This window comes from Balaenoptera physalus, assembly GCF_965194825.1.
Source record: "Balaenoptera physalus genome assembly, chromosome: 2".
In the NCBI taxonomy this organism is placed as follows: domain Eukaryota; kingdom Metazoa; phylum Chordata; class Mammalia; order Artiodactyla; family Balaenopteridae; genus Balaenoptera; species Balaenoptera physalus.
The window spans coordinates 123,630,358-123,774,536 of NC_138883.1; positions in this window are offsets into that span (position 1 = coordinate 123,630,358).

Consider the following 144,179-nt stretch of genomic DNA (forward strand, 5'->3'; position numbering starts at 1 on the left):
AAATGACACTGTGATGGGTGAATTTCAACAAGTTCAATACCAGACTTCTAAGGTATCTACTGTTAAAGTCAGGACATTGACCATGTAAAAGATTACTCTGTATATTGATATTGGATGTGCAAGAAGATTCTGAGGAAGATGGAGACATCAAGCGGCTAAAATGTGATGTTTTTCTTTTAATTTAAGTATAGTTGATTTACAATATTATATTAGTTTCAGGTGCAGAAAATAATGATTTGATATATTTACAGATTATACTCCATTTAAAATTATTATAAAATATTCGCTATATTCCCTGTGTTGTACATTACATACTTATATCTTATTTGTTTTATATATTTTTTTGAGGTTGGTAATGATAGGTTCTTTTCTTTTTTTTTTAAGCATCTTTATTGGAGTATAATTGCTTTACAAAGGTGTGTTAGTTTCTGCTTTATAACAAAGTGAATCAGTTATACATATACATATGTTCCCATATCTCTTCCCTCTTGTGTCTCTCACCCTCCCACCCTCCCTATCCCACCCCTCTAGGTGGTCACAAAGCACCAAGCTGATCTCCCTGTGCTATGCGGCTGCTTCCCACTAGCTATCTATTTTACATTTGGTAGTGCATATATGTCCATGCCACTCTCTCACCTTGTCACATCTTACCCATCCCCCTCCCCATATCCACAAGTCCATTCTCTAGTAGGTCTGTGTCTTTATTCCCGACTTGCCACTAGGTTCTTCCTGACCTTTTTTTTTTGTTCTTCCTTAGATTCCATATATATGTGTTAGCATACTGTATTTGTTTTTCTCTTTCTGACTTACTTCACTCTGTATGACAGACTCTAACTCCATCCACCTCACTACAAATACCTCCATTTCATTTCTTTTTATGGCTGAGTAATATTCCATTGTATATATGTGCCACATCTTCTTTATCCATTCATCTGTCAATGGACATTTAGGTTGCTTCCATGTCCTGGCTATTGTAAATAGAGCTGCAATGAACATTTTAGTACATGACTCTTTTTGAATTATGGTTTTCTCAGGGTACATGCCCAGTAGTGGGATTGCTGGGTCGTATGGTAGTTCTATTTTTAGTTTTTTAAGGAACCTCCATACTGTTCTCCATAGTGGTTGTATCAATTTACATTCCCACTAACAGTGCAAGAGTGTTCCCTTTCTTCCACACCCTCTCCAGCATTTATTGTTTCTAGATTTTTTGATGATGGCCATTCTGACCGGTGTGAGATGATACCTCATTGCAGTTTTGATTTGCATTTCTCTAATGATTAATGATGTTGAGCATTCTTTCATGTGTCTGTAGGCCATCTGTATATCTTCTTTGAAGAAATGTCTATTTAGGTCTTCTGCCCATTTTTGGATTGGGTTGTTGTTTTTTTGTTATTGAGCTGCATGAGCTGCTTGTAAATCTTGGAGATTAATCCTTTGTCAGTTGCTTCATTTGCAAATATTTTCTCCCATTCTGATGGTTGTTTTTTGATCTTATTTATTGTTTCCTTTGCTGTGCAAAAGCTTTTAAGTTCCATTAGGGACCATTTGTTTATTTTTGTTTTTATTTCCATTTCTCTAGCAGGTGGGTCAAAAAGGATCTTGCTGTGATTTATGTCATAGAGTGTTCTGCCTATGTTTTCCTCTAAGAGTTTGACAGTGTCTGGCCTTACATTTAGGTCTTTAATCCATTTTGAGTTTATTTTTGTGTATGGTGTTAGGGACTGTTCTAATTTCATACTTTTATATGTACCTGTCCAGTTTTCACAGCACCACTTATTGAAGAGGCTGTCTTTTCTCCAGTGTATATTCTTGACTCCTTTTTCAAAGATAAGGTGACAATATTTGCGAAGGTTTATCTCTGGGCTTTCTATCCTGTTCCATTGATCTATATTTCTGTTTTTGTGCCAGTACCAAACTGTCTTGATTTCTGTAGCTTTGTAGTATAATCTGAAGTCAGGGAGCCTGATTCCTCCAGCCCCATTTTTCGTTCTCAAGATTGCTTTGGCTATTTGGGGTCTTTTGTGTTTCCATACAAATTGTGAAATTTTTTGTTCTAGTTCTGTGAAAAATGCCATTGGTAGTTTGACAGGGATTGCATTGAATCTGTAGATTGCTTTGGATAGTAGAGTCATTTTCCCAATGTTGATTCTTCCAATCCAAGAACATGGTATATCTCTCCATCTATTTGTATCATCTTTAATTTCTTTCATCAGTGTCTTATAACTTTCTGCATACAGGTCTTTTGTCTCCTTAGGTAGGTTTCTTCCTAGATATTTTATTCTTTTTGTTGCAATGGTAAATGGGAGTGTTTTCTTAATTTCACTTTCAGATTTTTCATCATTAGTGTATAGGAATGCAAGAGATTTCTGGGCATTAATTTTCTATCCTGCTACTTTACCACATTCACTGATTAGCTCTAGTAGTTTTCTGGTAGCATCTTTAGGATTCTCTATGTATAGTATCATGTCATCTGCCAACAGTGACAGCTTTACTTCTTCTTTTCCCATTTGGATTCCTTTTATTTCTTTTTCTTCTCTGATTGCTGTGGCTAACACTTCCAAAACTATGTTGAAGACTAGTGGTGAGAGTGGGCAACCTTGTGTCGTTCCTGATCTTACTGGAAATGGTTTCAGTTTTTCACCATTGAGGACAATATTGGCTGTGGGTTTGTCATATATGGCCTTTATTATGTTGAGGAAAGTTCCCTCTATGCCTACTTTCTGCAGGGCTTTTATCGTAAATGGGTGTTGAATTTTGTCAAAAGCCTTCTCTGCATCTATTAAGATGATCATATGGTTTTTCTCCTTCAATTTGTTAATATGGTGTATCACGTTGATTGATTTGCATATATTGAAGAATCCTTGCATTCCTGGAATAAACCCCACTTGATCATGGTTTATGATCCTTTTAATGTGCTGTTGGATTCTGTTTGCTAGTATTTTGTTGAGGATTTTTGCATCTATGTTCATCAGTGATATTGACTGTAGTTTTCTTTCTTTGTGACATCTTTGTCTGGTTTTGGTATCAGGGTGATGGTGGCCTTGTAGAATGAGTTGGGGAGTGTTGCTCCCTCTGCAATATTTTGGAAGAGTTTGAGAAGGATAGGTGTTAGCTCTTCTCTAAATGTTTGATAGAATTCGCCTGTGAATCCATCTGGTCCTGGGCTTTAGTTTGTTGACAAATTTTAAATCACAGTTTCAATTTCAGTGCTTGTGATTGGTCTGTTCATATTTTCTATTTCTTCCTGGTTCATTCTCGGCAGGTTGTGCATCTCTAAGAATTTTCCATTTCTTCCAGGTTGTCCATTTTATTGGCATAGAGTTGCTTGTAGTAATCTCTCATGAGCGTTTTTATTTCTGCAGTCATTTGTTACTTCTCCTTTTTCGTTTCTAATTCTATTTATTTGAGTCTTCTCCCTTTTTTTCTTGATGAGTCTAGCTAATGGTTTATCAATTTTGTTTATCTTCTCAGAGAAAGAGCTTTTATCTTTATTGATCTTTGCTATTGTTTCCTTCATTTCTTTTTCATTTATTTCTGATCTGATCTTTATGATTTCTTTCCTTCTGCTATCTTTGGGGTTTTCTTATTCTTCTTTCTCTAATTGCTTTAGGTGCAAGGTTAGTTTGTTTATTCGAGATGTTTCCTGTTTCTTGATGTAGGCTTGTATTGGTATAACCTTCCCTCTTAGAACTGCTTTTGCTGCATCCCATAGGTTTTGGGTCGTCATGACTCCATTGTCATTTGGTTGTAGGTATTTTTTGATTTCCCCTTTGATTTCTTCCGTGATCACTTGGATATTAAGTAGTGTATTGTTTAGCCTCCATGTGTTTGTATTTCTTACAGATCTTTTCCTGTAATCAATATCTAGTCTCATAGCATTGTGGTCGGAAAAGATACTTAATACGATTTCATTTTCTTAAATTTACCAAGGCTTGATTTGTGCCTCAAGATATGATCTATCCTGGAGAATGTTCAATGAGCACTTGAGAAAAATGTGTATTCTGTTGTTGTTGGGTGGAATGTCCTATAAATATCAATTAAGTCCATCTTGTTTAATGTATCATTTAAAGCTTGTGTTTCCTTATTTATTTTCATGTTGGATGATCTGTCCATTGGTGAAAGTGGGGTGTTAAAGTCCCCTAGTATAACTGTGTTACTGTCGATTTCCCCTTTTATGGCTATTAGTATTTGCCTTATCTATTGAGGTGCTCCTATGTTGGGTAAATATTTACAATTGTTATACCTTCTTCTTGGATCAATCCCTTGATCATTATGTAGTGTCCTTCTTTGTCTCTTGTAATAGTCTTTATTTTAAAGTCAATTTTGTCTGATATGAGAATTGCTACTCCAGCTTTCTTTTGATTTCCATTTGCATGGAATATCTTTTTCCATCCCCTCACTTTCAGTCTGTATGTGTCCCTAGGTCTGAAGCGGGTCTCTTTTTGAGAGCATATATACGGGTTTTGTTTTTGTATCCATTCTGCCAGTCTGTGTCTTTTGGTGGGAGCATTTAATCCATTTACATTTAAGGTAATTATCAACATGTATGTTCCTATTCCCATTTTCTTAAATGTTTTGGGTTTGTTATTGTAGGTGTTTTCCTTCTCTTGTGTTTCTTGCCTAGAGAAGTTCCTTTAGCATTTGTTGTAAAGCTGGTTTTGTGGTGCTGAACTCTCTCAGCTTTTGCTTCTCTGTAAAGGTTTTAATTTCTCCATCAAATCTGAAAGAGATCCTTGCTGGGTAGAGTCATCTTTGTTCTACATTTTTCTCGTGCATCACTTTAAATATGTCCTGCCACTCCCTTCTGGCTTGCAGAGTTTCTGGTGAAATATCAGCTGTTAACCTTATGGGGATTCCCTTGTGTGTTATTTGTTGTTTTTCCCTTGCTGCTTTTGATATGTATTCTTTATATCTAATTTTTGATAGTTTGATTAATATTTGTCTTGGCGTGTTTCTCCTTTGATTTTTCTTGTATGGGACTCTTTGTTCTTCCAGGACTTGAATAACTATTTCCTTTCCTATATTAGGGAAATTTTCAACTACAATCTCTTCAAATATTTTCTCAGTCCCTTTCCTTTTCTCTTCTTCTTCTGGGACCCCTATAATTTGAATGTTGGTGCATTTAACGTTGTCCCAGAGGTCTCTCAGACTGTCCTCAGTTCTTTTCATTCTTTTTTTTTTTTATTCTGCTCTACAGTAGTTATTTCCACTATATTATCTTCCAGGTCACTTATCCGTTCTTCTGCTTCAGTTATTCTGCTATTGATCCCTTCTAGAGTATTTTTGATTTCATTTATTGTGTGGTTCATCATAGCTTGGTTCCTCTTTAGTTCTTCTACGTCCTTGTTAAATGTTTCTTGCATTTTGCCTATTCCATTTCCAAGACTTTGGATCATCGTTACTATTATTATTCTGAATTCTTTTTCAGGTAGACTGCCTATTTCCTCTTCATTTGTTACGTCTGGTGTGTTTTTACCTTGCTCCTTCATCTGCTGTGTGTTTTTCTGTCTTCTCATTTTGCTTATCTTAGTGTGTTGGGGTCTCATTTTCACAGGTTGTAGGTTAGTAATTCCTGTGTTTTTTTTTTTTGATATCTGTTCCCAGTGGCTAAGGTTGGTTCAGTGGGTTGTGTAGGCTTCCTGGTGGAGGGAACTAGTGCCTGTGTTCTGGTGAATGAGGCTGGATGTTTTCTTTCTGGTGGGCAGGCCCACGTCTGTTAGCGTGTTTTGGGGTGTCTGTGGCCTTATTATGATTTTAGGCAGCCTCTCTGCTAGTGGATGGGGCTGTGTTCTTGTCTTGCTACTTGTTTGGCATAGGGTGTCCAGCACTGTAGCTTGCTGGTCGCTGAGTGAAGGTGGGTCTTGGTGTTGAGATGGAGATCTCTGGGCGATTTTCACCATTTGGTATTACGTGGAGCTGGGAGGTCTCTTGTGGACCAGTGTCCTGAAGCTGGCTCTCCCTCCTCCGAGGCACAGCCCTGATGCCTGGCTGGAGCACCAAGAGCCTTTCATCCACATTGCTCAGAATAAAAGGGAGGAAATATAGAAATAAAAAAAGAAAGATGATAAAATAAAGTAAAATAAAATAAAGTAAAATAAAATAAAATTATTAAAATAAAAAATAAAAAATAATTATTAAGAAAAAATGAAAAAAATATTTTAAAGTCAAAAAGAAAAACAAAAATGGATGGACAGAACACTAGGACAAATGGTGAAAGCAAAGCTACACAGACAAAATCTCACACAGAAGCATACACATACACACTGACAAAAAGAGGAAAAGGGGAAAATATAATATATCTTGCTCCCAAAGTCCACCTCCTCAATTTGGGATAATTCATTGTCTATTCAGGTATTCCACAGATGCAGGTACATCAAGTTGTTTGTGGAGCTTTAATCCGCTGCCTCTGAGGTTGCCTGGAGAAATTTCCTTTTCTCTTCTTTGTTCACACAGCTCCTGATGTTCAGCTTTGGATTTGGACCCGCCTCTGTGTGTAGGTCGCCTGAGGGCGTCTGTTCTTCGCTCACACAGGATGGGGTTAAAGGAGCAGCTGCTTCGGGGGCTCTGGCTCACTTAGGCCAGGGGTGGGGAGGGGTACGGATGCAGGGCGAGCCTGCAGTGGCAGAGGCTGGCATGACGTTGCACCAGCCTGTGGCACACTGTGTGTTCTCCCGGGGACGTTATCCCTGGATCACGGGACACTGGCAGTGGCTTGCTCCTCAGACTCCCGGGAGGGGCAGTGTAGATAGTGACCTGTGCTTGCACACAGGTTTCTTGGTGGTGGCAGCAGTAGCCTTAGCGTCTCATGCCTGTCTCTGGGGTCCGCGCTGATAGCCACAGCTCACGCACATCTCTGGAGCTCGTTTAGGCGGCGCTCTGAATCCCCTCTCCTCGCACACCAGGAAACAAAGAGGCAAGAAAAAGTCTCTTGCCAGTTCGGCAGCTCCAGACCTTTTCCCAGACTCCCTCTCAGCTAGCTGTGGTGCACTAACCCTTTCAGGCTGTGTTCATGCCGCCACCCCCAGTCCTCTCCCTGCGATCCGACCGAAGCCTGAGCCTCAGCTCCCAGCCCCCACCTGCCCCAGCGGGTGAGCAGACAAGCTTCTCAGGCTGGTGAGTGCTGGTCGACACCGATCCTCCGTTCAGGAATCTCTCCGTTTTGCCCTTCGCACGCCTGTTGCTGTGCTCTCCTCTGTGGCTCTGAAGCTTTCCCCCTCGGCCACCCACAGTCTCTGCCGGCGAAGGGCTTCCTACTGTGTGGAAACCTTTCCTCCTTCACAGCTCCCTCCCAGTGGTGCAGGTCTCATCCCTACTCTTTTGTCTATGTTATTTCTTTTTTCTTTTGCCCTACCCTGGCATGCGGGGATTTTCTTGCCTTTTGGGAGGTCTGACGTCTTCTGCCAGCGTTCAGTGGGTGTTCTATAGGAGCAGTTCCACGTGTAGATGTATTTCTGATGTATCTGTGGGGAGGAAGGTGATTTCCGTGTCTAACTCTTCCGCCATCTCCCTTACATCTCTCCTGTCTCTTATTTTCTTGAAAATTCGGGATACTGACAATTCTTTATTTGATAAAACTATTCATTCTCCTAAACTCTCCCCTAGGTTCAGCTGTGCATTTTCTTATAAATTCTTAGCAAGAACTATGCTAATTCAATTTGACAATAGTCACTCATTGTCCTTGTATAATCAGTCTTGATACCAAATTTGCTCTCTAATTTTCTATTATCTACCAAGTGATGACCGATAAGTGTGCCCTGTCTTCAGAAAGAATTCTGTTCATTTGATTTACCCAGATACCCCTTTATGTTTTATGTTTCCTATTAGTAATTTTCCAGACAGTGACCCCTACCAGGCCCCTTGGATATAAATTCCCACTTGCTCATGCTGTTTTTGAGATTGAACAATGCTTTATAGTGAGGTCTGTTTTCCCTTATAAGAATATTATTGAATAAATCTGTTTTTACTGCTTTAACTAATGTTCAGCTATGAGTTCTCTGACCTTAAAATCAATCACTCCATTCAGCACAGTAAATCCCTTCCTTGCCTAGTTAAGAGTCATGAAGAGACCAATGTGTCCAGGTGGCAGTCTGAACTTCTAGTTCAGGGGAATATCACTGTTTTTTCTCCTCATGAAAGCATTCCATCCTCATAAATTAGGTTCTCTAGGTCAGAAGAGCATAATGTCATGGAAACAGTAAGCAAAAATGTTGCTCGTGGGAACAAAAAACAAACAAAAAAAACAACTAATAGTGCTTTCCTGGTGGCGCGGTGGTTGAGAATCTGCCTGCCAATGCAGGGGACTCGGGTTCGAGCCCTGGTCTGTGAGGATCCCACATGCCGCGGAGCAACTGGGCCTGTGAGCCACAACTGCTGAGCCTGAGCGTCTGGGGCCTGTGCCCCGCAATGGGAAAGGCTGCGACAGTGAGGGCCCCGTGCACCGCGATGAAGAGTGACCCCCACTTGCCGCAACTGGAGAAAGCCCTCGCACAGAAACGAAGAACCAACACAGCCAAAAATAAATTAATTAATTAATTAATTTTAAAAAAAACAACTAATACTAAACCTTATTTGAGTTATTTGTATGGAAATATGTTAATATAAATGTTTCAGGCATTACATGAAATTTCTAAAAATCTTATATGTTCTGTTATAATGTTATGTCATAATTCTAGTTATTACTTTAAAATGTATATCTCAGAAATAACTAAATTTCCTTGTCAATTGCATTATTATGAATGTTCATCAATTCTTTAACCGTGGTCATTTTTAAGTCTTTTGTCATTTACAGACAGTTCTGGGTGTACTCTGATGTTTTCGCAAAATTGATCCTATAAAAGTGTTTCATCTTCAAGGAATTCATGGAAAAGACTCTGACAAGTACAGGTTTCTGGTAACTGACTATATTGCTGAAATGAATGAATAAGCGTTTTCAGAACTCTAATGGAAAACTGATGAATTCATAAAAGTGCTAACAAAAGATCAAGATGAAAAAGAAATTAATTACATGGGACTGAGTGAACTGATGAGGATGATTATAATTTTTGTGACTTTCTGTTTGAATAAAAAAAAAATCCCTCAAGGACTCAGTGGCAAAAAAATATACAAATCAATTTTCACTGCGAAGTAAAGGAGCTGTTATAGTGGAGGATTACTGTACTGAATTTCAATATTATGACATAGTATGAGTGTGTTTCATGCTTGGAAATTGCAATCATTGTTGCTTTTGTTGTGGTCATCCATTTCCAATGCTTGGTGTTAGTTTATTTATCTCTTGTAAAAATAAAAGACAGTGTGTGTGGGAAAAAAAAAAAGAAAGGTAAAGATCCTCCAAAACAATGAGATTTTAATAAATGTAGTGTTTTTATCATATCCACTTTAGACTTTTATAGTTGAATTCCAAAAGTGACTTGCTTTTGTTGAATCTGGGCCTTGTAGTTAGTACTAACTGGAAATTATTCTTCTGCAGTGAGTGCATCTCTGAGTTTATGCTTCTTGTAACAACTTTCACTAGAGAATTTCCTTCCCTTCATCTCCCAATGGAGAAGGGAGACAATATTCATTATTAAATTATTTGTTAATGAATTTTTAAAAAATGTTGCTAGTGGGCACTAGGAGAAATAATGAGTGGTGTCCCTCCCACTTTCACCCCTGATTCCTGAACCCATGAATACTAGTTATCAAAGAAACAGTACCCTATATATGATGCTGATTCAAAACATATACAGCTCCTTGGAGAACCTTGTCAGAGCACTTATGTTGTTACCTCTTGGCACTGTAAATGAGCCACCAAAATGTCCTTCCACCATGATATCAAGTCATCTACTTCAGGATTCTGGGTCACATGGTAAGACAGTAAATTGAATGAACATGGTCCCATTACCACAGATCTTTTTTGTAAAGTAAGTTTCTTAATCTGAAGCAATGCTGAGTAAAATACCAGAAGAATGGATAAGGCATTCTTTAAGTCCACAGGTGGTAGTTTTGACAGTATCATTGCATACAGGCAAAGCAAAGTGTGCCAGGGTTTGTCTATTCCAGTAATGACAAAATCCATCTCCTTCCATTATATAAAGGATCTATTGTAATCAACCTGTAACTAGGTAGCTGGCTGATCATCCTATGAAGTGGTTCCATATGAGAGAATCAGTGTTGCTCTCAGCTCCTGGTTTATTGAGCACTCAGCGTTGGTGAGTGAAAGTTAATGCTGCTAACTCTTGCATAACTTCCATTCATGCAACCATAGCCACTTTGTTCATGAATTTGTTCATGAGCCCTTTGGGCTATGGCAGTGACAACTGGGCAAAGAGGCTAACTAGTATCCATAGAATGCATCATCCTATCCACTTAATCATTGAAATCCTTTTCTGCTGAAGTCTACCTTTTACAAACATTCCATGAAAGGAGAAATATCTCATGGGTTTTTTTCCCATTGAGACCTTTACCAAAATCTCATTGTCATTAATTTTCCAACAATGTTCCTTTCAAGGTTCTGACTATCAAGCCAAAGCATTGTCCCCAGTTCAAAAATGTTACATAATGATACATAGCAACACTTCTGGACATTTCTTCTTACAAACAAAGTGAACAACTGGGTAAACTGCCTGATATTGTGCCATTGGGATGATTCCCTTTCCAGAAAGGGACTTTATGGCTGCAACTCTCCTCTTTTGGGTAATGACTACATATTGTGCAGAACCATTATTAAACCAGGCCTGCATCTCTTTTTCCTTTGTCAACTACTAAGAGTGTTCCGCATTAGGTCATAAGTGGAGGTTAGGAGAGAGAAGGCAGTGCTTCAGGAGTAGGTTCCATGGGCTTAGTGCTTTTTATCTAACTTGTTTGTGCCTTCAGAATTTGCCCTGACCCTATCATGCATATATCACTTGTTTTTCAAGGTGTCGTACTTCAGTGCTTTCCAAATGCTATGCCTTACCTGGTCAGATAACACTCAGTTCAGGAGGAAAAGTGCTGGTCACATGGTAACTTGGCAGCCCATGGTCAAGCATTCAGTCTCTCATAGGTCCAGTAGCAGGCCAAGAGCTGTTTCTCAAAGTAGAGTAAGTACCTGTGGATGATATCATGACCTTGCTCTAAAATCCTAAAAATCAGCCTTGTGCTTCATTTATAGGTGTTGCCAAAGGACCCAAGCAAAATCTTTTTCTGCCCCTAAAACTTCTAGAGCATTGGGTCTGCTGGAATACATGGCCCAAGTTGCAGAGCATCTTGCATAGCAGGCTAGACTTGTTGCAAAGCCTTCTCTTTTTGTGAGCCTCACTCAAAACGAGCAGCTTTCCACACCACTGGATAAATGGGCCAAGAGTAACACACCCAAATTAGAAATATATAGCCTCAGAAATCCAAAGATGCTCATTGTCCTTTTTTCTTGGTTGTAAGAGGAACCAGATGCAAAAACTTATCTACTTGTTTGTGTGTGTGATTAAATATATATATATATATATAATATATATACTTATATATAATATATGTATGTATATATATTATATATGATTATTTTATATTATATATTTATATATATTATATATATATATATATATAAAAATATATATACATTAGCACTTTATTTCTTGACTTTTTGATGATAGCCATACTGACAGTTGTGAGGTGATATATCATTGTAGTTTTTATTTGTGTCTCCACAATAGCTAATGATTTTTATTGCCTGACTGTCTGGCTAATGCTGCCAGTACTCTGTTAAATAAAAGTGGCTGTGCCTCTCTCTTGGTTGTAGGAGGGGCCAGATGCAACAACTAATTGTTTATCTTAAAAGGTATATCTGGATATGCCCTAAGCCACTGGACTCATAGAAATTTCACAGAGGTAGAAGGTCCTTGAATTATTTGGATGTATTCCACACCATCTGACATATAAATGACAAAAGTAAGTCTAAAGAATTTGATATTCCCACTCAATAGGTCCATAAAGCATAATGTTATCAATATAAAGGGCCAGTAAGATATCTTGTGGAAAGGAATGACAATCAAGTTCTCTGCAAATTAAATTGTGACATAGAGCTGGAGAATTGATATACTCCTGAGGTAGAAAGTAAAGGTGTATTTTTGTTCTTGCCAACTGGATGGAAACTGCTTCTAGTGGGCCTTATGAACACGTATGGAGGAAAATGTTGTGCCAGGGTAGTAGCTGGTAAATGAATTCCAGGAGATTTGTAAATTTGCTCAAGCAATAAAACCACATCTGGTACAACAGCTGAAGTTAGTATCACCAATGATTAAGATTTCCTTAATCTGCTGTTATTCTCTAATAGTCATATCTTCTACAAGGCCTAATAGAAGAATTTTTGGAGATGTGGTGGGAATCTACATTGTTGCATCTTGATTGTGGCACGCATCTCTGCACTTCTACCAGGAGTGTGGTATTGCTTTTGATTTACTATTTTACTAGGTGGAGGCAGTTCAAATGACTTTCATATGACTTTTTGCATGTTATATCCGTCATTTTGCAGACAGAAACCTGTGAGGAGATTCTGCCAGCTATTAGTATCTCTATTCCAATTATGCATTATAGATCTGGGGAAATAACTACAGATGAGTTAAGGGAATACCACTTTGAGATGACCTTAGGTAAAACTCAGCTGACCCCCATAAGCTCCTCCTCAGACTGGAGGATTATAGTGATATTTTGGTTCTCCTGGAAACAACATCAGTTCAGAGCCAGTGTCCAAGTAGTCCCTGAAATCTCTGATTATATTCTTTCCCCCAACACACAGTTATCTTGGTAAAGGTCATTTGACCCTTTTAGGAAACCTGGGAGAAAGATAAGGATTATAAATTTTTGTTGGCATAACAGGGTGCTTACTCGAAACAACACAGTCTCCCCTTCAATAATAGGGTTCTGGCTTTGTAAACTGGCTCAAGTTAGGGAACTGATTGAGAGGCTATCACTCTCTATTTTTATGATTCAAGTTATAGTTTTGTTTAATTGACATAGAAATTTTCTGCTTATGCAGATCAATAAGGATTTAGTAGGCTTTATATCTCTTTTACATCTAGGAATATCACGATAATCTAGCCAAAGCTGTAAGTCTGAGCCGTCAGAATATTCTGATTGCTTTTTTGTCTCTGGTGTTTATTACAGTAACTATGCCTACCTTGCCTTTGGTGGTAGAGCAATACCACTTGGCCACTGCCACCGCATATGTAATTACACCTATTGCTTTTATATTTTTCAAATTAACGACTATCATTTTCACTCTAAGGTCTGGCCTAAAGAGAAAAAAATAGCAAAGGTTATCAATGACGCTGGGGGTTTAATACAAATTTATTTCTCATAGTATTAGTGAAAGTTATGACTTCTGGACACACCCAGTATGGATAAGTAGGTCTTTAATGACAAATCCACTGTAACATTCCAATCTTCATAAGTTTTTAATATTTACTCTACATTAAACCAAGGGAGGTCATTTTATCTCACTCATAATGACCAACTTTTGATCCATATTTAAGCCAACAATCCCAACAAACTATTAGAGCCCTTTCTAACTTCCCACACTGCAACATGAAATGTAGAATTTCAGCTTAGTAGAACCACACCAATAAATTCAACGGAACCACTTTATGTTCCTTTCATCATTATCCCACACTTTTAAGATCCATTTCCACACATATTCCCTAGATTTCTGCTTGTATAAATTAGAAAACTCAAGTAGTTCTATTAGAGTGTTGTGCCCCTCATTAAGGGTCACACTATATACTTCACTTTTAAGGTCTTGTTTTAGTTGAATTGAGTCATAAATGGCAACCGTTCAGAGGGAATATAGCTGTTCTTGGGCAATGCAGGTTTAGTCCCTTCAGGTAGAGTTATAAAAGCTGATACCACTATGGATAAGGAGACTGCTACCACTTAGGATATGGATGCTGCTTTAAGTGTTGGAGAGGTCACTTAACACTAACAAAGAAACTCATCACATTTTAACTGCTGGATGTCTCCAGCTTCATTTGGATCTTACCACATGTACCATCCCAATATATAGAATATTATCTTTCAGAATCAATCCTCTGTGTTTAACTGTAAACAACCTAGGAATCTGGGAGTTTAACTTGTTAAAATTTATCTAATCTCAGTTTTATTTGTAGTAGTTTCAGGCCTAACATGTATATGTATAACTGAATCAATTTCCTGTACACCTGAAACTAACACAACATTGTAAATCAACTATACTGCAATATAAAATATTTTTAAAGAAAAATATTAAATAAAAAATAAATATTTCCATTCAAGTAAAAAAATATATCATTTCTAACAGAGGGAGTACACAAAGCCCCTCAGAGTAATGTTGTATTTAAGTTCTATATCAACATGCACAAAATGGAAGGCACCAATCCTTTGCCATTTACAATTTCTATAGCAGAAAATGTGACACATTCTTTACATACATCATATAGCCTCTTATAAACATAGTGAGATTGGCAAACTTGAAGTTGCCTCTATTTTACAGATGAAGAAACAAATGCCTAAATTGAAATAACTTTCTCAAGGACACCAGCTGGGGAGTGACAGAGATGAAATTTTTTCTAAAGTCTTTGTTTCTCTAAAAACCATTTTCTAAGAACATTTAAGGCAACATTTCTATACAAGAGATACTCATTATCTAAAGCTAACTTCTCCATCTAGCTTTTTTTTTTCCTCAGGGGAAGTGGAGGGAAGTGAATTTTTCAGAAAATGGCTTCAGTTTTATTTCTCATATTTGTAAAGTTGTGTCTATATGTACAAAAGGAAAAGAACTAGCTTGATCCACTCATTGACTTTATTGTAACAATGAAGAGATTTTGAAATATTGAAAAAATTAAAGTGAATTTCGACTCAAAAAAAAATTTTTTTTAAAAAGACCTCATTCCCTGAGAAATCCAAGACAATAGGCCTGAAAACCAGTCTGGACCTGGCACTTTGGGGGAGATTTGTAGCCAGGTAGCCAGTTGTCTACTTTTACCTAAGTAGGTTTTAACTTCTGATGTGGTATTAACATATACATAACAGAAGCTATTGGCCACTATATGTCTCCCTTTTTTTCTGCTAGCATATGATCTAGAGCACTTTTATTGTCTAAAAATGTAATAGTTATAAGAGGATACCTTGAGGTCATAAAGTTGTAGCTACCATCTGCCAGCAGACATTACTTTGACAATGGCTAGTGGCGTCCCAAATCTGATACAGCTCAGAAAACTCAACTTCTCAGCAATACAGAAACTTGTCTAAAATCACGTCCATGATGGCCACCTAGCTTTACCCTGGATGTCTGAACCACAGCTATTCCATTTTGACTTTCAAATGCATTCCCCTCCTCATTGGCCAAAGTGGATGTACAATTACAATGCATGTCCAAAAGATCACAGTATAGGCTGCTCTGGTCAGTAAAGTTTGTTAAACCATGTATAAGACAAAATGACTTCCCCATACCTCAAAATATGTGCAGATTTTTCCATCATTTCCCCTTTTGATTGCAAATCCTTCAACAGACCAAAACATGTCCCTCGATAAAAAAATAAAATAAAATAAAATTATGTTCTCTAGAATCACTCTCCATACATTCCAAGTGTATATTAGTAAGGGTTATCCAGAAAAAACAGAATTTATAGGTTAGATAGGTAGATAATATATAGCTAGAGAAAAGATAGAGGATGATGATGAGATAAATAAAGATAGATGATAGATAGATAATAGATAATCAATAAGTAGACAAAAGAGGATATTTATTATAGCAATTGTTTCAGGTAGTTATAGAGGACAGAAGTCCCACTCTTTGTCATCTGCTAGCTTAATGATCAGAAAATCATGTGGTAAATTGTGTCTAGGTTCAAAGTCCTAAAAGCAGAGGAGTCCATGACATAACTTCTAGCCCTATGCTAAAGATGTAAGAATGAAGGGCCACTGGTGTAAATATCAGAGTCCAAAGATTGAGAACCAAGAGTTCTGATGTCAGAGTTGGAAAAATAAATGCTCCAGCTCTAGGAGAGGAGAAGGAATTTGTCTTCCTTTGCCATTTTTTTCTATTGTGGGTCTCTATTGTGATTAGATAATGCTGTCAAAAAATTGGTGGGGGTGGATCTCTTTACTCAGTATACTGACTGAATCAAATGCTAATTCCTTGCAGAAAATCCCTCACAGTCACACCCAGAAATAATGTTTTATCAGCTATCTGGACTTAGCCCAATAAAGTTAACTCTAAAATTAACCATCATAAGTTCACCCCTTGTCAACTTAACACTTATACCCATCATCTTCAACAATACTTAAATTTCAAATAAAGACAATAATCGGTTAAATTCTGCCTAACATGATAGAAGTATCCTGCATACTACCAAAACACACTAACTCCTTCTCCACAAAAGAGGTAAAATCCTCGTGTTTTGTTTACTCTTCTAGATATACCATAAAAATTGTATGATATAAAATTAGCAATACCTAAATACCATGATATGAAGACAGTATATCTCCTAAATACATGATAGGGAAATAAGAGAGGATAGAAAAGAATATATTTGCTTAATATGTGTATATATACACACTAATGTATTAATAACAAAATAAGGAGAAAATACTCATGGCAATTATAGTCCTTATTGCTGTAGTTGGTCATGTTATAATAGGAGGTATATATAACTGTATTTTTCTACTATTCATTCTGTATTCTTTTTTCATCAGCTAACATTTCAACAGGTGGTGGTTCTTTACTTGGTGAGTTAAAAGCTTTCAATCCTAAAGGGTCTGGGACATTGCTAGTCCTGCTTGGATTGGGTTGTTGTAGATTTCTCTTAATGTTAATCACAGAGCATGGTTGTACTAAGAGACACCCTAAGGTTGTTCTATATATCAGACACACTGTTCTTTACCTTCCTTGTACAATATTTTTCCAATTTTCCTTTCACAGTGACACAGATTATTTTTTTCACCAAACTTTAGTCAAACACTTTGAACCTTCCTCTAGGACCATCTGTGCACTTCCGTGTGATAGCCTTATCATAATGATGTTGCTAAGACAGTTTTACAAGGGTCTCTCATACTTCAGTAGGGATTACCCTCAATATCTAACCAGATTTTTTGTCCTCCCCCATCCACCACAATCTGGCGTGTCTTCAGCAAGGATCCTGTTAGGTTGATTTAGCCAAAATCCCCCATACCCTTCATATGTCCTCTTAGTAATTTTCCATCCACTGAGCCCAGCCAGGTTCTCTGGCTATAAATTCTCACTTGTCCATGCTGAATTAGAATTTTATTCTATTTCTATACTGAGCTCTCTATTTCCATATTTCAATAGTCCTGAGTAAAATTAGTTTTTATCCTTTTAAAACTCTGGTTCTTCTTTGACAGTAATAATCTGAAACTTGGATAGATAAGATTCAATTTTGGAGCCCTGGTCAACTCACTCAGGAACCAAAGCATATACCAATGGAGACTTCGTCTTCTTTCCTAACTGTTTGATTGGAGATCCTTGGGTGAGTCTGATTCCTAAACCATTGGTCCAGACAAATGTCATTTGAATCTGGTAGAGACAGATTTTGATTCATAAGATTTTGAGTATACTTTAGAATCTTGGTTATAGTACCAGAAAAAAAACAAAACCAAAAAAAAAAAAAGAACAAAGTCAGGTTAGATTCTTAGGTTTCTGTCTAAGAAGTTTGGTTAGAGGCCCAGGCAAGTACAAGCTGTGTTAGAGTCCCAAGTTTCTCTATTCATAGGTATATATATAGTACCACTAGTTCCAAACATTGGGGCTTCTCAGTGGACTGAAAACCCACCTCTTGAACCCCTGTTGACTATATGCTTAACTCTGTCTGCTTTCTTCCTTGCTGGTGTGATTTTATTAAGAATAATTTGGCACTTAAGTGGCCTCTTTGGGAAATTTATGGTTCCCAAATGGGTTCTTCTAAAACCTCTTCCTCTTCCCATCAGAGATGCTCCATTTACTGCTTGGATATCCCCTCCAGTTTCCTTGAGTCCTTTCATATGTCCCACTTCATACCCATGATTCCTCCATCTCTCTGTTCACCCTGCCACACTTTTCCCATTTTACTTCAGCCCCACAGCTCCATAGTCTATTTAACTATAGCTCTCCTAATCTAAATCAAGGCCTATCCAGGGACTAATGGATCCCCAAAAGCAAATACCCATAGTTTAAATTAGGAAAAAAGACTATTTGGAAACATAACTTTATGCCTTGTACACTCATATGAGTTAGGATACATCCAGAGAGCTGCTATGTGCTTCATTGGTCACTGGTCTAAAATTTAGTCCACAGCTTCCATCAAATTACATATTAGGGCAAAAGAAAAGCTTAAGTCACCTCCACAAATATTGGTAAACATTTAACTTTGACTTGTCCATTTGCCAGAAACACAATTTAGTTATAAATATAAGGTGGTGGTAAACAAGTGAAAATATATTACTATGTTTCACGGATTTACAGCTGAAATTTTTAAATAAAATCTCTAAAACATCTATATGCCTCTGTCTGTAAGTTTTTGTGTGTGTCTTTATATATGTATATATGCATGTATGTTATGTATATAAGACATTTTATACCTCTGGATAATATTACTAAATTAATTTTTAAGTCTCTTAAAGGAAATCTATCTAAATTGGCTTAGAGATAAATGTGTCCATATAAATTAAGAATTCCTAAAACTTTAGAAATATAGAAATAAATCTAATTTAAAAATTTTTAACTGGGATAACATTTGTTAAATAAAGCTAGTTTTAAAAACTGTTAGTACATGGAAACTGACATGTCTTCAGAGTTGTCAGCATTAAATATAATGCATATGTATATATATATATATATATATATGTATATGTATATTTTACCTAGATTTAGTAATCAAGCAAGCTTATGGTATCTTTAATAGATGTTTAAGATTACAAACTAAAAATACAATAGATGGTAAAATTTAAAAGTGAGTTGCGGGACTGCACTGGTGGTGCAGTGGTTAAGACTCTGTGCTCCCAATGCAGGGGGCCTGGGTTTGATCCCTGGTCAGGGAACTAGATCCCACATTCATGCCACAACTAAGAGTTTGCATGCCACAACTAAGGAGCCCACATGCTGCAACTAAGAAGCTGGTGAGCGACAACTAAGGAACCCTCAAGCTGCAACTAAGGAGCTCACCTGCCACAGCAAAGACCCAGTGCAACCAAATAAATAAATATATAAATATTTTTAAAAAATTGAGTTGCATGATGCATGTCAAGTACTTCAGTAAATTGAAGAAGAAGAAGAAGAAGAAGAAGAAGAAGAAGAAGAAGAAGAAGAAGAAGAAGAAGGAGAAGGAGAAGGAGAAGGAGAAGAAGAAGAAAAGAAGAAGACGAAGAAGAGGAAGAAGAAGAAGAAGAAGAAGAAGAAGAAGAAGAAGAAGAAGAAGAAGAAGAAGAAGAAGAAGAAGAAGAAGAAGAAGAAGAAGAAGAAGAAGAAGAAGAAGAAGAAGAAGAAGAAGAAGAAGAAGAAGAAGAAGAAGAAGAAGGAGAAGAAGAAGAAGAAAAAGAAGAAGGAGGAGGAGGGGAGGAGGAGGGGGAGGAAGAGGAGGAGGGGGAGGAGGAGGAAGGGGAGGAGGAAGAGGGGAGGAGAAAAGGAAAACCCATGTGTTTAACCTTTTATGTTCTTTGCTCTTAGACTTAAAAAAAATAACTTGATCAAATTTTAAGTAGAAAAATATCCTAGGATAATGTCTAGATATGATTTTTTAGACTCATGAAATGTTCATGATCAATCCAAATATAATTGTTAAGAACAAGTGACTGTAAGTGGGGTAAAATTTTTATAAATTTGTTAACAATGATTATGTTTCATCATATGTGAACTTAAAAATTATTCCACAAGTATTTTTGGTAACTTGAAAACTTAAAGCTATGCTAAGTTGGGATAAATAATAGATATTTGTTGAATTTCCAAATAAGGTAAAATATTGAAATATTAATTGCTGAATATAAGTTTATCTATTTTAGGCATCTTATTTTTATAAACACAACATAGAGAAAGTAAATATATTTGTGTCTGTCAATAACATGATATTTGTACTATAAAAAGCCATATGCCTCTATAAAGTTATAAAATGATGTATTCATAATTTGCTACAGAATGATACTGTGTGGTAGTCAGTTAAAAATTGCTCAGTTCTGTTTTTCTTTTCTGTAATAGACAGAAATAATGGTTAAAATTTTGTATCAATTTTGCAAATAACACCACTGTAACTAACAAGAGTAAAGAAAAAAACTCAGTATACAAGGAAATAAGATGTATTTTTTTATAAAGAAAGATATAAAGAAAAATATAAAGGATGTGTTTTGGTTAAGGGCCCAAGATTGTAACTTTGTCCTAAACCAGAAAAATTGGTTGTTCTAGAATGAGAAAGTGGAAAACAGTAAGACAATAACTAAACAGATATTTTAAAAGAAAAAAAAGTTTTAGAATGTTCAGGAGAGGATCTTGGAAAAGGAATATTATTTTGTGTGCTCAAGCTAGTGGAGAGTGGATGAATTTATTTACAAGGCTGTAAAAAAAATAACCTTAGAATATACAGTTCACTGATGCATATTCAGAATTTGGTTTTCTCTCTACTAAAACAACAAAGTTTTCTTAGGTTAATATACTTCTATTAAGAAGAAACTATTTAAAAAATCTTCTTTCCCTTTTAAGTATTCTGCCTAGGAAACCAAGATACTGCATCTAAAAAATGTCCTGTGCTTCAGAGGTCTTTGGTTGCTTAAAAACTGAGTCTTCTCAATAAGCCAAATTTTTTTTACAACTGTGTAATTTTATGTATTTGCCCTTAAAATAATTTGTCGCTTTGCTAAAATGGTAACCAAGTGTTGTTTTCACAATAATCCTATTTAGTCATATGTCCAACTCTTTTGACATTTTTGTCAATTTTCCCAAACACATTGGAAAAGGAATCTTTTGAACTCCAATTAACATTAAGATTTCCCAGAGGGTTTCTAGAAAATCTCAAAGGATTTGTCTTTTACCTTGTAAAAGAGAGATGATAAACTAATTATATTCATTTGATATGTTAAAATCCATAAGAGAATTGTCAAACAGGAAATGATGACAAAACTTCATAGGTTGTATGTATGTGGATATATTTACTAATATAGATTTTACATAAATCATAAGAAGTTCACAGAAATTTGTCAATACACTCATTCCCCCACAGAGGTCCCCCTATGATGAGCATTTACGTGGGATACATATATCTTCTTGTTTTTATGCCTTTTAAAAGAGGTGTATCCTCTTTTATTCATATACATGAATATTCATATACATATCTATTCCCCAAATTTCATTGTCACCAATTTTCCAATCATGTTCCTTTCAAGTCCCTGGTCATCAAGCCAAAGCATTGGCCACAGTCCGTGAATCAGTATATAAACAACATCTGTCCATTTCTCCTTCCAAAGTGAACAACCAAGTGCAAAGCCCAAAGTTCTGCCTACTAAGAAGATTGCTCTTCACCACTCCCATTTCGAGAGGGACTGTAGTGCTGCAGCTCTCCACTTTTAGGTAAAAATTGCATATCATGCAAAGCTATCTGTAAGCCAAGCTATCCTTTTTTCTTCCCTTTTCAATTCATTTAAGAGAGTTATCCATGAAGTCATAAGTTCAGGTTGGGAGGGAGAAGGCAGTATAGCAAGTGTATTTTGGATACTTCCAGTTTGGTTGAATAGATCTTAATTGATAAATCCACTCTACCATTCCATTGTCCCTATGCTTTTGAATTCTTTTCTCTACATTAAACCAAGGGAGATCTAACATTTCCACCACTCATGATGAACAACGCTTTGATCGATATTTCAGCCAATCAACCCAACAAACTTTAGAGCTCTTTCTAATTTCCCATGATGCACATTAAATGTAAAGTTTCTGCTTAGTGTGCCAATATTTTAAAAATTGTCATGTTCCAACTTTATATTTTGCATACCATTAGCCCACACCCTTAAAATCCATACCCATACGTACTCCCAGGTTTCTGCTTGTATAATTTAAGAATTCAAGTAGTTATTTAGGAGTATAGTGCACCTTCTCATGGGTCACAATTTGTACCTCACATTTAAGGGTCTGATAGGAATTGAGTCACACGTGGTAACTGCCTCAGGGGAGTCCATTACTGTTTCCTCAAACAATGAAGGGTTAGTACCCTGAGATGGAGGTGTAAAGGTTGATACCCCTGCGGATTGGGTGGCTGTTACCACTTGGATGAGGAATTCATTGCTATAGGGATTGGGGAGACCACTTCCACTTACAAAGACTCAAAAGATGTTAGAGGTCTAATGCCCCCTGTTTCATCAGGGTCTTCCCACACATCCCCATTCCACGTTACAGGTTACAATTCTTTCTCAATCAATCCCATCACTTTAAAAGTAGGAACTCTAGGAACTTTGGAGTTCAACTTGCATTAAAATTTAGAAAATCACAGTTTGATTTTCAAAAGTGTCAGCTCTGAAAGGAGATAAAGCTCTCCCTCAGCACACTTTTAGAAGCTCTTAGGTCATTTATGCAACCCTTTAGCTGACAATTCAAAAACCAGAGCTCATCCTTTTCTTTTGCAACTTTTTCAGCAACATATGGAAGAACCAACCAACATCACTAAACTCCTTAGTTTTTTAAAAAAAAATATTTGAATGTGTCATAAGCAGTGTTACTTAGCTCCCTGTTTCTTATAAGTGGTTAATTACAAATATCCACTGCATATATTTTGGGTATCTTTAAGAAAAGCTTTTACCATAAAGTATCAGTGCTGTACTTACTACTGGAAATAGAGTAAACAGCATCCTTTAATCTAATAGAATTACATAGACAATTTGAGGAACCCCAGAAGTAATTTAGAAAACACATCCTTAAAATTCTGTTCAACTACAACCTCTCTCAGTGTCAAATTCTATAAAAGCTCTCCAAAAAACTGAACAAATGAGAGAAGTATATAGACAAATGATAGACAGATGATAGATAGATAGATAGAGAGAGAGAGAGAGAGATAGATAGAGAGATAGATAGATAGATAGGCATAAGAAGATATTTATTATAGGAATTGGATCAGGCATTTATAGAAGTCAAGAAGTCCCACAATCTGACATCTGTTAGCTAGAGAACCAGAAAATCCTGTTGAGTAATTTAGTCTAAGTCTTAAGGACTGAGAACCAGGGCACCCATGGTGTAAATCATAGTTGCAGGACAAAGGCCTGAGAACCAGGAGGCTGCTGGTTAAGTTGTATTGCCCCCAGGTCTACAAACCAGAAATTCTGTTGTGAGAGGACAAGAAAAGATGGATATCCCAGCTCAATAAAGAAGAGGGGATTGGCCTTTCTTCATCTTTCTCTTCTCTTCAGGCCCTCAGTTGATTAGATGTTGCCTGCTTACATTGGTGAGGGCACATTGCTTTACAGATTTTACTGATCAAAGCTTCCAGAAATACCCTTCCAGACAGACACACCCCCAAATAATGTTTCATTAGTTATCTGGTTGTTGCTTAGCCAAGTCATGTTGACACATAGAGTTAACCATCATGAGTCCATCCCTTGTCAACTTGATACCCACACACATCACCTTAAATCACAGATAATCTCCACAGAGACAATAATAAAGTCATAATTCTGCCTAATATGATACAGCTATGTTGATAATAACCAAAATCACACCAACTCCTTCCCCAGAAGAGGTAATAATTTCCTTGAATAATGTATATCTCTCTCTTAGAAATCCCCAAACATATAGTATGATGTAAAATTGACAAAACTTAAACAACATAATATAGAGACTTCCCTGGTGGCACAGTGGTTAAGAATCTGCCTAAATGCAGAGGACACACGTTCGGTCCCTGGTCCAGAAATATCCCACATCCCACAGAGCAACTAAGCCCATTCCCCACAACTACTGAGCCTGCGCTCTAGAGCCCATGAAACACAACTACTGAGACCTCACGCCACAACTACTGAAGCCTGTGTGCCTAGAGCCCATGCTCCACAAGAGAAACCACCATAATAAGAAGCACACATACCACAATGAAGAGTAGCCCTAGCTCGCCACAACTAGAGAAAGCCTCTGTGCAGCAACGAAGACCCAACACAGCCAAAAATAAATAAATAAATTTATTTATTTTAAAAAATAATATAATATTACACACCCCATGGGCATGATAAGGGAATAAGAAAGCATAGAAAATATATTTGCGGAGTTTGAGATCTTCAAGGTGGCAGAAGAGTAAGACATGGCGATCACCTTCCTCCCCACAAATACATCAGAAATACATCTACATGTGGAAGAACTCCTACAGACCACCTATTGAATGCTGGCAGAAGACCTCAGACTTCCCAAAAATGCAAGAAACTCCCCACGTACCTGGGTAGGGCAAAGGAAAAAAGAAAAAACAGAGACAAAACAATAGGAATGGGACCTGCACCACTGGGAGGGAGCTGTGAAGGAAGAAAAGTTTCCACACACTAGGAAGTGCCTTCACTGGCAGAGACAGAGGGTGGTGGGTGGGAAGCTTCAGAGCCACGGAGGAGAGTGCAGCAACACGGAGGGGTGCAGAGGGCAAAGTGGAGAGATTCCCGCACAGAGGATCGGTGCTGAGCACCACTCACCAGCCTGAGAGGCTTGTCTGCTCAGCTGCCAAAATGGGTGGGGGTTGGGAGCTGAGGCTGGGGGTTCGGAGGTCAGATCCCAGGGAGAGGACTGGGGTTGGCTGCGTGAACACAGCCTGAAGGGGGCTAGTGCGCCACAGCTAGCTGGGAGGGAGTCCGGGAAAAAGTCTAGACCTGCCTAAGAGACAAGAGACGATTGTTTCAGGGTGCGTGAGGAGAGGGGATTCAGAGCACCACCTAAATGAGCTCCAGAGAAGGGCGCGAGCCGTGGCTATCAGCGCAGACACCAGAGACGGGCATGAAATGCTAAGGCTGCTGCGGCAGCCACCAAGAAGCCTGGTGTGCAAGCAAAGGCCACTATCCAAAGCGTCCCTCCCAGGAATCTGTGCAGCCTGCCAGGGTCCCATGATCCAGGGACAACTTCCCCAGGAGAACACACAGCACACCTCAGGCTATTTCAATGTCATGCCAGCCTCTGCTGCTGAAGGCTCACCCTGCATTCCATAATCCTCCTTCACCCTGGCCTGAGTGAGCCAGAGGCCCCTAATCAGCTGCTACTTTAACCCCATCCTGTCGGAGTGAAGAACAGACGCCCTCAGGTGACCTACAGGCAGAGGTGGGGCCAAATCCAAAGCTGAATCCCAGGAGCTGTGCAAACAAAGAAGAGAAAGGGAAATCTCTCCCAGCAGCCACAGGAGCAACGGATTAAATCTCCACAATCAACTTGATGTACCCTGCATCTGTGGAATACCTGAATAGACAATGAATCATCTCAAAATTGAGGCAGTGGTCTTTGGGAGCAACGATATATATATTTTTTCTTTTTTCTCTTTTTGTGAGTGTGTATGTGTATGCTCCTTTGTGTGACTTTGTCTGTATAGCTTTCCTTTTACTATTTGTCTTTGGGTTGTACCTGTCCATTTTTTTGTTGTTGTTAAGTATAATTTTTAGCGTTTGTTATCATTGGTGGATTTGTTTTCTGGTTTGGTTACTCCCTTCTTTATTTTTTCCTTTTTTTCCCTACTTTTTAATTACTTTTTAATTTTTTTATTTTTAAAAATTAATTTTAATAACTTTATTTTATTATTTTTTCTTTCTGTCTTTCTTTTTTTCACCCTCTTCTTCTGAGTCGTGTGGCTGACAGGGTCTTGATGCACCAGCCGGGTGTCAGGCTGTGCCACTGAGGTGGGAGAGCTGAGTTCAAGACATTGGTCTACCAGAGACCATCCGGCTCCATGTAATAGCAAACAGCAAAAGCTATTCCAGAGATCTGCATCTCAATGCTAAGACCCAGCTCCACTCAACGACCAGCAAGCTACAGTGCTGGACACCCTATGACAAACAACTAGAAAGACAGGAACACAACCCCACTCATTAAGAGAGACACTGCCTAAAATCATAATAAGGTCACAGACACACCACCAGACGTGGTCCTGCCCACCAGAAAGACAAGATCCAGCCTCATCCACCAGAACACAGGCACTAGTCCCCTCCACCAGGAAGCCTACACAACCTACTGAACCAACCTTAGCCACTGGAGGCAGACAACAAAAACAACGGGAATGACGAACCTGCAGCCTGCAGAAAGGAGACCCCAAACACAGTAAATTAAGCAAAATGAGAAGACAGAGAAACACACAGCAGATGAAGGAGTAAGTTAAAAACCCACCAAACCAAAAAAATGAAGAGGAAATAGGCAGTCTACCTGAAAAAGAATTCAGAGTAATGATAGTAAAGATGATCCAAACTCTTGGAAAGAGAATGGAGAAAATACAAGAAAAGTTTAACAAGACCTAGAAGAACTAAAGAGCAAACAAACAATGATGAACAACACAATAAATTAAATTTAAAATTCTCTAGAAGGAATCAATAACAGAATAACTGAGGCAGAAGAATGGATAAGTGACCGGAAAGAGAAAACAGTGGAAAAAACTACAGCAGAGCAGAATAAAGAAAAAAGAATGAAAAGAATTGAGGACAGTCTCAGAGACCTCTGGGTCAACAGTAAACGCAACAACATTCGAATTATAGGGGTCCCAGAAGAAGAAGAGAAAAGGAAAGGGACTGAGAAAATATTTGAAGAGATTATAGTTGAAAACTTCCCTAATATGGGAAAGGAAATAGTTAATCAAGTCCAGGAAACACAGAGAGTCCCATACAGGATAAATCCAAGGAGAAAAATGCCAAGACACGTATTAATCAAACTATCAAGAATTAAATACAAAGAAAAAATATGAAAAGCAGCAAGGGAAAAACAGCAATTACCACATAAGGGAATCCCCATAAGGTTAACAGCTGATCTTTCAGCAGAAACTCTGCAAGCCAGAAGGGAGTGGCAGGACATATTTAAAGTGATGAAAGAGAAAAACCTACAACCAAGATTACTCTACCCAGCAAGGATCGCATTCAGATTTGATGGAGAAAGTAAAAGCTTTACAGACAAGCAAAAGCTAAGAGAATTCAGCACCACCAAACCAGCTTTACAACAAATGTTAAAGGAAATTCTCTAGGCACAAAACACAAGAGAAGGAAAAGACCTAAAATAACAAACCCAAAACAATAAAGAAAATGGTAATAGGAACATACATATTGATAATTACCTAAAATGTAAATGGGTTAAATGCTCCTTAAGTAAGAATATACAATGGAGGAAAGACAGCCTCTTCAATAAGTGGTGCTGGGAAAACTGGACAGGTACATGTAAAATAATGAAATTAGAACACTACCTGAAACCATACACAAAAGTACACTCAAAATGGATTAAAGACCTAAATGTAAGGCCAGACACTATCAATCTCTAAGAGGAAAACATAGGCAGAGCACTCTATGACATAAATCACAGCAAGATCCTTTTTGACCCAGCTCCTAGAGAAATGGAAATAAAAACAAAAATAAACAAGTGGGGCCTAATGAAACTTAAAAGCCTTTGCACAGCAAAGGAAACCATAAACAAGACCAAAAGACAACCCTCAGAATGGGAGAAAATATTTGCAAATGAAGCAAGTGACAAAGTATTAATCTCCAAAATATACAAGCAGCTCATGCAGCTCAATTAAAAAAAAACCCAACCTAAAAATGGCAGAAGACTTAAATAGGCATTTCTCCAAAGAAGATATACAGATTGCCAACAAACACATGAAAGAATGCTCAACATCATTAGTTATTAGAGAAATGAAAATAAAAACCACAATGAGGTATCACCTCACGCCAGTCAGAATGGCCATCATCAAAAAATCTACAAACAGTAAATGCTGGAGAGGGTGTGGAGGAAAGGTAACACTCTTGCACTGTTGGTGGGAATGTAAATTGATACAGCCACTATGGAGAACAGTATGGAGGTTCCTTAAAAAACTAAAGTAGAACTACCATATGACCCAGCAATCCCACTACTGGGCATTTACCCTGAGAAAACCATAATGCAAAAAGAGACATGCACCACAATGTTCATTGCAGTACTGTTTCCAATAGCCAGGACATGGAAGTAACCTAAGTGTCCATGGACAGATGAATGGATAAAGAAGATGTGACACATATATACAAGGGAATATTACTCAGCCATAAAAAGAAATGAAACTGAGTTATTTGTAGTGCAGTGGATGGACTTAGAGTCTGTCATACAGAGTGAAGTAAGTCAGAAAGAGAAAAACAAATACCATATGCTAACACATATATACGGAATCTAAAGAAAATAAATGGTTCTGATGAACATAGGGGCAGGAGAAGAATAAATACTCAGATGTAGAGAGTGGACTTGAGGACACGGGGAGGGGGAAGGGTAAGCTGGGACAAAGTGAGAGAGTAGCATTGACATATATACACTACCAAATATAAAATAGATAGCTAGTAGGAAGCAGCTGCATAGCACAGGGAGTTCAGCTCGGTGCTTTGTGACCACCTAAGGGGTAGGATACGGAGGGTGAGAGGGAGGCACTAGACGGAGGGGATATGGGGATATGTGCATACATATAGCTGATTCACTTTGTTATACAGCAGAAACTAACACAACATTGCAAAGCAATTATATTCCAATAAGGATGTTTAAAAAGAAAGAATGGAAAAGAAAAGTGGTAACATAGAAAAAATATAAATTTTAAATGTGTGAATATAAGAAAAAAAAAGAGTGGTTATCTTCAGATGACAGAGGTCCTTTCACCAAAATCCTTAACACCTACATTGGCTTTCACCTTTAGGGGTTTCCAGGGCTCCAAATAACATCCCTATCTGCCAGCGAAACTTCAAGAACCATTTTTGACTGCTAGAATATATTTTCCAAATGGCAGAGCCGTTTGCAGAGAGGCCTGGACCTGTTGAAGAACCTTCTCTTGTTTAGGACCCACTCAAAGCTAACAGCTTTTTAGATCACTTGATATTTGTGATGGAGTAACAATGCAAAGAGTAATATATTGCCCTCAAAATTCAAAAGGCCAACCAAGTGATAGGCTTTTTTCTTGATTGTAGGATGACCAGATGGATCAACTTAATCTTCACTTTGAAAAGGGGGATCTGTTCATGACCTATCAATCATACTCGGTCCCTAGAAATTCCTCTTAGGTAAAATTCCTCTGAAATTTAGTTGTACTTTTTTCCCTATCATCTCCCATGAAATTTATGAATAAGTCTAGAGTATTTGCTATTTTTGCTCAGTAGATGCTATCAACATAATGGCATTAATGTAATAGACCAGTGTGATACCTTGTAAAAAAAGGAGATCAAGAATTTTGAGAATTAAATGGTGATATTAGCCTGGAGAGTTGATATACGCTTCTGGTAGGTTGGTGATGATGTATTGTTGGCCTTATCAGCTGAAAGAAAACATGCTTCAGTGGGTGTTATCAATAGGTATAGGGAAAAAGGTATTAGCCAGATAAATAGCTGCATAGCAGGTACCAGGCGATGTGTGAATTTGCTCAAGCAATGAGCTTATACAGCAGCTGCAATTGGAGTCACAAGTTGGCTAAGCTTGTGATAAAGACCCATATGTTTTCTACACAGGAAAGATAGAAGACTTTAATGTGGATTAATGGAAATCAGCACACCTGCATCTTTCAAATCCTTGAGGATGTGATGAATCTCTGCATTCCCACTAGGAATGTGACACTGTTTTTGATTTACTATATTCATTTTTCTTTTTTTTTTTTGGCTGTGCCGAGTCTTAGTTGTGGTAGGTGGGATATTCATTGCAGAATGGGGGATCTTTTTTTTTTTCAGTTGCAGCACGTGGACTTCTGAGTTGTGGAGTGTGGACTCTTAGTTGCAGCATGCATGTGGGATCCAGTTCCCTGACCAGGAATTGAACCGTGGCACCCTGCATTGGGAGCACGGAGTCCTACCCACTGGACCACCAGGGAAGTCCCCTATATTCCTAATTATAGACAGTTATAATGGATTCCATTTTCTTTCCCATCATAATAGTCCTCACTCCTCAGGTCAGGAAACCGATGTGAGGATTCTATCACTTGCTAAATATATCTATTCCAATTATGCATTCCAGAATTGGAGAAATAACCATAGCATGGTTCTTGATAACTTCTGGACCTACTCTGGCATAAAAATGAGCTAAAACTCCATTAAGCACCTGAATCCCAAAAGTCTTTACTCAAACTGGAGGGCCATAGTGAGGTTTTTATCTCCTGGAAACTATGTCAGTTCAGAGCCAGAATCTAGCAGTCTCAGAATTGTCTTATTATTTCCTTTTCCCCAATACTTAGTTATCCTAGTAAAGACTGTAGTACCCTTTTGGGCAAGGCTAAGAGAAAGACAGTATAAATTTATTGTAGTATACCAGGGCCCTTTATCCAGGGAATCTGGTCTTCCCTTCATTCAAATTGTTCTTGGTCTGTAAACTGGATCATGTCTGGGACTTAACTGAAGAGCTGAGCTTATCTATTTTCAGGATTCAAGATAGACTTTTGTTTATTTGACCTAGAAGAATTTAGCTTATAAAGGTCAAACAAAAATTTAGTAGTATTTCTATTTCTTTTACTTCTAGGAACATCATGATTAATTAGTCAACTCCATAGGTCCATGTGAATCAGACTATTCTGATTGCTGCCTTGACTCTGAAGTCCAGCACAGTAACAAATTTAGTGGTTTAGTGGATCCACATGGGCCCTGCTACTCTGGGATCAAATTATTCCCACTGCTTTAGATTTTCCAATTGAGTGGCTATGGTTCCCACTGTAAGGTCTGGCCTAAAGAGAAGAGCAATCATGGAGTTCTTCAAGGATGATGGAGGTCCACTCACAAATTTATCTGTCAAAGTATGGTGAAAGTTTTCTCCTTTGGGCACTCTCAGTGTGGGTGAGTAGGGCTTTAATAACAAATTCATTCTAGCATTCCAATCGCCCTTAGTTTTTGAATGCTTCCTTATACATTAAACCAAGGTATATTGGGCATTTCTCTTCACTCACAGTGAGTTTTCTTCTGATCCACTGTTTAGTCAAACAAACAGATAAACTGTTATAGACCTTTTTAACTATCCATCTTGCAACACTAAATGTATAAACTGCTTACTGTGTCTATATCAATAATTCAGGCTGATACATCATTATGTTCATTCCACCATTATTCCACACCCTAAATATCCATACCCACACATATTCTTCATAATTCTGCTTGTATAATTTAGAAAATTCAAGTAGTTTTTTTGGAGTATAGTGCACCTCCTCTTGAGTGACAGTTTATACATCACTTTTAGTGGCCTGATGGGACTTGAGTCTAGTGATAGGTGACAATTGCCTTGGGGAAGACCATTACCTTCTCAAGCAATCAGGGTTAATACTTTCAGATACATGTGTAAAGACTATTACCATTGTGAATTGGGGTGCTGCTACCACTTGAGGTAGAGATGTCACTGCCACTGGGATTAAGGAGACCATTTCCACTGACATAGAAGACTCATTAGAATTTACAGGCTTGATGTCTTCAACTTCACCAGATCGTCCCACACATCCTTATTGCACAGTACAGAATTCCTTTCTCAATCAATGTCCTCACTTTAACAGTAGACACCCCATGAGACTTTAAGTTTAACTTGCATTGAAATTCAGCTAATCACAGTTGATTTTGTGCAACTTCATCTTCACTGGAGATGAGTCTGTCTCTCAGGGCACACGTAGAAACTCTCAGGTAATACATGCAACTCTTGAGCTGATATTTCCAATCTCTGATCTCATCCTTTTCTTTCACTGCTTCATTCAGCAATGCAAGGTGGGATCAAACAATGTTATTATATTTCTTAGTTTTCTAAAGCTCTTTGAGAGTATCATAAACAGAGTTACTTAGCTCCTTGCTTCTTATAAGAGGTTGATTAGGAATATACAACAAAATATATTGTGTATCTCTAAATAGAGATTTCACCATGGACTATCAGTGCCCTGTTTAATATGAAAAATAGACTAATCAAGCATCCTTTAATCTAATAAGATTAGAAAGCAAATTCCTGGAAACCCAGAAGAAATTCAAGAAACTTATCCACAAAATTCTTAACCATTAAGATATATGTATGCCAGATGAAAAATCTGAAAGTGAAATTAAGAAAACATTCCCATTTACCATCACAACAAAAAGAATAAAATATCTAGGAATAAACCTGCCTAAGGAGACAAAAGACGTGTATGCAGAAAATTATGACATTGATGAAAGAAATTAAACATGATACAAATAGATGGAGAGATATACCATGTTCTTGGATTGGAAGAATCAACATTATGAAAATGAAAATACTACCCAAAGCAACCTACAGATTCAATGCAATCCCTATCAAACTACTAGTGACATTTTTCACAGAACTAGAACAAAAAATTTCACAATTTATATGGAAACACAAAAGACCCCAATAGCCAAAGCAATCTTGAGAATGAAAAATGGAGCTGGAGGAATCAGGCTCCCTGACTTCAGGCTATACTACAAAGCTACAGTAGTCAAGACAGTATGGTACTGGCACAAAAACAGAAATATAGATCAATGGAACAGGATAGAAAGCCCAGAGATAAACCCACGTACATATGGTCACCTTATCTTTGATAAAGGAGGCAAGAATATACAATGGAGAAAATGCAGCCTCTTCAATAAGTGGTGCGGGGAAAACTGGACAGACACTCCCTAACACCATACACAAAAGTAAACTCAAAATGGATTAAAGACCTAAATGTAAGGCCAGACACTATCAAACTTTTAGAGGAAAACATAGGCAGAACACTCTATGACATAAATCACAGCCAGATCCTTTTTGACCGAGCTCCTAGAGAAATGGAAATAAAAACAAAAATAAACAAATGGGACCTAATGAAACTTAAAAGCTTTTGCACAGCAAAGGAAACCATAAACAAGACCAAAAGACAACCCTCAGAATGGGAGAAAATATTTGCAAATGAAGCAACTGACAAAGGATTAATCTTCAAAATTTACAAGCAGCTCATGCAGCTCAATACCAAAAAAACAAACAACCCAATCCAAAAATGGGCAGAAGACCTAAATAGATATTTCTCCAAAGATGATATACAGATTGCCAACAAACATATGAAAGAATGCTCAATATCATTAATCATTAGATAAATGTAAATCAAAACTACAATGAGATATCATCTCACACTGGTCAGAATGGCCATCATCAAAAAATCTAGAAACAATAAATGCTGGAGAGGGTGTGGAGAAAAGGGAACACTCTTGCACTGTTGGTGGGAATGTAAATTGATACAGCCACTATGGAGAACAGTATGGAGGTTCCTTAAAAAACTAAAAATAGAATTACCATATGACCCAGCAATCCCACTACTGGGCATGTACCCTGAGAAAACCATAATTCAAAAAGAGTCATGTACCAAAATGTTCATTGCAGCTCTGTTTACAATAGCCAGGACATGGAAGCAACCTAAGTGTCCATCAACAGATGAATGGATAAAGAAGATGTGGCACATATATACAATGGAATATTACTCAGTCATAAAAAGAAACGAAATTGAGTTATTTGTAGTGAGGTGGTTGAACCTAGGGTCTGTCATACAGAGTGAAGTGAGTCAGAAAGAGAAAAACAAATACCATATGCTAACATGCATATATGGAATCTAAAAAAAAAAAGTCATGAAGAACCTATGGGTAAGATGGGAATAAAGACACAGACCTACTAGAGAATGGACTTGAGGATATGGGGAGGGGGAAGGATAAGCTGTAACAAAGTGAGAGAGTGGCATGGACATATATACACTACCAAACGTAAAATAGATAAGTAGTGAGAAGCAGCCACATAGCACAGGGAGATCAGCTCGGTGCTTTGTGACCACCTAGAGGGGTGGGATAGGGAGGGTGAGGGGGGGGAGACGCAAGAGGGAAGAGATATGGGAACATATATGTATGTATAACTGATTCACTTTGTTATAAAGCAGAAACTAACACATCATTGTAAAACAATTATACTCCAATAAAGATGTTAAAAAAAGATATATGTATGTATGTGTGTATATGTATATATAAATATAGATAGTAAGATACATAGGGAATTAGATAGATAGATTTAAGAGGAGATTTATTATTGGAATTGGCTCAAGCATTTAAGGAAGCTGAGAAATCCCACAGTCTTCCATTTGCCATCTGGAGAACTAGGAAAGCTGGAGGAATCATTCCATCTAAGTCCAAAAGCTTGAGAACCAGGGAGCTACTGATGTAAGACCCAGAGTACAAAGGACCAAGAACCAGGAGCACTAACATACAATGGCAAGAAAGATGCACATCCTAGCTCTAGGAGAGGAGAGAAAATTGTCCTTTTTGTCGTTGCTGTTGTTGTTGTTCTATTGGTGACATCTATTTGGGTTGGACGATGCCTGCCCGCATTGGTGCAGACAAATCTCTTTAATCGAATGCCACTCTCTTCCTGAAACACCCTCACATACAAACTCAGATATGTTTATCAGCTATCTAGAATCTCTTTAGCCTAAGTTAACACAAAATTAACCATTACATTGTTCATAGAAATTTTTCAACATCTTCATTGTCTAGTTATTATGCTAAAATGTTATATGTCATGGAAAGGATTAATTTTCTTTATTCAATGAACTCTCCTCAGAACTCTAATCATGATCAATTTAAGTCACTTGTCATTTGCAGACAGTTACTGTTTTGCTTTGATTATATTCTGAAAGTGTTGACAATCAGCAACAGGCAGGAGAACTCCATGATAGCTTCACTTCAATAACTTTGAGACCTTGCTTCTGGCATGACTAAGAATTTCCATAATGAACTAGAATGTAATGAATTATAAAACTGTTAAGCCAAAGTTAAGCAGAACAAGAATTAATTGTAATTGGTGGAATGAACTGATGAGAATAATTTTCAAATGATTTTTGGTTTGAAACATTTTCTTAAATGTTTTGTTTTCTAGATTTAAAGAAATCTTTTTCTCTTATACCTAGGTGTAACCTTTAGCAATTTGGTAAAGGATATATTTGTAAACAGAGATGCAAAAATTCATTTTTCTCCCAAACTCAATCCTCCAGAATTTTTAAAAATGTTAGTGAGCATTCTCATATTTATGAAAACATAGTTATTAATATAAGTTCAAAAATAATCTGTTCTATTTTTAACATGACACAATTGAAAGCATTGGATATATAACCAAGGCTTTGATTGGAGTATAATACTTGAGACTGATGTACATGAACTCAAATTTGACCAGACAGTTAAGGAAATAGGGTTGACATTAAGGAACCAATGGTTATAAAATTCCCTTGGAAAAATTGGCCTGTAGTTGGCTTATTGGGTTCCCCTGCTCAATGTAAGAAATTTTACTTTGTGGCAGGCCTTAGAATGTCAGGATATTTTGGGGAACCTCAAAAAAAGAGGAATTCACCCAAACCTATAGTTATTGCTGGAAAAATATCTGGTGGCAAATTCTTGAGTTGAACTTCAACCTCAAGACGTTTGGAAAGTCCAATCTGAGATTTCTGATAAAAAGTTCAGCAAAGCAAACTCAAAAGAATTATGTGGTCAGTGACAATTTTGTGGCACTAGTGAAAATAATAAAGCCATGTTTTACGAGACTAGATGTACTTTGTAAACAAATTGGCCTTATTTAGATTATCTCTGTTGGAAATGTTGGTACAGTACAGAGGCAAAACTATGGGTCAGTGAAAAACAAAAATACACTTCTGTGGGTTCCATCTTGCACATTTTGCCAGTCACTGGAAAATCCTCAATTCTTGTAGCTTTTTCCAGTGTCTGGCTACAACTCTCTAAACTAACATCTTTAATTTTTCTCCTTTCTGATGTGGAATCATTGAGAAATAAATGTCACTAATCCCAAAGTTCTGCAAGATAAACTTGGTTGATATGACAAAAATAAAATTAAGGAAATCACCACAACAGACCATGTATCAGTAACTTTCAGCTCTGCTGCCTAACTGGCTACTCAGAAGTTCATTACACTCCCAATGCCGTCACCACAGACATTCAAATTTCAAACCAGGAAATCAATTAAATGTCACTGATACCCTCACTCCACTATCTAAGAATGCTTTGAGCATCTAGACAGTTTTCCTGGCTGTGCTCTGGAACCAAAAATTGTGTTTCAACATTAATCTATTTGTTTTTTACTTTTATAGAAAATGCCCCCTCATTAAATGCCTGATGTTGAGTACCATCTAGCAACTATTCTCTCTATTATCATCAAATATTAAGAGATAATTCAGCAGGTCTTTAATGATTAAAAGGTAACTGAAAAAGAAAATTGGAATCTGTGAATACTGATGGGGTTAAGAGAGTGGATCCAGGGAGAGGACCACTGTTGGCTGCATGGATACAACAGAGGGGATGGGAGTGAGGGGCTCCACACCCAGGAATGCCCCTAAAGGAAGCATGGTCTGTCCAGGAAACGAGGTGTCATTGTTGAGAAGCACACAAGGGGTGGGGCCACCACTGCCCCTAAACACCATCCCCTGTCTCCATGGGCAATGGGAAGGACTCTGACCAGAGTGAGCACACCCCAGTCTGTTGCTACTGCCTGCCAGTCTCCACCACCACAGGCATTTCTTGCAAACAACAGTTGGGGCCGCTGTACCCTTCCCTAGCCTGAGTGTCCATTTGGAGTCAATTATCCATCTCTACACCAAGACCTGGCTCCACCCAACTGCCAGCAGGCTCCAATGCTAGACACCACATGCCAAACAACCAGCAAGACAGGAACACAGCCCCATCCATCAACAGACAGGCTGCCTAAAGTTGTACTAAGCTCACAGACACTGCAAAACACACCATATGACACGGCCCTGCCCATCAGAGTGAAAAGATTCAGCTCCACCAACCAGAGAACAGGGGCCAGTCCCTCCCACCAGGAAACCTACACAAGCTCCTGGACCAACCTCACCCACCAGGGGGCAGGCAACAGAAGCAAGGGAACTATGAACCTGCAGCAAGCAGAAAGGAGACCACAAACACAGTAAGTTAGACAAAATGAGATGACAGAGATATATGTTGCAGACAAAGGAACAAGATAAAAACCCATAAAAGCAAATAAATGAAGAGGAAATAGGCAATCTACCTGAAAAAGAATTCAGAGGAATCATAGTAAAGATGATCTAAGTTCTCAGAAATAGAATGAAGGCATGGATCAAGAAGATACAAGGAATGTTAAGCAAGGAACTAGAAGAACTAAAGAACAAACAATCAGTGATGAACAACACAATAATTGAAATGAAAAATACACTAGAAGGAATCAATAGCAGGATAACTGAGGAAGAAGAACAGACAAGTAAGATGGAAGAAAGAATGGTGGGAATAAATGCCACAGTGAAGAATAAAGAAAAAAGAATGAAAAGAAATGAGAAAAGTCTCAGAGACCTCTGGGACAACATTAAAAGCACCAACATTTGACTGAAACAGGTCCCAGAAGAAGAAGAAAAAGAGAAAGGGCCTGAGAAAATATTTGAAGAGATTATAGTCAAAGATGTCCTTAACATGGGAAAGGAAATAGTCACCCAAGTCCAGGAAGTGCAGAGAGTCCCATACAGGATAAACCCAAGGAGAAACATGCCACAACACATATTAATCAAACTAAAAAAAATTAAGGTCAAAGAAAAAATATTAAAAGCAGCAAGGGATAAGCAACAAATAACATACAAGGGAATCCCCATAAGGTTATCAGTGGATTTTCAGCAGAAACTCTGCAGGTCAGAAGGGAGTTGCAGGATATATTAAAAGTGATGAAAGGGAAAAACCTACAACCAAGATAACTCTACGCAGCAAGGATCTCATTCAGATTCAACAGAGAAATCAATAGCTTTACAGACAAGAAAAAGCTAAGAGAATTCAGCACCACCAAAACAGCTTTGCAACAAATGCTAAAGGAACTTCTCTAGGTGGAAAACACAAGGGAAGAAAAACACCTGCAAACACAAACCTAAAATGATTAATAAAATGGTAATAGGAACATATAAATCAATAATTACCATAAATTAAATGGATTAAATGCTCCAACCAAATGAAACAGACTTGCTGAATGGATTAAAACAAAACAAAACAAAACAAAAAAAGACCAATATATATGCTGTCTACAAGAGACCCACTTCAAAACTAGGGACATATACTGACTGAAAGTGAAGGGATGGAAAAAGATATTCCATGCAAGTTGAAATCAAAAGAAAGCTGGAGGGATTTCCCTGGTGGCACAGTGGTTAAGAATCTGCCTGCCAATGCAGGGCACATGGGTTGGAGCCCTGGTCCAGGAAGATCCCACATGCCACAGAGCAACTATGTGTGTGCACCACAACTACTGAGACTGCACTCTAGAGCCTGTGAGCCACAACTACTGAAGCCTGTGTACTTAGAGACTGTGCTCTGCAAGAAGAGAAGCCACCACAATGAGAAGCCTGCACACTGCAACAAAGAGTAACCCCTACTCGTCACAACTGGAGAAAGCTTGCATGCATCAACAAAGACCCAATGCAGCCAAAATATTTTTTAATAAATTAATTAATTAAAAAAAAGAAAGTTGGAGTAACAATACTCATATCAGACAATATAGACTTTAAAATAAAGACAATTACAAGAGACAAGGAAGGACACTACATAATGATCAAGGGATCAATCTGAAAAGAAGATGTAAAATTGTAAATATATATGTACCCAACATAGGAGCACCTCAATATATAAGGCAAATGCTAACATCCATAAAAGGGGAAATCAAGACTAACACAATAATACCAGGAGACTTTAACACCCACTTACACCAATGGACAGATTATCCAGATCGAAAATTAATAGGGAAACACAAGCCTTAAATGACACATTAGACCAGATACACTTAATTGATATAAATAGGACATTCCATCCAAAAGCAGAAAAATACACTTTCTTCTCAAGTGCACATGGAAATTCTCCAGGATAGATCACATCTTGGGTCAAAACTCAATCCTCAGTAAATTTAAGAAAATTGAAATCATATCAAACATCTTTTCCAACCACAACACTATGAGATTAGAGATCAATTACAGGAAAAAAAACTGTAAAAAACACAAATATATGGAGGCTAAAAAATATGCTATTAAATAACCAGGAGGTCACTGAAGAAATCAAAAAGGGAATTAAAAAATACCTAGAGAAAAATGACAATGAAAACACGATGATCCAAACCCTATGGGGTGCAGCAAAAGCAGTTTTAAGAGGGAAGTTTATAGCAATACAATCCTACCTCAAGAAACAAGAAATATCTCAAATAAACAACCTAGTTTTACACCTAAAGCTACTAGAGAAAGAAGAAGAACAACAACAACAAAAACCAAAAAAACCCAAAGTTAATAAAAGGAAAGAAAATGTAAAGAGCAGAGCAGAAATAAATGAAATAGAAATGAAGGAAACAATAGCAAAGATCAGTGAAACTAAAAGTTGGTTCTTTGAGAAGATGAACAAAATTGATCAAGTTTTAGGCAGAGTCATCAAGAAAAAAAGTAAGAGTACTCAAATTAACTAAAATTAGAAATAAAGGAGAAGTTACAACTGACACCACAGAAATACAAAGGATCATAAGAGACTACTAAAAGCAACTATATGCCAATAAAAGGCACAATCTGGAAGAAATGGACAAATTCTTAGAAAAGTACAACCTTCCAAGAATGAACCAGGAAGAAATAGAAACTATGAACAGACCAATCACAAGTACTGAAATGGAAACTGATTAAAAATCTTTGAACAAACAAAAGTCCAGGACCAGATGGCTTCACAAGTGAATTCTACCAAATATTTAGAGAAGAGCTAACACCTATCCACCTGAAACTCTTGCAAAAAATTGCAGAGGATGGAAAACTCCCAAACTCATTCAATGAGGTCACCATCACCCTGATACCAAAACCAGACTAAGAAACCACACAAAAAAAGAAAATTACAGGCCAGTATCACTGATGAATATAGATGCAAAAATCCTCAGCAAAATACTAGCAAACCAAATCCAACAATACATTAAAAGGATCATTCATACACCATGATCAAGTGGGATTTATCCCAGGGATGCAAGGAATCTTCAATATACACAAATCAATCAGTGTGATACACCACATTAACAAACTGAAGAATAAAAACCAAATGATCATCTCAATAGATGCAGAAAGTTCTTCTGACAAAATTCAACACCAATTTATGATAAAAAAAAAACTCTCCAGAAAGTGGGCATAGAAAGAAACTACATCAACATAATAAAGGCCATGTATGACAAACCACAGCAAACATCATTCTCAGTGGTGAAAAACTGAAAGCATTTCCTCTAAGATCAGGAAGAAGGCAAGGTGTCCACTCTTGCCACTATTATTCAACATAGTTTTGGAAGTCCTAACCATGGCAATCAGAGAAGAAAAAGAAGTAAAAGGAATCCAAATTGGAATAGAAGAATTAAAACTGTCACTATCTGCACATAACATGATACTATACATAGGAAACCCTAAAGATACTACCAGAAAAGTACTAGAGCTCATTATGAACACAGTAAAGTTGCAGAATACAAAATTAATACATGGAAATCTCTCGCATTTGTATACACTGACAACAAAATATCAGAAAGAGAAATAAGGAAAAAAATCCCATTTACCATTGCAACAAAAAGAATAAAATACCCAGGAATAAAGCTACCTAAGGAAGCAAAAGAACTGTACACAGAAAACTATAAGATATTGATGAAAGAAATCAAACATGACACAAACAGATGGAGAGATATACAATGTTCTTGGATTTGAAGAATCAACATTGTGGAAATGACTATACTCCCCAAATCAATCTACAGATTCAACACAATCTCTATCAAATTACCAATGGCATTATTCACAGAATTAGAAAAAATTTTTTACAATTTATATGGAAACACAAAAGCCCTCAAATAGCCAAAGCAAACTTGGTGGGGGGGAAGAGGTGGAGAAATCAGGCTCCCTAACTTCAGACTATACTACAAAGCTACAGTAATCAAGAGAGTATGGTACCAGAACAAAAACAAAAATGTAGATCAATGGAACAGGATAGAAAGCCCAGAGATAAACCCACGCACCTATGGTCACCTAATCTATGACAAAGGAGGCAAGAATACACAATGGAGAAAAGACAGTCTCTTCAATATTTGGTGTTGGGAAAACTAGACAGCTACATGTAAAAGAATGAAATTAGAACACTCTGTAACATCATACACAAAATTAAAGTCATAATGGATTAAAGACCTAAATGTAAAGCCAGACACTATAAAATTCTTAGAGGAAAACAGGCAAAACATCCTTTGATATAAATTGCAGCAAGATCTTTTGTGATCCACCTCCTAGAATAATGAAAATAAAAACAAAAATAAACAAATGAGACCTAATTAAACTTAAAAGCTTTTGCACAGCAAAGGAAATGATAAATAAGATGAAAAGAAAACCCTCAGAATGGGAGAAAATATTTGCCAATGAAGAAACTGACAAGGGATTAATCTCCAAAATATACAAACAGCTCATGCAGCTCAATATCAAAAAAAACAAAAATCTAATCCAAAAATGGGCAGAAAGTCTAAATAGACATTTCTCCAAGGAAGACATACAGATGGCCAACAAACACATGAAAAGATGCTCAACATCACTAATCATTAGAGAAATGCAAATCAAAACTACAATGAGGTATTACCTCATAGCAGTCAGAATAGCCATCATCAAAAAATCTACAAACAGTAAATGCTGGAGAGGGTGTGGAGAAAATGGAACCCTCTTACGCTGTTCGTGGGAATGTAAATTGATACAACCCCTATGGAGAAAAGTATGGAGTTTCCTTAACAAACTAAAAATTGAATTACCACATGACCCAGCAGTCCCACTCCTGGGCATATACCCAGATAAAACCGTAATTCAGAAAGACACATGCACCCTAATGTTCATTGCAGCACTATTTACAATAGCCAGTACCTGGAAGCAACCTACATGTCCATCAACAGAGGAATGGATAAAGAAAATGTGGTACATATATTCAATGGAATATTGCTCAGCCATAAGAAGGGAAAAAAATCATGTCATTTTCAGAGACATGGATGTACCTAGAGACTGTTGTACAGAGTGAAATGAAGTAAGTCAGAAAGAGGAAAATATCGTATATTAATGCATGTGTGTGGAATCTAGATAAATGGCATAGATGACCTTACTTGCAAAGCAGAAATAGAGACATAGACATAGAGAACAAATGTATGGATATCAAGGGGGAAAGGGGGCATGTGTGGGTTGAATTGGGAGATTGGGATTGACATATATACACTACTATGTATAAAACAGATTACTAATGAGAACCTACTGTATAGCACAGGGAACTACTTGGTGCTCTGTGGTGACCTAAATGTGAAGGAAATCCAAAAAAGAAGGGATATATGTATATATATGGCTGATTCACTTGCGGTACAGCAGAAACTGACACAGCAGTGTAAAGCAGCTATACTCCAATAAAAAAAAATACAGATTGAACTCTGTATTCAATGCAGTAAAGCTTCCTTAGAATGTCCTTGGATTCTTTAAATGTATATTCTAATTAAGGCATGCCATGTTTTGGTAATCAGATAATAATAGGAAATATTTGTTTTTATTTATGCTTTCATAACCATTCTTTGATGTATAGAATGTGATGGTTAAACTATACGGGGAGTCCATTTATTTGTTATGGATCATTTCAGTCGTCATTAGGATGTCTTAAATTAGTACACCTATATCTATTTACTGGTATTTCAGTATAAAACTCACACGATGTAAATCCTTATTATAAATATTGTCTGGCCTCACATATGAAAGAGGAAATGTGCCAGGTAACCTGTATCCCAACTTCCTAACTTTCTAAGCCACTTAATGTGTTGTTATAACAATCTCTTTGGAGATTGCATGCTCCCTCAGGTCTGGATCTTTGTATCGTGTACCTCTGAATGCACAAAGCTACATACGATAGATGTGTAATAAGTCATTAATAAATATTTGTGTAAAGGATCTTCCTAAATAAATATATTTTGTTGCTATAAGAAATAAACTTATGTTAATTTTTTTAAAGTAACTGAAACAAAATTGAATTAAATTTTCAAAGGAAAGAAGAATGTCTCTTTTTTTTTGTTGAATTAAATGGGACCTGACCAAGAGTCTCTGCTTGACCAAGTCTTAGTCAGGCTCCTGATACTTCTTTCAGGCCCATTTGTGAATTTTCTTGTAAAATCCTTATCAAGAACTCTGTTAAGTCAGGTTAGCAAGAGTCCCTCATCCTCCATTCTGATCACCCTCTCTATATAATAGAGTTTCTCATGCTGCACAATTCATGAGGTAATATCTGATCAGCCTGGCCTGTCTTCAGCAATACTGTGAAATTTATATTGCCAGAATTCCTGTTACCCTTCATGTTTCTACTTAGTATTGTAACATTACTGACCCCCACCAGGCTTCTTGATTATAAATTCCCACTTATCAATGATGTGTTTGTACTTGAGCAAGGTTCTATACTGAGGTATCTTTTCCCTATAACAGTAGTCTTAAATAAATTTGGTTTTCAACTTTATTTTAACTATGGTTTCTCTTTGATAGTACATATAACGTATCACCCCAGACAATAAAACAACTCTTTACTTTGCCTTTTGATTCAAAGGTATGAGGATACCACTGTGGCAAAGTGGCAGTCTTAACCAGCAGTTCATGCAAATAATTGTTTTGTCTCCTGGTGGAAGCATTTCGTCCTCTGAATCAAAGACCTCTAGGTCATCAGAGCATAAAGTCACAGAAACAGGAAGCAAAACTATTGCTAGCAGGTACTAGCGAAAATTTTGAGTGGTGTCCCTTGTAGCTCCACTCCTTGATGTCAGAAGCTGTGAATCCTGGCAATTAAAAAACAAAACAACCGGATATATTAGATGTTGATTCAGAAAATATACAGCCTCCTGGAGAAAATTCCCAAAGCTCTGCAACATATTGCCACCAAGCTGGCACCGTAACTCAGTTTTCAATATGTCCTTCCACCATTCTATCAAACCAGATGTTTCAAGATGGTAGGAAACATGGTGAGACCAGTAAATTACTTGAGTACGGGACAACTGTACTTCTTTTGCTGTGAAGTGAGGTCCTTAGCCCCAAGGAATGCTGTGTGGAATACCATGACAGTGGATAAAGCATTCTAAAACACCATGGGTGTTAGTTTTGGTAGAAGCATTGCTTGCATGTAAGACAAATCAGTATGCAGAGTAAATGTGTATCCCAGAAAGGACAAAATGCTATTCCTTTCATTATGGAAGTAGTCCAGTGTAATCAACCTGCCACCAGGTAGCTGGCTAAACACACTGGGAAAATGTGCCATATCAGAAACTGTTACTCTTCACTGCTGGCAGATTGAACACTTCACCTTGTTGAGTGAAAGTCCATGTTTCTGAGCCCATGCAAAACCTCCATTACTGCCACCATGACCATCTTTTTCATAAGACCTTTGGGCAGTGACAATCAGAAAGAGGCTGACATATCCACAGAACATATGATTCTATGCACTTGATTATTGAAATCCCCCTCTATGTCATCACCCTTTTTTGAGCATTCACATGGGCACAAATATATTCATGATTTTTTTAACCCAATGAGAGGGGTAGGTATATTGACTTGCCTCTTCTCCAAAGTGAATTGTCACCAATTCTCCAACCATGTTCCCCTCAAGTCCCTTGCCATCAAACCAAAGCATTGGCCACATTCCATGAATAAATATATAGTTCCATGCTGGCCATTTATTCTTCCAAGCAATTTTTAAAAATTAGGTGCACTTCATAAATTTCAGCTCATTGAGATGATTTCCCTTCATCACGGTCCCTTAAGGGGTATAGTGCTTCAGCTCTCTACCCTCAGTGGTGACTGCATATCATCCAGAACCATCTGTACACCAGGCTAATTGTTTTTTTCTTCCTCTTTCAACTGATCTTAAAGAGCTCCCCTTAAGACTATAGATACGGGCTTGGAGTGAGAAGGCAATGTAACAGAAATAAACTGTAGGCATTTCTGACATTTTTTTTATGTAACCTATTTGTGCCTTTAGGGCCTGACCATATGCAATCATCTATATATCACTTCTCATTTATAATGGGGTATTAATGTGCACTCCCATCTTTAAGGCTTGGTAGGTCAGAAAATATGCAGCTCATGATTAGCACCTCATGTAACATGATAACTTGGTGACCCATGACCAAGCATTCAATATCTGCTAAGGCCCAGTGGCTGACTAAGATTTGTTTTCAAAGAGAGAGTAGTTATCTGCAAATAATAGCAGGCCTTGCTCCAAAATCCTAAATTTGTGATTCAACTATAGGGTCTGCCAAGGTTCCAAACAGCACTTCTACCTGTCAATAAAACTTCAGAAATCATAGGGGTTTTGGAATACACAGCCCAAGTGGCAGAGCAGCTTGAACCACAGCCTGGACTTGTTGCAGAGCCTTCTCTCTTTCTGGACCACACTCAAACCTAGCAGATTTTCAAGTTACTCCATAAAAGAGCCAGGATAATGCACACAGATGAGGAATATGTTGCTTCCAAAATCCAAAGAGGTACAACAGGTGTTGTGTCTCTCTCTTGTCTGCACAAGGGGCCAGATGAAACAATTAATTGTTCACTTTGAAAGGGATATATGGAAATACCCCACACCTAGGACCCTAGAAATTTCTCTTAGGTAGAAGAGCATTGAACTTCAGTTTAATTTGTTTCTCACCCTCACATGCAAATGTCTTACTTAAAAGTCCAGGATAGTTGTTATTCTCACTCACTAGGTTCATTCAGCATGATGTCAACCATATAATGGACAAGTATAATATCTTGTGGAACGAAAAGGTGATCAAGCTCCCTGAAAACTAAATTTTGACATAGGGCTGGAGAGTTGATACACCCTGAATGTAGGGTAGTAAAGGTGTATTGCTAGTCTTGCCACGTGAAAGAAAATTGCCTCTGGTGGGCCTACGTGCAGGTATGGAAAAAAAGGCATGTCTCAGATCAATAGCTTCTTACTGAATAGTAGAGGATGTGTGAATTTTCTCAAACACTGAAATCACATCTAGTATAACAACTAAAGTATGTCTACTGTTTAAGATTGTCTTAATCCACTGCTATTCTGCAATATACATATACCTCTGCACAGGCCAAATAGAAGAGTTTGGGGGGATAAAGGGGGAATCATCTTTCAAGTCATTGATGGTGGTCCAAATTTTTGTGATTTCTCCAGGAATGCAGTATTGGTTTTGATTAATGTTAGGAGATAAAGTCAGTTCAAATGGTTTCTATATGGCACTTTGCATCATAACAGCCATCATTCCACAGATTAGGGACCAAATTAAGGGATTTTGCCAGCTTCTACATATCACTTTTGCTCTAGTGAATTCCATATCTGGGAAATAACCACAGGATGGGCTAGGAGAACCTCTGGGTTCACTGTATATGGACCTTGCTTAAACTTCATTGATTGTCTGAGCCCCCCAAATCCCCTCCTCTGACAGGAAGGTCATGGTGTTTGTTTTGAGTCTCCTGGAAATAATGTCATATCAGAACCAGTACCTAAATAATCCCTGAAATATGTGATTATATCCTTTACTCCAATGCACTATTACCCTGTTAAAAGCCCATAGGTCTCATTGGATAAAGCTAACAAAAAGATTAACACTATAATTTTTGTCAGTGACATGGGGGCCTTCCTTCAAGGGGACATGGTCAAACCTTCATTCAAGGGGTTCTGGGCCTGTAAGCTTGCTTAAGTCAGAGAATTGATTAAGGGCCTGTGACTCTATAGTTTTATAATTCAAGCTAGACTTTTGTTCACTTGACCTAGAACTTTTCTTCCTATACATATATAGTAAGATGTTAGATTTTCTATCTCCTTCTAGGAAAAAAAATGGCATGGGTGTCTGCCTATCAGAATATTCTGAGTGTTGCTTCATCTCTGTTATCCATTACAGTAACTACACCTACATTGCCTTTAGTGTTTGAGCTACACCACTTGGCCACTGCCACCTGGGATCCAATTACTTCAACTGCATTTGATTTCCAAGTAAGTGTCCGTGATTCCCACTGTAAGTTCTGGTCTACAGAGAAGAGAAATCATAAAGCTTATCAAAGAAACAAGACTGCTCTTTCAAATGTATTTATTGATGTTTTGGTGAAAGGTTGTTTTCTGGACACTCCCAGTGTGAATGAATAAGTCTTAAATTACAAATACACTCTAACATTCTAGTGTCCTTAAGCTTTTGAGTATCTTCCTCCACATTAAACCAAGAGATTGGATGTGTCCATTTCATAATTGTTAGTCAAATTTTGATGTATATTTTAATTAACCACCTCAACAAACTGTTAGAGCCCTTTTCAAGGACCTGAGTTGCAACATTAAATGCTGAATCTTTGCCTCATGGGCCCAAATCAATAAACTTAGCTGATCCAATTTTATGTTTCTTCCACCATTATCCCACACCCTTAATATACATTGCCACATATATTCCACAAGTTTCTGCTTGTATAAATTAGAGAACTCAAGAAGTTATTTTGGAGTGAAGCACACCTCCTCTAGGACACATTATGTACCTCATTTTTAATGGACTGATGAGTCTTGTGTCTAATCATAGGTAGCAACCGCCTCAGAAGAAGCATTATTTTCTCAGGTAATGCATGGCTAATCCCCTTAGATGGAGTTAGGAAGGCTGATACCACTGTGGATTGGGAGGCTGCTACCACTTGGTGTGAGGTTGTCATTGCCAATGGTGTTAGAGAGATCATTGTCCCTGTTGGTTGTGAGAACACTTTCACTGACAAGAAGACTCATTACAGTTTATTGAATTGATGTCCCAGCTTCATCAGGATTTTCCCACATGTCATATCCCATAAACAGGATGTGACTCTTCTCCTGGATTTTATAGTAAACACTCTAGAAGTCTGAGAATTCAACTTGTTAAAATACAGCCACAGATTATTTGCAGCAGTTTCAGACCTGGCTGGAGATAAGGCTCTTCCTCAGGGCATACCTTGAAATTCTTAGCTTAGCAAGGCTTGAATTTATTATTTTGTTTCACAACTTTGTCCAGAGACATTAAGAGGAACCAAACAATATAATTATATTCCTTAGTTTTCTAAAAACTTTCAAAAGTATTATGTACAAAATTACTTAGCTCCTTCCTTTTCATAAGTGTTTGATTAGGAATATCCAATGTTGGGAATTCCCTGGTGGTCCAGTGGTTAGGACTTGGTGCTTTCACTGCTGGTGCCTGGGTTCAATCCCTGGATGGGGAGCTAAGACATGATATTGAGCATAGGAGAAGCCCCAACTCACACCCTGTTTCAGCTCTAGCCCATTTGACTCCATCTGTACCTCTCCCCAAGGTGGCAGCTGCCAGTGCACATAGGGAGAAGACATGGCTGATGCTTACTTCAGATCCATCAAAGCCGACACACACTTGCAGACATCACAGGGACTCTCCCACACAAAGACATAGCTTCAAGACCAGGATAGGCAACTATTTTGCCTAATTTCATAGAGAAAAACAGAGAAAGTTAAACAAAATAAGACGACAGATGAATGTCACAAATGAAAAAAACAGGATAAAATGCTAATGAAACAAAGGTAAATAATTTACCTGATAAAATGTTCAAGGCAATAGAATGAAAATGCTCAATAAACTCAGAAAAAAAATAAAGAAACAGTGTGAACACCAACAATAACTAAAAAATATAAAATAGAACCAATTGGAGCTGTAGAATAAAATAACTGAAATGAAAAATAAATGAGAAGGAATTAACAGTGGATTAGGTAATACAGAATAACACTTAAGTGGTCTGCAAGAAAGAATAGTGAAAATGACCTAATCAGAACAGCAAAAATAAAGACAATTTTTAAAAATGGAAATAGTTTAAGGGACCTCTGGGACAACATTAAGTTAGTTCACATCAATTTAAAGTACTAAACGGAAAAACTTCACAACTAAGGTTACTTTACCCAGCAAGATTGTCATTCAAAATTGAAGCAGAGATAGAGTTTCCCAGACAAGCAAAAACTACAATAGTTTATTATTAATCCAGCCTTACATGGAATGTTAAAGGGTCTTCTTTAAGATTAAAAAAGTCTATAACAAGAAGCAAGAAAATATATGAAGGAAAAAAATCTCATTGATAAAGACAAATATCAATAGAGAGTAAAGGCAGGGGATGAACCACATAAGGTAGTAGAAAGGTTAAAAGACAAAATTTGTAAAATTAACCATAACTACAATAAACATCTAAGGAATAGACATAAAGATGTAAAATATGACATCTAAAATATAAAACTTGTGGGACAATAAAAAAAGTAGGATTTTTAAAAATGTGTTTGAACTTAAATGAATATCAGTTTAAAACAAGTAGATATATATAGTTATAGGTCAAGATGTATGTATGTGTATGTGGTGTGTGTGTGTAGTGGTAACTACAAATCAAAAACCTACAGTAGATACACAAAAATCAAAGATAAAGGAACCCAAACATAACATTAAAGAAAATCATCAAACCACAAGAAAAGAGACTAAAGGAAGAACAGAGGAGAACTACAAAAACAACCAGAAAACAAGTTACAAAATGGCAATAAGTACATACCTTAAATAATCCCTTTAAATATAAATGGACTAAATTCTCCAATTAAAAGATGTAAGGTACCTGATCAGATAAAAACAAACAAAACAAACAAGCCCATCTATATGCTGCCTACAAGAGACTCATTTGAGAGCTAAAACACACACAGAATGAAAGTGAGGGCATGGAAATAAGATATTCCATGCAAATGCAAATGAAAAGAAAGTGCCGAATCCTAGCCACTAGACTACCAGGGAGCTGTAATGCAAATGAAAAGAAAGCTGGGTTAGCAATATTCATATCAGACAAAATATACTTTAAAACAAACTCTATAATGAAAGACAAACAAGGGAATTATTTACTGTTAAAGGGGTCAATCCAAGAAGAGAATATAACATTCATAAACATATATGCATCTAATACAGCAGAACTTAAACATATAAAGCAAATATTAATAGACATAAAATGAGAAATTAAAAGAAATACAATAATAGTAGTAGATTTTAATAACCCCACTTACATCAATGAGTAGATCATCCAGACAGAAAATCAATAAGGAAACAATGACTTTAAATGACACAGTAGACCATGTGAACTTAACAGGTATCACAGAATATGTCATCCAAAAGCAGCAAAATACACATTATTTTCAAGTGCACATGGAACATTCTCCAGGATAGATCACATGCTGCACCACAAAACAAGTCTCAATAAATTCAATAAGATTGAAACTATATCAAGCATCTCTTCTGACCACAATGGTATAAAACTAGAAATCAATTACAGGAAGAAAAATGGAGAAAACAAAAACACATGGAGACTAAACAACATGCTATCAAAAAATAAATAAATAATATCAATGAAGAAATCAGAAAATACCTTGAGATAAATGATAATGGAAACATAAGTTTCCAAATCTGTGGGATGAATAAAAGCAGTTTTAAGAGGGAAGTTTGTAGCAATATAGTCTTACCTCAAGAAAGAAGAAAAAGATCTCAAATAAAACCCCTAACTTTCTATCTAAAGGAATTAGAAAAAGAAATAAACAAAGCCCAAAGTAAGCAGAAGGAAGGAAATAATAAAGATCAGAGCAGAAATAAAACAAACAAAAACAATAGAAAAGATCAATGAGAATAAAAGCTATTTTTTAAAAGGTAAAAAACATTGATAAACTTTTAGCCAGACTCATTAAGAAAAAAAAAAAAAAAAAGAGAGTGCCCAAATGAACAAAATTAGAAATGAAAGAGGAGAAGTTAAAAATGATATCACAGAAATATGAACTCATAAGAGAATACTAATAGTTATATGCCAACAAATTGGACAACCTAGAAGAAATAGTTAAAGTCTTAGAAACATACAATTTTCCAAGACTGAATTGGGAAGAAATATAAAATGTAAATAGACATATTACTGGTATCAAAACTGAATTAGTAATCAAAAAACTCCCCAGAAACAAAATTCCAGGGCTGTACAGCTTCATAGGGTAATTCTACTAAACATTTAAGGAAGAGTTAAAACCTGTTATTTTCAAACTATTCAAACAAATAAAGAGAAGGGAAAACTCCCTAAGTTATTTTACAAGGCCAGCATTACCCTGATAACAAAACCAGTCAAAGACAGTAGAAAAACAAAGAAAATTATAGGCCCATATCAATGATGAACATAGAGACAAAAATCCTCAACAAAATTTTAGCAAACTGAATTCAACAATGCATAAAAAGAATAATACACCATGATCAAGTGGGACTTATTCTAAGGTTGCAAGGATGGTTGAGCATCTGGAAATCAACATGATATACCACATTAACAAAAAAGGATAAAATTCACATGATAATCTCAATAGATGCATAAAAAGCATTTGACAAAATTTATCATTCATTCATGATTAAAAAAAAACGTCTCAACCAAGTTGGTATACAGGGAACATACCTCAACATTATAAAGGCCATTTATGACAAACTCACAGCTAACATGATACTCAATGTTGGAAAGCTGAAAGTTTTGCAGATGACATGATACAGTATATCAAAAACACTAAAGACTCCACCAAAAAAAAAACTGTTAGAACTAATAAATGAATCCAGTAAAGTTGTAACACACAAGGTTAATATAAAAAATCACTTGCATTCCTATACACAAATAATGATCCATCAGAAGGAGACGTCAAGAAACAATCCTATTTACAATCATTGAAAATAATAAAATATCTAGGAATAAATTTATCTGAGGTGAAAGACTTGTACTCTGAAAAATATAAGACATTGAAGAGGAAAATTGAAGGTGATACAAATGGAAAGACATCCTGTGTCCATGGATTGCAAGAATTAATATTGTTAAAATATCCATGCTACCCAAAGCAATCTACTGATTTAATACAATCTCTATCAAAATACCCATGACATTTTTCACAAAACTAGAACAAATAATTCTAAAATTCATATGGAACCATAAAAAAAACCCCAAATTGCCAAAGCAACCTTGAGAAAAAAGAACAAAGCTAAAAGAATAAGCCTCCCAGACTTCATACTATGCCACAAATCTACAGTAATAAAAACAACATGGTACTGGCACAAAAAACAGACATATAGATTATTGGAACAGAATAGAGAACTGAGAAATAAACCCATATACCTATGGTCAATTAATCTACAACAAAAAGGCAAGAATATACAATGGAGAAAATTCAGCCTCTTCAACAATTGGTACTGGGAAAACTGGACAGCCACATGTCAAACAATGAGATTAGAACATTTCTTCACACCATATACAAGAAAAAACAAAACAAAAAAATCAAAACAACTCAAAATGGTTTAAAGACCTAAATGTAAGATCTGAAACCACAAAACCCTTAGAAGAAAACAAAAGCATGTTCTTTGACATTGGTCTTAGCAATATCTTTTTGGATCACTCTCCTTAGGGAAAGAAAACAAAAGGAAAAATAATCAAATGGGACTTAATCACACTTAAAAGCTTTTGCACAGTGAAAGAAACCATCAACAAAATGAAAAGGCAACACCTGAATGGGAAAAAGATATTTGCAAATAATATGAATGATAAGGGGGTTAATATCCAAAATATACAAAGAATTCTTACAACTCAATATAAAACAAACAAACAACCTAATTACAAAATGGGCAGAGTACCTGAATAGGCATTTTTCAACAGTGACATACAGATATCCAACAGTCACATGAAAAGATGCTCAACATCACTAATTATCATGGAAATGCAAATGAAAACCACATCACATATGTCAGAATGGCTAGCATCAAAAAAGACAAGAAATAACAAGTGTTGATGGGGATTTGAGAAAAGGCAACTCTGGTACACTGTTGATGGGAATGTAAATTGGTGCAGCCACTATGGAAAACATATGAAAGTTCCTGAAAAATTAAAAAATAGAACTATCATACAATCCAGCAATTCCACTCTTCGGTATTTATGCAAAAAAAAAGAAAACACTAATTCTAAAAGATTATATACCCTTATATTCATAGCAGTGCTATTTGTAATAGACAAGATATGGAAGCAGCCTGGGTGGATAAAGAAGATGTCATATATATATATATATATATATATATATGAATGACATCTATACACACACACACACACATTAAATTATTACTTGGCCATTAAACAGAATGAAATTTTGCCATTGTGACAATAAGGATGGACCTGGAAGGTATTATACTTAGTGAAATAAGTCAGACAAAAAAAGACAAATACGATTCTCTCTTGTAAGAACACCAGAATCACAAATAACTGCTGAAAAATCGTCAACAGGAAGACACTGGAACACACCAAAAAAGATACCCCACACCCAAAGACAAAGGAGAGGCCACAATGAAACTGTAGGAGGGACTGAAACAGAATAAAATCAAATCCCATTACTGCCAGGTGCGTGTCTCACAAACAGGAGAACACTCATATCACGGAAGTCCACCCACCGGAGTGAAAGTTCGGAGCCCCACATCAGGCTTCCCAATCTGGGGGTCCAACACGGGGGGAGGAATTCCTAGAGAATCAGACTTTCAAGGATAGCAGGATTTGATTACAGGACTTCGACAGGACTTGGGGAAAGAGAGACTCCATACTTGGAGAGCACACACAAAGTAGTGTGTGCATCGGGACCCAGGGGAAGGAGCAGTGACCTAATAGGAGACAGAACCAGACCTACCTGCTAGTGTTGGAGGGTCTCCTGCAGAGGCAGGGGGTGACTGTGTTTCACCGTGAGGACAAGGACACTGGCAGCCGAAGTTCTGGGAAGTACTCCTTGGTGTGAGCCTTCCCAGAGTTTGCCATTAGACCCACCAAAGACCCAGGGTAGGCTCCAGGGCTGGGTCACCTCAGGCCAAACACCAAACGGGGAGGGAACCCAGCCCCACCTATAAGCAGAAAAGCAGATTAAAGTTTTACTGAGCTCTGCCCACCAAAGCAACAGCCAGCTCTACGCACCACCAGTCTCTCCTATCAGGAAACTTGCACAATCCACTTAGATAGCCTCATCCACCAGAGGGAAGACAGTAGAAGCAAGAAGAACTACAGTCCTGCAGCTTGTAGAACAAAAACCACATTCACAGAAAGATAGACAAGATGAAAAGGCAGAGGGCTATGTACCAGAAGAAGGAACAAGATAAAACCCCAGAAAAACAACTGAATGAAGTGAAGATAGGAAACCTTCCAGAAAAAGAATTCAAAATAATAATAGTGAAAAAGATCAAGGACCTCGGAAAAACACGGAGGCAAAGATCGAGAAAATGCAAGAAATGTTTAGCAAAGATCAAGAAGAATTAAAGAACAAACAAACAGAGATGAACAACAGAATAACTGAAATGAAAAATACACTAGAAGGAATCAATAGCAGAATAACTGAAGCAGAAGAATGGATAAGTGACCAGGAAGACAAAATAGTGCAATTCACTGCTGTGGAACAGACAAAAGAAAAAAGAATGAAAAGAAATGAAGACAGACTAAGAGACCTCTGGGACAACATTAAAGGCAACAACATCCGTATTATAGGGGTACCAGAGGAGAAGAGAGAGAGAAAGGATCCGAGAAAATATTTGAAGAGATTATAGTCAAAAATTCCCTAACATGGGAAAGGAAATTGCCACCCAAATCCAGGAAGTGCAGAGAGTCCCATACAGGATAAACCCAAGGAGAAACACACTGAGACACATAGTAATCAAAGTGGCAAAAATTAAAGACAAAGAAAAATTATTGAAAGCAGCAAGGGAAAAACGACAAATAACATACAAAGGAACTCCCATAAGGTTAACAGCTGATTTCTCAGCAGAAACTCTACAAGCCAGAAGGGAGTGGAATGATATACTTAAAGTGATGAAAGGGAAGAACCTACAACCAAGATTACTCTACCCAGCAAGGATCTCATTCAGATTCGATGGAGAAATCAAAAACTTAACAGAAAAGCAAAAGCTAAGAGAATTCAGCACCACAAAACCAGCTCTACAACAAATGCTAAAGGAACTTCTCTAAGTGGGAAACACAAGAGAAGAAAAGGACCTACAAAAACAAACCCAAAACAATTAAGAAAATGGTCACAGGAACATACATATTGATAATTACCTTAAACGTGAATGGATTAAATGCTCCAACCAAAAGACACAGGCTTGCTGAACGGATACAAACACAAGACCCATATATATGCTGTCTACAAGAGACCCACTTCAGACCTAGGAACACATTTAGACTGAAAGTGAGGAGATGGAAAAAGATATTCCATGCAAATGGAAATCAAAAGAAAGCTGGAGTAGCTATACTCATATCAGATAAAATAGACCTTAAAGTAAAGGATGTTACAAGAGACAAAGAAGTGTACATAATGATCAAGGGACCAATCTAAGAAGAAGATATAACAATTATAAATATATATGCACCCAACATAGGAGCACCTCAATACAGAAGGCAACTGCTAACAGCTATAAAAGAGGAAATCGACAATAACACAATAATTGTGGGGGACTTTAACACCTCACTTACACCAATGGACAGATCGTCCAAACAGAACATTAAAAAGGAAACACAAGCTTTAAATGACACATTAGACCAGATACACTTAATTGATATAAATAGGACATTCCATCCAAAAATAGCAGATTACACTTTCTTCTTAAGAGCACATGGAACATTCTCCAGGATAGATCACATCTTAGGTCAAAAATCAAGCCTCAGTAAATTTAAGAAAATTGAAATCATATCAACCATCTTTTCTGACCACAACACTATGAGATAAGAAATCAATTACAGGCAGAAAAAAGAAGAAAACACAAACACATGAAGGGTAAACAATACGTTACTAAATAACCAAGAGATCACTAAAGAAATCAAAGAGGAAATAAAATACCTAGAGACAAATGACAATGAAAACACGATGATCCAAAACCTAGGGGATGCAGCAAAAGCAGTTCTAAGAGGGAAGTTTATAGCTATACAAGCCTACCTCAAGAAATAAGAAAAATCTCAAATAAACACTCTAAACTTACACCGAGAGGAATTACAGAAAGCAGAAAAAGCAAAACCCAAAGTTAGCAGAAGGAAATAAATCATAAAGATCAGAGCAGAAATAAATGAAATAGAAACAAAGAAAACAATAGCAAAGATCAACAAAACTAAAAGCTGGTTCTTTGAGAAGATAAACAAAATTGATAAACCATTAGCCAGACTCATCAAGAAAAAAAGGGAGAAGACTCAAATCAATAGATTTAGAAATGAAAAAAGAGAAGTAACACCTGACACTGCAAAAATATAAACGATCATGAGAGATTACTACAAGCAACTCTATGCCAATAAAATGGACAACCTGGAAGAAATGGAAAAATTCTCAGAAATGCACAACCTTCCGAGACTGAACCAGGAAGAAATAGAAAATATGAACAGACCAATCACAAGCACTGAAATTGAGACTGTGATTAAAAATCTTCCAAAAAACGAAAGCCCAGGACCAGACGACTTCACAGGCGAATTCTATCAAACATTTAGAGAAGAGATAACACCTATCCTTCTCAAACTCTTCCAAAATATTGCAGAGGGAGGAACACTCCCCAATTCATTCTACGAGGCCACCATCACCCTGATACCAAAACCAGACAAAGATGTCACAAAGAAAGAAAACTAAAGGCCAAAAACACTGATGAACATAGATGTAAAAATCCTCAACAAAATACCAGCAAACAGAACCCAACAGCACATTAAAAGGATCAAACGCCATGATCAAGTGGGGTTTATTCCAGGAATACAAGGATTCTTCAATATATGCAAATAAATCAACGTGATACACCATTTTAAAAAATTGAAGGAGAAAGACCATATGATCATCTCAATATATGCAGAGAAAGCTTTCGACAAAATTCAAAACCCATTTATGATAAAAGCCCTGCAGAAAGTAGGCATAGAGGGAACTTTCCTCAACATAATAAAGGCCATATATGACAAACTCACTGTCAACATCATCCTCAATGGTGAAAAACAGAAACCATTTCCACTAAGATCAGGAACAAGACAAGGTTGCCCACTCTCACCACTATCATTCAACATAGTTTTGGAAGCTTTAGGAACAGCAATCAGAGAAGAAAAAGAAATAAAAGGAATCCCAATCGGAAAAGAAGAAGTAAAGCTGTCACTGTTTGCAGATGACATGATACTATACATAGAGAATCCTAAAGATGCCACCAGAAAACTACTAGAGCAAATCAATTAATTTGGTAAAGTAGCAAGATACAAAATTAATGCACAGAAATCTCTTGCATTTCTATACACTAATGATGAAAAATCTGAAAGTGAAATTAAGAAAACACTCCCATTTACCATTGCAACAAGAAGAATAAAATATCTAGGAAGAAACCTACCTAAGGAGACAAAAGACCTGTATGCAGAAAATTGTAAGACACTGATAAAAGAAATTAAAGATGATACAAATAGATGGAGAGATATACCATGTTCTTGGATTGGAAGAATCAACATTGTGAAAATGACTCTACTATCCAAAGCAATCTACAGATTCAATGCAATCCCTATCAAACTACCAATGGCATTTTTCACAGAACTGGAACAAAAAATTTCACAATTTGTATGGAAACACAAAAGAGCCCGAATAGCCAAAGCAATCTTGAGAACGAAAAATGGAGCTGGAGGAATCAGGCTCCCTGACTTCAGACTATACTACAAAGATACAGTAATCAAGACAGTATGATACTGGCACAAAAACAGAAATATAGATCAATGGAACAGGATAGAAATCCCAGAGATAAACCCACACACATATGGTCACCTTATCTTTGATAAAGGAGGCAAGCATATACAGTGGAGAAAAGACAGCCTCTTCAATAAGTGGTGCTGGGAAAACAGGACAGGTACATGTAAAAGTATGAAATTAGAACACTCCCTAACACCATACACAAAAATAAACGCAAAATGGATTAAAGACCTAAATGTAAGACCAGACACGGTCAAACTCTTAGAGGAAAACATAGGCAGAACACTCTATGACATAAATCACAGAAAGATCCTCTTTGACCCAGCTCCTAGAGAAATGGAAATAAAAACAAAAATAAACAAATGGGACCTAATGAAACTTAAAAGCTTTTGCACAGCAAAGGAAACCATAAACAAGACCAAAAGACAACCTTCAGAATGGGAGAAAAATATTTTCAAATGAAGCAACTGACAAAGGATTAATCTCCAAAATTTACAAGCAGCTCATGTAGCTCAATAACAAAAAAACAAACAACCCAATCCAAAAATGGTCAGAATACCTAAATAGACATTTCTGCAAAGAAGTTATACAGATTGCCAACAAACACATGAAAGAATGCTCAACATCATTAATCATTAGAGAAATGCAAATCAAAACTCCAAAGAGATATCATCTCACACCGCTCAGAATGGTCATCATCAAAAAATCTAGAAACAATAAATGCTGGAGAGGGTGTGGAGAAAAGGGAACACTCTTGCAATGTTGGTGGGAATGTAAATTGATACAGCCACTATGGAGAACAGTATGGAGGTTCCTTAAAAAACTAAAAATAGAATTACTATATGACCCAGCAATCCCACTACTTGGCATATACCCTGAGAAAACCATAATTCAAAAAGAGTCATGTACCAAAATGTTCATTGCAGCTCTATTTACAATAGCCAGGACATGGAAGCAACCTAAATGTCCATCATCGGATGAATGGATAAAGAAGATGTGTCACATATATACAATGGAATATTACTCAGCCATAAAGGGAAACGAAATGGAGTTATTTGTAGCTAGGTGGATGGAGTTAGAGTCTCTCATACAGAGTGAAGTAAGTCAGAAAGAGAAAAACAAATACAGTTTGCTAACACATATATATGGAATCTAAGGGGGAAAAAAATGGTCATGAAGAACCTAGTGGCAAGACGGGAATAAAGTCACAGACCTACTAGAGAATGGACTTGAGGATATGGGGAGGGGGAAGGGTAAGATGTGACAAAGTGAGAGAGTGGCATGGACATATATACACTACCAGACTTAAAATAGATAGCCAGTGGGAAGCAACCGCATAGCACAGGGAGATTAGCTCTGTGCTTTGTGACCACCTAGAGGGGTGGGATACGGAAGGTGGGAGGGAGGGGGATGCAAGAGGGAAGAAATATGGGAACATATGTATGTGTATAACTGATTCACTTTGTTATAAAGGAGAAACTAACACACCACTGTAAAGCAATTATACTCCAATAAATATGTTAAAAACAAAACAAGAACAAAAAACAAAAATTATAAGATGCTGTTGAAAGCAATTAAAGATGATACCATCAGATGGAGAGATATACCATGTTCTTGGAATGGAAGAATCAACATTGTGAATATGACTATACTACCTAAAGCAATCTACAGATTCAATGCAATGCCTATGAAATTACCAATTGCATTTTTTATAGAACTAGAACAAAAAATCTTAAAATTTGTATGGAGACACAAAAGACTCTGAATTGCCAAAGCAGTCTTGAGAGAAAAAAACGGAGTTGGAGAAATCAGAATCCTTGACCTCAGGGTATACTACAAAGCTACAGTAATCAAGACCATATGGTACTGGCACAAAATCAGAAATATAGATCAATGGAACAGGATAGAAATTCCAGAAATAAACCCATACACCTATGGTCAACTCATCTATGGCAAAGGAGGCAAGGATATACAATGGAGAAAAGACAGTTTCTTCAATAAGTCGTGCTGGGAAACCTGGATAGCTACATGTAAAAGAATGAAATTAGAATACTCCCTAACACCATACACAAAAATAAACTCAAAATGGATTCAAGACCTAAATGTAAGACCAGACACTATAAAACTCTTAGAGGAAAACATAGGAAGAACACTCTTTGACATAAATCACAGCGAGATCCTTTTTGACCCTGCTCCTAGAGTAATGGAAATAAAAACAAAAATAAACAAATGGGACCTAATGAAACTTAAAAGCTTTTGCAAAGCAAATGAAACTACAAACAGGACGAAAAGACAACCCACAGAATGGGAAAAAATATTTGCAAACGAATCAATGGACAAAGAATTAATCTCCAAAATATATAAACAGCTCATGCAGCTCAATATTAAAACAGTAAAAAACCCAATCCAAAAATGGGCAGAGTACCTAGACATTTCTCCAGAGAAGACATACAGATGTCCAAGGAGCACATGAAAAGCTGCCCAACGTCACTAATTATTAGAGAAATGCAAATCAAAACTACAAAGAGGTATCACCTCACACTAGTTAGGCTGGGCATCATCAGAACATCTACAAACAACAAATGCTGGAGAGGGTGTGGAGAAAAGGGAACCCTTTTGCACTGTTGGTAGGAATGTAAATTGACACAGGCACTATGGGGATCAGTATGGAGGTTCCTTAAAAACCTAAAAATAGAATTACCATATGACCCAGCAATCCCACTACTGGGTATATACCCAGAGAAAACCGTAATTCAAAAAGACACATGCACCCCAATGTTAATTGCAGCACGATTTATGATAGCAAAGTCATGGAAGCAACCTAGATGCCCATCAACAGACAAATGGATAAAGAAGTCATGGTACATATATAAAATGGAATATTACTCAGCCATAAAAAGGAACAAAATTGGGTCATTTGTAGAGACGTTCATGAATCTAGAGACTGTCATACAGAGTGAAGTAAGTCAGAAAGAGAAAAACAAATATCACATATTAACGTATACATGTGGAATCTAGAAAAATGGTACAGATGAACCGGTTTGCAGGGCAGAAATTGAGACACAGATGTAGAGAACAAATGTATGGACACCAAGGGCGGAAAGCAGCAGGGGCTGGGGGTGGTGGTGTGATGCATTGGGAGATTGGGTTGACATGTATACACTTATACACTGATGTGTATAAAATGGATGACTAATAAGAACCTGCTGCATAAAAAAATAAATAAATAAAAGTAAATTCCCAAAAAGAAAAAGACAAATACTATATTTGTGACTTACATGAGGAATCTAAAAAAATAAAACAAATGAACAAACATAACAAGACAAACAGACTCAGAGAATGGACTGGTGGTTGTCAGGGGAGAAGGGGGTGCATGGAGGGCCAAAATGGATAAAGGGGGTAAAGAGGATTAAGACTAACAAACTACTAGGTTTTATAGAAAAATTAAAGGGATATAATATACAACAAAGGCAATATAGCCAATATTTTATAATAAGTTTATATGAAGTATAATCTATAAAAATATCAAATTATTCAGGTGTACACCTGAAATTAATATAATATTTAAGTCAATTATACTTTAATAAAGAAAGAAAAAGCTACAGTGTTTTACCAGCTATCTGAACTTCACATAACCCACTCAAGTTGACACATAAAACTAACCATCAAAATCCACCCCTTGTCACATTGACCCTATATGTATCACCTCCAACTATGCTTAATCTTCAAATAATGAGGTCTTAATTGTGACTAACCTTGATTGAAGAATCCTGCATACCACCAAAAACACACTAACCTCTTTCCCAGAAGAGAATGTAAAATCCTTGAGTGATGTTTACTAGTCTCCTTGATACCTCATAAGAAATAGTATGATGAAAAATTAACAATAATTAAATACCATGATATAAAGTCAGTATGTCTTACATTACATTATAAGGGAAAAAAAAGAGAGGACACAAAACAAAGGTATTCAAATGTAAAATAGATAGCTAGTGAGAAGCAGCCGCATAGCACAGGGAGATCAGCTCAGGGCTTTGTGACCACGTAGAGGGGTGGGATATGGAGGATGGGAGGGAGATGCAAGAGGGAGGGTATATGGGGATATATGTATACGTATAGCTGATTCACTTCGTTATACAGCAGCAACTAACACAACAATGTAAACAATTATACTCCAATAAAGATGTTTAAAAAAAAGGTATTTGTTAATATATGTATACATGCATTCAAATGTATTCAAAATAAGGAGGAAGCACTTATGACTTCCTCTTTTATAACTGGTTACATGGTATTAGGTGGTATTTATAACTACATTCTGTTACTACCCTAAGGTATTATCTTTGCTTGAGCAAGCATCTCAGCATGTCTTGGTTCTTTACCTTGCAATGTAACCCCAAAATTCATTCCCGAAGAGTCTGCACCATTACTAGTCTTTCATGGATTGGTTTGTGTAATTTTCCATTGACCTTAATCACAGGGGATAATAATAAAAAGAAAACCCCTAAGGGATATCCTGTAATTCAGATATACTCTTCCTTAGTTTTATTGTTGATTATTTGTGCAATTTCCCTTTGGTAGTGACACAGATTCTTTGTTTCTCCAAACATTTGTCAGGCTCCTGAACATTCTTCAATGCCTCTCTGTGCATTTCCTTGTAAGATCCTTAACAAGAACCGTGATTAGTCAGTTTAGCAATGGTTTCTCATCCTCCTTGTCTGATCACCCTTGATATCTAATTAGGTTTCTCACCCTCCACCTTTAAACAAGTGATGTCTGATCCACTGGTAACTCTGTCAGGTCAGTTTAGCCAGAATCGCCCTCAGCTCTCATGTTTGTTTTAGTACCCTTCAAACTAGTGAGTACCATCAGGAACCTTGGGTATAAATTACCATATGCCCATGCTGTATTTGGATTTAAACCTGTTTCTATACTGAAATCTCTTTTCTGTCTTTGCAATATTTGTGAAGCAAATCTCTTTCCCCCCCACCTTTAAATTTTTGCTTTCTTTTTTATTTGACAGTTATAATGCCACAAATTGGATAGATCAGATTATTCTTTTAGCCTAAGTGTCCTCACTGCAAACTCAGAACTTCAAAGTGTGTACCTTTGAAGCTGTTGTTTTCACTCCTGATGGATCACGAATCCTTCGATGAGTCCCACTCCTAATATTGTTCCAGTCAAATGGTCCCTGAAGCTGGTATGGTCAGATTTTAATTTATAAGATTTTTGAGTATACTCTAGAAGATAGGTTGGAGTCTCAGACAAGAAGAGACAGGTTGTAGTCCAGGGTTCCTCTCTAAGAAGCTGGATTACAGTCTTAGACAAGAATAAGATGTGTTAGAATTCCATGTTTCTCTGTTCATAAGTGTATAACACCACTAATTAAGAGCATAGAAGCTGTTTTTTTCCAAGATGGCAGAGGAGTAGGAGGATGTGGAGTTCATCTCTCCCAACAAACACATCAAGAATACATCTGCAAATGGAAAAATTCTCACAGATCACCTGCTGAACACTAGCAGAGGACCTCAGACATCTAAACGGACAAGAAAGATCCCCACATAACTGGATAGGATGAAAGAAAAAAGGGAAAAGGAAGAGGTGAGGAAGTAGAATGGGACCTGCACCCCTGGTGGGGAGCTGAAGGTGAGGAGAGGTTCCCACATCTGGAGAAGCCTCCTCACTGGTGGGGGATCAGCTGGGACAGAATGGGAACCTCAGGGGCTCGGAGGAGAGCCCAGAAACTGATCTGTGGCAGGGAGGATAGAGTGAGACATACACAGATGGTCTGTTCCACAACCCTGTGTGCCCAGGCCTAAGACTGGTGTCCACTGTTGTGGACAGGGTCTGGGTGCTCGAAAGAGGGGTTTTGAGAGCAGACCCAGGAAGGGAACTGCTATTGGCTGTGAGGAGACAGCCTGAGAGGATGGTAGTGAGGACCTCTGAAACTGGGAATGCTTGTGGAGGAAGCTCAGACCACCACAAGGCAAAGTGCCATTGTAGAGTGACACTGAAAGGTTGGGGCTGTCAGTGCAGCCTCTCTCCTCATGCACTGGCCCCTGCCTCCATGGGCACTAGGGAAGTCTCCCACCAGAGCCAGATCACACACCCCTGCCAGCATCTCCTCCACACTCCCCCTTCCCTGCCTGGGCAACATGCTCACTCCGATCCTCCAGTAACAACCTGACAGACTCATGCATTCCAATTGTTACCCCAGCACACTCCCACCTGGGTGGTCTGCTTGCCTTGCTCACCACCCTGGCTCCCTCCTGCCTGATGGGCTCCTGTGTTCTGGCAAACTCTGGAGAAGATTCCAGTGGGAGGAACACATGCAGAGTTGGAGCTGAAACCACAGCTGAGCCCCAAGGGCCATGTGACTAAGGAAGAAGAGCTTAAATCTCTCCCAGCAGCTGCACAAAATGCAGACTTACATTTCCATTGACAACTTCCTAAATTCAGCAACTGCAAAGCATCTGAAAGGACAATAAGTGCTCCTGCAACTTGGATGGGTCTGGCTTTAGCAGCTGTGGGCTTTGTGGGCTATACACATGGTGGTGGGGCCAGGCCAGAGTCTGAGCTGCCCCTATAGCTCCCACAGTGGGTCCAGGTGCACAACACTGCAGTCCTGGGACCTGAGCTCAGTGGATCTGCACTAGTGACCTAGTGAAAAAAACACCTGAGAGCCACCAGGGCCAATTGCCAGCATACCTACAGTTAAGGTGGGACTGAGAGCAGTGCCAACAGCAGCGTATTTTGTAAGCCCACGCAACAGGCAAAAGGGGACAAAATGGAGCACATTCACAGGTGAACAGCTCCAGAGGAAAAATAGTCAGTGGTTTCTCTCCCAGTGGGAGTGCTCCAATCCCACCTACCTCACACAGCAGGTCAGAAACACTGCTAAGAAACAGATCTGGGCCAGTACCATACTGTCTTGATTACTGTAGCTTTGTAGTATAGTCTGAAGTCCAGAAGCCTGATTCCTCCAGCTCCGTTTTTCTTTCTCAAGATTGCTTTGGCTATTTGGGGTCAGGAATAAAGATACAGACCTACTAGAGAATGGACTTGAGGACACAGGGAGGGGGAAATGTAAGCTGGGACAAAGTGAGAGAGTGGTAGTGTATATGTGGACATATATACATTACCAAATGTAAAATAGATAGCTAGTGGGAAGCAGTCGCATAGCACAGGGAGATTAGCTCAGTGCTTTGTGACCAGCTAGAAGGGTGGGATAGGGAGGGTGGGGGGAGGGAGGGAGACACAAGAGGGAAGAGATATGGGGATATATGTATAACTGATTCACTTTGTTATAAAGCAAAAACTAACACACTATTGTAAAGCAATTATACTCCAATTAAAATGTTAAAAAAAGAAAAGATAAATAAAAGAAGCAGATCTGGGGACATCTACTCCAACAACTATGGAGCACACCATGCCCCTGATGGTTCAGTGAAAACCACAGAGCAAAGGGGAGGCCCGGCACAATATCCAGGGCAGGCTCTGGCTACTACAACACCAACTAAACCCCCAATCAGGGGGAAAATGGTACCAGCCTCTGGACCAACCTCAACTACCAGGGACCAGACACCAGAAGCAAGAGGAAATATGATCTTGCAGCCTGTGGAAAGGAGACCACAAGCACAGTACGTTTGACAAAATGAAAAGACAAAGAAATATCTTGCAGATGAAGGAGCAAGATAAAAGCTTACAAGAAAAACTAAATGAAGAAGAGATAAGCAATCTACCTGAAAAAGAATTCAGAGTAATGATAGTAAAGATGATCCAAGATCTCAAAAAAGAATGGAGGCATGGATTGAGAGATACAAGAAAAGTTTAACAAAGACCTAGAAGAAAAAAAGAACAAACAAACAGAGATGAACAATACAACAACTGAAATGAAAAATATAGTAGAAGGAATCAAAAGCAGAATACTGAGGCAGAAGAATGGATAAGTGACTTGGAGACAGAATGGTGGAAATCTCTGCCATGGAACAGAATAAATAAAAAAGAATGAATAGAAATGAGGACAGTCTCAGAGATCTCTGGGACAACATTAAATGCACCCACATTCAAACTATAGGTGTCCCAGAAGAATAAAAGAAAGAGAAAGGGATTGAGAAAATATTTGAAGAGATTATAGCTGAAAACTTCCCTAACATGGGAAAAGAAATAGTCACCCAAGTCAAGGAAGTGCAAAGAGCCCCATACAGCATAAACCCAAGGAGGGACATGCCAAAACACATATTAATCAAACTAACAAAAATTAAGTACAAAGAAAAAATATTAAAAGCAACAAATAACAAGGGAAGCTCCATAAGGTTATCAGCTGATTTTTCGGCAGAAATGCTGCAGCCCAGAAGGGAGTGGAACTATATATTAAAAGGGATGAAAGGGGGAAACCTACAACCAAGAATACTCTACCCAGCAAGGCTCTCATTCAGATTCGATGGAGAAATTAAAAGTCTAACAGATAAGCAAAAGCTAAGAGAATTCAGCACCACCAAACCAGCCTTACAACAAATGCTAAAGGAACTTCCCTAGGCAGGAAACACAAGAGAAGAAAACAAATGAGGAAGGGAAGAAAAAATATCTACAAAACAATTAAGAAAATGGCAATAGGAACATACATATTGATAATTACCTTAAATATAAATGAACTAAATGCTCCAACCAAAAGACATAGACGGGCTGAATGGATACAAAACAAGTGCAATGTATACACTGTCTACAAGAGACCCACTTCAGACCTAGGAACACATACAGACAGAAAGTGAGGGAATGGAAAAAGATATTCCATGCAAATGGAAATCAAAATAAAGCTGGAGTAGCAATTCTCATATCAGACAAAATAGAATTCAAAATAAAGACAGGTACAAGAGACAAGGAAGGACACTACATAATAATCAAGGGATCATTCCAAGAAGAATATATAAATTTGTAAATATATATGCATCCAATATAGGAGCACCTCAATATATAAGGTAAATAAAAGGGGAAATCAACAGTAACACAATAATAGGGGGGACTTTAACACCCCACTTACACCAATGGACAGGTCATCCAGACAGAAAATTAATAAAGAAACACAAGCATTAAATGACATATTAGACCAGATGGACTTAATTGATATTAATAGGATATTCCATACGAAAGCAGAAAAATATACTTTCTTTTTAAGTGCAAACAGAACGTTCTCCAGGATAGATCACATCTTGTGTCACAGACCAACCCTCAGTAAAGTTAAGAAAAGTGCAATTGTACCAATCATCTTTTCTGACTACAACACTATGAGATTAAAAATCAATTACAGGATAAAAAAAACTGTAAAAACCCAAACACATGGAGGATAAACAATATGTTACTAAATAACCAGAGGTCACTGAAGAAATCAAAGAGGAAATAAAAAAATACCTAGAGAGAAATGACAATGAAAACACGATGATCCGAACCCTATGGAATGCAGCAAAAGTAGTTCTAAGAGGGAAGTTTATAGCAATACAATCCTACCTCAAGAAACAAGAAAAGTCTCAAATAAACAAGCTAGCCCTACACTTAAAGCTACTAGAGAAAGAAGAACAAAAATTCCAAAGTTAGTAGAGGAAAGAAATCATAAAAATCAGGGGAGAAATAAATGAAATAGAGACAAAGAAAACAATAGCAAAGCTCAATGAAACTAAACGCTGGTTCTTTGGGAAGATAAACAAAACTGATAAACCTTTAGCCAGACTCATTAAGAAAAAAAGGGAGAGGACTAATATCAATAAAATTAGAATGAAAAAGGAGAAGTTACAATGGGTACCACAAAATACAAAGGATCATAAGAGACTACTACAAGCAACTATACATCAATAAAATGGAAAACCTAGAAGAAATGGACAAATTTTAGAAAGGTACAACCTTCCAAGAGTGAACCAGGAAGACATAGAAACTATTAACAGACCAATCACAAGTACTGAAATTGAAACTGTGATTAAAAATCTTCCAACAAACAAAGTCTAGGACCAGATGGCTTTGCAGGTGAATTCTCTCAAAAAATTTAAGAAGAGTTTACACCTACCCCTCTTAAATTCTTCTAAAACAATTGGAGAGGAAGGAACAATCCCAAGGTCATTCTACGAGGCCACCCATCACCCTGATAACAAAACCAGACAAGCAGACAAAGATATTACAAAAAAGAAAATTACAAGCCAATATCACTGTTGAACATAAACACAAAAATCCTCAACAAAATACTAGCAATCCAGATCCAACAACACATTAAAAGGATCATACACCGTGATCAAGTGGGATTTATCCAAGGGATGCAAGGATTTTTCAAAATACGTAAATCAATGTGATACACCACATAAACAAATTGAAGAATGAAAACCACATGACCATCTCAATAGTTGCAGAAAAATAATTTGACAAAATTCAACACCCATTTATGATAAAAGTCTCCAGAAAGTAGCCATAGAGGAAACCTATCTCAACATAATAAAATGCCAAACCCAGAGCAAACATTCTCAATGGTGAAAAACTGAAAGCATTTCCTCTAAGATCAGGAAGAAGACAAGGATGTCCACTCTCACCACTATTATTCAACATTGTTTTGGAAGCTCTAGCCATGGCAATCAGAGGAGAAAAAAAAATCCAAATTGGAAAAGAAGAAGTAAAACTGTCACTGTTTGTAGACGACATGACACTATACATAGAAAATCCTAAACATGCCACCAGAGAACTACTGGAGCTGATTCATGAATTTGGTATTATTGCAGGATTCAAAATCAATACACAGAAATCTCTTTCCTTCCTATACACTAGCAACGAAAGATCAGAAAGAGAAATCAAGGAAACAATTCCATTTACCATTTCATCAAAAAGAGTAAAATACCTAGGAATAAACCTACATAAGGAGGCAAAAGACCTGTACTCAGAAAACTACAAGATACTGATGAAAGAAATAAAAGATGACACAAACAGATGGGGAGATATATCATGTTTTTGGATTGGAAGAATCAATATAATGAAAATGCCTATACTATCCAAGGCAATTGACGGATTCAATGCAATCCCTATCAAATTACGAATGGTATTTTTCACAGAATTAGAACAAAAATTTTTACAATTTGTATGGAAACACACACAAAAACCGAATAGACAAAGAAATCATTTTTTTTAAACATCTTTATTGGAGTATACTTGCTTTACAATGGTGTTAGTTTCTGCTTTATAACAAAGTGAATCAGTTATACATATACATATGTTCCCATATCTCTTCCCTCTTGCATCTCCCTCCCTCCCACCCTCCCTATCCCAACCCTCTAGGTGGTCACAAAGCACCGAGCTGATCTCCCTGTGCTATGCGGTTGCTTCCCACTAGCTATCTATTTTACATTTAGTAGTGTATATATGTCTATGCCACTCTCTCACCCTGTCACATCTTACCCCTCCCCCTCCCCATGTCCTCAAGTCCATTCTCTAGTAGGTCTGTGTCTTTATTCCCGTCTTGCCACTAGATTCTTCATGACCTTTATTTTCCCTTAGATTCCATATATATGTATTAGCATACTGTATTTGTTCTTCTCTTTCTGACTTACTTCACTCTGTATGACAGACTCTAACTCCATCTACCTCACTACAAATACCTCCATTTCATTTCTTTTTATGGCTGAGTAATATTCCATTGTATATATGTGCCACATCTTCTTTATCCATTCATCTGATGATGGACACTTAGGTTGCTTCTATGTCCTGGCTATTGTAAATAGAGCTGCAATGAACATTTTGGTACATGATTCTTTTGAATTATGGTTTTCTCAGGGTATATGCCCAGTAGTGGGATTGCTGGGTTGTATGGTATTTCTATTTTTAGTTTTTTAAGGAACCTCCATACTGTTCTCCATAGTGTCTGTATCAATTTACATTCCCACCAACAGTGCAAGAGTGTTCCCTTTTCTCCACACCCTCTCCAGCATTTATTGTTTCTAGATTTTTGATGATGTCCATTCTGACTGGTGTGAGATGATATCTCATTGTAATTTTGATTTGCATTTCTCTAATGATTAATGATGTTGAGCATTCTTTCATGTGTCTGTTGGCAATCTGTATATCTTGACAAAGAAATCTTGAGAAAGAAAAACGGAGCTGGAGGCATCTGGCTCCCTGACTTCAGACTACACTACAAAGCTACAGTAATCAAAATAGTATGGTACTGGCACAGAAACAGAAATATAGATCAATAAAATAAGATTCAAAGTCCAGAGATAAACCCACTCACCTATGGTCATCTAATCTATGACAAAGGAGACAAGAATACACAATGGAGGAAAGACAGTCTCTTCAATAAGTGGTGCTGGGAAAACTGGAGAGCTATATGAATGAAATTAGAATATTGTCTAACACCATACACAAAAATAAACTCAAAATGGGTTAAAGACCTAAATGTAAGGCCGGTTTCCATCAAACTCTTAAAGGAAAACATAGGCAGAATGCTCTTTGATATAAATAAATTGCAGCAAGATCTTTTTTGATCCACCTCCCAGAGTAATGAAAATAAAAACAAAACTAAACAAATGGGGACTCATTAAACTTAAAAGCTTTTGCACAGCAAAGGAAACCATAAACAAAACAAAAATACAACCCTCAGAATAGGAGAAAATATTTGCAAATGAAGCAACTGACAAGGGGTTAATCTCCAAAATATACAAAGAGCTCATGCAGCTCGATATCAAAAAAAAAAACCAAACAACCCAAACAAAAAATGGGCAGAAGATCTAAATAGACATTTCTCCAAATAAGACATACAGATGGTTAAAAAGCACATAAAAAGATGCTCAACATCACTATTAGAGAAATGCAAATCAAAACTACAAAGAGGTATCACCTCACTCTGGTCAGAACGGCCATTATCAAAAAAATCTATAAACAATAAATGCTAGAGAGGGTGTGGAGAAAAGGGAATCCTCCTACACTGTTGGTGAGAATGTAAACTGGTACAGCCACTTGGAGAACAGTATGGAGGTTCCTTGAAAAATCTGAAAAGAGAGTTACCATATGATCTAGCAATCCCACTCCTGTACATATATACAGAGAAAACTATAATTTGGAAAGATACATGCACCCCAATGTTCCTTGCAACATTATTTACAGTAGCCAAGATGTGGAAGCAACCTGAAATGTCCACCTATGGATGAATGGATAAGAAGATGTGGTATATACATACAATGGAATATTACTTAGCCATAAAAATGATGAAATAATGCCATTTGCAGCAATATGGGTGGACCTAGAGACTGTCATATTGAGTGACGTAAGTCAGAGAGAGAAAGACAAATATAATATGATATCATTTATATCTGGAATCCTAAAAATGGTTACAAAGGAACTTAGCTACAAAACAGAAATAGAGTTACAGAAGTAGCAAACAAACTTATGGTTACCAGGGGCTAAGTGGGGGAAAGATAAATTGAAAAATTGGGATTGATATATACACACTACTATATAGAAAATAGATAACTAATAAGGACCTACTATATAGCAAGGGAACTCTACTCAATACTCTGTAATGGCCTATATGGGGAAAGAATCTAAAAAGGAGTGGATTTATATATATATACAACTGATTCATTTTGCTGTACACCTGAGACTAACACAACATTGTAAATCAACTATACTCCAATAAAAATTAAAGAAAAAATCCTTCAGAATTCAAAAAAAAAAAAAGAGAGAGAGAACTTAGGAGCTTATCAGTGGACTTAAAACACTTTTCTTGAACCCTTGATGACTCTATGCTCTATAAACTCTGTGTGCTATTTTTCATATTGGCATGATTTTTTTAAAAGACAATTTAGAAAATCAATGGTCTCTTTGGAAAACATGACATTCCCAAATTTATTACTATATTTTTTTTCTTCTCACAACTGTTCTTATCTTTCCTCTTTTTACTGCTTTGGATCCTCCCTCCAGTTTCCATGAATCATTTTACATGACCCCCTTCAGACCCCTACCCCCTCCATCTCTCTGTCCACCCTGCCAGACATTTCCCATCTCACTTCAGCCCCTCAGCTCTCTATGTCACTAAAATTTTAGGCTCCTTACTTTCCATTGAGGGCTCTCAAGGGACAAATGTACTCCTAAAATTAACCACCTCAGTCTGACAATAGAAAAGGTGCTAGTTGGAAACAAAACTGGATGATTATCAACTCATATGAGTTTAGAGACTTCTAAACAGCTGCTAGATATCTCCTAAATCACTGACCTATAATTTAGTCCACAGCATTAATCAGATTACATAAAAAAAGAAAAGAAATCTTAACTGTCTCTTCCACAAATATTTGTAATTAGGTAAACTTAACTTGTCCTGTTTGCCAGGATCATAATTCAAATACACACTACTATATATAAAATAGATAACTAATAAGAACCTGCCGTATATCACAGGGAACTCTACTCAATACTCTGTAATGGTCTATATGGGAAAAGAATCTAAAAAAAAAAAGAGTGGATATATGTACAACTGATTCACTTTGTTATACATCTGAAACTAACACAACATTGTAAATCAAATATACTCTAATAAAAACTTTAAAATATATAATATATAAAGTGATGAAAAACAAGTGAGTTTGTGCTACTACTTCTTATTGAGTCAGCACTAACATTTTAGAATGAAAGCTATAAGATCTCTGCATCTATCTGTAAGTTTATGCATGTTTCTCTATGTGTGCATGCATTTTAAGTATATATGACATATTCTACTTCTGGATGATACTACTAAGTTAATTTGTAAAACCACTTAAAGGGGTTCTATTCAAATTGGCTTAGAGATAAATGATAATATCTGTAAACTATTTTTAAAACTCTCAGAAATATAGAAACAAATCGAATTTTTGTGATATCACTTATATGTGGAATCTAAAATATAACACAGATGAACTTATCTATGAAACAGAAACAGACTCACAGATATAGAGTACAGACTTGTGGTTGCCAATGGGGAGAAGGGGTTAAGGGAAGGATGGATTGGGAATTTGGGATTATCAGATGCCAACTGTGATATATAGGATGGATGAAAAACAATGTCCTACATTGTTATAGTTACATTTATAGTTCCCTATATAGCACAGGGAACTATATTCAGTATCCTGTGATAAACCATAAAGGAAAAGAATATGAAAAAGAATATGTATATATATGTGTATAACTGAGTCACTTTGCTGTACAGCAGAAATTAATACAACATTGTAAATCAACTATACTTCAATAAAATTTTTAAAAATGAAAAAAAAATCACATTGACCTGGGATAATCACTGAAAAATAAAGCTGTTCCCTGCCTTACAAGGCATTAAGGAAGGTACTTTTTGGAAGGCCCATGAACCTCGGGGTGGGGGGGAAACTTGGGTAGAGAGTTTTTTACCAAAATCTATAGGTATTGCAGGCAAAATCTGGTGACAACATCTTGGTTTAGATTTCTAGCCTCAAGAGTTGATGTTGATATTGAAAAGTCCAATCTGAAATTCCTGAAAAGTTCCAGCAAACCAAACTCAAGAGACCTAGTGGTCTATCAATAAACTTGCTGCACTTATGTAAATAAACTGACAAAATTTCATGAGACTGCTTATTTTGCAAACAAATTAGTCTGACATTGATTCTCTCTCATAGAAGAGGTGATGACAATAGAAAGAAAAATAATGTTTCAATGGAAAACTACAAGGTACCCTTGTGAAATCAGTCGTGTACATTGTAAGTCTAGAAAAAATACTGAATTCTTCTAGTGTCCTGCAATATCTGGCTACACCTCTCTAAATTAATGTTCCAAATATTTTTCCCTTCTGACTTGGAACCTTTGAGAACTAAGCTGTCCTTTTCCTGAAGTCCTGCAAGCTGAAGCTAGATAATATGATATAACTTTAAGGAAATCACCACAGCAGATCATGTATGGGTAAACTTTATGGCTGCTGTTGTTTAGGTCACTCAGAAAGTTCACTGGAACACCTGATGCCATCTCGCACTCATTCAAACTGCAAACCAGTAATACCATGTATTGCCACTGCTGTCCTAACTCTACCATCTAATAATGCTTTGAGCCCACATGTAGAAATCTTTTGGACTGGCTGCTCTTTGGAATCATAAAATGTTTTGTACATTTTTTCGGGGGGCTTTTTTTTAGAAAGAGGGAGAGATGCAGAAATGGGAAGGCAGAGAAAGAAGGCAAAGACTAAGTGAGAATTGAGACTCCAAGAGAAGGAGATTGAGAGGCAACAAAAAATATGTGGTCAGAGACAGAGAGTACGAAAAAAAAAGAGAGAGAGAGAGACAGAGACAAAGGAATACACCACTGTCATGCCCCTGCAACTCCACTCCTATCTTTGAGGTCTTCACTTTGTTTCTGGGTATTGGATATCATTTCCTCTCTGAATTTATTTATTTTTTTAACATCTTTATTGGAGTATAATTGCTTTACAATACCGTGTTAGTTTCTGCTTTATAACAAAGTGAATCAGCTGTACATACACATATATTCCCATATCTCCTCCCTCTTGCGTCTCCCTCCCACCCTCCCAAGCCCACCCGTCTAGGTGATCAGAAATCACCAAGCTGATCTCCCTGTGCTATGCGGCTTCTTCCCACTAGCTATCCATTTCACATTGGGGAGTATATATATATAAGTCCACGTCACTCTCACCTCGATGCAGCCTACACCTCCCCCTCCCAACGTCCTAAAGTCCATTCTTTTTTTATAATTAGTTAATTAATTAATTAATTAATTAATTAATTAATTTATGGCTGTGTTCAGTCTTCGTTTCTGTGCGAGGGCTTTCTCTAGTTGCGTCAAGCGGGGGCCACTCTTCATCACGGTGCGTGGGCCTCTCACTATCGCGGCCTCTCTTGTTGCGGGGCACAGGCTCCAGACGCGCAGGCTCAGTAATTGTGGCTCATGGGCCCAGTTGCTCCATGGCATGTGGGATCTTCCCAGGCCAGGGCTCGAACCCGTGTCCCCTGCATTAGCAGGCAGACTCTCAACCACTGTGCCACCAGGGAAGCCCCTAAAGTCCATTCTTTACGTCTGCATCTTTATTACTGTCCTGCCCCTAGGTTCTTCAGAACCTTTTTTTTTATTATTATTAGATTCCATATATATGTGTTAGCATATGATATTTATTTTTCTCTTTCTGATTTACTTCACTCTGTATGACAGACTCTAGGCCCATCCACCTCACTACAAATAACTCCATTTCATTTCTTTTTATGGCTGAGAAATATTCCATTGTATATATGTGCCATATCTTCTTTATCCATTCATCTGTTGATGGACATTTAGGTTGCTTCCATGTCCTGGCTATTGGAAATAGTGCTACAATGAACATTGTGGTACATGACTCTTTTTGATTTATGGTTTTCTCAGGGTATATGCCCAGTAGTGGGATTGCTGGGTCCTATGGTAGTTCTTTTCTTAGTTTTTTAAGGAATCTCCATACTGTTCTCCATAGTGGCTGTATCAATTTACATTCCCACCAACAGTGCAAGAGGGTTCCCTTTTCTCCACACCCTTTCCAGCATTTATGGTTTGCAGATTTTTTGATGAAGGCCATTCTGACTGGTGTGAGGTGATACCTCATTGTAGTTTTGATTTGCATTTCTCTAATCATTAGTGATGTTGAGAATTCTTTCATGTGTTTGTTGGCAATCTGTATATCTTCTTTGGAGAAGTGTCTATTTAGGTCTTCTGCCCATTTTTGGATTGAGTTGTTTGTTTTGTTTGATACTGAGCTGCATGAGCTGCTTGTAAATTTTGGAGATTAATCCTTTATCAGTTGCTTCGTTTGCAAATATTTTCTCACATTCTGAGTGTTGTCTTTTCGTCTTGTTTATGACTTCCTTTGCTGTGCAAAAGCTTTTCAGTTTCATTAGGTCCCATTTGTTTATTTTTGGTTTTATTTCCACTTCTCTAGGAGGGGGGGTGTCAAAAAGGATCTTGCTGTGATTTATGTCATAGCGTGTTCTGCCTGTGTTTTCCTCTAAGAGTTTTATAGTGTCTGGTCTTACATTTAGGTCTTTAATCCATTTTGAGTTTATTTTTCTGTATGGTGTTAGGGAGTGTTCTAATTTAATTCTTTTACATTTAGCTGTCCAGTTTTCTCAGCACCACTTGCTGAAGAGACTGTCTTTTCTCCATTGTATATTCTTGCCTCCTTTATCAAGAATAAGCTGACCAGGCTTCCCTGGTGGCATAGTGGTTAAGAATCTGCCTGCCAATGCAGGGGAAATGGGTTTGAGCCCTGGTCTGGGAGGATCCCACATGCCACGGAGCAACTAAGCCCATGCGTCACAACTACTTAGCCTGGGCTCTAGACCCCGTGAGCCACAACTACTGAGCCCGCATGCCACAACTACTGAAGCCTGTATGCCTAGAGCCTGTGCTCCACAGCAAGAGAAGCCACTGCAATGAGAAGTCCACGCACCGCAACGGAGAGTGGTCTCCGCTCGCTGTAACTAGAGAAAGCCCCCATATGATGCAACAAAGACCCAATGCAGCCAAAAATAATAAATTTATATATAAAAAAAGAATAAGCTGACCATATGTGTGTGAGTTTATCTCTGGTCTTTCTATCCTGTTCCACTGATCTATATTTCTGTTTTTGTGTCAGTACCATACTGTCTTGATTGTTTTAGCTTTTTAGTATAGTCTGAAGTCAGGGAGCCTGATTCCTACAGCTCCGTTTTTCATTCTAATGATTGATTTGGCTATAGTCTGAAGTCAGGGAGCCTGATTCCTACAGCTCCGTTTTTCATTCTAATGATTGAGTTGGCTATTCGGGGTCTTTTGTGTTTCCATACAAACTGTCAAATTTTTTGTTCTAGTTCTGTGAAAAATGCCAGTGGTAGTTTGATAGGGATTGCATTGAATCTGTAGATTCCTTTGAGTAGTATACTCATCTTAACAATGTTGATTCTTCTAATCCAAGAATATGGTGTATCTCTCCATCTGTTGGTATCATTTTTAATTTCTTTCATCAGTGTCTTATCAATTTCTGCATACAGGTCTTTTGTCTCCATAGGTAGGTTTATTCCTAGGTATTTTATTATTTTTGTTGCAATGGTAAATGGGAGAGTTTCCTTAATTTCTCTTTCATATTTTTCATCATTACTGTATAGGAATGTCAGAGATTTCTGGGCATTAATTTTGTATCCTGCTAATTTACCAAAATTACTGATTATCTCTGGGAGTCTTCTGGTACCCTCTTTAGGAATCTCTATGTATAGTATCCTGTCATCTGCAAACATTGACGGCTTTACTTCTTTTCCGATTTGGATTCCTTTTATTTCTTTCTCGTCCAGATTGCTGTGGCTAAAACTTCGAAAACTATGTTGAATAATAGTGGTGAGAGTGGGCAACCTTGGCTTGTTCCTGATCTTAGTGGAAATGGTTTCAGTTTTTCAGCATTGAGAACGATGTTGCCTGTGGGTTTGTCAGATATGGCCTTTATTATGTTGAGGTAAGTTCCCTCTATGCCTACTTTCTGGAGCTTTTTTATCATAAATGGGTGTTGAATTTTGTCAACAGCTTTTTCTGCATCTATTGAGATGATCATACGGTTTTTCTCCTTCAATTTGTTAATATGGTTTATCACATTAATTGATTTCAGTATATTGAAGAATCCTTGCATTCCTGGGATAAACCCCTCTTGATCATGATGTATGATCCTTTTAATGTGTTGTTGGATCCTGTTTGCTAGTATTGTGTTGAGGATTTTTGCCTCCATGTTCATCAGTGATATTGGCCTGTAGTTTTTTTTCCTTGTGACATCTTTGTCTGGTTTTGGTATCAGGGTGATGGTGGCCTCCTAGAATGTGTTTGGGAGTGTTCCTCCTTCTGTTATATTTTGGAAGCGTTTGAGAAGGATAGGTGTTAACTCTTCCCTAAATGTTTGATAGAATTCGCTAGTAAAGTCATCTGGTCCTGGGCTTTTGTTTGTTGGAAGATTTTCAATCACAGTCTCACTTTCAGTGCTTGTGATTGGTCTGTTTCAATTTTCTCTTTCTTCCTCGCTCAGCCTCAGAAGGTTGTGCTTTTCTAAGAACTTGTCCATTTCTTCGTGGTTGTCCATTTTATTGACATATAGTTGCTTGTAGTAATCGCTCATGATCCTTTGTATTTCTGCAGTGTCAGTTGTTACTTCTCCTTTTTCATTTCTAATTCTGTTGATTTGAGACTTCTCCCGTTTTTTCCTGATGAGTCTGGCTAGTAGTTTATCAATTGTGTTTATCTTCTCAAAGAACCAGGTTTAGTTTTTTTGATCTTTGCTATTGTTTCCTTCACTTCTTTTTCACTTATTTCTGATCTGATTTTTATGATTTCTTTCCTTATGCTAATTTTGGGTTTTTTTTGTTCTTCTTTCTCTAATTGCTTTAGCTGTAAGGTTAAGTTGTTTATTTGAGATGTTTCCTGTTTCTTGAGGTAGGATTGTATTGCTATAAATTTCCCTCTTAGAACAGCTTTTGCTGAATCCCAAAGGTTTTGGGTCACCATGTTTTCATTGTCATTTGTTTTTCGGTATTTTTTAAATTTCCTCTTTGATTTCTTCAGTGATCTCTTGGTTATTAAGTAGTTTATTGTTTAGCCTCCATGTGTTTGTATTTTTTACAGTTTTTTTCCTATAATTGATATCTAGTCTCATAGCATTGTGCTCCGAAAAGATACTTGATATAGTTTCAATTTTCTTGACTTTACCAAGTCTTCATTTGTGACCCAAGATATGATCTATCCTGGAGAACGTTCCATGAGCACATGTGAAGTGTGTTCTGTTGTTTTTGGATGGAATGTCCTATAAATAACAATTAAGTCCATCAGGTTTAATGTATCATTTAAAACTTGTGTTTCCTTATTTATTTTCATTTTGGATGATCTGTCCATTGGTGAAAGTGGGGTGTTATATTCCCCTACTATGATTGTGTTACCATTGATTTCCCCTTTTATGGCTGTTAGCATTTGCCTTATTTATTGAGGTGCTCCTACATTGGGTGCATAAATATTTACAATTTTTATATCTTCTTGATTGATCCTTTGATCCTTATTTAGTGTTCTTATTTTCTCTTGTAATATTCTATATTTTAAAGTCTATATTGTCTGATATGAGAGTTGCTACTCCAGCTTTCTTTTGATTTCCATTTGCATGGAATATCTTTTTCCATACCCTCATTTTCAGTCTGTATGTGTTCCTAGGTCTGATGTGGGTGTCTTGTAGACAGCATATATATGGGTCTTGTTTTTGTATCCATTCAGCTACTCTACGTCTTTTAGTTGGAGCATTGAATCCATTTACATTTAAGGTAATTATCGATATGTATGTTCCTATTACCATTTTCTTAACTGTTTTGGGTTTGTTATTGTAGGTCTTTTCTTTCTCTCATGTTTCTTGCCTGGAGAAGTTCCTTTAGCATCTGTTGTAAAGCTTGTTTGGTCGTACTGAATTCTCTTAGCTTTTGCTTGTCTGTAAAAGTTTTAATTTCTCCATCGAATCTGAATGAGATCCTTGCTGGGTAGAGTATCTTGGTTGTAGGTTTTTCCCTTTCATCACTTTACATATGCCATGCCACTCCCTTCTGGCTTGCAGAGTTTCTGCTGAAAGATCAACTGTTAACTTTATGGGGATTCCCTTGTATTTTATTTGTTGCTTTTCCCTTGCTGCTTTTAATATTTTTTCTTTGTATTTAATTTTTGATAGTTTGATTAATATATGTCTTGGTGTGTTATTTTTGGATTTATCCTGTATGGGACTCTCTGTGCTTCCTGGTCTTGATTAACTATTTCCTTTCCCATATTAGGGAATTTTTCAAGTATAATCTCTTCAAATATTTTCTGAGTCCCTCTCTTTTTCTTTTCTTCTTCTTCGATGCCTATAATTCGAATGCTGGTGCTTTTAATGTTGTCTCAGAGGTCTCTAAGACTGTCTTCAATTCTTTTCATTCTTTTTTCTTTATTCTGCTCTATGGTAGTTATTTCCAGTATTTTATATCCAGTTCACTTACCCATTCTTCTGCCTCAGTTATTCTGCTGTTGATTCCTTCTAGAGAATTTTTAATTTCATTTATTGTGTTGTTCATCACTGTTTGTTTGCTCTATATTTTTTCTAGGTCCTTGTTAAACGTTTCTTGTATTTTCTGTATTCTATTTCCAAGATTTTGGATCATCTTTACTATCATTACTCTGAAGTTTTTTTCAAGTAAACTGCCTATTTCCTCTTCATTTGTTTGGTCTGGTGTGTTTTTACCTTGCTCCTTCATCTGTTGTGTTTCTCTGTATTTTTATTTTGCTTAACTTACTATGTTTGCAGTCTCCTTTTCGCAGGCTGCAAGTTCGTATTTCCCATTGTTTTTGGTGTCTGCCCCCAGTTGCTAAGGTTGGTGCAGTGGGTTGTGTAGGCTTCCTGGTGGAAGGGACTCGTTCCTGTGTTCGGTGGATGAGGTTGGATCTTGTCTTTCTGGTGGGCAGAACCGCGTCTGGTGGTGTGTTTTGGGGTGTCTGTGACCTTGTTATGATTTTAGGCAGCCTCTCTGCTAATGGTTGGGGTGGTTTTCCTGTCTTCCTAGTTGTTTGGCATAGGGTGTCCAGCACTGTAGCTTGCTGGTCATTGAGTGGAGCTGGGCCTTAGCATTGAGATGGAGATCTTTCACTGTTTGATATTACGTGGAGCCAGGTGGTCTCTTGTGGACCAATGTCCAGAACTCAGCTCTCCCACCTCAGAGGCACAGGCCTGACACCCAGCTGGAGCACAAAGACTTTGCCAGCCACAGAGCTCAGAAGAAAAGAGAGAGTAAAAGAAAGAAAGAAAGAAAAAATAAAGTTTTTAAAATAAACAATAATTTTTAAAAATTAAAATTTTTTAATTAATTAAAAACGGAAAGAAAGAAGAGATTAATCAAACCAAATAACAAATCCACCAATGATAACAAGCCCTAAAAACTATACTAAAAAAAAAAACCCAAATAAACCCCCCAAAAAACAAACAATAAAAACAGACAGACAGAACCCTAGGACAAATGGTAAAAGCAAAGCTATACTTACAAAATCACACAAAGAAGCATACACATACACACTCACAAGAAGAGAAAAAAGAAAATATATATATATCTATATATTAAAAACAAAGAAGGAAGAGAGCTACCAAATTAGTAAACAAATCTACCAATGAAAATAAACTTTAAATAATAAACTAAGATAAACATAAAACCAAAAACAAATTAGATGCAGAAAGCAAACCCCAAGTCTACAGTTGTTCCCAAAGTCCACCGCCTCAATTTTTTGGTGATTCATTGTCTTTTCAGGTATTCTACAGATGCAGGGTACATCAAGTGGATTGTGGAGATTTAATCCACTGATCCTGAGGCTGCTGGGAGAAATTTCCCTTTCTCTTCTTTGTTCGCACATCTCTTGGGGTTCAGCTTTGGATTTGGCCCAACTTCTGCGTGTAGGTCGCCTGAGAGCATCTGTTCTCCACCCTGACAGGATGGAGTTAAAGTAACCGCTGATTAGGGAGCTCTGGCTCACTCAGGGGAGGGAGGGGTACGGAATGCGGGGTGAGCCTACGGTGGCAGAGGCCAGCATGACGTTGCAACAGCCTGAGGCATGCCGTGTGTGCCCCTGGGGAAGTTGTCTCTGGATCCTGGGACTCTGGCAGTGGCGGGCTGCACAGGCTCCCGGGAGGGGAGGTGTGGATAGTGACATGTGCTTGCATACAGGCTTCTTGGTGACTGCAGCAGCAGCCTTAGCCTTTCATGCCCAGGTCTGGTGTCCTCGCTGATAGCCGCAGCTCATGCCCATCTCTGAAACTCGTTTAAACAATGCTCTGAATCCCCTTTCCTCGTGCACCTCGAAACAACTGTCTCTTGCCTCTTAGGCAGGTCCAGACTGTTTCCTGGACTCCCTGAGGTTAGCTGTGGTGCACAGACCTGCTTCAGGCTGTCTTCATGCAGCCAACCCCAGTTCTTTCCCTGGGATCTGACCTCCGAAGCCCAAGCCTCAGCTCCCATTCCCACCCCACCCCAGCGGGTGAGCAGAGAAACCTCTCGGGCTGGTGAGTGCTGGTTGGCACTGATCCTCTCTACAGGAATCTCTCTGCTTTGCCCTCTGCACCCCTGTTGCTGCACTCTCTTCCTTGGCTCTGAAGCTTCCCCCCACTTCCACCCCACGTCTCTGCCAGTGAAGGGGCTTCCTAGTGTATGGAAACTTTTCCTCCTTCACAGCTCTCTCCTGGAGGTGCAGGTCCCATCCCTATTCTTTTGTCTCTGTTTTTTCTTTTTTCTTTTGCCCTACCCAGGTACGTGCGGAGTTTCTTGCCTTTTGGGAAGTCTGAGGTCTTCTGCCAGTGTTCAGTAGGTGTTCTGTAGGAGTTGTTCCACATGTAGATGTATTTCTGATGTATCTGTGGGGAGGAAGGTGATCTCCACATCTTACTCCTCTGGCATCTTGAAGGTCTAACCCCCCCTCTGAATTTAGAATCACAAACCTTCACTTTTTGAATTGTTCTTGGATACCAACTAACTCATCCTCTCCTTTTTAGTGGATTTTTTTCTGCCTTTAGTTTACATATAAACGGATGTATATATGTAATAAAATTCATCCTTTTGCTTCTATGTGGAGCTGCCCTGCTGGAATGTGGGCTTAGCATTGCCAAATTTTCGGAGTTTTCAAGAAAAACTGGCAATTCAGAATTATAGAGAGATGTTTCCTAATTTTAAAATATTGGAAAAAAACAAAAACATAAACAAAACAATAGGCCCAACACAGATCTCTGTCTCTCTTACTCTCTCCCTCTCTCCTTTCTCTCTCTCTCTCTCTCTCTGTCTCTCTCTCTGTCTCTGCCTTTATCTTTTGTTGAAGTAAAATTAACATTAAAAAAAATTTAGTATTTGAACCAGTTTAAAGTCTACAAGTCAGTGAATTCCACTACACTTACAATGTGCAGTCATCACCACAATCTAATTCCAGAACATTTCATCACCCCAAGAAGAAACCCTGTATCCATTGTTTATGGATCTGTTCAACTGATGAACAGATTTTTAAAATGTGGTCTATCCATACTATGAAATATTATTTATCCATAAAAATAAATGGAGTACTGATAATGTTATAAGAGATGAATCCTGAAAACTTCATGCTCAATGAAAGAAGTCATTCACAAAAGGCTACATATTGTATGATTCCATTTATATGAAATATCCAAAATAGTCACATACATAGAGACAAGAAGCAGATTAGTGGTTACCTGGGGCTAATGGGGTAATAGGTAATGGGGAATAGGGAATGACTACTACTATGGCTCATTTGATATACAGGCTTTCAGTCTGTGGCTTTTGGATAAAGGCAATTCATTCTCTACATAGCTGGAGGCTCAAAGAGGAAGGAGACTGGCTTGCAGTCACATACCTCCTGTTTTTCAGAAAAAGCTCTGAACACCTTTTGCCACCTCTCACAGGGGGTCCCCAGAGATCTCAAGTCCCCATACCTCATGATTTACTCTTGGACATCAACATAAGCTCAATTTTAAGCCCATTTCCTAGAGATAACTCAGCCATCCAAACATATGGGGCGAAGGCCTAGAGCATGGAGACCATTATAGAGGTGGGAACCGAAGTGCAACTAGATAAAGTCACTAGCCCAAAGTCATGCAGCTGGTAAGTGGCCAGAACCAGAGTGTGAACCCAAGCAGGCTGGCTCCTTAATCATTATACTTAATCATTATTCAAATATATGAAAGAACAAATGACAGACTAATTGAATTAGTATATGTGAAGAGATGAATGTATGGATGTTCCTACAGGTTTAAAAGAAGGATAGCTTTTGGAATCATACAGACTTGTGTTGAAACCTCAGCTCATCCTATGACTTACTGGGAGCCGTTGGACCACTCTCTTGTCCTGACCTCAGTTTGTTCATCTGAAAAATGTGGCTGAGAAGAAGCTAAATGTTTACTTACAGCTTCCTCTTGGGATCATCAAGCAAGGCAACAAAAGATGGGTGCAAATATCAGGTATGTTAAGTGTACACACTATCAAATTGCCTTTATCATTTATTTCGTTATACAGAAGGAATTTTCAAAGCTGACTTAGATGACAAAACTTTTATTTTTAGATGTGAAGAAATAACAGATACAATTTGTTGCTATTATTTGTTTTCTGTCTCTATCTCTAAACTTTCTCTCTCTCTCTCAATTTCTCTGTATCACTTATTCATTTATTTGTTCATTCACTCAACAAACACTTTGAGATGGCCTGACCCTTTACTGGGTGGTTCTGGGACCACAAAGTTTAATCATAACCGTTCTCACAATACCTCTTAATTACGGCCCTATTTCTCTAACATCCTTCTCAGCAAAACTTCTCCATGGAGATCTACTCACTGCTTCCACCACAGAGCCATAATCTTTTTGGGTCTCCAGAGACTTCCATGTTGAGCAATCCAGTAGTTATCCCTCTGTCTTAATTATATCAATACTTAATCTTTCATTAGCATTCAACACAGTTGGCCACTCCCTCCTTCTTGAAACTCACCCCTCTTCTGGTTTACGGGACACCATGGATTCCTGGTTTCCTTTTAAATTTTCTCGCTGACCTTCCCATCCTCCATCATGAATAGATCTTTTGTTCCTTCTACTGTTGCCTTTCAAAATAAGGGCATTCCTAGGGCCCCTTCTAAACCATGTCCTCTACACTGACTGCATACATCGACTGTTTTACCTGTCACTTGGGACAGGATGGTTGTTAGGGTCTCTCTCCTGCCCAAATGTCTTTCCCAAGCTTCAGGCCTGGGCATCCAACAGCCTCCTGGATAACCCAAACCAAGCTCACCATCTTTCCCCACAAACCTATTTTCAGACCCCACATCCTCTATCTGTGTGGTGATCCCACAATCTATCCAGTCACCTGGTGCACACCCTAGGGAGACCAATTTCACTCAAGGACCCAGTTTTCACTCTTTCTTCAGAGACATTCTGTCCACTCCCAAGACTGCTTCAACGACTAAACATTCTCTCTCTCTGAATCTATCTCTTGAGTCTGGTCTTCTGCAGCCACTGGCCTCCTGTATGCCCCCTCAGCCCATCCTACCCTCTGTGTCCCCAATGGACTCAGCATCTTTCTCCTGATTCTCCATTTCAGGAGTGGCCCTAACATCTGACAATTCACTAGGCTGAACCCAACACTATCCTCCTCCTTACCCATCCTCAGCCCTGTTCTTCCTGTTCCCAACTCTCTCTGCCCCAGCCTTTCCTCTGTACCCACAGCTTGGTCTCATCTCAGGCCTTCTCCGCTCCTCTCTGGTGCCTAACCCTAGTCTCCTATCTAGGTTCTTGGTCTCCACTTCACTTTCCAGACATCCCAGATGGGTATTTCTACATCCAGAGCTGACGCTGTTCCTCTCCAACTCATATCCCTACTGTGACTCCCTAGTAACCCAGGGTAAAACCCGGCCCTTCATCCTGGCCTTCAAGGTATTACACAATCTGGCTTCAGCTCTCACTTGGGGTCTCTGCTCCTGACCTGGCCTTTTAGGCTCCAGAAATCCCAAATTACTTATAGATCTCAGATCCCACTATGCCCTTTCCCCCCTGCTATGCCTTTTCTCATACTTACCTTGTGTGGATTGTCTCTTTGTGTAAAGAATCTTTATCTTATCTTTTAAAAAGAAGTTCTGAAATGTCATGCCCTCTGGTGAGGCTTTCCTACCTCATCAAGTTTGGTCAAGTGCCTATGCTTTCCCCCTGGGAACCCACATATGGAACCCACTGAGAGTATAGTAGGTCAGGAATTCTATCTGTCACATTCCTGTGTCCTCAGCATATGCCTCAGGTAAGTATTATTCAATGAGGAAATAAATCCAGGTGTAAAATGAGCTTCTACACCCAAAGTGGCTATTGGGACAACAGGGCATAATAGTGAGTTGTACTCGAATTTTTACTCCTTTATTCCTAGACCCATGTATACAGGTTATTAGAAAACTCATTAGGAATTCATACTCATTTGTTGTGGTTACCACACAGACATGCAATGGATCCCCCACCACAAATTTCGTTCCAGTATAAAGACCAATAATGTCTCATACCCACCAAAAGGGTATGAAAAAGTTTATGTACTACTGTGATATGATAAGAAATATATGTTTGGTTTTCTTCCCAGGTTCTTGGCACAGAGCTTCTAAAACCCTTGGAATTTTCTGAGTGGTAAGGATGACAGGAGGATCTTTAATTGTTCATAATAAGCCCCTTTCAACCCTACCTCAGAAACTGGGTTTTTAATTTATATTACTTGTTTTTCTTTTATTTTCATAGAACACTCCCCCAATAAATGCTTGACAGCTAGTACCAAATAGCATACTCTTTACTACCAAATCTCAACACATAATTTGGCTGGCTCTTAATAAACACAAGATAACCAAAGAAGAAAAGAACTATTATTGTTCTAAGGAAAGAAGAATGTCTCATTTTTCCTTTGAACAAGAGGGAGTACTGACAAAAATTCTATGCTTGACAAAACTTTAGCAAGACTCCTAAACCTTCTCCTTGGCTCACTTGTGCACTTCTTTGTAAAATCCTTTGCAAGAACTCAGCTAAGTAAATTTAGCAAGGGTCCCTCATCATCCATATCTGATTATTCTCAATATCTAACCAAGCTTATCATACTCCATCATCCTGGCCTTTCTTAACCAAGAATACTTTTAAATTTGTTTAGCCAAAATCCCTTTACACATGACATACTCTCTAAGTACTTTTCCATCCAGTGACCTCCACCAGGCTCCTTGGTTATAAATTTCACTAGTCCATGCTGTATCCAGCATTGACACTTGTTCTGCACTGAGATATCTCTCCCCATTGCAATAGTACTGGAAAAAATGGGGTTTTTTTGTTTGTTTTTGTTTTTGCTTTGCTTAAACTTATGTCTTGCTATGTTTATTCTTTGGCAGTTGTGAAAATCAAAAAACCCATCCAGTTCAGTACACTCTTCCTTATCTTTTGATTCAGAGGCATGAAAAGCCAAAAGTGTACATTTTGCAATCTCAACTTCTCATTCACGGGATCATTGCATTATCTCCTGGTGAAAGCATTCTTTCCTTTGAAACTAAGACCTGTAGGTCATCCCAGCATAAACTTGGAGGAATAGGAGACAAAAAAGTGGCTATTGTTTCAACAGAGGCTAATACTGAGTGGTATCACTCCAAATTCTACTCTTTGATTTTTGGACCCATGTATACAGGTTATTAGAAAAAATGCACCATATATTAGTTACTGATTCAAAGCATTAACAGTATCTTGGTGAACCTTGACACAGTCCTGCAACATATTACCACCTATCTGGTACTATAACTGAGTCTTCAAAAGGCCCTCCCACCATTCTATCAAGCCAGCAAGTTCAGGATGGACAGGAACATGGTGAAACTGGTGGATTTCATGAGCATGGGTCCATTGCCACACTTATTTTGCTGTAAAGTGAGTTCCTTAATCCCAAGCAATTCTGTGTGGGATACTATGACAGTGAATAAGGCATTCTGTAAGTCCAGAAATGTCAGTTTTTCAGAAGTACTGCTTTCAAAGAAGGCAAATCCTCATCCAGAGTAAATGTCTATTCCACTATGGACAAAATGCTCTCTCATGATGGCAGTGGTCCAAAGTAATCAACCTGCTACCAACTAGCTGCCTGAAAACTTCAGGAATGGTGTCATAACAGCAGAGTCATTGTTGCTGTCTGCTGCTGGCCAATTTGCCACTGGGAATTGGTGACCAGAAACCCATGATGCTGAATCCATGCATAACTACATTCCTGCCATCATGGCCACTTCATTATGAGCTCATTAGGTAATTAAAAAGTTGGCTGGGTCATGCAGCTCAATAACAAAAAAACGAACAACCCAATCCAAAAATGGGCCGAAGACCTAAATAGACATTTCTCCAAAGAAGATATACAGATGGCCTACAGACACATGAAAGAATGCTCAACATCATTAATCATTAGAGAAATGCAAATCAAAACTACAATGAGATATCATCTCACACCGGTCAGAATGGCCATCATCAAAAAATCTAGAAACAATAAATGCTGGAGAGGGTGTGGAGGAAAGGGAACACTCTTGCACTGTTGGTGGGAATGTAAATTGATACAGCCACTATGGAGAACAGTATGGAGGTTCCTTAAAAAACTACAAATAGAACTACCATATGACCCAGCAATCCCACTACTGGGCATATACCCTGAGAAAACCATAGGTCAAAAAGAGTCATGTACCAAAATGTTCATTGCAGCTCTATTTACAATAGCCAGGACATGGAAGCAATCTAAATGTCCATCGACAGATGAATGGATAAAGAAGATGTGGCACATATATACAATGGAATATTACTCAGCCATAAAAAGAAATGAAATGGAGGTATTTGTAATGAGGTGGATGGAGTTAGAGTCTGTCATACAGAGTGAAGTAAGTCAGAAAGAGAAAAACAAATACAGTATGCTAACACATATATACGGAATCTAAGGGGAAAAAAAAAAAAAAAAAAGAAAAAAAAAAAAAAAAAAAAGGCCATGAAGAACCTAGTGGCAAGACGGGAATAAAGACACAGACCTACTAGAGAATGGACTTGAGGATATGGGGAGGGGGTGGGGTGAGATGTGACAGGGTAAGAGAGTGTCATGGACATATATACACTACCAAATGTAAAATAGATAACTAGTGGGAAGCAGCCGCATAGCACAGGGAGATCAGCTCGGTGCTTTGTGACCATCTAGAGGGATGGGATGGGGAGGGTGGGAGGGAGGGAGATGCAAGAGGGAAGAGAAATGGGAACATATTGTATATGTATAACTGATTCACTTTGTTATAAAGCAGAAGCTAACACACCATTGTAAGGCAATTATACTTCAATAAAGATGTTAAAAAAAAAAAAAAAAAAAAAAAAAGTTGGCTGGGGAAAAAGGCTGACTGGTATCAACAGACATATCATCTTAGCCACTTGAGTATTAAAATCCTCCTCTGCTTAGATAAAATTTTGGTAAGCATTCACATGGAAAATATCTTTGTTTTATTTATTTATTTTTACCCATTAGGAAAGAACTCTTTATATAAACTTCCCCAATTGTCATTGTTATCCATTTTCCAATCCTGTTTCTCTCAAGTCCCTACCATCAATCCATACTATTGGCCACAGTACATGAATCAGTATACAATCAAAATCTGGTCATTTAAGTGAATATGGAGGTCCACTGTCCATAATCCTGCCCACTGAATAGATTTCCATTTTCCTCTGTCCAGGGATGTTGCAGAGAGGAGCTGTAGTGCTGCAGCTGTCCACTATTGTGTGCTGCTTGCATATCATGAGGAACCATCTATAAACCAAGTCTGCGTCTTTTCTTCCTCTGTCAACTGATAGTAGGGAACTCCCCATTATAGATGAGTTTAGGCTGGGAGAGACAAGGTAGTGTAGCAGTAGGGATCATAGGAATTTGGGTCACTAATTCATGTAACTTACTTTGCCTGTATGGCCTGCTTGGGCCTAATCACATATATATCACATACATTTGATGGAGATTTGTTATGCAGGTCCAACTTGATGACTTAGTGTATCAGATAACACTCAGCTCATGATGGAAGTTCAGATCACATGGTAACAGTGTGGTCCATTGTCAAGCATTCACTCTCTAAACACAGCAGGAGGCCTAGAGCTGTTTCTCAAAAGGAGAATAGTTATCTTTGGAAGACAGAAGGACCTTTTTCAAAATCCTAAAAACCTGAATTACCATTCAAATATAGGACCTGTGAAGGCCTCCCTTTTTGCCATAGAACTTTAAGAACCACCAGGTATACTGGGATATGTGCCTCAAGTAGTAGAGCAGTTTTCACAGCATAATGGAAATGTTGGAGAGTCTTCTCTTCTCTTAGGCCCAATTAAAAACTAGCAACTTTTTGGGTTACTCAGTAAAAAAGTCAGAGTTATATATTCAAATGAGGATTATTTTGCTTCCAAAATCCAAAGGCTCACCAGACATTCTGCCTCTTTCTTGGTTGTAGGAGGGCCCAAATACAACAATTTATGCTTCACCTTAAATAGAATATCTGAACAAGTTCTATAACTCTGGCTCCTAGAAATTTCACTAGGGCACAGACACCTAAATTTTAGCTGGATTGATTCCCCACTCTCTGCTGTGCAATGTATTGCAAATGAGTCTAGAGTAGTTGCTCTTCTTGCTCACCAGGTCCAATCAGCATAGTGTCATAAACGTAATGAGCCAGTGTGATATCTTGTAGAAGAGAAGGAAATCAAGATCACTGAAAACCAAATTGTGACATAGGACTTGGTAGTTGATATACCCCTAAGATAGGAAAATAAAAGTATATTTTTGGCCTTGTCACCTGAGAAAAAACACTTATGTTGGGCACTATGGACAGGTATTGAGAAAAGTCATTTGCTAAATCAATAGTTAACTACTGGGTACCAGGGGATATGTAACTTTGCACAAGCAATGCAGTCAGAGTCACCACTAGGTTAAGCTTGAGATAATCCCCTGTCATTCCCCAAGATATGACTCTCTTCTGCACAGACAAAATAGAAGAGCTGATTGGGATGGGATGGGAATCACCATAAATTGTATGGTGTCCCTGGATCACGGCACCCTGGTGCCGGGCTGCACAGGCTCTTGGGAGGGGAGACTTGTATCTTTCAAGTTCTTGATGGTGGCGCAAATGTATGCAGTCCACCAGGAATGAGGCATTGCTATTGAATTACTATTTTCATAGGTAGAGGGAGTTTTAATGGCTTTCATTTGGCCTTTCCTACCACAATGGCCCCAGTCTGCAGGTCAAGGGACCAATAGCAGCTGAGGGAATTCTGTCAGCTGCTAAGTATCTCTCTTCCAATTATGCGTTCTAGAACTAGAGAAATACCACAGGATGGGTCCAGGAACTACTGGGAACAACTGTGAGACTGACGTGAGCTAAAAACCACAGATCACATGACCCCTATTCTGATTGGAGGTATGCAATTAAGGCTATCCTCGAAAAAGTGTGAGTTCAGCATTCCCTGAATATTCTGATTGTTTCCTTTCTTTCAATTCACAGTGTTAAAAGGTGTTAAAAGTTCCTTTTGTGAAAGGGAAGGAGAAAGATTAACAATATAAACTTTTATTCATGTGGGGGATTATTCCGCAAGAGAACACAGTCTCCCTTCATTTAAAGAGTTATAGGTCTGTAAATTGTCTCATCTCCAGGAGTTGATTAAAGGACTGTGGCTTTCGATTTGTATAACTGAAGTTAGACTTTTGCTCAATAGTCCTTGTAATTTACTTCTTATGCTTATCAAGTATGAATTTAGTAGATTTCCTATCTCTTTCACTTCTAAGGACACCGTGATTAACTAGCCTAAGCCATAGGTCTGTGTTGGTCAGACTAATAAGAATGCTTCTTTGAAGGAGACCTTCAAGATGAGGGAGGAGTAAGATGTGGAGATCACCTTCCTCCCCACAAACACATCAGAAATACATCTACATGTGGAACATCTCCTACAGAACACCTACTGAATGCTGGCAGAAGACCTCAAACCTCCCAAAAGGAAAGAATATCCCCACGTCCCTGGGTAGGGCAAAAGAAAAAAGAAAAAACAGAGACAAGAGAATAGGGACAGGACCTGCACCTCCGGGAGGGAGCTGTGAAGGAGGAAAAGTTTCCACACACTAGGAAGCACCTTCACTGGCAGAGATCCAAGTTGGCATGGGGGAAGCTTCGGAGCCACGGAGGAGAGCACAGCAATAGAGGTGTAGAGGGAAAAGCAGAGAGATTCCCACACAGAGGATCAGTGCCAACCAGCACTCACCAGCCTGAGAGGCTTGTGTGCTCACCCACCGCCAGGGCGGGTGGGGGCTGGGAGCTGAAGCTGGGGCTTCGGAGGTCAGATCCCAGGGACAGGACTGGGGTTGGCTGCGTCTACACAGCCTGAAGTGGGCTAGTGTGCCACAGCTAGCCCGGAGGGAGTCTAGGAAAAATTCTGGAACTGCCTAAGAGGCAAGAGACCATTGTTTTGGGGTGAATGAGGAGAGGGGATTCAGAGCACTGACTAAAAGAGTTCCTGAGATGGGCACGAGCCATGGTTATCAGCACAGACACCAGAGACGGGCATGAAACGCTAAGGCTGCTGCTGCAGTCACCAAGAAGCCTGGTGTACAAGCACAGGTCACTATCCACACCTCCCCTCCCAAGAGTCTGTGTGGCCCGCCAGTGCCAGGGTGCCATGATCCAGGGACAACTTCCCCAGAAGAACACACAGTGCGCTGCAGGCCATTGCAACATCATGCTGGCCTCTGCCACCACAGGTTCACCATGCATTCCATACCCCTCCCTCCCTCCAGCCTGAGTGAGCCAGAGCTCCCTAATCAGTGACTACTTTAACCCCATCCTGTCTGAGCGAAGAACAGTCATCCTCAGATGGCCTACAGGCAGAGGTGGGGCCAAATCCAAAGCTGAACCCCAGGAGATGTGCAAACAAAGAAGAGAAAGGGAAATTTCTCCCAGCAGCCTCAGGAGAAGAGGATTAAATCTCCACAATAAACTTGATGTGCCCTGCATCTGTGGAATACCTGAATAGGCAATGAATCTTACCAAAATTGAGGTGGTGGACTTTGGGAGAAACTGTAGACTTCGGGTTTGCTTTCTGCGTCTAATTTGTTTCTGGTTTATGTTTATCGTAGTTTAGTATTTAAAGTTTATTATCATTTGGTAGATTTGCTCATTGATTTGTTTGCTCTCTTCATTTTTTAAATACATATAGATATATTTTTCCCCATTTTTTCTTTTTGTGAGTCTCTATCTGTATGCTTCTTTGTGTGATTTTTTTCTGTATAGCTTTACTTTTACCATTAGTCCTAGGGTTCTGTCTGTCCATTTTTTTGTTTTTGTTTATGTTTTTTTCTGTTGTCTTTTTTTAGTATAGTTTTTAGCACCTGTTATCATTAGTGGGTTTGTTTTTTGGTTTGATTGCTCTTTTCTTTCTTTCTTTTTTTTTTTCTTTCTTTTTTTATTACTTTAAAATTTTTCTTTATTTTTAATAACTTATTTTTTTATTTTAATAACTTTCTTTTCTTTCTTTCTTCCTTGCTCTTTCTTTTCTTTCTTTCTTTTTTTCCTTTCTTTCTTTTTCTCCCTTTTCTTCTGAGCCGTGTGGCTGACAGTGTCTTGGTGTTCTGGCCGGGTGTCAGGCCTGTGCCTCTGAGGTGGGAGAGCCGAGTTCAGGACATTGTTCCACCAGAGACCTCCTGGCTCCCTGTAATACCAAATGTCAAAAGCTCTCCCACAGATCTCCATCTCAACATTGAGACCCATCTCCACTCAACGACCAACAAGCTACAGTGCTGGACACCCTAAGCTAAACAACTAGCAACACAGGAACACAACCCCACCCATTAACAGAGAGGCAGGCTAAAATCATAATAAGGTCACAGACACCCAAAAACCCAACACTGTATGTGGTCCTGTCCACCATAAAGACAAGATCTAGCTTCATCCACCAGAATACAGGCACCAGTTCCCTCCACCAGAAAGCCTACACACCCCACTGAACCAACCTTAGCCACTGGGGACAGACACCAAAAACAACGGGAACTATGAACCCGCAGCTTGCAAAAGGAGACCCCAAAAACAGTAAGTTAAGCACACTAAGAATACAGAGAAACACACAGCAGATGAAGGAGCAAGGTAAAAACACACCAGACCAAACAAATGAAGAGGAAATAAGCAGTCTTCCTGAAAAATATTCAGAGTAATGAAAGTAAAGATGATCCAAAATCTTGGAAATAGAATGGAGAAAATACAAGAAACATTTAACAAGGACCTAGAAGAACTAAAAAGCAAACAAACAATGATGAACAACAAAATAAATGAAATTTAAAATTCTCTAGAATGAATCAATAGCAGAATAACTGAGGCAGAAGACCGGATAAGTGACCTGGAAGATAAAATATTGGAAATAACTACTGCAGAGCAGAATACAGAAAAAGAATGAAAAGAATTGAGGACAGTCTCAGAGACCTCTGGGACAACTTAAATGCACCAACATTCAAATTATAGGGATCCAGGAAGAAGAAGAGAAAGAGAAAGGCCCTGAGAAAATATTTGAAGAGATTATAGTTGAAAACGTCCTTAACATGGGAAAGGAAATAATCAACAGGTCAAGGAGGCACAGAGAGTCCCATACAGGATAAATCCAAGAGGAAACAGGCCAAGAAAAATATTAATCAAACAATCAAAAATTAAATACAAAGAAAAATATTAAAAACAGCAAGGGGAAAACAACAAATAATATATAAGGGAATCCCCATAAGGTTAAGAGCTGATCTTTCAACAGAAACTCTGCAAGCCAGAAGGGAGTGACAGGACATATTTAAGTGATGAAAGGGAAAAATCTACAACCAACATTACTCTACCCAACAAGGATCTCATTCATATTCAATGGAGAATTTGAACCTTTACAGACAAGCAAAAGCTAAGAGAATTCAGCACCACAAAACGAGCTTTACAACAAATGCTAAAGGAACTTCTCTAGGCAGTAAACACAAGAGAAGGAAAGACCTACAATAACAAACTCAAAACAATAAAGAAAATAGTAATAGGAACATACATATCGATATCTACCTTAAATGTAAATGGATTAAAGGCTCCAACCAAAAGACATAGACTGGCTGAATGGATACAAAAACAAGACCCGTATATATGCTGTCGACAAGAGACCCACTTCAGACCTAGGAATACATACAGATTGAAAGTGAGGGGATGGAAAATGATATTCCATGCAAATGGAAGTCAAAAGAAAGCTGGAGTAGCAATTCTCATATCGCAAAAAAGAGATTTAAAAATAAAGACTGTTACAAGAGACAAACAAAGAAACTACATAATGATCAAGAGATGAGTCTAAGAAGATATAACAATTGTAAATATTTATACACCAAACACAGGAGTACCTCAATACATAAGGCAAATGCTAACAGCCATAAAAGGGGAAATTGACAGTAACACAATCACAGTAGTGAACTTTAATTCCCCACTTTCACCAATGGACAGATAATCAAAAATGAAAATAGAGAAAAACACAAGCTTTAAATGATATATTAAACAGGATGGAATTAATTGATATTTATAGGACATTCCATCCAAAAATAACACAATACACGTTCTTCTAAAGTGCTCATGGAACATTCTTCAGGATAGATCATATCTTGGGTCACAAATGAAGGCTTGGTAAAGTTAAGAAAATTGAAACCATATCAAGTATCTTTTCCAACAACAATGCTATGAGACTAGATATCAATTACAGAAAAAAAATGTAAAAAATACAAAACTATGGAGGCTAAACAATTTGCTAAATAATAAGCAAGAGATCACTGAAGACAACAAAGTGGAAATTTAAAAAAACCTAGAAGCAAATGACAATGAAAACACGGTGACCCAAAACCTATGGGATGCAGGAAAAGCAGTTATAAGAGGGAAATTTATAGCAATACAACCCTACCTCAACAAACAAAAACATAAAATAAACAACTTAACCTTACAGCTAAAGCAATTAGAGAAAGGTAAACAAAAAAACCCTTAACTTAGCCAAAGGAAAGAAATAATAAAGATCAGATAAGAAATAAATGAAAAGGAAATGAAGGAAACAATAGCAAAGATCAATAAAACTAAAAGCTGGTTCCTTGAGAAGATAAACAAAATTGATAAACCATTAGCCAGACTCATCAAGAAAAAAAGGGAGAAGACTCAAATCAATAGAATTAGAAATGAGAAAGGAGAAATAACAACAGACACTGCAGAAATACAAACGATCATGAGCGATTACTACAAGCAACTCTATGCCAATAAAATGGACAACCTGGAAGAAATGGACAAATTCTTAGAAATGCACAATCTGCCGGAACTCAACCAGGAAGAAATAGAAAATATGAACAGACAAATCACAAGCACTGAAATTGAGACTGTGGTTAAAAATCTTCCAACAAACAAAAGCCCAGGACCAGATGGCTTCACAGGCAAATTCTATTAAACATTTAGAGAAGAGCTAAAACCTCTCCTTCTCAAACGCTTCCAAAATACTGCAGAGGGAGGAACACTCCCCAACTCATTCTACAAGGCCACCATCACCCTGATACCAAAACCAGACAAAGATGTCACAAAGAAAGAAAACTACAGGCCAATAACACTGATGAACATAGATGCAAAAATCCTCAAGAAAATACTAGCAAACAGAATCCAACAGCACATTAAAAGGATCATACACCATGATCAAGTGGGGTTTATCCCAGGAATGCAACGATTCTTCAGTATACGCATATCCATCAATGTGATACACCATATTAACCAACTGAAGGAGAAAAACCATATGATCATCTCAATAGATGCAGGAAAAGCTGTCGACATAATTCAACACTCATTTATGATAAAAACCCTGCAGAAAGTAGGCATAGAGGGAACTTACCTCAACATAATAAAAGCCATATATGACCAACGCACAGCCAAGATTATTCTCAATGTTGAAAAAGTGAAAACATGTCCTCTAAGATCAGGAACAAGACTAGGTTGTCCACTCTCACCACTGTTATTCAATACAGTTTTGGAAGTTTTAGCCACAGCAATCGGAGAAGAAAAAAATAAAATGAATCAAAATTGGAAAAAAACAAGTAAAACTGTCCCTGCTTGCTGATGGCATGATTCTATACATAGAGAATCCTAAAGATGCTACCAGAAAACTACTAGAGCTAAACAATGAATTTGGTAAAGTAGCAAGATACAAAACTAATGCACAGAAATCTCTTGCATTCCTATACACTAATGATGAAAAATCTGAAAGAGAAATTAAGGAAACACTACTATTTACTATTGCAACAAAAAGAATAAAATACCTAGGAATAAACCTACCTAAGGAGACAAAAGACCTGTATGCAGAAAACTATAAGACACTGATGAAAGAAATTAAAAATTATACAAACAGATGGAGAGATATACCATGTTCTTGGATTAGAAGAATCAACATTGTGAAAATAACTATACTACCGAAAGCAATCTACAAATTCAATGTAATCCCTATGAAATTACTAGTGTCATTTTTCGCAGAACTAGAACAAAAAATTTCACAATTTGTATGGAAACACAAAAGACCCCAACTAGCCAAAGCAATCATGAAAACGGAAAACGAAGCTGGAGGATTCAGACTCCCTGACTTCAGGCTATACTACAAAGGTACAGTAATCAAGACAGTATGGTACTGGCACAATAACAGTAATATAGATCCATGTAACAAGATAGAAAGCACAGAGATAAACCCACACACATACAGTCACCTTATCTTTGATAAAGGAGGCAAGAATATACAATGGAGAAAAGATGGCCGCTTCAATAAGTGGTGCTGGGAAAACTGGACAGCTACATGTAAAAGAATGAAATTAGAACACTCCTTAACACCATACACAAACATAAACTCAAAATGGATTAAAGACCTAAATGTAAGGCCAGACACTATAAAACTCTTAGAGGAAAACACAGGCATAACACTCTATGACATAAATCACAGCAAATCCTTTTTGACCCACATCCTAGAGAAATGTACATAAAAACAAAACTAAACAAATGGGACCTAATGAAACTTAAAAGCTTTTCACAGCAAAGGAAACCATAAATAAGATGAAAATACAAGCCTTAAAAAAGGGAGAAAATATTTGCAAATGAAGCAAATGACAAAGGATTAATCTCCAAAACTGAGTTATTTGTAGTGAGGTGGATGGACCTAGAGTCTGTCATACAGAGGGAAGTAAGTCAGAAAGAGAAAAATAAATACCGTATGCTAACACATATATATGGAATCTAAAAAATAATAATAATTATTATAGTTCTGATGAACCTAGGGGCAGGACAGGAATAAAGACACAGATGTAGAGAATGGACTTGAAGACATGGGGAGGGGGAAGTGTAAGCTGGGATGAAGTGCAAGAGTAGCATTGACATATATACACTACTAGATGTAAAATAGATAACTAGTGGGAGCAGCTGAATCTCATGGGGAGATCAGCTCAGTGCTTTGTGACCACCTAAAGTGGTGGGATAGGGAAGGTGGGAGGGAGATGCAAGAGGGAAGGGATACAGGGATATATATGTATACATTTAGCTGATTCACTTTGTTACACAGCAGAAACTAACACAACATTGTAGAGCAATTATACTCCTATAAAGATGTTAAAAAAATACCTAGAGACAAATGAAAATCAAAACATGACAATCCAAAACCTATGGGATACAGCAAAAGCAGTTCTAAGAGGGAAGTTTAGAGCAATAAAATCTTACCTCAGGAAACAATGAAAATCTCAAATAAACAACCTAACTTTACACATAAAGCAACTAGAGAAAGAACAAACAAAACTCAGTTAGTAGAAGAAAGAAATCATAAGATCAGAGCAGAAATAAATCGAGTAGACTAAGAAAACAACAGAAAATATCAACGAAACTGAAAGCTGGTTCTTTGAAGAGATAAACAAAATTGACAAACCTTTAGCCAGACTCATTAAAAAAAAGGGGGGGGGGAGGGTCCAAATCGATAAAATTAGAAATGAAAAAGGAGAAGTTACTGACACCAGAGAAATAGAAAGGACCAAAAAAGTCTACTACAAGCAACTATATGTCACTAAAATGGACAAGCTAGAGAAAATGGTCAAATTTTCACAAAGGTAAAATCTTCTGGGACTGAACCAGGAAGAAATAGAAAAATGAACAGACCAATCACAAGTACTGAAATTTAATCTGTGATTTAAAAACTCCCAATTAACAAAATTCTGGGACCAAATGACTTCACAGGTGAATTCTAACAAACATTTAGAGAAGAGTTAACACCTATCCTGCGGAAACTATTTCAAAAAATTTCAGAGGGAGGAACACTTCCGAACTGACTCTATGAGGCCACAATTACCCTGATACCAAAACCAGGCAAAGATATTATGAAAAAGAAAATTACAGGCCAATATCACTGATGAACATAGACGCAAAACTCCTCAACAAAATACTAGCAAACTGAATCCATACATTGAAAGGATTGCGCACCATGATCAAGTGGAATTTATCTTAGAGATGCAAGGATTTTTCAATATCTGCTAATCAATGTGATACAGCACGTTAACAAAATGAAGAATAAAAACCATATGATCACCTCAATAGGTGCAGAAAATGCTTTTGATAAAATTCAATATCCATTTATGATAAAAAAAAACCTCCAGAAAGTGGGCATAGAGGGAACATATCTCAACATAGTAAAGGCCATATATGACAAACCCACAGCTCACATCATACTGAATGGTGAAAAATGTAAGAATTTCCTATAAGATCAGGAACAAGACAAGGATGTATACTCTTTCCACTTTTATTCAACATAGTTTTGGAAGTCCTAGCCACGAGAATCCAAATTGGAAAAGAAGAAGTAAAACTGTCACTGAAGATGACATGATACCATACATAGTGACAGTGAGAGGGTGATGCAAGAGGGAGGGGATATGGGGATATATGTATACGTATAGCTGATTCACTTTGCTATACAGTAGCAACTAACACAACAATGTAAAGCAATTACACTCAAATAAAGATGTAAAAAAAAAAATCTTAAAGATGCTACCAGAAAACTCCTAGAGCTCATCAATGAATTTGGTAAAGTTGCAGGATACCAAATTAATACACAGAAATCTGTTGCATTTCTATACACCAGCAATGAAAGATCAGAAAGAGAAATTTAAAAAACAATCTCATTTATCATCACATCAATAAGAATACGATATCTAGAAATAAACCTACCTAAGGAGGCAAAAGACCTACACTCCAAAAACTATAAAATGCTGATGAAATAAATAGATGACACAAACAGACAGAAAGATATACCATGTTTTTAGATTAGAAAAATCAATATTTTTAAAACGATCATACCAAGGCAATCTACAGGTTCAATGCAATCTCTATCAAATTACCAATGGCATTTTTCACAGAACTGGAACAAAATAATTTTTAATTTGTAAGGAAAACAAAAGACACAGAATAACTAAAGTCATCTTGAGAAAGAAAAATGGAGCTAGAGGAATTGGGCTCCCTGACTTCAGACTATACTACAAAGTTACCGTAATTAAAACAGTATGGCACTGGAACTAAAACAGAAATATAGATCAATGGAGCAAGATAGAAAGCCCAGAAGTAAACCCATGCACCTATGATCAATTAATCTACAACAAAGGAGGAAAAAATGGAGAAAAGAAAGACAGTCTCTTCAATAAGTGGCGCTGGGCAAACTGGAGAGCTACATGCGAAAGAATGAATTTAGAACATTCTCTATCACCATACACAAAAATAAACACCAAATGAATTAAAGATCTAAATGTAAGACCAGATACTATAAAACTCTTAGAGGAAAACATACGCAGAACACTCTGACATAAATCACAGCAATATATTTTGGAATCATCTCCTATATTAATGGAAATAAAAACAAAAACAAACAATTCAAACCTAATTAAAGTTAAAATATTTTACACAAGAAAGGAAACCATAAACAAAACAAAAAGGCAACCTACAGACTGGGGGAAAATATTTGCAAACAATGCACCCAAGAAGGGTTTAGTCTCCAAAATATACAAATAGCTCATACAGCTCAATATAAAAAACAAACAACTCAATTAAAAAATGGGCAGAAGTCCTAAATAGACACTCCTCCAAAGTAGACATGCAGATGGGCAAAAGACATATGAAAAGATGCTCAACATTGCTAATTATTAGAGAAATGCAAATCAAAACTTCAATGAGGTATCACCTCACACCAGTCAGAATGATCATTATCAAAATGTTTACAAATAATGGATGCTGGAGGGGGTGTGGAGATAAAGGAAGCCTCCTACACCACTGGTGGAAATATAAATTGGTACAGCTACTATGGAGGACAGTATGGAATTTCCTTTAAAAACTAAAAGTAGAGCTACCGTATGATCCTGTAATCCCTAATTCAAAAATATACATGTACCCCAGTGTTCCTTGCAACACTATTTACAGTAGCTAAGATATGGAAGCAACCTAAAATGTCCATCTATGGATGAATGGATAAAGAAGATGTGAGATATATAGATATAGATACACAATGGAATATTACTTAGCCATAAAAAATGATGGAATAATACCACTTGCAGCAACATGGATGGACCTAGAGATTATCATACTAAGTGAAGTAAGTCAGACAGAGAAAGGCAAATGTATGATATCACTTATATCTGGAATCTAAAAAAAAAGATACAAATAAACATATACAAAACAGAAATAGACCCACAGACATAGAAAATAAATTTATGGTTACCAAAATAGAAAGGGGGTGGGGAAAGGGTAAATTAGGAGTTTGGGATTAAAATATACATACACACTACTATATTAAGTAGTTAGCAAACAAGGACCTACTGTATAGCGCAGAGAACTATACTCAGTATTTTATAGTAACCTATAAGAAAAATAATCTGAAATATATATATATGTATTTATATACACACATATATACATATACCTACATATACATACCTGAATCATCACTTTGCTGTACACCTGAAACTAACACAACATTGTAAATCAACTATACTTCTATTTTTAAAAATTTGACCTGATCCAACTTTATATTCCTTCCACAATTATTCTATACCCTTAATATTCATTCTCAAACATATTTCCCAGAGTTCTGCTTGTAGAAGTTAGAAAACTCAAGTGGTTCCTTTGAGAGGTAGCACATAACCTCATCAGTCACATTTTGTACCTCCCCTTTAGGGGTCTGCTGGGACTTGTGTCTAGTCATAGGTGGCAAATGTCTCAGGGGAGGTCATTATTGTTTTCTAAGCAAATGCAAAGATAATATCACAGATGGAGTTGGGAAGGATGTTACCATTGTGGATTTAGAGGCTGCTACCACTTGGTGTTGGAGTACCAGTGCTACTGGAGTTGAGGAGGTCACTTTTGCTCAGGGTGGGTAGACCACTTCCACTGGCAAAGAAAACTCATCAATATTTAGGAGTTTTATATACCCAGATTTTTCAAGGTCATCCTACATGTTTCTATCCCACAACACAGGATACCATTTTTCCCAATAATTTTCTCACTTTAACAGTAGACATCCTAGGAATCTGGAAGTTTAACTTTCCTCAATATTTAACCAATTACTGCTTGATTTTCAGCCATTTCAGCCCAGACGGGAGAATAGGTTCTCCCTCATGCATACCTAGAAACTCTTAGGTCATTGATGCAAGCCTGAGCTGATAATTCGAATCCCTAAGCTCAGTCTTTTATTTTTACCACTTTTTCAGGGACATTAGGAAAAGCCAAACAACACCATTATATGCCTTAGTTTTCCAAAAGTATTTCAAACTATTATATACAGAGTCACTTAACTACTTTCTTATTATAAGTGGTTATTTAGTAGTATCTAATACACATATTTTGCTTATCTCTATAAACATTTCATACCCTGGACTATAGTGCTCTGTTTACTACTAGAATTAGAGTCATTAGTGTCTTTATTTTTTTTCTCAGATTAGAGAGAAAATTCCAAAAACATAGAACCCATTCAGAAAACTCATCCTTAATATTCTGTTCCTTTTGACCACTCTGGGTACCCAAAATTATGTTAGTCATTGTTCTCCTGAAGAGATTAACTAATATCATAGATAGATAAACAGATATATAGATACATAGATAGAAAGATACATACATACATGCATATATACATACACACACACACATACATGCATGCATACATACATATGAAAAAAAGATTTGTTGTAAGTACTGGCTTAAGCAGTCATTGAGGTCCCCAAACCCCACTATTTGCTATCAGAAAACTGGAGAACCAGGTAAGCTGGGGGTATAAAACAGTTAAAATCTGAAGGCCAGAGAATAGGGAAATAGGTGGTGTACTTCTAGTCCCAGGAATAAGGCCTGAGAACAGGGGACGAATGGTTTAAATCCCAGGGTCCAAATCTCTAAGAACCAGAATAACTGATGTATTAATGAACATACAGACATCCAGCTCAGTAAAAGAGAAATTTGCACTTTCTTTGCTTTTGCGTTTTATTCAGGCTCTCTATTCAGACTGGATGATGCCTGCCCACATTAGTGACAGATGATCTCTTTACTCAGTCTACTGAATCAGATGCTAATCCCTTCCAGATATCTTCACAAACACAGCCAGGAAAAGTATTTTACCAGCTAGCTGGACTTCTCTTAGCCCAGTTAAATTGACACATAAAATTAACCATCACAAGTCCATCCTCTTGTGACATATATATATGTTGTATCAAATAATGTTAATCTCCAAATAAAGACAATACTGAGGTTTTAATTCTGCCTAACATGATACATCTATGTTAAATACAACTGAAAACAAACTCCTACCCCAGAAGAGGAAAGACAGTCCTTAAGTAGGTTTACTTTTCTTCTTTATATCTCTAACAACTGTATGATGTAAATTAAATGATACTTAAATATATGATATTAAGTTAATACATCGCATATTATAAGCTAAGGGAATGATAAAGAGTAGAAAACAAAGATATATGTTTAATATATGTGTGCATACACACAAACATTCATAACAAAATAAGGGGAAAATATTCATGCCAATTACAGTCCTTATTTCTGTAACTAGTCACAAAATTGAACCTGGTATTATACTACCCTATTCTAATCCCATTCTGTATTTCTTTTGCCTCAGCAACAACTTCATCTGGTTGGAGAATTTATCTGATTGGTAAACCTTTATTCTTAAAGGATCTAGTGTCATTACCAGTGTTGCTTGCATTGGGTTATTGTAGTTTCCAACTGACCTCAGTGAAAGGGTATGCTAATCTTAAAGAAATCCTTATTTTGTATTCCAGACAAACTCTTCATTATCTTCATTGTAGTAGTTGTCCAATTTCCCTTTGGTAGTGACAAAATCCTTGTTTATTTCCAACATTAGCCAGGCTCCTGAGTCTTTTCCAAGGAATCTGTGCACTTCCTTACAATATCCTTGGGAAAAAAACCCTATTAAAACAGTATAGCAAGAGTCTCTCATCCTCCATGTCTGATAATCATCAATACCCAATCAGGTTTCTCATCTTCCACCATCCACCAGGTAAGTCTGATTAGCCAGGCTTGTCTTCAGCACTATTCAACTAAGTCAGTTTAGCCAGAATCCACATTACCCTTGATGTTTCCTTTTAGTGACCTTCCATCCACTGAACCCCACCAGAATCCTTTGGCTGTAAATACCTAATTGTCCATGCTGTATTCAAATTTGAGCCCAGTTTTATACTGAGGTCTATTTTCCTGTATTACAACATTTCTGAATAAAACCCTTTTTTTTCTGCTTTAATTATGCCCACTTCTGCTTTATCTTTGATAATTATGATGTGAATCGGATAGAATCAGACTGATTATTGAGACTCTGGACCCCACATCCAGAACCCTAAGTGTGCAATTTTGAAAACTTTGTCTTCACTTCTGACTGATTGATCATGTATCCATTGGTTAGTCCATCTGCTACACCATTGACCCAGACAAATGTCTATTGTAGCTTGTAGGGAAAGAGTTTGAATGTTAAGATTTGGGGTATAATGTAGAAGGTATATTAGAGTCCCAGACAATGAGAGGCTGGCTTAGAGTGCTTGTTGTATGAAGTGATCGGATCCTTTCTTCAGTCTCCCCTTGCCTTCCATGTACAGATCAATTTTAAATTTCACCTGGGAATCTCTTAAGGTTGCAAACCAACAATAAGTATAAAGATTGTTTATAAACATGAGATCTCTCAGCTGGCTAAAATAAAAAACCTTCTTGAACTCCTGCTGAAATGTGCTCTAACTTTGTCTGCTTACTTTCCTGTTGGCATAATATTGCTAATAATAATTTGGAACTTCAATGGCCTTTTGGGGAAACATAATTCCCAAACTGGCTCCTCTAAAATCTCTTCTTTCTCATCACAGCTGTTTATTCTTCCTTCAGTTACTGATTTGGATTGTCCCTCCAGTTCCTTTGATTTCTTTTACATGTCTCCCTTCATACCTCTGTGATCTGCATTTTTCTGTCCAGAAACTTTTTCCTTCCCACTTCAGCTATTCAACTCCCAGTGACTTGAACTGTAGGCCACCTAATCTGAATTGAGGACTCCCAAGGGATTAATGGATCCCCAAAGTAAACACTTATGGCTAAAAGAGAAAAAAATGATTATTTGGAAACAGAACTTGTTTTTAATCCCTCATATGTGTTCAAAGATATCCAGACAGCTGCTAGGTGTTTCATCAGTGACTGTCCTAAAATTTAGTTAACAGCTTCCATCAAATTACATATTGGGACAAAAAGAATCTTAACAGTCATGTTTACAAACATTTGTAAACAGGTAATTTTAATTTGTCCACTGCCAGAAACACAATACAGATAAAAATATAAAGTGGTTATAAACAAGTGAAATTGTATTACTATGTCTTACTGAGTCAGGGCCAAAGTTTTAGAATGAAAGCTCTAAGATATCTATTTGCACCTATATATAAGTTTATGTATGATTCTCTAAGTGTGTATGTATGCATGTATGTTATGTATTTGTGACATTTTCTACCTCTGGATATTAGTAAATTAATTCATAAAATCTCAAGAGTGTTATCTTCAAATGAAAGATAAATAACTGATCCTATAAATTAAGTATTCCAAAAACCCTCAGAAATATAAAAATAAACAATTTTAAGTCTGCTTAACTGGGGTAGCCTTTATAAAATAAAGCCCATTTTAAAAATTGTTGTTATTTAACCATACACAAAAATAAACTCAAAATGGATTAAAGACCTAAAGGTAAGGTCGGTTACTATAAAACTCTTAGAGGAAAATATAGGCAGAACACCCTTTGACATAAATCATAGCAAGATTTTTTTTGACCTATCTCCTAGAGTAATGAAAATAAAAACAAAAATAAACAAATGGAACCTAAATAAACTTAAAAGCTTTTTCACAGCAAAGGAAACCGTAAACAAAATGAATAGACAACATTCAGAATGGGAGAAATTATTTGCAAATGAAGTAACTGATAAGGGATTAATCTCCAAAATATACGAACAGCTCATGCAGCTCAATATCAAAAGAACAAACTACCCAATCAAAAAATGGGTGGAAGACCCAAATAGACATTTCTCCATAGAAGACATACAGTTGGCCAACAAACACATAAAAAGATGCTTAGTATCACTAATTAGTAGAGAAATGCAAATCAAACCTATAATGAGGTATCACCTCATGCTAGTCAGAATGGCCATCATCAAAAAACCTACAAACGGGGGGCTGGGAGCTGAGGCACGGACTTCGGTCGGATTGCAGGGAGAGGACAGGGGGTGGCGGCGTGAACACAGCCTGAAGGGGATAGTGCACCACAGCTAGCCGGACGGAGTCCGGGAAAAAGTCTGGAGCTGCTGAAGAGACAAGAGACTTTTTCTTGCCTCTTTGTTTCTTGGTGCGTGAGGAGAGGGGATTAAAAGCGCTGCATAAAGGAGCTCCAGAAACGGGTGTGAGCCACGGCTATCAGCGCAGACCCCAGAGATGGGCATGAGACGCTAAGGATGCTGTTGCAGCCAGCAAAAAGCCTATGAGCGAGCACAGGCCACTATCCACACTGCCCCTCCCGGGAGCCTGTGCAGCCCGCTACAACCAGGGTCCCGGGATCCAGGGACAACTTCCCCAGGCGAACACACAGCGCACCTCAGGCTGTTGCAACTTCATGCTGGCCTCTGCCGCAGGGTCACCCCGCACTCCATACCCCTCCCTCCCCCGGGGCTGAGTGAGCCAGAGCCCCGGAATCAGCAGCTCCATTAACCCCGTCCTGTCTGAGCAAAGAACAGACGCACTCAGGCTACCTACACGCAGAGGTGGGTCCAAATCCAAAGCTGAACACTGGGAGCTGTGTGAGCAAAGAAGAGAAAGGGAAATTTCTCCCAGCAGCCTCAGAAGCAGCAGATGAAAACTCCACAATCACCTTGATATACCCTGCATCTGTGGAATACCTGAATAGACAATGAATCATCCCAAATTGAGGAGGTGAACTTTGGGAACAAGATATATTATTTTTTCCCCTTTTCCTCTTTTTGTGAATGTGTATGTGTATACTTCTGTGTGAGATTGTGTCTGCATAGATTTGCTTTCACCATTTGTCCTAGGGTTCTGTCCGTCCGTTTTTTGTTTTTTTTTTTTACTTAAAAAAATTTTATTTCTTAATAATTATTTTTTATTTTAATAACTTTATTTTACTTTATCTTACTTTATTTTATCCCCTTTCTTTCTACTTTTTCTCCCTTTTATTCTGAGCCGTGTGGATGAAAGGCTCTTGGTGCTCCAGCCAGGCATCAAGGCTGTGCCTCTGAGCCAACTTCAGGACACTAGTCCACAAGAGACCTCCCAGCTCCACGTAATACCAAATGGTGAAAATCTCCCAGAGATCTCCATCTCAACACCAAGACCCAGCTTCACTCAACAACCAGCAAGCTACAGTGCTAGACACCCTATGCCAAACAACTAGCAAGACAGGAACACAGCCCCATCCATTAGCAGAGAGGCTGCCTAAAATCATAATAAGCTCACAGACACCCTAAAACACACCACCAGATGTGGACTTCCCCATCAGAAAGACAAGATCCAGCCTCAACCACCAGAACACAGGCACTAGTTCTCTCCACAAGGAAGCCTACACAACACATTGAACCAACCTTAGCCACTGGAGACAGACACCAAAAACAATGGGAACTACGAAACTTCAGCCTGCAAAAAGGAGACCCCAAACACAGTAAGTTAAGCAAAATGAGAAGACAGAAAAACACAGCACATGAAGGAGCAAGGTAAAAACACACCAGACCTAACAAATGAAGAGGAAATAGGCAGTCTACCTGAAAAAGAATTCAGAATAATGATAGTAAAGATGATGCAAAATCTTGGAAAGAGAATAGACAAAATGCAAGAAACATTTAACAAGGACCTAGAAGAACTAAAGACGAAACAAGCAACAATGAACAACACAATAAATGAAATTTTAAAAAAATACTCTAGAAGGGATCAATGGCAGAATAATGGAGGAAGAAGAATGGATGAGTGACCTGGAAGATAAAATAGTGGAAATAACTACTGTACAGCAGAATAAAGAAAAAAGAATGAGAAGAACTGAGGACAGTCTCAGAGACCTCTGGGACAACATTAAATGCACCAAAATTCGAATTATAGGGGTCCCAGAAGAAGAAGAGAAAAAGAAAGGGACTGAGAAAATATTTGAAGAGATTATAGTTGAAAACTTCCCTAATATGGGAAAGGAAATAGTTAATCAAGTCCTGGAAGCACAGAGAGCCCCATACAGGAAAAATCCAAGGGGAAACACGCCAAGACACATATTAATCAAACTGTCAAAAATTAAATATAAAGAAAACATATTAAAAGCAGCAAGGGAAAAACAACAAATAACACATAAGGGAATCCCCATAAGGTTAACATCTGATCTTTCAGCAGAAACTCTGCAAGCCAGAAGGGAGTGGCAGGATATATTTAAAGTGATGAAAGAGAAAAACCTACAACCAAGGTTACTCTACCCAGCAAGGATCTCATTGAGATTTGATGGAGAAATTAAAAACTTTACAGAGAAGCAAAAGCTGAGAGAGTTCAGCACCACCAAACCAGCTTTACAACAAATGATAAAGGAACTTCTCTAGGCAAGAAACACAAGAGAAGAAAAACACCTACAATAACAAACCCAAAACATTTAAGAAAATGGGAATAGGAACATATATGTTGATAATTACCTTAAAATTAAATGGATTCAATGCTCCCACTAAAAGACACAGACTGGCTGAATGTATACAAAAACAAGACCCATATATATGCTGTCTGCAAGAGACCCACTTCAGACCTAGGGACACATACAGACTGAAAGAGAGGGGATGGAAAAAGATATTCCATGCAAATGGAAATCAAAAGAAAGCTGAAGTAGCAGTTCTTATATCAGAGAAAATAGATTTTAAAATAAGGACTATTACAAGAAACAGAGAAGGACACTACATGATGATAAAAGGATCGATCCAAGAAGAAGTTATAACAATTGTAAATATTTATGCACCCAACATAGGAGCACCTCAAAACATAAGGCAAATACTAACAGCCATAAAAGGGGAAATCGACAGTAACACAATCATAGTAGGGGACTTTAACACCCCACATTCACCAATGGACAGATAATCTAAAATGAAAAAGAATAAGGAAACACAAGCTTTAAGTGATACATTAAACAAGATGGACTTAATTGATATTTATAGGACATTCCACCCAAAACAACAGAATACATATTTTTCTCAAGTGGTCATGGAACATTCTCCAGGATAAATCATATCTTGGGTCACAAATAAAGCCTTGGTAAATATAAGAAAACTGAAATTGTATCAAGTATCTTTTCTGACCACAATGCTATGAGACTATTTATTAATTACAGGAAAAGATGTGTAAAAAATACAAGCACATGGAGGCTAAACAATACACTACTTAATAACAAAGCGATCACTGAAGAAATCAAAGGAGAAATTAAAAAATACTTAGAAACGAATGACAATGGAGACATGACGACCCAAAACCTATGGGATGCAGCAAATGCAGTTCTATGAGGGAAGTTTATAGCAATACAATCCTACCTTAAGAAACAAGAAAAGTCTCAAATACCTTAAGAAACAAGAAAAGTCTCAAATAAACAAGCTAGCCCTACACCTAAAGCTACTAGAGAAAGAAGAACAAAAAAAACCCCAAAGTTAGCAGAAGGAAAGAAATCATAAAGATCAGATCAGAAATAAATTAAAAATAAATGAAGGAAACGATAGCAAAGATCAATAAAATTAAAAGTTGGTTCTTTGAGAAGATAAAAAATTTGATAAGCCATTAGCCAGACTCATAAAGAAAAAAAGGGAGGAGACTCAAATCAATAGAAATAGAAATGGAAAGGGAGAAGTAACAACTGTCACTGTAGAAATACAAACGATCATGAGAGATTACTACAAACAACTCTATGCCAAAAAAATGGACAACCTGGAAGAAATGGACAAATTCTTAGAAAAGCACAGCCTGCCGAGACTGAACCAGGAAGAAATAGAAAATATGAACAGGCCAACCACAAGCACTGAAATTGAAACTGTGATTAAAAATCTTCCAACAAACAAAAGCCCAGGACCAGATGGCTTCAAAGGAGAATTCTATCAAACATTTAGAGAAGAGCTAAGTCTGATCCTTCTCAAACTCTTCTAAAATAATGCAGAGGGAGGCACACTCCCCAACTCATTCTTCAAGGCCACCATCACCCTGATACCAAAACCAGACAAAGATGTCACAAAGAGAGAAAACTACAGGCCAATATCACTGATGGACATAGATGCAAAAATCCTCAACAAAATACTAGCAAACAGAATCCAACAGCACGTTAAAAGGATCATACACCATGATCAAGTGGGGTTTATTCCAGGAATGCAAGGATTCTTCAATATATGCAAATCAATCAATGTGATACACCATATTAACAAATCGAAGTAGAAAAACTGTACGATCATCTCAATAGATGCAGAGGAGGCTTTCGACAAAATTCAACACGCATTTATGATAAAAGCCCTGGAGAAAGTAGGCATAGAAGGAACTTTCCTCAACATAATAAAGGTCATATATGACAAACACACAGCCAACATCGTACTCAATGGTGAATAACTGAAACCATTTCCATTAAGATCAGGAACAACACAAGGTTGCACACTCTCATCACTATTATTCAACATAGTTTTGGAAGCGTTAGCCACAGCAATCAGAGAAGAAAAAGAAATAAAAATAATCCAAGTCAGAAAAGAAGAAGTAAAGCTGTCACTACTTGCAGATGACATGATACTATACATAGAGAATCCTAAAGATGCTACCAGAAAACTACTAGAGCTAATCAATGAATTTGGTAAAGTAGCAGGATACAAAATTAATGCCCAGAAATCTCCTGCATTCCTATACACTAATGATGAAAAATCTGAAAGTGAAATTAAGAAAACACTCTCATTTATCATTGCAACAAAAGGAATAAAATATCTAGGAATAAACCTACCTAAGGAGACAAAAGACCTGTATGCATAAAATTATAAGACACTGATGAAAGAAATTAAGGATGATACAAAGAGATGGAGAGATGTACCATGTTCTTGGATGGAAGAATCAACATTGTGAAAATGACTCTACTACCCAAAGCAAAATACAGATTCAATGCAATCCCTATCAAACTACCACTGGCATTTTTCACAGTACTACAACAAAAAATTTCACACTTTGTATGGAAACACAAAAGACCCTGAATAGCCAAAGCAATCTTGAGAATGAAAAATGGAGCCGGAGGAATCAGGCTCCCTGACTTAAGACCATACTACAAAGCTATAATAATGAAGACAATATTGTACTGGCACAAAATCAGAAATGTAGAGCAATGGAACAGGATAGAAAACCCAGAGATAAACCCACGCACATATGGTCAACTTATCTTTGATAAACGAGGCAATCATATACAGTGGAGAAAAGACAGCCTCTTCAATAAGTGGTGCTGGGAAAACTGGACAGGTACATGTAAATGTATGAAATTAGAACACTCCCTAACACTGTACACAAAATTAAACACAAAATGGATTAAACCCCTAAATGTAAGGACAGATACTATCAAACTCTTAGAGGAAAACATAGGCAGAACACTCTATGACATAAATCACAGCAAGATCCTTTCTGACCCAGCTCCTAGAGAAATAGAAATAAAAACAAAAATAAACAAATGGGACCTAATGAAACTTCAAAGCTTTTGCACAGCAAAGGAAACCATAAACAAGACCAAAAGACAACCCTCAGAATGGGAGAAAATATTTGCAAATGAAGCAACTGACAAAGGATTAATCTCCAAGATTTATAAGCAGCTCATGCAGCTCAATAACAAAAAAACAAACAACCCAATCCAAAAATGGGCAGAAGACCTAAATAGACATTTCTCTAAAGAAGATATACAGATGGCCAACAGACACATGAAAGAATGCTCAACATCATTAATCATTAGAGAAATGCAAATCAAAACTACAATGAGGTATCATCTCACACCAGTCAGAATGGCCATCATCAAAAAATCTAGAAACAATATATGCTGGAGAGGGTGTGGGGAAAAGGGAACACTCTTGCACTGTTGGTGGGAATGTAAATTGATACAGCCACTATGGAGAACAGTATGGAGGTTCCTTAAAAAACTAAAAATAGAACTACCATACGACCCAGCAATCCCACTACTGAGCATATACCCTGAGAAAACCATAATTCAAAAAGAGTCATGTACCAAAATGTTCATTGCAGCTCTATTTACAATAACCAGAACATGGAAGCAACCTAAGTGTCCATCATCGGATGAATGGATAAAGAAGATGTGGCACATATATACAATGGAATATTACTCAGCCATAAAAAGAAATGAAATGAAGGTATTTGTAATGAGGTGGATGGAGTTAAGAGTCTGTCATACAGAGTGAAGTAAGTCAGAAAGAAAAAAACAAATACAGTATGCTAACACATATATATGGAATCTAAGGAAAAAAAAAAAAAAGGTCATGAAGAACCTAGTGGCAAGATGGGAATAAAGACACAGACCTACTAAAGAATGGACTTGAGGATATGGGGAGAGGAAGGGGTGAGATGTGACAGGGTGAGAGAGTGTCATGGACATATATACACTACCAAATGTAAAATAGATAGCTAGTGGGAAGCAGCCACATAGCACAGGGAGATCAGCTCGGTGCTTTGTGACTGCCTGGGGGGGTGGGATGGGGAGGGTGGGAGGGAGGGAGATGCAGGAGGGAGGAGATATGGGAACGTGTGTATATGTGTAGCTGATTCACTTTGTTATAAAGCAGAAACTAACACACCACTGTGAAGCAATTATACTTCAATAAAGATGTTTTAAAAAAATGCATTGGAAATTAAGAGATCATCAACTTAAAACAATCATTTGTATATGTATAGACAGTTATATTAAATCCTCATGGTAATAGCAAAAAAAATGTAAAAGAGGTATATACATGAAAAAGAAAAAGGTATTCAAACACAACACTAAAGATAGTCATCAAATCACAAGGGAAGAGAACAAAAGAGGAAAAGAAGAAAATAAGACATACAAAAATGAACCAAAGCAGTAAACAAAATAATGACATGGACATACATATTGAAAATTCCCTTAAATATAAACAGATTAAATGTTCCAACCAAAAGACACAGACTGGCTGAATGGATACAAAAACAATACCCTTATATATGCTGTCTGCAAGAGACCCACATCAGATGTAAAGACATATACAGACTGAAGTTAGGGGATGGAAAAAGTTATTCCATGCAAATGGAAATCAACAGAAAGCTGGAGTAGCAGTACTCATATCAGACAAAATAGACTTTAAAATAAAGGCTGTTACAAGATCTAAATAAAGACACTACATAATGATCAAGGGATCAATCTATGAAGAAGATATAACAATTGTAAATATATATACACCCAACACAGAAACACCTCAATATATAAGGCACATGTTAAGGACATAAAAGGAGAAATTGACAGCAACACAATAATAGTGGGCCTGAGACTAGAGTCACATTCTGACAGATCTTGTCCTGGTGTGCTAGTGTGCTCAGAGAGAATCTGTGGGTCTTAATTCATTGGTGAGGGCAAGCAGTACCCCTAGGAGTGACCCAATGGGAAACATGCCCTCCCTGGAAAAAAATAACTAATAATGGGGGATTTTAACACCTCACTTACCATCCAGACAGAAAATCCATAAGAAACCACAGGCCTTAAATGACACATTAGACCACGTGGAATTAATTGATATTTACAGAGTATTCCATCTGAAAGCAAAAGAATACATATTCTTTTCAACTGCACATGGAACATTCTCCAGTATAGATTACATGCCTGGCCTCAAAGCAAGCCTATGTAAATTTAAAATTGAAATCATATGAAGCATCTTTTCTTACCGCAACACTATAAGATTAGAAATTGACTAGGAAAAAAAAAAAGAAAAACACAGAAAAAATGTGGAGGCCAAACAATATGCTACTAAACATCCAATGGATCATGGAAGAACTTAAAAAGGAAATCAAAAAATGACTAGAGACAAATAAAAATGAAAACACGATGATCTAAAATCTATGGGACACAACAAAAGCAATTCTAACAGAAAAGTTTATGGTGATACAAGCTTACCTCAGGAAACAAGAAAAATTTCAAATAAACAACCTAACTGTACGCCTAAAGCAACTAGAGAAAGAAGAACAAACAAAACCCAAAGTTAGCAGAAGGAAAGACATCATAAAACTCAGAAGAGAAATAAATAAAATACAGACTCAGAAAACAGTAGAAAAGATGAATGAAACTAAAAGCTGGTCCTTTGAAAAGATAAACAAAATTGTTAAACCTTTAGCCAGACTCATCAAGAAAAAAAAAAAAAAGGGAGAGGGCCTAAGTCAATAAAATTAGAATAAAAAAGGAGTGACAACGGACACCACAGAAATAAAAAGGACCATAGAGACTGTTACAAGCAACTATATATAAAATAGACAACCAAGAAGAAATGGACAAATTCATAGAAAGTTACAATCTCCCAACACTGAGGCAGGAAAAAATAGAAACTATGAACAGACCAATTACAAGTACTGACTTTTAATTTTATTTATTTATATTTATTTTTGCTGTGTTGGGTCTTCGTTTCTGTGCAAGGGCTTTCTCTAGTTGTGGCAAGCGGGGGCCTCTCTTCATCGCGGTGCACGGGCGTCTCACCATCGTGGCCTCTCTTGCTGTGGAGCACAGGCTCCAGACGCGCAGGCTCAGTAATTGTGGCTCATGGGTCCAGTCGCTCCGTGGCATGTGGGATCTTCCCAGACCAGGGCTCGAACCCATGTCCCCTGCATTGGCAGGCAGATTCTCAACCGCTGCGCCACCAGGGAAGCCCAAGTACTGACTTTTAATCTGTGATTTTTCAAATTCCAACAAAAAAAAGTCCAGGACCAGATGGCTTCAAAGGTGAATTCTATCAAACAGTTAGAGAAGAGATAACACCTACCCTTCTCAAACTCTTCCAAAAAAATTGCAGAGGAAGAAACCTTTCCAAAGACATTCAATGTGGCTACCATCACCCTGATACCAAAACCAGACAAAGATATCACACAAAAAGGAAAATTTCAGGCCAATGTCACCAGTGAACGTAAACGCAAAAATCCTCCACAAAATACTAGAGAACAGAATCCAACGACACATTAAAAGGATAATACACCACGATCAAGTGGGATTCATCCCAGGGAGGCAAGGATTCTTCACTAAAATCGAGTCAGTTAATGTGATACACCACATCAACAAATAGAAGAATAAAAACCATATGATCATATCAATAGATGCAAAAATGCTTTTGATAAAATTCAACACCCATTTATGATAAAAAAATAACTCTTTAGAAAGTGGGCATAGAGGGAACCTATCTCAACATAATAAAGGACATATATGACAAACCGACAACAAACATCATTCTCAATGGTGAGAAACTGAAAGCATTTCCTCTAAGATCAGGAACAGGAAAGGATGTCCACTCTTGTCACTTTTATTCAACATAGTTTTGGAAGTCATACCCACGGCAATCAGAGAAGAAACAGAAATTAAAGGAATCCAAATTTGAAAAGAAGAAGTAAAACTCACTCTTTGCATGTGACATGCAACTATACATAGAAAATCCTAAAGATGTTACCAAAAAAAACTAGATCTCATCAATGAATTCAGTAAAGTTTCAGGATACAAAATTAATACACAGAAATCTCTTGCATTCCTATACACTAACAATGAAAAATCGCAAAACGACATTAAGAAAACAATCCTATTTAACTTCACATCAAAGAATAAAACACCTAGGAATAAACATACCTAAGTAGGCAAAAGACCTGCACTGAGAAAACTATAAGGTGCTGATGTAAGAAATAAAAGATGACACAAAGAGATGGAGAGATATACCATGTTCTTGGATTGGAAGAATCAATATTGTCAAAATGACTATACTACCCAAAGTGATCCACAGATTCAGTGCAATCCCTATCAAATCACCAATGGCATTTTTCACAGAATCAGAACAAAAATTTTTACAATTTGTAGGGAAACACAAAAGTCCCCAAATAGCCAAAGCAATCTTCAGAAAGAAAAAACAGAGTTGGAGCCATCAGGCGCCCTGACTTCAGACTATACTACAAAGCTACAGTCAACAAAACAGTATGGTATTGGCACAAAAACAGAAATATAGATCAATGGAACAGGATATAAAGTCCAGAGATAAACCCAAACACCTATGCTCACCTAATCTATGACAAAGGAGGCAAGAATATACAATAGAGAAAAGACAGTCTGTTCAATAAGTGGTGCTGAATACCTAAAACAATCTTGAGAAAGAAAAATGGAGCTGGAGGAATCAGACTCCCTGACTTCAGACTATACTACAAAGCTACAGTAATCAAGACAGTATGGTACTGGCACAGAACCAGAACTATAGATCAGTAGAAACGGACAGAAAGCCCAGAGATAAACCATGCACATATGGTTACCTTACCCTTGACAAAGGAGGCAAGAATATGCAATGGAGAAAAGACAGCCTCTTCAACAAGTGGTGCTGGGAAAACTGGAAAGCTACATGTAAAATAATGAAATTAGAACACTTCCTAACACCATACACAAAAAATAAACTCAAAATGAATTAAAGACCTAAATGTAAGGCCAGACACTATAAAACTCTTAGGGGAAAACATAGGAAGAACACTCTATGACATAAATCACAGCAAGATCCTCTTTGACCCACCTCCTAGAGTAATGGAAACAAAAACAAAAAAACCAAACGAGACCTAATGAAACTTAAAAGCTTTTGCACAACAAAGGAAACCATAAACAAGATGAAAAGACAACCCTCAGAATGGGAGAAAATATTTGCAAATGAAACAACTGACAAAGGATTAATCTCCAAAATATACAAGCAACTCATGTAGCTCAATATCAAAGAAACAAACGACCCAATCCAAAAATGGGCAGAAGACCTAAATAGACATTTCTCCAAAGAAGACATACAATTGCCAACAATTCACGTGAAAGGATGCTCAACACCACTAATCATTAGAGAAATGTAAATCAAAACCACAATGAGGTATCACCTCACACCAGTCAGAATGGCCATCATCAAAAAGTCTACAAATAATACATGCTGGAGAGGGTGTGGAGAAAAGGGAACCCTCCTACACTCTTGGTGGGAATAAAAATTGGTACAGCCACTATGGAGAACAGTATGGAGGTTCCTTAAAAAACTAAAAATAGAACTACCATATGATCCAGCAATCTCGCTATGTGGAATATACCCTGAGAAAACCATAATTCAAAAAGAGTCATGTACCACAATGCTCACTGCAGCACTATTTACAATAGCCAGGACATGGAAGCAACCTAAGTGTCCATCGACAAATGAATGGATAAAGAAGATGTGGCACATATATACAATGGAATATTACTCAGCCATAAAAAAGAACAAAATAATATTACTCAGCCATTTACACCAACATGGATGGACTTAGTGATTGTGAAACTGCATGAAGTAAGTCAGACAGAGAAAGACAAATATCATATGATACTGCTTATATGTGGAATCTAAAAAAAAAGGGTACAAATGAACCTATTTACGAAACAGAATTGGAGTCACAGTTGTAGAAAAAAAATTTACAGTTATCAGTGGGGTAAAGGGGGAGGGAAGAATAAATTGGGAGCCTGGGAATTAACATATACACACCACTATATATAAAATAGTTAACTAATAAAGACCTACTCTATAGCACAGGGAACTCTTTTCAATATTTTGTAATGACTACATGGGAAAAGAATCTAAAAAGTGTGGATATATATATATATATATATATATATATATATATATATATATATATATATAACTGATGCACTTTACCATACATCAGAAACTAACACAAAATTGTAAATCAAATATACGTTAATAAAATTTTTTAAAAATTTATATGGAAAGACAAAAGTCCCCAAATAGCCAAAGAAATCTTGAGAAAGAAAAACAGTTCTTCTAATCAGGCTCCCTGACTTCAGACTAGACTACAAAGCCACAATAATCAAAGCAATATGGTCCTGGCACAAACACAGAAATATAGATCAATGGAACAGTATAGAAAGCCAAGAAATAAACCCATGAACCTGTGGTCAATTAATCTATGATAAAGGAGGCAAGAATATACAATGGAGAAAAGACAGTCTCTTCAATAAGTGGTGCTGCGAAAACTGGACAGCTACATTAAAAGAATAAAAGTAAAACATTCTCTAACTCCCATACACAAAAGTAAACTCAAAATGGATTAAAAACCTAAATGTGAGACCAGATATATAAAAACTTCTAGAGGGAAACATAAGAAGAAACCTCTCTGACAGATATCACAGCAACATCTTTTTGGATGTGTCTCCTAGATTAATGCAAATAAAAACAAAAATAAACAAATAGGACCTAATTAAATTTGAGAGCTTTTTCACAGGAAAGGAAACCATAAACAAAATAAAAAGAAAACCTACAGAATGGGAGAAATTTGCAAACAATGCAATGGACAAGGGCTTAAATCCCAAATATAGAAACAGCTCATACAGCTTGGTAACAAAAAAACAAACAAACCAATCAAAAATGGGCAGAAGATCTAAATAAAGATTTCTCTAAAGAAGACATACAGATGGCCGAAAGGCACATGAAAAGATGCAAAACAGTGCTAATTATTAGATAAATGAACTTCATAATTACAATGAGGTACCACTTCACACCAGTCAGAATGACAGTCATCAAAATGTCTACAAATAATAAATGCTGGAGAGGGTGTGGAGAAAAGGGAACCCTCCTACACTGTTGGTGGGAATGTAAACTGGTACAGCCACTATGGAGAACAGTATGAAATTTTGTTTAAAAATGAAAAATAAAGCTAACATATGATCCTGCAATCCCATTCCTGAGCATATATTTGAAGAAGGACATAATTTGAAAAGATACATGCACCCCAATGTTCACTGCAGAACTATTTACAATAGCCAAGACTAGGAAGCAACCTAAATACCCATCGACATATGAATTGATAAAGAAGATGTGGTGGAATATTACTCAGCCATAAAAAATAATGAAATAATGCCATTTGTAGCAACATGGGTGGCCTTAGAGATTATCATACTAAGTGAAGTAAGCCAAACAGAGAAAGATGAATATCATATGATATTGCTTATATATGGAATCTTAAAGAAAATGATACAAATAAACTCATATACAAAACAAAAATAGACCCACAGACATAGAAAACAAACCTATGGTTACCAAAGGGGAAGGAGGAGGAGGGATAAATTAAGAGTTTGGGATTAACATATACATACTACCATATATAAAAGATAACCAACAAGGACCTATTGTATAGCACAGGGAAATATACTCAGTGTTTTATAATAACCTATAAGAGAAATGAATCTGAAAAAGAATATATATATGCATATATATAGTCTTTTATATATATATATAAAACTGAATCATCTTTGTGCTATATACCTGCAACTAACACAGCATTGTAAATCAATAAATCAACTTCAATTTTTTTAAATGGAAAAAAAGATAATAAAGCAGGATATTGTGATAAAGAAAACAAGTTTTTTAAAATCGCATCATCATCTCAATAGATACAAAAAATGCATTTGACAAAATTCAACATCCATTCATGATAAAACTCACACCAAAGTGCACATAGAGAGAACGTATCTAACATGATGAAAGCCATTTATGACAAATGCACACCCAACACAATACTAAACAGTGACAAGCTGAAAGAATTCCCAGTAAATTCAGGAACAAGATAAGGATACCCACTCTCACCACCTCTATTCAACAAAAGATTGCAAATCCTAGCCAGAGCAATTAAACAAGAAAAAGGAATAAAAGGTATCCACATTGAAAGCAAAGAGGTCAGTCACTATTTGAAGATAACATGATACTCTCTATAGAGAACCCTAAAGTCTCCACCAAACTATTAGAACTAATAAATAAATCAAGTAAGGTAGCATAATACAAGATTAATATACTGGAATTCTTTGTATTTCTTTACACAGACAATGAAAGAACAAAAAGAGAAAAACTAAAAAGACATTCCTATTTGGAATCCTATAAAATACGTAGAAATGATCTTAAACAAGGAGGTGAAATATCTACATGTTGAAAACTATAAAACATTGATAAAGGAAATTAAAGATGATTCAAATAAGTGGAAAGATATCCCATGCTTTCAGAATGGACAAATTAATATTGTTAAAATGACCATACTACCCAAAGCAATCTACAGATTTAATACAATCCTTATCAAAATGCCCATGACATTTTTCACAGAACTAGAACAAATAATCCTAAAATTTATATGGAACCACAAAAGACCCAGAATTGCCAAAGCAATCCTGAGGAAAAAGAACAAAGCTGGAGGCATAATCCTTTCAGACTTCAGACTTCTCTACAGAGCTACAGAAATCAAATCAGTATGGTATTGGCACAAAAACAGACATATAGATCAATGAAACAGAATAGAGAGCCCAGAAATAAACCCACACACCTACAGTCAATCTACAACAAAGGACGGAACAATGTGCAGTGGAGTAAAGACATTCACTTCAACAAGTGGTGTTGGGAAAGTTGGACAGCTACGTGTAAATCAATGAAAGTAGAACACTCCCTCACACCATATACAACGATAAACTCAAAATATTTTAGAGATCTATGCATAAGACATGACACCATAAAACTTCTGGAAGAGAAGGCAAAACATTCTCAGACATAAATCGTAGCAGCATTTACTTAGATGAGTCTCCCAAGGCAAAAGAAATAAAAGCAAAAATCAACAAATGGGACTTAATCAAACTTAAAAGTTTTGTACAGAAAAACGACAACTTACAGAAATTATGGAGAATATTTGCAAATGAAGTGACTGACAAGGGGCATTCAAAATATACAAACAGCCCATACACCTCAATATCAAAACAATAAACAACCCAATCAAAAAATGGAAGAAGATCTAAATAGATATTTCTCCAAAGAAGACATGCCTATGGCTAATCTGCATATGAAAAGAGTCTCAACATCGCAAATTATTACAGAAATGCTAATCAAAACCTTAATGATGTATCACGTCTCAATGGTCAGAACAGCTATCTTCAAAATGTCTACAAATAATAAATGCTGGAGACTTGTGTAGAAAAGAGAATCCTCCTACACTGTTGGTGGAAATGTAAATTGGTGCAGCCAGTGTTAAAAACAGTATGGAGGTTCCTTAAAAAACTAAAAATAGAGCTACCATATGTCCCAGCAATCCCACTCCTGAGTATATATCCAGAAAAGATGAAAACTCTAATTTGAAAAGACACAGGCACTCCAATGTTCATAGCAGCATTATTTACAATAGCCAAGACATGTAAACAACCCAAGTGCCCATCAACAGGTGATTGCCTTAAGAAGATATGGATATATATATATATATATATATATATATATATATATATATATATATATATATATACATACATACACACACACATATACAATTACTCCGCCATAAAAAAAGAATAAGATGTTGTCATTTGCAGCAACATGGATGGTCCTAGAGAATATTATACTTAGTGAAGTAAGTCAGAGAAAGACAAATATTATATAATGTTACTTACAGGTAGAATCTAAAAACATAATGCAAATAAATCTATACACAAAACAGAAACGGACTCACAGACATAGAAAGCAAACTTATGGTTACGAAATGGGAAAGGGATGGGGGAGGGATAAATTAGGAGCATGGTATTAACAGATACAAACTATTACACATAAAATAGATAAGCAGCAAGGATTTACTGTATAGCACAGGGAACAATATTCAATATCATGCAATAATCTATAATGGAAAATAATCTGAATCATATATATATGATATATATATATATATCTCACTTTGCTGTACACCTGAAACAGACACACTATTTACTGTAAATCAATTATACTTCAAAAAAGAAGATATTTCACATAAACCTTATCACAAATTTTTTACTTCATCTTATACTACAGTAATTTTAAATCATTCTGTTTTTTTTAAAGATCTTCATTGAAGTATAATTGCTTTACAATGGTGTGTTAGTTTCTGCTTTAAAACAAAGTGAATCAGTTATACATATACATATGTTCCCATATCTCTTCCCTCTTGCATCACCCTACCTCCCACCCTCCCTATCCCACCCCTATAGGTGGTCACAAAGCACCGAGCTGATCTCCCTGTGCTATGCAGCTGCTTCCCACTAGCTATCTATTTTACATTTGGTAGTGCATATATGTACATGACACTCTCTCACCCTGTCACATCTCACCCCTCCCCCTTCCCATATCCTCAAGTCCATTCTTTAGTAGGTCTGTGTCTTTATTCCCATCTTGCCACTAGGTTCTTCATGACCTTTTTTTTTTTTCCTTAGATTCCATATATATGTGTTAGCATACTGTATTTGTTTTTTTCTTTCTGACTTACTTCACTCTGTATGACAGACTCTAACTCCATCCACCTCATTACAAACACCTCCATTTCATTTCTTTTTATGGCTGAGTAATATTTCATTCTATATATGTGCCACATCTTCTTTATCCATTCATCCGATGATGGACACTTAGGTTGCTTCCATGTTCTGGCTATTGTAAATAGAGCTGCAATGAACATTTTGGTACATGACTCTTTTTGAATTATGGTTTTCTCAGGGTATATGCCCAGTAGTGGGATTGCTGCGTCATATGGTAGTTCTATTTGTAGTTTTTTAAGGAACCTCCATACTGTTCTCCATAGTGGCTGTATCAATTTACATTCCCACTAACAGTGCAAGAGTGTTCCCTTTTCTCCACACCCTCTCCAGCATTTATTGTTTCTAGATTTTTTGATGATGGCCATTCTGACCGGTGTGAGATGATACCTCATTGTAGTTTTGACTTGCATTTCTCTAATGATTAAGGATGTTGAGCATTCTTTCATGTGTCTGTTGGCCATCTGTATATCATCTTTGAAGAAATGTCTATTTAGGCCTTCTGCCCATTTTTGGATTGGGTTGTTTGTTTTTTTGTTATTGAGCTGCATGAGCTGCTTGTAAATCTTGGAGATTAATCCTTTGTCAGTTGCTTCATTTGCAACTATTTTCTCCCATTCTGAGGGTTGTCTTTTGGTCTTGTTTATGGTTTCCTTTGCTGTGCAGAAGCTTTTAAGTTCCATTAGGGATCATTTGTTTATTTGTGTTTTTGTTTCCATTTCTCTAGGAGCTGGGTCAAAAAGGATCTTGCTGCGATTTATGTCACAGAGTGTTCTGCCTATGTTTTCCTCTAAGAGTTTGATAGTGTCTGGCTTTACACTTAGGTCTTTAATCCATTCTGAGTTTATTTTTGTGTATGGTGTCAGGGAGTGTTCTAATTTCATACTTTTACATGTACCTGACCAATTTTCCCAGCACCACTTATTGAAGAGGCTGTCTTTTCTCCACTGTATATGCTTGCCTCCTTTATCAAAGATAAGGTGACCATATGTGCGTGGGTTTATCTCTGGGCTTTCTATCCTGTTCCATTGATCTATATTTCTCTTTTTGTGCCAGTACCAAACTATCTTGATTACTGTAGCTTTGTAATATACTCTGAAGTCAGGGAGCCAGATTCCTCCAGCTCCCTTTTTCGTTCACAAGATTGCTTTGGCTATTCGGGGTCTTTTGTGTCTCCATACAAATTGTGAAATTTTTTGTTCTAGTTCTGTGCAAAATGCCTGTGGTAGTTTGATAGGGATTGCATTGAATCTGTAGATTGCTTTGGGTAGTAGAGTCATTTTCACAATGTTGATTCTTCCAATCCAAGAAGATGGTATATCTCTCCATCTATTTGTATCATCTTTAATTTCTTTCATCAGTGTCCTGTAATTTTCTGCATACAGGTCTTTTGTCTCCTTAGGTAGGTTTATTCCTAGATATTTTATTCTTTTTGTTGCAATGGTAAATGGTAGTGTTTCTTTAATTTCACTTTTAGAGTTTTCATCGTTAGTGTATAGGAATGCAAGAGATTTCTGTGCATTAATTTTGTATCCTGCTACTTTACCAAATTCATTGATTAGCTCTAATAGTTTTCTGGTGGCAGTTTTAGGATTCTCTATGTATAGTATCATGTCATCTGTAAACAGTGACAGCTTTACTTCTTCTTTTCCGATTTGGATTCCTTTCATTTCTTTTTCTTCTCTGATTGCTGTGGCTAACACTTCCAAAACTATGTTGAATAATAGTGGTGAGAGTGGGCAACCTTGTCTTGTTCCTGATCTTAGTGGAAATGATTTCAGTTTTTCACCATTGAGGACAATGTTGGCTGTGGGTTTGTCATAGATGGCCTTTATTATGTTGAGGAAAGTTCCCTCTATGCCTACTTTCTGCAGGGCTTTTATCATAAATGGGTGTTGAATTTTGTCGAAAGCTTTCTCTGCATCTATTGAGATGATCATATGGTTTTTCTCCTTCAATTGGTTAATATGATGTATCACGTTGATTGATTTGCGTATATTGAAGAATCCTTGCATTCCTGGAATAAACCCCACTGGATCATGGTGTATAATCCTTTTAATGTGCTGTTGGATTCTTTTTGCTAGTATTTTGTTGAGGATTTTTGCATCTATGTTCATCAGTGATATTGGCCTGTAGTTTTCTTTCCTTGTGACATCTTTGTCTGGTTTTGGTATCAGGGTGATAGTGGCCTCGTAGAATGAGTTTGGGAGTGTTCCTCCCTCTGCAATATTTTGGAAGAGTTTGAGAAGGATAGGTGTTAGCTCTTTAAATGTTTGATAGAATTCGCCAGTGAAGCCATCTGGTCCTGGGCTTTTTTTTGTTGGAAGATTTTTTTTTTTTAATTTTATAGCTACTTTATTTATTTATTTATTTATTTTTGGCTGTGTTGAGTCTTCGGTTCGTGCGAGGGCTTTCTCTAGTTGCGGCAAGTTGAGGCCACTCTTCATCGCGGTGCTGGGACCGCTCTTCATCGCGGTGCACGGGCCTTTCACTATCGCGGCCCCTCCCGTTGCGGGGCACAGGCTCCAGATGCGCAGGCTCAGTAGTTGTGGCTCACGGGCCCAGCTGCTCCGTGGCATGTGGGATCTTCCCAGACCAGGGCTCGAACCCGTGTCCCCTGCATTAGCAGGCAGATTCTCAACTACTGCGCCACCAGGGAAGCCCTGTTGGAAGATTTTTAATCACAGTTTCAATTTCAGTGCTTGTGATTCGTGTGTTCATATTTTCTATTTCCTACTGGTTCAGTCTCGGCAGGTTGTGCATTTCTAAGAATCTGTCCATTTCTTCCAAGTTGTCCATTTTATTGGCATAGAGTTGCGTGTAGTAGTCTCTCATGATCGTTTGTATTTCGGCAGTGTCAGTGGTTACTTCTCCTTTTTCATTTCTAATTCTATTGATGTGAGTCTTCTCCCTTTTTCTCTTAATGAGTCTGACTAATGGTTTATCAATTTTGTTTATCTTCTCGAAGAACCAGATTTTAGTTTCATTGATTTTTGCTATTGTTTCCTTCATTTCTTTATCATTTATTTCTGATCTTATCTTTATGATTTCTTTCTTTCTGCTAGCTTTGGGGTTTTTTTGCTCTTCTTTCTCTAAATGCTTTAGGTACAAGGTTAGGTTGTTTATTCGAGATTTTTCCTGTTTCTTGATGTAGGCTTGTATTGCTATAAACTTCCCTCTTAGCACTGCTTTTGCTGCATCCCATAGGTTTTGGGTCGTCGTGTCTCCATTTTCATTTGTTTCTAGGTATTTTTTGATTTCCCCTTTGATTTCTTCAGTGATCACTTTGTTATTAAGTAGTGTATTGTGTAGCCTCCATGTGTTTGTATTTTTTACAGATTTTTCCTGTAATTGATATCTAGTCTCATAGCATTGTGGTCAGAAAAGATATTTGATATGATTTCAATTTTCTTAAATTTACCAAGTCTTGATTGGTGGCCCAAGATATGGTCTATCCTGGAGAATGTTCCATGAGCACTTGAGAAATATGTGTATTCTGTTGTTTTTCGGTGGAATGTCCTATAAGTATCAATTAAGTCCATCTTGTTTAATGTATCATTTAAAGCTTGTGTTTCCTTATTTATTTTCATTTTGGATGATCTGTCCATTGGTGAAAGTGGGGTGTTAAAGTCCCCTACTTTTATTGTGTTACTGTCAATTTCCCCTTTGATGGCTGTTAGTATTTGCCTTATGTATTGATGCGCTCCTGTGTTGGGTGCATAAATATTTACAATTGTTATACCTTCCTCTTTGATCGATTGCTTGATCATTATATAGTGTCCTTCTTTGTCTCTTGTAATAGTCTTTATTTTTAACTCTATTTTGTTTGATATCAGAATTGCTACTCCAGCTTTCTTTGGATTTCCATTTGCATGGAATATCTTTTTCCATCCCCTCACTTTCAGTCTGTATATGTCTCTAGGTCTGAAGTGGGTCTCTCGTAGACAGCATATATATGGGTCTTGTTTTTGTATCCATTCAGGCAGTCTGTGTCTTTTGGTGGGAGCATTTAATCCATTTAATTTTCAGGTAATTATCGATATGTATGTTCCTATTCCCATTTTCTTAAATGTTTTGGGTTTGTTATTGAAGGTGTTTTCCTTCTCTTGTGTTTCTTGCCTAGAGAAGTTCCCTTAGCATTTGCTGTAAAGCTGGTTTGATGGTGCTGAACTCTCTCATCTTTTGCTTGTCTGTAAAGGTTTTAATTTGTCCATCAAATCTGAATGAGATCCTTGCTGGGTAGAGTAACCTTGGTTGTAGGATTTTCTCCTTCATGACTTTAAGTATATCCTGCCACTCCATTCTGGCTTGCAGAGTTTCTGCTGAAAGATCAGCTGTTAACCTTATGGCGATTCCCTTGTGTGTTATTTGTGGTTTTTCCCTTGCTGCTTTTAATATGTTTTCTTTATATTTAATTTTTGATAGTTTGATTAATATGTGTCTTGGCGTGTTTCTCCTTGGATTTATCCTGTATGGGGCTCTCTGTGCTTTCAGGACTTGATTAACTATTTCCTTTCCCATATTAGGGAAGTTTTCAACTATAATCTCTTCAAATATTTTCTCAGTCCCTTTCTTTTTCTCTTCCTCTTCTGGGACCCCTATAATTCGAATGTTGGTGCATTTAATGTTGTCCCAGAGGTCTCTGAGACTGTCCTCAGTTCTTTTCATTCTTTTTTCTTTATTCTGCTCTGCAGTAGTTCTTTCCACTATTTTATCTTCCAGGTCACTTATCCGTTCTTCTGCCTCAGTTATTCTGCTATTGATCCCGTCTAGAGTATGTTTAATTTCATTTATTGTGTTTTTCATCGTTGCTTGGTTCCTCTTTAGTTCTTCTACATCCTTGTTAAATGTTTCTTGCATTTTGTCTATTCTCTTTCCAAGATTTTGTATCATCTTTACTATCATTATTCTGAATTCTTTTTCAGGTAGACTGCCTATTTCCTCTTAATTTGTTAGGTCTTGTGTGTTTTGACCCTTTTCCTTCACCTGCTGTGTGTGTTTTGGCTTCTCATTTTGCTTATCTTACTGTGTTTGGGGTCTGCTTTTCACAGGCTGCAGGTTCGTAGTTTCCGTTGTTTTTGGTATCTGTCCCCAGTGGCTAAGGTTGGTTCAGTGGGTTGTGTATGCTTCCTGGTGGAGGGGACTAGTGCCTGTGCTCTGGTGGATGAGTTTGGATCTTGCCTTTCTGGTGGGCACGTCCACGTCTGGTGGTGTGTTTTGGGGTGTCTGTGGCCTTATTATGATTTTAGGCAGCCTCTCTGCTAATGGATGGGGCTGTGTTCCTGTCTTGCTAGTTGTTTGGCATAGGGTGTCCAGCACTGTAGCTTGCTGGTCGTTGAGTGAAGCTGGGTCTTGATGTTGAGATTGAGATCTCTGAGAGATTTTCGCCGTTTGGTATTATGTGGAGCTGGGAGGTTTCTTGTGGACCAGTGTCCTGAAGTTGGCTCTCCCACCTCAGAGCCACAGCCCTGATGCCTGGCTGGAGCACCAAGAGCCTTTCATCCACACAGCTCAGAATATAAGGGAGAAAAAAATAGAAAGAGAGAAAGAAAGAGGATAAAATAAAATAAAATAAAGCTATTATAATAAAATATAAGATAAAAAAATTATTAAGAATAAATGTATCTAGAAAAAAATTTTTTTTAGTTTTTAAAAATAGATTTATTAAATTTTTATAATAAAAAATTAAAAAAATTATTAAGAAAAAAATTTATTAAGAAAAAAAAATTTTTTTTAAATAAAAAATAAGAAAAAACGTATTAATTTTTTTTAATTTCTAAAAATAGAAAATAAGGAAAAAAATATTAAGAAAACATTTATTAGGAAAAAAAAATTTTTATGTTAAAAAAAACAAAAAACAAAAAACCAGACGACCCTCACCCTAGGTCTAATGGTGAAAGCAAAGCTATACAGACAAAATCTTACCCAGAAGCATACACATATACACTCACAAAAAAAGGAAAAGGGGTAAAATTAATATATCCTGCTCCCAAAGTCCACCTCTTGAATTTGGGATAATTCGTTGTCTATACAGGTATTCAACACATGCAGGCACATCAAGTTGTTTGTGGAGCCTTAATCCACTGCTTCTGAGGCTGCTGGGAGAGATTTCCCTTTCTCTTCTTTGTTTGTACAGCTCCCTGGGTTCAGCTTTGGATTTGGTCCCGCCTCTGCATGTAGGTCGCCTGAGGGTGTCTGTTTCCCGCCCAGACAGAACGGGGTTAAAGGAGCAGCTGCTTCGGGGTCTCTGGCTCACTCAGGACGGGGGGAGGGAGGGGTACCGATGCGGGACGAGCCTGCGGCGGCAGAGGCCAGTGTGACGTTGCAGCAGCCTGAGGCGTGCCATGCGTTCTCCCGGGGAAATTGTCCCCGGATCACGGGAGCCTGGCCGTGGCGGGCTGCAGCAGCTCCCGGGAGGGGCAGTGTAGAGAGTGACCTGTGCTCGCACACAGGCTTCTTGATGGCGGCAGCAGCAGCCTTAGCGTCTCCTGCCCATCTCTGGGGTCCGCGCTAATAACCGCGGCTCGCGCCTGTCTCTGGGGTCCGCGCTGTTAGCCGTGGCTCGCGCCCGTCTCTGGAGTTCGTTTAGGCGGTGCTCTGAATCCCCTCTCCTTGCGCGCCGCAAAACAAAGAGGCAAGAAAAAGTCTCTTGCCTCTTCGGGGGCTGCAGACTTTTTCTCGGGCTCCCTCCTGGCTAGCTGTGGTGCGCTAACCCCTTCAGGCTGTGTTCACACCGCCAGCCCCATTCCTCTCCCTGCGATCCGACAGAAGCCCGAGCCTTGGCTCCCAGCCCCCGCCCACCCCGGCGGGTGAGCAGACAAGCCTCTCGGGCTGGTGAGTGCTGCTCGGCGCCGAGCTTCTGTGCGGGAATCTCTCTGTTTTTCCCTCTGCGTCCCTGTTGCTGTGTTATCCGCACTGATAGCCGCGGCTCGCGCCTGTCTCTGGAGCTCGTTTAGGCGGCACTCTGAATCCCCTCTCCTTGCGCACCGTGAAACAAAGCGGCAAGAAAAGGTCTCTTGCCTCTTCGGCAGCTGCAGACTTTTTCCTGGACTCCCTCCCAGCTATCACCAAAGCCCGAGCCTCAGCTCCCAGCCCCCGCCCGCCCCGGCGGCTGAGCAGACAAGCCTCTCGGGCTGGTGAGTGCTACTCAGCACCGATCCTCCATGCGGGAATCTCTCCGCTTTGCCCTCTGCACCCCTGTGGCTGTGCTCTCCTCCGTGGCTCCGAAGCTTCCCCCCCCTCTGCCACCCACAGTCTCTGCCCACGAAGGGGCTTCCTAGTGTGTGGAAACCTTTCCTCCTTCACAGCTCCCTCCCACTGGTGCAGGTCCCATCCCTACTCTTTTGTCTCTGTTATTTCTTTTTTCTTTTGCCCTACCCAGGTATGTGGGGATTTTCTTGCCTTTTGAGAGGTCTGACGTCTTCTGCCAGTGTTCAGTGGGTGTTCTGTAGGAGCAGTTCCACATGTAGATGTATTTCTACTGTATCTGTGGGAAGGAAGCTGATCTCCGCATCTTACTCTTCCGTTATCTTGCCCCTACCTCCCCTCCATTACTGTTTTATATAACATTTACCATAAGAGTTTTTCATGGCATTAAAAACATTTTAATGAGTTTATTGTTTAAAAAAATGTAATATTTCTAAGCCCTTGCATAACTTCCATCTATGCACTCATGAACACTTTGTGCTGAGTCTGTTGAAAACTACCTGGATGGCAGGGAAAAGAGGATGACTGATATCCGCTGACTTGTCATCATTCTATTCACTTGATTATGGAAATCCTCCTCTGCTGAGGTGGGTTTGGTGAGCATTCACATGGGAAATGAAATTTTCAGGTATTTTCCCCCATTGAGAGAACTATCCATCCACTTCTTTCCCAACATTTATTGTCACCAATTTTTTAAACATGTCCTTTTCAGAAAGTCCCTGACCATCAAGCCAAAACATTAGCCACAGGCTGTGTATTGGTATATAATCACAATTCTGGCCATTTCTTCTTCAAAGCTAAGTGAACAACCTGCTACAATGCTTGATGATTTGCTCACTGGGAGGAATTTTCTTCACCACAACCCTTTACCATGCCCCAGAGATAGGTTGTACTACGTTAGCTCTCCACTTATGGTGGCTGCATATCATGCATAAAGCATCATTAAACTAGGCCTAAGACTTCCTTTTTTAAACTGATCTAAGGTAGTTCTTCATGAGGCCATAGGTGCAGGTTGGGAAGAAAAGACAGTGTAACAGAAGTAATGACCATGGATATTTCAGCCACTACTTCATGTAACTTACTTGTGCCTTCAGGGGGGCTCCTGACCTGATCACATGTATACCATTTTTTTTTAAATTTATTTATTTATTTATTTATGGCTGTGTTGGGTCTTCGTTTCCGTGCGAGGGCTTTCTCTAGTTGTGGCAAGCGGGGGCCACTCTTCATCGCGGTGCATGGGCCTCTCACTATCGTGGCCTCTCTTATTGCGGAGCACAGGCTCCAGATGCACAGGCTCAGTAATTGTGGCTCACAGGCCCAGTTGCTCTGTGGCATGTGGGATCTTCCCAGACCAGGGCTCGAACCCGTGTCTCCTGCATTGGCAGGCAGATTCTCAACCACTGCGCCACCAGGGAAGCCCACCATTTTTATTTTAATGTATAATTTTCAGTGCACTACCGACTTTAAGACTTGATAAGTCAGATGTTACTAAGTTTATGATAGGCGGCTTCAGTTGCCTGGTGACTTTGTGGTACATGTTCACATTCAGTCTCTGGTAGGCCCAGTAGCAGGCCAGAGTTTTTTTTTAAAAGGAGAGCATATATCTGTGGATAATAGGACTCGGTTCCAACATCCTAGAAGCTTGCATCCACTTTACCCTTAAAGACTGCCAAAGGCTCCAAACAGCATTCCTTCTGCCAATGAAACTTCTAGAACAATTGGATCTGCTGAAATATATAGCCCAAGTGGCAGAACAGCTTGACTCACAGCCTTAACCTGTTGTAGAATGTTCTCTAGTTTTGTGACCCCACTCAAAAGTAGCAGATTATTGGTTAATTTGATATATGGGCCAAAGTTATGAGTACATTGCCTCAGAAAGCCAAAGAGGCTTTGTAGGCATTGTACATCTTACTTGGTTGTAAGAGGGGCCAGATGGAAAAACTTGTCCTTCACTTTAAAAAGAAATGTCTGGACAATCCCCACACCACTGGGATCCCAGAAATTTCACTGACATAGAAGGACTTTTAATTTTAGTCAGATTTATTTCCTACCCTCTGATACACAAATATCTTGCTAATGAATCTAGAGAACTTGCTATTTCTGCTCACTAAGTCCAATAAACATAATATCATCAATGTAATGGACTAGTATGATATCTTTTGGAAGGGAAAGGCAATTAAGTTTCCTGAAATGCTAAAAAACTAAGTGGTGACATAGAGCTGGAGAATTAATATGCCTCTGAAGTTGGACCAGGAAGATATTCACTGACCTTGACAGCTGAAAGAAAAATTTTCTGGTAGGCCTTATGAGCAGGTTGGAGAAAAAGATGTTTATAAATAAATAGCTTCATAATGGGTACCATGGGATGCATGAGTTTGCTCAAGCAATAAAACCACATATGGTACAATGGTTGCATTTGGAGTCACAACTTGGTTAAGCTAGCCATAATCCACTGTGTTTCTCATAGGTCCATCTCTTACTATGCATGCCATATAAAAGATTTGAATGTGGATGTGGTGGGAATCACCATCCCTGCATCTTCATGTCCTGATAATAGCAATAATCTCTGCAAACTCCACAGGAATGCTAGGTACTACTTTTGATTGGCTATTTTCCTAGGTATAAGTAGTTCTAATGGCTTCCATTTGGCCTTTCCCATTATAATAGCCATCACACCAAAGGTCAAGAAACCTATGTGGGGATTATGCCAGTTGCTAAGTATTTCTACTCCAAATAGGCATGCTAGAACTGGGGAAGTAACTACAAGATGCATGTGATGTGCTTGACACAATGTGAGATGCGCCAGTACTAAAACACCACTGAACATCTGACTCCCATAAACACTTACACTAACTGAAGAGATACACTTATGTTTTGGGTCTCTTAGAAACAATGCCAAATCAGAGTCAGTGTCCAGTAGTCTTATTATTTCCTTTCCCCCAAAAGCAGTATGTCCCTTTGGGGAAGGCTGAGAGAAAAACATTGTAAATTTCTGGTAGTGTGCAAAGGTTCTTTCTCAAGGGGACCTGGTCTCCACTTTATTCAAAGAGTTTTGGGTTTGCTCAAGATGGGGAATTGATTAACTGTGACTCACCATTATAATTAGTCAAGTTATACTTTTGTTCTGTGACCTAGAACTTTTCTGTTTATATAGAATAAGTAAGAATTTTGTAGACTTCATATATTTTTCATTTCTTGGAATACCGTGGTTAATTAACTAGGCTACTCCATAGGTCTATGTGAATCAGACTATTCTGATCAGTGCTTTTACTCCTTCCATTACAATAACTAAACTACATTGACTTTTGGATGAGTAAAGCCACTTGGTTCCTGACACCCTGGGACCCAATTACTCCCACAACATTCAGAGTTTCAAATTGAGTGACTGTGGTTCCCACTGTAAGTTCTGGCCCACAGAGAAGAAAATTACAGAGCACTTCAAGGAAGCTGAGGTTATAATTCCAAATTTATATCTCGAAGTATTGGTAAAAGATCCTCCCATATCCAGATCCTTCCATTGTGGGTGAGTAGGTCTTAAATGACTAGTTCACTCTAACATTCCAATCACCCCAATCTTTTGAATGCTTCCTTATATATAAGCTAAAGTATATCTGGCATCTCTATTTTGCTCATGGTGGGCCAGCCATCTTTGGAGCCATGTTTTCACCAATTATCCAAAGAAACCGTTAGAGCCTTTTCTAATTCTCCATGCTGCAAAACTAAAAGTAGAATCTCTTGTAGTTAACCCACATCAATAAATTCAGCTGATCCAAATTTATATTTTTAAACCATTATTCCATGCCTTAATTCCCATTCCCACACATATTCCCCAGATTTCCAATTGCGTAAATCAGAAAACTCAAGTAGTTCCTTAAGAGTGCAGTGCAGCTCCACATGGGCCACATTTTGTACCCTGCCTTTAGGGGCCTTCTAAGTTTGAGTTTATACATGGGTGGCAACTGCCTCAGGAGAGTCCATTATTGTCACGTCCAGTAATAAAGAGTTAATTCCCTCAGATGGAGGTACAAAGGTTGCTACCACTGTGGAATAGGAGGCTGCTACCACTTGGGATGGGAATGTCACTGCTAATGCTCTTAGGGATGTCACTTCCACTGTAGGTGTTGAGACTTCTACTGGAAAGGAGACTCATCACAATGTAGTGACTTGATGACCCCAGTTTCATCAACATCTTTTCACATTTTCCATCCTAATGAACAAGACATTACTTTTCCACAATCAGTGTCCTGGATTTAAAATTAGACATCTTAGGAGTCTAGATATCAACTTGCTTTGAAATTCATCCAATCATAGTTTAATTTATAGCAATTTCAGCCCTGCAAGGATATAAGCCTCTTCCTCAAGGCACAGCTTAGAGTTTTCATGTAATTGATATAATGCTTCAGGTGAGATTTCAAATTTTTGAGCTCGTCGTTTTCTTTCACCACTTTGGTAGCAATAATTGGAGGAACCAACCACTGTCATTATAATCCTTTTCAAAAAATGTTTGAAATTATTATATACAGGTTATTTAGCTCCTTTCTTCTTATAAGTGTCTAATTAAGAATATCAAAGTCAGGGAGCCACGGAGGAGAGCGCAGCAACAGGGGTACGGAGGGCAAAGCGGAGAGATTCCCGCATGGAGGATCGGTGCCGACCAGCACTCACCAGCCCGAGAGGCTTGTCTGCTCAACCGCCGTGGCGGGCGGGGGCTGGGAGCTGAGGCTCTGGCTTCAGAGGTTGGATCCCAGGGAGAGGACTGGGGTTGGAAGCGTGAACACAGCCTGAAGGGGTTAGTGCACCACGGCTAGCCGGGAGGGAGTCCGGAAAGAGGTGTGGACCTGTCGAAGAGGCAAGAGACTTTTTCTTCCCTCTTTGTTTCCTGGTGTGCGAGGAGAGGGGATTAAGAGTTCCGCTTAAAGGAGCTCCAGAGACAGGCGTGAGCCACGGCTATCAGCGCGGACCACAGAGACGGGCACGAGAGGCTAAGGCTGCTGCTGCCACGACCAAGAAGCCTGTGTGCAAGCACAGGTCACTATCCACACTGCCCCTCCTGGGAGCCTGTGCCGCCCGCCACTGCCAGTGTCCCATGATCCAGGGACAACTTCCCCAGGAGAACGCAGGGCGTGCATCAGGCTAGTGCAATGTCATGCCAGCCTCTGCTGATGCAGGCTCGCCCCACATCCGTACCCATCCCTCCCGCTGGCCTGAGACCCAGAAGCAGCTGCTCCTTTAACCCCGTCCTGTCTGAGAGAAGAACAGACGCCCTCAGGTGACCTACACGCAGAGGCGGGTCCAAATCCAAAGCTGAACCCCAGGAGCTATGCGAACAAAGAAGAGAAAGGAAAATTTCTCCCAGCAGCCTCAGAAGCAGCTAATTAAATCTCCACAATCAGCTTGATGTACCTGCATCTGTGGAATACCGGAATACACAATGAATCATTCCAAATTGAGAAGGTGGACTTTGGGAGCAAGATATATTATTTTTTCCCCTTTTCCTCTTTTTGTGAGTGTGCATGTGTAGGCTTCTGTGTGAGATTTTGTCTGCATAGCTTTGCTTTCACCATCTGTCCTAGGGTTGTGTCATTCCCTTTTATTTTTATTTATTTATTTTTTTACTCTTAAAAATTTTTTCCTAATAACTTTATTTTATTTTATTGTATTTTATCCTATTTCTTTCATTCTTCCTATTTTTTCTCCCTTTTATTCTGAGCCGTGTGGATGAAAGACTCTTGGTGCTCCAGCCAGGCATCAGGACTGTGCCTCTGAGGTGGGAGAGCCAACTTCAGGACATTGATCCACAAGAGACCTCCCAGCTCCACGTAATACCAAACAGCAAAAATCTCCCAGAGATCTCCATCTCAACACCAAGACCCACCTTCACTCAACGACCAGCATGCTACAGTGCTAGACACTCTATGCCAAACAAATAGCAAGACAGGAACACAGCCCCATCCATTAGCAGAGAGGCTGCCTAAAATCATAATAAGGCCACAGACACCCCAAAACACACCACCAGACATGGACCTGCCTACCAGAAAGACAAGATCCAGCCTCATCCACCAGAACTCAGGCACTAGTCCTCTCCACCAGGAAGCCTACACAACCCACTGAAACAACCTTAGCCACTGGGGACAGACACCAAAAACAGCAGGAACTATGAATATAAAGGCTGCGAAAAAGAGACCCCAAACACAGTAAGATAAACAAAATGAGAAGACAAAAAAAAACACAGCAGATGAAGGAGCAAGGTAAAAACACACCAGACCTAACAAATGAAGAGGAAATAGGCAGTCTACCTGAAAAAGAATTCAGAATAATAATAGTAAAGATGATACAAAATCTTGGAAATAGTATAGACAAAATGCAAGAAACATTTAACAAGGACATAGAAGAACTAAAGAGGAATCAAGCAATGATGAACCACACAATAAATGAAATTAAAAATACTCTAGATGGGATCAATAGCAGAATAACTGAGGCAGAAGAACAGATAAGTGACCTGGAAGATAAAATAGTGGAAAGAACTACTGCAGAGCAGAATAAAGAAAAAAGAATGAAAAGAACTGAGGACAGTCTCAGAGACCTCTGGGACAACATTAAATGCACCAACATTCGAATTATAGGGGTCCCAGAAGAAGAAGAGAAAAAGAAAGGGACTGAGAAAATATTTGAAGAGATTATAGTTGAAAATTTCCTTAATATGGAAAAAGAAATAGTTAATCAAGTCCTGGAAACACAGAGTCCCACACAGGATAAATCCAAAGAGAAATACGCCAAGACACATATTAATCAAACTATCAAATATTAAATATAAAGAAAACATATTAAAAGCAGCAAGGGAAAAACCACAAATAAACACAAGGGAATCCCCATAAGGTTAACAGCTGATCTTTTAGCAGAAACTCTGCAAGCCAGAAGGGATTGGCAGGACATATTTAAAGTGATGAAGGAGAAAAACCTACAACCAATATTACTCTACCCAGCAAGGATCTCATTCAGATTTGATGGAGAAATTAAAACCTTTACAGACAAGCAAAAGCTGAGAGAGTTCGGCACCACCAAACCAGCTTTACAACAATTGCTAAAGGAACTTCTCTAGGCAAGAAACACAAGAGAAGGAAAACACCTACAATAACAATCCCAAAACATTTAAGAAAATGGGAATGGGAACATACATATCGATAATTACCGTAAATGTAAATGGATTAAATGATCCCACCAAAAGACACAGACTGACTGAATGGATACAAAAACAAGACCCGTATATATGCTGTCTACAAGAGACCCACTTCAGACCTAGGGACACATACAGATTGAAAGTGAGGGGATGGAAAAAGATATTCCATGCAAATGGAAATCAAAAGAAAGCTGGAGTAGCAATTCTCATATCACACAAAATAGACTTTAAAATAAAGACTATTACAAGAGACAAAGAGGGACACTACATAATGATCAAGGGATCAATCCAAGAAGAAGATATAACAATGTAAATACTTATGCACCCAACATAGGAGCACATCAATACATAAGGCAAATACTAACAGCCATAAAAGGGAAAATCGACAATAACACAATCATAGTAGGAGACTTTAACACCCCACTTTCACCAATGGACAGATCACCCAAAATGAAAATAAATAAGGAAAAACAAGCTTTAAATGATATATTAAAGAAGATGGACTTAATTGATATTTATAGGACATACCACCCAACAACAGCAGAATACACATTTTTCTCAAGTGCTCATGGAACATTGTCCAGGATAGACCATATCTTGGGCCACCAATCAAGCCCTGGTAAATTTAAGAAAATTGAAATCGTATCAAGTATCTTTTCTGACCACAACGCTATGTGACTAGATATAAATTACAGGAAAAGATCTGTAAAAAATACAAACACATGGCGGTTAAATAATACACTACTTAATAACGAAGTGATCACTGAAGAAATCAAAGGGGAAATCAGAAAATACCTAGAAATAAATGACAATGGAGACACGACGACCCAAAAGCTATGGGATGCAGCAAAAGCAGTTCTAAGAGGGAACTTTATAGTGATACAATCCTATTTTAAGAAACAGGAAACATCTCAAATAAGCAACCTAACCTTGCACCTAAAGCAATTAGAGAAAGAAGAACAAAAAAACCCCAAAGTTAGCTGAAGGAAAGAAATCATGAAGATCAGATCAGAAATAAATGAAAAAGAAATGAAGGAAATGATAGCAAAGATCAATAAAACTAAAAGCTGTTTCTTTGTGAAGGTAAACAAAACTGATAAACCATTAGCCAGACTTATCAAGAAAAAAAGGGAGAAGACTCAAATCAATAGAATTAGAAATGAAAAAGGAGAAGTAACAACTGAAACTGTAGAAATACAAATGTTCATGAGAGATTACTACAAGCAACTCTATGCCAATAAAATGGACAACCTGAAAGAAATGGAGAAATTCTTAGAAATGCACAACCTGCTGACACTGAACCAGGAAGAAATAGAAAATATGAACAGACCAATTCAAGCACTAAAATTAAAACTGTGATTAAAAATCATCCAACAGGGGGCTTCAGGAAGATGGCGGAAGAGTAAGACGCAGAGATCACCTTCCTTCCCACAGATACAGTAGAAATACATCTACACGTGGAACTGCTCCTACAGAACACCCACGGAACGCTGGCAGAAAACGTCCGACCTCCAAAAAGGCAAGAAACTCCCCCCGTACTTGGGTTGGGCAAAAGAAAAAAGAAATAACAGAGACAAAAGAATAGGGACGGCACCTGCACCAGTGGGAGGGAGCCGTGAAGGAGGAAAGATTTCCACGCACTAGGAAGCCCCTTCGCGGGCAGAGACTGCGGGTGGCAGAGGGGGGAAGCTTCGGAGCCACAGAGGAGAGCACAGCCACAGGGGTGCGGAGGGCAAAGCGGAGAGGTTCCCGCACGGAGGAGCGGTGCCGACCAGCACTCTCCAGCCCGAGAGGCTTGTCTGCTCACCCGCCGGGGCGGGCGGGGCTGGGAGCTGAGGCTCGGGCTTCGGTCGGATCGCAGGGAGAGGACTGGGGTTGGCGGCGTGAAAACAGCCTGAAGGGGTTAGTGCACCACAGCTGGCTGGGAGGGAGACCGGGAAAAGTCTGCAGCTGCCGAAGAGGCAAGAGACTTTTTCTTCCCTCTTTGTTTCCTGGTGCGCGAGGAGAGGGGATTCAGAGCGCCGCCTAAACAAACTTCAGAGACGGGCGCGAGCCGCAGCTACCAGCGCGGATCCCACAGCAACAGGGGCACAGAGGGAAAAACGGAGAGACTCCCGCACAGAGGATCGGCGCCGAGCAGCACTCAGCAACCCGAGAGGCTTGTCTGCTCCCCCGCCGGGGCGGGCGGGGCTGGGAGCTGAGGCTCGGCTTCGGTCGGATCGCAGGGAGAGGACTGAGGCTGGCGGCGTGAACACAGCCTGAAGGGATTAGTGCACAACAGCTGGCTGGGAGGGAGACTGGGAAAAAGTCTGCAGCTGCCGAAGAGGCAAGAGACTTTTTCTTGCCTCTTTGTTTCGCGGCGCGCAAGGAGAGGGGATTCAGAGCACCGCCTAAATGAACTCCAGAGAAGGGCGCGAGCCTCGGCGATCAGCGCAGACCCCACAGCAACAGGGGCGCAGAGGAAAAAACGGAGAGACTCCCGCACAGAGGCTCGGCGCCAAGCAGCACTCACCAACCCGAGAGGCTTGTCTGCTCGGCGGGCGGGGCTGGGAGCTGAGGCTCGGGCTTCGGGCGGATCGCAGGGAGAGGACTGGGGCTGGCGGCTTGAACACAGCCTGAAAGGGTTAGCGCACCACAGCTGGCTGGGAGGGAGACCGGGAAAATGTCTGCAGCTGCCGAAGAGACAAGAGACTTTTTCTTGCCTCTTTGTTTCGCGGCGCGCAAGGAGAGGGGATTCAGAGTGCCGCCTAAACGAACTCCAGAGAAAGGCGCGAGCCGCGGCGATCAGCACGGACCCCAGAGAAGGGCGTGAGACACTGGGGCAGCTGCTGCCGCCTCCAAAAAGCCTGTGTGTGAGCACAGGTCACTCTCCACATCGCCCCTCCCGGGAGCCTGTGCAGCCCGCCACTGCCAGGGTCCCGTGATCCGGGGTCAAGTTCCCCGGGAGAACGCAGTGCCCGCCTCAGGCTGGTGCAACGTCACGCCGGCCTCGGCCGCTGCAGGCTCACCCCGCCTCCTCTGTACACCTCCCTCCCCGCGGCCTGAGTGAGCCAGAGCCCCCGAAGCAGCTGCGCCTTTAACCCTGTCCTGTCTGGGCGGGGAATAGACGCCCTCAGGCGACCTACACGCAGAGGCGGGTCCAAATCCAAAGCTGAACCCCAGGAGCTGTGCGAACAGGGAAGATAAGGGGAAATCTCTCCCAGCAGCCTTAGAAGCAGCGGATTAAAACTCCACAAACAACTTGATGTGCCTGCATCTGTTGAATACCTGAATAGACAACGAATCATCCCAAATTCAGGAGGTGGACTTTGGGAGCAGGATATATTACTTTTTCCCCTTTTCCTTTTATTTGTGAGTGTATATGTATATGCTTCTGGGTGCGATTTTGTCTGTATAGCTTTGCTATACAATAGCTTTATTTTACTTCACTATATTATAGCTTCTTTCTTTCTTTCTTTCTTTCTATTTTTTCTCCCTTTTACTCTGAGCCGTGTGGACGAAAGGCTCTTGGTGCTCCAGCCAGGCATCAGGGCCGTGCCTGATGGGAGAGCCAACTTTAGGACACTGGTCCACAAGAGACGTCCCAGCTCCACGTAATACCAAACGGCAAAAATCTCTCAGAGATCTCCATCTCAACACCAAGACCCAGCTTCACTCAACGACCAGCAAGCTACAGTGCTGGACACCCTATGCCAAACAACTAGCAAGACAGGAACACAGCCCCATCCATTAGCAGAGAGGCTGCCTAAAATCATAATAAGGCCACAGACACCCCAAAATACACCACCAGACGTGGACGTGCCCACCAGAAAGACAAGATCCAACCTCATCCACCAGAGCTCAGGCACTAGTTCCCTCCACCAGGAAGCCTACACAACCCACTGAACCAACCTTAGCCACTGGGGACAGATACCAAACACAACAGGAACTACGAACCTGCAGCCTGTGAAAAGGAGACCCCAAACACAGTCAGATAAGCAAAATGAGAAGACAGAAAAACACACAGCAGATGAAGGAGCAGGGTCAGAACATACCAGACTTAACAAATGAAGAGGAAATAGGTAGTCTACCTGAAAAAGAATTCAGAATAATGATAGTAAGGATGATCCAAAATCTTGGAAATAGAATGGACAAAATGCAAGAAACATTTAACAAGGACGTAGAAGAACTAAAGAGGAACCAAGCAATGATGAAAACCACAGTAAATGAAATTAAAAATACTCTAGATGGGATCAATAGCAGAATAACTGAGGCAGAAGAAAGGATAAGTGACCTGGAAGATAAAATGGTGGAAATAACTACTGCAGAGCAGGATAAAGAAAAAAGAATGAAAAGAACTGAGGACAGTCTCAGAGACCTCTGGGACAACATTAAACGCACCAACATTCGAATTATAGGGGTCCCAGAAGAAGAAGAGAAAAAGAAAGGGACTGAGAAGATATTTGAAGAGATTATAGTTGAAAACTTCCCTAATATGGGAAAGGAAATAGTTAATCAAGTCCTGGAAGCACAGAGGGTCCCATACAGGATAAACCGAAGGAGAAACACACCAAGACACATATTAATCAAACTGTCAAAAATTAAATATAAGGAAAACATATTAAAGGCAGCAAGGGAAAAAAAACAAATAACACACAAGGGAATCCCCATAAGGTTAACAGCTGATCTTTCAGCAGAAACTCTGCAAGCCAGAAGGGAGTGGCAGGATATACTTAAAGTGATGAAGGAGAAAAACCTACAACCAAGATTACACTACCCAGCAAGGATCTCATTCAGATTCGATGGAGAAATTAAAACCTTTACAGACAAGCAAAAGCTGAGAGAGTTCGGCACCACGAAATCAGCTTTACAACAAATGCTAAGGGAACTTCTCTAGGCAAGAAACACAAGAGAAGGAAAACACCTACAATAACAATCCCAAAACATTTAAGAAAATGGGAATAGGAACATACATATCGATAATTACCTTCAATGTAAATGGATTAAATGCTCCCACCAAAAGACACAGGCTGGCTGAATGGATACAAAAACAAGACCCATATATATGCTGTCTACAAGAGACCCACTTCAGACCTAGAGACACATATAGACTGAAAGTGAGGGGATGGAAAAAGATATTCCATGCAAATGGAAATCAAAAGAGAGCTGGAGTAGCAATTCTCATATCAGACAAAATAGACTTTAAAATAAAGACTATTACAAGAGACAAAGAAGGACACTATATAATGATCAAGGGATCGATCCAAGAGGAAGGTAAAACAATTGTAAATATTTATGCACCCAACATAGGAGCACCTCAATACATAAGGCAAATACTAACAGCCCTAAAAGGGGAAATCGACAGCAACACAATCATAGTAGGGGACTTTAACACCCCACTCTCACCAATGGACAGATCATCCAAAATGAAAATAAATAAGGAAACACAAGCTTTAAATGATACATTAAACAAGATGGACTTAATTGATATTTATAGGACATTCCACCCAAAAACAACAGAATACACATTTTTCTCAAGTGCTCATGGAACATTCTCCAGGATAGATCATATCTTGGGTCACAAATCAAGCCTTGGTAAATTTAAGAAAATTGAAATCGTATCAAGTATCTTTTCCGACCACAACGCTATGAGACTAGATATCAATTACAGGAAAAGATCTGTAAAAAATACAAACACATGGAGGCTACACAATACATTACTTAATAACGAAATGATCACTGAAGAAATCAAAGGGGAAATCAAAAAATACCTAGAAACAAATGGCAATGGAGATACGACGACCCAAAACCTATGGGACGCAGCAAAAGCAGTTCTAAGAGGGAAGTTTATAGCAATACAAGCCTACCTCAAGAAACAGGAAACATCTCGAATAAACAACCTAAACTTGCACCTAAAGCAATTAGAGAAAGAAGAACAAAAAAACCCCAAAGCCAGCAGAAGGAAAGAAACTATAAAGATCAGGTCAGAAATAAATGAAAAAGAAATGAAGGAAACAATAGCAAAAATCAATGAAACTAAAAGCTGGTTCTTTGAGAAGATAAACAAAATTGATAAACCATTAGCCAGACTCATCAAGAGGAAAAGGGAGAAGACTCAGATCAATAGAATTAGAAATGAAAAAGGAGAAGTAACCACTGACACTGCAGAAATACAAAAGATCATGAGAGATTACTACAAGCAACTCTATGCCAATAAAATGGACAACCTAGAAGAAATGGACAGATTCTTAGAAAGGCACAAACTGCCGAGACTGAACCAGGAAGAAATAGAAAATATGAACTGACCAATCACAAGCACTGAAATTGAAACTGTGATTAAAAACCTTCCAACAAACAAAAGCCCAGGACCAGATGGCTTCACAGGTGAATTCTATCAAACATTTAGAGAAGAGCTAACACCTATCATTCTCAAACTCTTCCAAAATATTGCAGAGGGAGGAACACTCCCAAACTCATTCTACGAGGCCACCATCACCCTGATACCAAAACCAGACAAAGATGTCACAAAGAAAGAAAACTACAGGCCAATATCACTGATGAACATAGATGCAAAAATCCTCAACAAAATACTAGCAAACAGAATCCAACAGCACATTAAAAGGATCATACACCATGATCAAGTGGGGTTTATCCCAGGAATGCAAGGATTCTTCAATATATGCAAATCAATCAATGTGATACATCATATTAACAAATTGAAGGAGAAAAACCATATGATCATCTCAATAGATGCAGAGAAAGCTTTCGACAAAATTCAACACCCATTTATGATAAAAGCCCTGCAGAAAGTAGGCATAGAGGGAACTTTCCTCAACATAATAAAGGCCATATATGACAAACCCACAGCCAACATTGTCCTCAATGGTGAAAAACTGAAACCATTTCCACTATGATCAGGAACAAGACAAGGTTGCCCACTCTCACCACTATTATTCAACATAGTTTTGGAAGTGTTAGCCACAGCAATCAGAGAAGACAAAGAAATAAAAAGAATCCAAATCAGAAAAGAAGAAGTAAAGCTGTCACTATTTGCAGATGACATGATACTATACATAGAGAATCCTAAAGATGCTACCAGAAAACTCCTAGAGCTAATCAATGAATTTGGTAAAGTAGCAGGATACAAAATTAATGCACAGAAATCTCTTGCATTTCTATATACTAATGACGAAAAATCTGAAAGTGAAATTAAGAAAA